Consider the following 144,179-nt stretch of genomic DNA (forward strand, 5'->3'; position numbering starts at 1 on the left):
TTTAGAAAGGCTAGTGTTGTTATGTATGCTGATGATGCTACTTTGTTCACTGCAGCATCAACATTACCTGAACTCAATGAGAATCTCCAGCATGAGTTAAACACAGTAGTAGACTGGGTGAAAAAGAATAAATTGGTACTGAATATTTCCAAAACTAAATGTATGATATTTTGCAATAGATACATGTTATCAAGTATCACCCCACTTAATTTGCATATAGAGAGCAATGTGGTCGAGCAGGTTATTAGATTTAAACTGCTGGGTGTTAGACTAGATAATTTATTATCTTGGTCAGACCAGATTGAATACATTGTCAGTAAGATGGGCAGGGGTATCGCTATGTCCAGAAAATGCTCTGTATATTATCCAACTGCTACATTGAAAAATGTTGTCCAAAGTCTTGTTCTGCCTCAGTTATATTGCTGTCCAGTAGTTTGGAGTAGTGCGGCCCAAAAACATCTCAGAAAACTTCTAATTGCACAGAATAGAGCGGCCAGAGTAGTTCTGCACTGTTCTTTTCGCACTAGTGTGCGTGAGATGCATATTACATTATCTTGGTTAACAGTAGAGGCAAAAGTAAAATATAATCTTTTGTTGCTCATGCACAAGGTCATGGCTAATGAAGCATATAACTTTATAAAAGAAAAAATATTGTTTAGTGGATATGGTCATGAGCATGTGACACGCTCAGTCAGCAACAAGATAATGATTACTCCTAGTCCAAGATGTAATTTTATGAAGAAAACTATTGTATACAGAGGGGCTGTAGAGTGGAACTCACTGCCATCCAGCGTTAGGGAACTCAAAAGTACATTTTCTTTTAAGAAAATAATAAAACAGAGATTACAGGTGTGAAAGTATTACTTATATTTATTTTTGCATGTTTTGTTTTAAATTGTTTGAATTGCATGTTGATTAGATGTTGCTTTTTGGATAACTGCATAATTTGTACTTCTTTCAAATGTGTGTCATGGTAGATAATATATTGTATAGTTTTTATAGATTTTATTGATGTATTGATTTATTGAATTTTGTATTTTTGTATTGTGATTTCAGTGGACTCCAGGAATACTAGCGACCACCATGGTCGGAGCTATTTTCCAATTGCATTAAATGTCATGGTTCTGGGATGTAATCTCTATTAACTGGTATTTCACAATCTTCACACATACAAAAAAATCTGAAAAAGATTATGCATATTTGGTCTATCTGCCCGAGGGGAGGGCTATAAAGACAGAATTGTGCCCAAGCCGAGTATGCTCCCCCTTTCCACAGGCATAAGACAGGTACAGTTGAGAGTGAGGAGTTGGGGTGGTGGAGGTATGATGGAAAACTGGAAAATGACAAGCACTTCCCTAAAGGAGAAAACAAACATGGTACAGAAGCCAGGAATCAGTTTTGATATTAGTTCCCTCAAAAATGATGGAGTACTAGGTTAGCTGTGTGGCCTTTGCAGGGAGATGCTTGGACGCTTGACCAGAAGAACCAATAGAGACAAGCACTTGATGTCACTATTTTTTATTTTTATTTTAATTGAACCTTTCAACATTTTACAACAGTAGCCAGTTGATAAAGACAAGAATAAAAAGATAAAAATCAAAATGTCACTTGCAATCTGCCCCTGCACTCTCGGCTTCGAAGTCATGGCCTAATGGTTAGAGAGACGGACTTGTAACCAAAGGTCGCAAGTTTGAGTCTTGGTACGTAGGTGGGGAAGGTGAATGACAGCACTCTCTTCCACCCTCAATACCATGATTGGGGTGAAACCCTTGAGCATGGCACCAAACCCCCAACTGTTCCCTGGGTGCTGCAACAAAAAATGGCTGCCCACTGCTCTGGGTGTGTTTTCACGGTGTGTTTAATTATTTGCTGTTATTCAGCTGTTCCTCCAACCAGAAAAGAGAAATGACAGTTTTTTATATTCATATTTTCATAGATAATTTTGAGCACATAAACCCAACTCTACACTCACCAACTACTTCTCAATGACATCAAACATATAACAAGCAGATAAAAGTACGGTTGCAATAATAGATGTTGGTTCCCAAGGGTCAGTTAGTCGTTTTCTGTTAAAATAAAAGAAAACACCAGGCGGGAGAGGGGCCTATTTTAAGACATGAATTTAATGCTCAAAATCAGCCCACAACCCTCCCTTCTGTACTCATTTGTTTTAGCATGAATATCCAGATAAATAAATAACATACTAAACTTCTTAAACACCCTGCAATCAAGCGCTTTAATAGGCAGAGCTGAAATATTCTATAAATTCTAAGAATATCGGAAAGTAATATGATTATGCTTTTATATGAAATATTATACAACTTGATAATAAAAAACAAGAAACCTTTATCTTGTCTTTATGACTTTGCATTGTTATTTGAAAGGGGATTGATTGTCAGGTGGGAGCAGAGGTTGCATCAAACAAAACTAACTGAATGACTTTTTAAAAACATAAAATAAAGCCTTATTCACGTGGGATATCTGGGGAACTTACCCCCCACCCCCGCGAAGACTGTGATTTTACTCAAATTTACTGACTTATCTCCCGGATACCCGGATGTCAAGCCTTTGAGAGTCCCGTCCTATGGTCTATTTAGATGGATTTAAAAAAAGAGACTAATATATTCTTGTGCCCTGTGTCATTTACATTTCACTAGGTTAAAATAATATCTCAAGTTTATGCTTGATTTATTTGAAACACATTTTCCTCAAAACCTTTTAAACTTTCTCTTTCTGCAAATTGTGTAGTCGAAGCTATATGACAACACCCAAAATACTATCAAAACACTCTAATGCAGCTCCATTCTTTGCAAAGATGGATAAAAAGGCGCACAGGAAACAAAAACCTTTAAAAAATGTTATACGACCTGCCAAATGCTGGCCAAATCACAGAGATGCCGATTCGCACAGGATAACCTCCACAATTATTACAAATGACTGGAGACCACCAAGTAATACTAGTCCCGTGTGAATACAGCTTAAGATATTTAAACCTTGAAGTAAACTTTGAAAATGAGCTATATAATTCTGCTACTTTGTTTTACAGTCAGGGTTAATCATACAAAGTCAAGGTCTGTAATGTTCTATTCGTAAGTGGCAATACTTTTTAATTTTTTCCCCTTCTTAGACTTTGGTCATATTCATCTCAGTTTTCCAAAACTGATAAATAAGGAAAATGTCTTTTAAATAGAGAGAAATTTATTACTGGAATGAAGAGTGAAACTGAAGGAGAACTTGTGCTTATTTTCTTTTGAGCTATTCCTACAAAGTGTGGAATAAAGTTTCTGTATTACGTGTTGTTACATGTTTTTGAATTTGCATGTACAGTCAGTGTGCACTTGAGTTCCACAGAAATGCTATTTTCCAAGTGTATTAAATATCATGGTTCTGGAATGTAATCTTTCTTAACTGGTATTTCACAACTTCACACATACAAAAAATCTGAAAAAGAATATGCATACTTGGTCGATCTGCCCGAGGGGAGGGGTCTAATCACAGAATTTTGCACGAGACCAGCGTGCTCCCACATATCCTAGGCCTGTGATAGGTACAGTTGAGAGTGAAGAGTTTGGGATGGTGGAAGGATGATGGAAAACTGGAAAATGATGAGCACTACCCTACAGAAGCAAACAAACATGGGATAGCAGCGAGGTGCTTGGACGCTAGACCGGAAGAACCAACAGAGACTTGACATCACTATTTATTTATTTATTTGAATTTAATCTCTCAACATTTTACAACAGTAGCCAGTTGGTGAAGACAAGAATAAAAAGATTCAAAATGTCAATGTCACTTGCAATCTCTCCCTGCACCCTCGGATACAAAGCCGTGGCCTAATGGTAAGAGGGCAGTCGTGACCTAATGGTTAGAGAGACAGACTTGTAACCAAAGGTCGCGGGTTTGAGTCTTAGTACATAGGTGGGGGGAGTGAATGACCAGCGCTCTCTTCCACCCTCAATACAATGATTGAGATGAGACCCTTGAGCAAGGCACCAAACTCCCAACTGCTCCCCGGAGCTGGAGAAAAAGAATGGCTGCCCAATGGTGTGTTTTCACAGTGTGTATTTATGTGTTTGTTCAATTCTCACTGCTGTGTGTATTTGTGTGCACTTGGATGGGTGAAATGCAGAGCACAAATTCAAAGTTTGGGTCACCATAATTGGCCACAAGTCACATCCTTTCCTTTTTTCTTTCCCTTTCCTACCTGTGGCATCACTTGCAATCCACACAAATCATGTGCATTGCCAATGGAGACAAGACACTGCGGTGGTTAAATGATTAAAAGTAACCTAGTAGGCTACTATAATGTACAGAGTACAAGTCACCTGTTGGAGAAACCGACAAGACTCTCAAGTCCGTGGCCACAGAACAGCGGAAAGTTTGGGTGCTCTCTTCATATTCTGGCCCTCTGCTAACCCTATATATTGGCCTAAATAGAGGCCTTTTTCGGCAGCTGTGGTTTTTTTGCCTATGTTAAAATAGTGACAGGAAAAGTGGGCTGCTGCGATGCCAGATTGATTAATAACTGATTTGAGGAGGGAGGGCTGAGAATTGTTTATTTCAGGGTAGGGTGTGGGTTGGATCATTTAACGAAAAGATCGGATTCTGCCTAAGTAGCCTGGAAACAGCTTGGAGATAAGTGCAGTGATGGAAAGAAAGGAAAAGTCTGGAAAGGGCAGGTTGTATAAGAGATGGAACATTTCTTGAAAAGACCAATCTTGACGCCTATGATATAACTTCTTCTTTAATCAGATTGTCTATCATGTCATGCTCTGCGAGAGCGGATTGAAGATGATCCCAGATGATGCTTTGGAGGGCAGGATTTCTATCCCAGGTTTAAAACCATGTTTCAGACTAGACAATAGATAGTAAAATTAACATCAGGGTGTTGAGATCATTCCAATCAATAAACTAGAAATATCCACAGGGGTCTGCAAATCATTATTAGGATTTTTATGAACAGATTTCATAACTGGACATAGGGTGTAGACAGGAGTGCTGCCGCAGTAATTACAGATGAATGAAATATGACAATGCTGTCTTGTGCATTTACTTTCCTTGAAATTGTTGCAGACCTGTCAGCCAGATGGCAAAAGGACAAACCTTCCCGTAGAATCAGTTCCAGAGGAGTCTACGTTGGCATTTGGGGGCTGTGGGACAGAACTGCTCGACTTCAATGCAGTCGATTCTGTGCAGGAAGGAATTAAGGTGTTAGTTTGTGAACATGCCGTAGCGACGAAAGGAGTTGAACATAAAAGATGAACTAAAGAATAATGTAAAGATAATCAGAGCTTTGAATGTGTTTATTCACATTTTTTTGTCCTATGTTACAGACAAATTACTTCAGCTAAATGTCCTGACTATGAAAGTCTCTAAAACATACTGAAACAAATATCCTGAATCATGTTCAAAGGGATTCAAGTTAACACTCAACAATAGCTGATTGTTTGCCATTTGAATGTAGTTGTGAGTGTAGTCAAACCACGTCAGCCAAGCTTGCATCAGCTGGTAGTCAGCTGTTCCTGATGTGTACCAATCTAGCTTTGACTCACACCGGTCCATTTAAATTCTCATTCTTCAGCATCTCTTCTATTGCATCGCTGCTCGCAAATCAAACTCCCAACTCCACCTAACTGAACCTGTAATCTAAATGGACATTTTTCCTGTATAGAGTTCACTATATTGCAAGCATTTTCGTGTATTTTGTATTTTCTATGAGACTCATATCAATTATGAATTGTAATTACGTATGCTTATACTTGTAGTGAACAACAGACAAATTCTCATTCCAAGGACCAATTTATGGCAGGGCCCCTGTCTGTCTGTCAGTGTGGAGGGAGATGAGCCCCACTATGATTGGATCCTGGCGGAGGAAGATAAAAAAAATTTCAGAACCATCAGATTCAAAGACAACTGCCAGACATCTCTAACATTACAAGAAGGGAGATATTCTGCTAACACAACCACCTTAAAGGGGACTTCTCATTGGACTATGGGTTGGCCCTCACCATCACATCCAATCCTAAATTTTAGGGAATGACTGCACTAAAAAATTCCTCCAGATTTCTTGATGCAACAGCAGTGGCCGAAACAAAGAAAGGCCACAAAGATCTATCCGATTCCATTCATACCCAGGTTTGGAGACCTCAAATGAATGCAAACTGTAAGGAATTCACTTCATCCTTAGATGAAGTACAGTTTATGTTGATGGCCATTCACTGTTAACACTGGATCAGGCCTGTTAACATATTATGGTATGAATAGGTTATATTAAATTTGTTACATTTCATTAATCTCTTTACAATAGAGTCTTCTTTGTGTTGATGATCCAAGGCTCTAATAGCTCACTAAACCACCAATCTTTCAGATAAATCAGTTGACCAGCTCCCTCCAGTGTGTGAAAAATGAAATTGTTGAACAGCTTGTTGGAAACGCCCACATTGCCAAATTATCAGTCTTAGACTGGTGCACTAACCTAAGTGAGGCGGGAACTGGTCATCTGGGGCCATATGTATAAAGACGCTCAGAATACATTTTTTGTCTTAAGTGTGTCAAAATTCTAAGAATGACGTCATTTTACTCTTATTCTTATTCTTGAGACTAAGTGTGATTCATAAAGTTTTTTAAGTGTCAAGACTAGGTCTCAGCTCCTAAATTATTTAAGAGAGCTGGATAGGTCTCCTAACCAGTTAGGAGTAACAAGATGGCAGCAGAGAGGAGGAGGACGCACAGTTTCCAACAACGAAAGAATGTGTTGGAATTATATGATGACAAAGAGTTGATCAAACGATACAGGCTTGCTCATCAGGGTCTTTTTTTTGGTACGGACCTAGTCAGAAATTCAATAACTTCTTCCACTGTAAGAAACAATGCTCTAACTGCAGAAATTAAAGTTATAATGACTGCGTTTCTTGGCGACTGGAAAAATGCAGCAATGCACCAGTGATGACTTAGGACCATCACAGTCCACAGTTAGCAGGGTGTTAAATACCACTGTTGCTGCACTAACCACACCAGACATAGTAAGGCAGTTCATTGACTTCCCAACTGACCTTCAAACTACGGCAAAAGCAAGCAGATTTTATGAGGATTGCGGGTTTCCCTGAAGTTGTTTGAACCATCCATGGCACCCATGTACGCATCACTACTCAAACTGTAAATGTAAATGACATACATCAATCCAAAAGGATTCCACAGCATCAATGTTCAATTCATATTTTTTCTTACACAATTCTATGGCACAAAGCATATGTACAGTCATTGAGTATTTTTAATTCTTTTCAGTTTTAGTGCGTAATATTCATTTTTAATTTCCAACAACAAATTTGCAATTTGAGCTTTTTTCTTTTAAAGCAAGGCAAGTTTATATAGCACATTTTGTACACAATGGTAATTCAAAGTGCTTTACATAAAAGAAAGTAAAATAATCATGAAGAAAAATAAGTTTAAAACTTTAAAAATTATTTAAAAATGTACCTATTTAAAAATTATTTAAAAAACAGAAACAGAAAATGATTTTACCAGCAAACACCAGGTTTTTGTCAGACCACGTCTGCAGTTTCTTCATTACACATCCAGAAACACACACCCAGTGGTTTCTCAACTCACTCCCTTTAGTCACAGTCTGTTCTGAGAAAATTATGTTTAATGAAGTCTTTTTGTCCTGTAAACAGTGTATTTCTGTCTTACTTTACAAATATCTCACAAATATATACAATTATTAATAACAAATTTTATTCACATGAATGTTACATATAATATTATTATGATAATAAAATTAACTCTAGCCAAAATGATTCAGTTATGTGTTTGTATAGTGATTATAAGGGGGTTAACTAGAATAGGTTTGTATGATTTAATTTTAAAAAAATTTGTTTTTTCGGTAACACTTTATAATAACTGCATGCTATTAATCAATAGTTTAGCATTAGGTAACAGTTAATTCATCATTTATAAAGCATTAATATACATTTATAAGCAGTTTATAAGTACAGATATAAATGCTTTATACCTGGTTTAAAAGCATATCTATAATGTATTTAATAATTGTTTTTTCATACTTTATTAATGATCAATTTATCATTTCTAAATTAAGTATAGCATTATTTATACACCAGTTATTAAGGAGTTGTCCATGGTTCATAAGATCACTTAGAAATTGTAAGTAAATGATTAATAAACTATTTAAATGTGTATTCATACATCTTTTTATTCAGACATATAGTAATAGTTACTTATAGTGTTAATAAATGGTTTATTAATGTATTTCTTCTGTAATTCAGGGTTAATTCAGGTAGTTCTAAAACATATGTAGTTGTTAGTTAACTATTTTTGTGAGCTCATCTAAAGTGAGGACTATTTATGCTTTGTTAAGCTTTTACAAATGAGATTTAAAGGCTTTTAATATTTCTATGTTCTGTATCACTGTGTTGTGTTTGCAGAACCTGATTTTACCAAGTGAGACATGTTCCTGGGACAACATCGTTGTTGACCCTAGAACAACATTGTGATTAACCAGTCAGATTTGAAGAACCAGTTTATAGATTTTGTGAAGTTTACGCTTAAAATCAGTGTTTGGTGCTTGTACATCAGTGTCATTCATCTATCATTTCCTCTGATTTTAGGGATTACTCATGGTTAAGGTTAGGTTTAGGTGTAGGGATATGGTTAAGAATATATTTTTGGAGTAAAATGTTTCGTCCAGGGTCATCAAAATATGTTGACCTACGAACACATCGAACTTGGCAAAATCAGGACGTGCGTTGTGTTTGTTTCCGTTTTTTGTCTAGAAGATAACTGAGCCTTTAAATATCCTTTATAAATGCTTTACAAGGCATAACTAGTCCTCACTTTAGATGAGCTCACATAAATAGTTAACTGACCACTACTAAATGCTTTATAACTACCTGAATTTACTAAATTTCTTGTGATCTTATGAATCACTGGCAACTACTTAATAACTGGTTTGTAAATAATGCTATACTTCATTGAGAAATGATAAATTGATCATGAATAAAGTATGAAAATACAATTATTAAACACATTATAGATATGCTTTTAAATAAAGAATAAAGCATTTATATTTGTATTTATAAACTGCTTATTACTGTCTATTAATGCTTTATAAATTATGAATTATCTGTTTACTAATGCTTAATTAATTATTAATAGTGCGCAGTTATTATAAAGTGTTACCGTTTTTTTCTAATAGGAATTTCTTATAATAAATAAAAATTATGAGTAAATCTAACTATAACAAAACTATTAACAAAAATATTCCCTACATATGCAACAAGTTTACAAATGAAATAAGGCTGATTGTTTGTTAAAACCATAATACAAAATCTTAAACTATAAAAAGGTGCTCCCTTACTCTACGATCAAGGTGCACAGGTGGCATTTTGCACCTCTGGCTACAAAGTGAGCTTTAAATCATGATAATTTGACTCACAGCATTGCAAATGTAATATGTCTAGATTACATTCATACTATATAGAATTTACTTTTTTAGCAGTCATTATGTAATTACTTATAAAAAAAAATATGTGCCTAATCATGTAAGGATGGTTTTCCTGCTAGGGCAGTGATCAACATAATATATAATTAATAAAGACACCTGACAAAAACTGAAGAAACTGAGATAGCAACGTACGAAGAACGGGACAATTAGTGCGGGCCATTATCGGCGTTAACGTGAGACTCTTATTGGGCAATAAAAAAAAATATTGCCATTAATCTGTTCTCAAAGTTTGGTTGGGAGCTAGGTCTATACTACACTAGTTATTATGACTTTTACCTTGATAATTTAGTGCAGATGTATACCTAGCCGAATTGCAATGTAGAGGGCGAGAACGAGTCTCCGAACCTGTGTGTATGCCTGTGAAATTGCCTCATCAAACGTTACGTGCAAACATGGATGCAGCTATGAAGCCACCGGGTTTGCTTCAGGAATTTATTTTTCTTTTTTTAAAGAAGCTTCCCAATGGAAACCTTGACAAGACTCACGCATGTTTCACACATACTCCATCTGCAGTGCGTATGCAGTCCATGTGCTTTACGTATGTGGTGCAGAAGTGGCACAGACTCCGTGTGCTTTCACACAGGATGCATTTGCAGTCAGCTACTGATCCGTGTCTGTTTAGTCCACAGATACAACATTTGTTCACCGCTCCTGGAACGCACTGATGGACCGCAACCGTGTGCACTCCGGTGCAAAAAAGAATATGCAACACATACACACTGCAGACAGAGTATGTGTGAAACAGGCACTTGTTGTTTGCACCTTGTGCAATGTGGAATTAGTTTACTGTAAGAGTTCTTCCAGTCTCAAGTACCACCTAAATGCAAAGTATACCTTATTAGCTAATGCGGAAGATGCCGGGCCAAGCGCTGATGTAGCACAGGGGAAGAGTCGTCGTCAAACTACTATGTTTGAGTGCAACCGAGGCAAGCCCCTCAGCACAGCTCTATCAGTACTAACAATCTTATTGAACATAATTTATTTTCATCACCAATTATCATAATAGAATATGATATATACTTTCATACTTATACTTTCTCAAGCAGTTTGTGATGCATTTTGGAAACAGGAAATGAGTTTGTGGTCTTATGCGCCACCTGGCTTGAAAAACCCATTATCAAATACTTACTTTTAGGCCTGATCCCAATTATTTTTTATACCCCTACCCCTTCCCGTACCCCTTCACCTACCCCTTCCCCTTGAGTGCCAACAGTCTTGAAGGAGTTCCCTGAGAGATGCTTAGCACTTGTTGGCCCTTTTGCCTTCTGTCTGCGGTCCAGCTCACCCTTAAACCATCTGGATTGGGTTCAGGTCCGGTGACTGTGGGGGCCAGGTCATCTGGAGCAGCACCCCATCACTCTCCTTCTTGGTCAAATAGCCCTTGATGCCTTCAGTGTGACTCTACAATTTTCACAGTCATGAAAATAAAGAAAACTCTTTGAATGAGAAGATATACATATATTTGTATGTATGTGTGTATATAATATGTATGTATTGTTTATTTGGTTTATTATTATTATTTTTGTTATTTATACTTGATGAACAATATAACCAATAGCTGAAGAGTTTTTTGTGGTGTACCATTCATCAGTGTTTGTATCAGTATTGTAATCAATAAATATTGTTCAATTTAGTGTTATACATATGTTATAATATTATGTTTTGTTCTAATGCCACAAGTCTTAATCTCAAGTTTAATGGGTTTTACATGATTCGATTCTTTTGTGTGGGTTTATGTAGTGTACTTTCATATTTTCACATGTGTCCTCCTAAATAACCCACTAGCTTATCAGTGTATATGTGAAGAAATACATTTATTCATAAATTCTCACAAAATGATTTTTTGACAAACTACTTGGCAAACTACTTCCTCTGACTGCTGCTTTCTGATGGTTTGAAGAACAATTACCCCCACCACCCTGTTGTTTCACACAATTATATAAATGCAAGCAAGTGTAAAAAGTGTCAAGCAAGTGTCAAAAAAGCTGCCAGCATTTAGGGAGGAGCGCACCCAGTCAGCAGGTTTGTGGTCCTTATGTCCTCTATGAGAGAAAGCAGAAGCTGCATGGTGATTCCACCGCAGGCCAGTTGAAAGTGTAGGCCAACTAATTTCTTGGAGTGCGCGCACAGAAAGCTGCCTGTTACATGCGAGTGTGAACTCAAATTTCCTTTTGTGGCAAACTGCATTTATAATAAGTGAAACTGCACGAAGCACATCACACTCTATTACTCAACCATTCGTTATATTTGCTTACCCCGATTGGCCTTTTTCTATAAAAAAGTTCAATCAATTCACACTTGATTTAACTATTCACACTTCATATTATTGCCACGATATGTATTTCCATATCACCCAGCCCTAACATTCAGTTATGCTTAAAAACATTTGACAAGCTATCTGATTGGCTAACACTATTTTTTCCCCTTGTTGGTGCTCTTTTATTCTTTCATGTTAACTGAAGGCAAATGATGCTAGTGTTGCCAAGTCAGCTGTTTTCCCACAGAATTGGGCTACTTTAACACCGTTGCCAAGCGTTGCTTTATGTCTGCGGGTTGAAGTGACCTCAATAATGTGATATTTAGCCGCTGAAATGTGAATTTTACTGGAGGTAAAACATGTATTTTAACCCACGGAATGCAATTTTTACCAGGGAACCCACTCAAAACACAATTGGGCTAGTTTTGAGTAGCAATTGGGTGGTGTTTGTTTGCGAAAACCTGACAAACCTGAATGATGCTCTATTTTAACTTTAATCAACCAGTACAATTGACCTTGACAGCCTCACCTCATCTTGTAAAAGTCCCTCACCCCATGCTGAATGGAGCTGTACAGTACAGCTGCAGCTCACGTGATGAATGATGGAGGTGTGTCTGAACTAGTGGATGAACAAAATCAACACCCTGATAAAGAGGATGACTGGCAGAAAGTAATGTATGTATTCTGAAAATACAAAAATACTAATCATAAATGTATTAAAATCTAAATTACATTTGACTAGTTCCAAAGGCTTTAAAATCCAAAATAGTATTTTGTATTTCAAATAATTATTTTCAATACATGTATCTGAAATACTATCCACACTGCACATAGTGTGACTCTTTAAATATAACTTAAAAAAATAAAGTAATAATAGTGATTATAGTATTTCACTTTATTTATTTTGTATTTTAAATAAAACAATAAACAACATTGAATACCTTCATTATGCATATACCTGGGTTGTTAATGGTTGCAGGGAAATCAGAAATTAAAGTTGAGAGTCCATGGAACTACATACAAGCCTGTTTCTTTCATAATTATACAAAAGTTTTCAACAAAATATATGTGGCACAGACAGAATAATAATGTAGTCCACACCAGCATTTCTACTCGTTAGAATTGCAAGTGCTGAATCTATAGGCATCCAGCATCTGTCAGGTAATTATTTATCTAGGACACCTCATTCACACCAGCAAGCACATGAAACTACTGCGTATCTTTTACATTTTTTGTCAGAATTTATCAGCTCTGGCTTAATCCCTAATATGTATTGAAGTTACATTGATGTGTGACAATACATGTTTGTGTGTGTGTGTGTGTGTGTGTGTGTGTTCATGTCTGACTGTCATTCTTCTGATCCTTATGTCTTCCTGAAAGAAAACAGGAAGCAGGTTTCACTTGTTTTACAGAAGTAAAATAAATTTCAGAGCTGATTTTCAGCACAGCGTTTCAGAGGAGGAAATATTTTGAACTATTTTTTGAGGTGAGTGTTTAATCTTTCTTTAGTTATTTTCATGTTTGAGTGTCGTCTTATGATGTGTCATCGGTCACTTTGAGCTTCTGAGAATGATGTGGTGAAGTTGTTTTGATGTGGTGATCAAACAGATTATCAAACCGATGATCAAGTGTGTCTTTGTCAGTGAATCATGGAGAGCTGCTCATTCTGATATTGTTTTTACACCCTGTGAAATCACTGTTTCTCAGTTTAATGTGTTTATTAATAAGTCTGTGATCTCTGTATTTCTCATCAAGCACTCTTTACTCTGAGACAGAAACTATCACTCAACATCTTCATGTGTCTGCAGACAGTGATGAGTGTTATAACATACTCAACGATTTAATACAATTTAATACTATTTAATACAACGAGCAGCATTTCTAGTTCAATAAAAACGGTTTACTTCAGTTCACTGTAGGTGTCGAACAACAGAATTATATAAATATAAGACTCTCAATATTGAAAACTCCCATTGCAAAAATGTTTTTTTTTTTTTTTTGCTTTTAAATGTAGATCCATGAAGTGTGAAGTTAGGAAAATAGGACTGGATATCTGAAATTTACTATATTGTGCTGCTGTTGTCCACAATGAACGCAAGACAGTTAAAGTGCATTTAAGCAGCAGAAGATCTACATGTGAGGAAAGTACACTAGGGTTGAGCTGTAGGCTTTGTTCGTCTTCGGAACAGTTTAAGATATTTTGGATGAAAATCAGGAGCCTTAAGACTGTCCCATAGACTGCCAATTAAGTAACAATGTCAAGGTCCAGGGACGTATGAAAAGCATCATCAGAATAGTCCATCTACCATCAGTGATTCAACTGTAAAATTAAGAAGCAACATGAATACTTCTGGTACACAAAGAAAACAAAAATAACTACTTTATTCAACAATTCTTCTCCTCTGAGTCTCTCCAAGTCAGCATAGCTGATTAATCTGATTAATAGGAAAATGTTGATTTCATTACAAATACATCTTATAAACCTATTCAGAGAGCTCCCCATAGTGTCCATAATTGGGTTGAAGACTAATAGTGCCCATATTTTAAACTAATGACCAAAAATCATAGGGATTTGATGCCTGAGGTGAAAAAATCGGTACTCACACTTTTGCTATACTAAAGCCTGAAATGGGTACTATATGACGGCATCCTCATAATTTTTTATCAAAATGAACTAAAATCAGTATTCTTATGATTGCTCTGAACATTTCATACTGAGTTCTACAAACATTAAATTGCTTTTTAATAAACTTAAAAAAAAAAAAAGAATTAACAAAAATGTAGGTGTGATGAGGTTGAGACTATGGTAGCTAGTAACTAGACTGAATGAAGTGCATCTGGAAATTATCGAACATGATTTTATTTTTTGGTTTTGGGACAAATTTCAAAAGGTAATCCGAACCCTGTATAACAAGATTAATAGCACTGTAAAACTGGCATATGAAACTTCTCATAGATTTGAAATCAAAAGGGGGATTCAACAGGGCTGTCCTATTAGCCCATTACTTTTTTTATTGGTTGCACAAATTATGGCCATTCATTAAGAAAAATATTTTCCGTGGTATCAAAATAGAAGAGAAAGAAATCAAATGCACACAATTAGCAGATGACACTACCCTTTTCTTAAGAGACTACATTGAAGTTGAAAAAGCAATTAAATGCCTGCAATTATTTACATATATATCTGGTCTTTCTCTGAATATTAATAAATGTTAGCTTATGGCTCTAGGTTCCTGTAACTTTCCAGCATTATGCAATATTCCAGTTAAAGAAGTTGTCAAATATCTGAGTATTAAGATATCCAAAAATAAGGAAGTCAGGAATGAGTTAAACTTTACACCTATTATTCAATCATTTGAAAAGAAACTGAAAAACTTCAACTTCAAAAAGTAGGTGGTATTGAGTTCATATTGAAATGTGATTATGATATTAATAAAATCCCATTAAACTTGCAAATTTCCACAAACAAGCATTACTTTCATGAACTCTTATGTATAATCATAACTCATGACTCTTACCCCCCCCCCCAACATGGTTTGTAGTGTCAACAGGAAACAGGAACAGATGATACATTTGAATGCGGACGTTTTCTATTTTTTTATTGCTTAAGGTGTATATATTTATATAGCGAGAGATACAGAGAGTACAATATAAGACGCTTCCAACGCCGTCGCAAGAGACACAGTACAAGCACATATTAATCCATGTTGGGATAGTTGAGGAGAGACCGTTTTATCTTGCTCCCGCCCATATTCGCAGCGGTTGCCAAAATAATTTTGCCCGTTTAAAGTCTAGTGTGACTGTGCCTTAAGGCTGCTAGCAGTACACTTTACTTTGGGACAGTAGGCTACTCTGCAGGTGAGGAGCAAGACTGGTTTCCTTCAAACATGATGCTTGGAATTGAGGTTAATCAGACCAGAGAATGTTGTTTCTCATTATCTAAGGGTTATTAAGGTGCATTTTCACAAATTCCAAGTGTGTTTTCATGTGTCTTCACTGAAGAGAGGATTGAGTTTGGCCGTTCCGCCATAAATCCCAGATCAGTGGAGTGTTGCTGTGATGTTTGTCCTACTGTAGGTTTCTCCTATTGTCACAAGGTGACGATCTTTAGGGGCGGAACCAAAATTCGGGAAGTTTGGTTCCGCCCGGACCGGAAAAACAGAACACCGGAACGTCCGGTAGCACCGTAAGAGGGAAAATCAGGGAATTCGATGCACCTGTGCCTAGTTAGGGACAGCGGTTGGTGATTGGAGGATACGCTGGACAAGACAGTACTTAAGGCCAAGTTATTTCACAGTCTAGGAGCTCTTTCTGGTGTGTGTGAAGCACTGTGTCGTGCCCGTCTTGGTGTGCTGCTGGTGGCTCTCTCTCTCTCTCTCTCTCCCACCCCCCACCCACCCCCCTCCCCCCCTCAGGCTGAAATTGTATGATTGTGAAGACATCGCGAACCTTAAAGGTTGAGAAGTGAACGGATTATACGGCGAATTGAGACGACGTGAAAAAGGGGATTGGAAGCGGCATTGATGTGAGTACTAAGAGCAAGCCGAAAGTGCCCTGTATATTGACCTGGCGTTGTGTAGATCTCCCCAGGAGGAGGAGGGCGGCCCTACCCCTAATGTAGCGTGGTGGGAGAGCCGAAGGAATACTTATTGAAGTAGTCACAACGACAACATCACTAGCTAGGCCGCATATTCCATCGCCAGATCCGAACCAAGCGAAGTGAAGGAAGACGGGTGTCCTTTTCGTACACTGAGTGTGGTGGGTGAGTCTTCGTGCTGTGAAAACCTAAAATTTTGACGTGGTGCTGTATATTGCTGTGGGTTGCTGTGTATTGCCGTGTGTCCTGTCAGATAAACCCCCGCCTTCACGCACTCCGTCGCGGGAGGACAAGGAGACTGCTGGTCCTAGCCTAGTTCAGTACAGTATATGTTGTGAGCGTGCTTCAGATCTCCGGAGATAGCACGGTACGCTGTGTTCAGCCCAGAGGTGGGAGCTATTCAAAGCAAACTAACTGTGCTTTGTGTCCAATCTGATACCTGTGGAGAGAAAAGGAAAAAGAGAGTAACACAAGGAGAAACAGAGGAAACCTGTACTTCCAGTACGCTGTGTTCAGCCCAGAGGTGAGAGTCATTCAAAGCAAACTAACTGTGCTATTGTGCCCAAGTTGATACCTGTGGAGAGAAAAGGAGAGAGAGTGAATAACACGAGGAGGAATAGAGCGAACCCTGTACTTACGGTACGTTGTGTCCAGCCCAGAGGTGAAAGCCATCCAAAGCAGAGTAACTGTGTTTTGTGTCCAAGTTGATACCTGTAGAGAGGAGGAGAGAGAGTGGATAACGCGAGGAGAAAGAGCGAAACCTGTACTTACAGTACGCTGGGTCCAGCCCAGAGGTGAGAGCCATTCAAAGCAAACTAACTGTGCTATTGTGCCCAAGTTGATACCTGTGGAGAGAAAAGGAGAGAGAGTGGGTAACACGAGGAGAGACCGAGGAAACCTGTACTTACGCCGCTGCCTGTGGAGAAAGAGAAAGCGAGTGAGCACCCAAGGAACGAACCGTGTGAACCAGTACTTACTGTGAGCTGCAATCAGCGAAGAGGTGAGAGCAAAACCAAGCCGAATTAACTGTGCCTTTGCGTCCCAGCCGTTGCCTGTGGAGGAAGAGAAAGAGAGTGAGCACCCCGAGAACGAACTGTGTGAACCAGTACTTACCGTGAGTTGTATTCAGCGAAGAGGAGGAAGAAGGAGGGCGCTACGGATACCTAAGACTCTGGCCGGGCCCCGAGTCCCACGCCCCGGATCCCCGTGGCCCCCTTGCTCCCTGACCTCTTCCCGGCCATAGCCCATCTGGAGGGCCGAGTCAGAGTTTAGTTTTAATTGCCCTTTCCCTATTCCCCAAGCTATTTTTAAATATTTAAATAAAGATTGTTTTATCACTTACTTGTTCTCGTGTTGTTTGGCCATTGGGTTGGCTTTGGGGACCTCCTCGAGGTGGAAGTTGAGAAGGGGTGTGGCTTAGTCAAAGCATAGCCGCCCCTGGGTGTGACACTATCTCCAAATATGATCATAGGGTTCAACTAGAGTGACCATCAGGTTCTTGGTCACCAATCTAACCAAAGCCCTTCTCCATTGTTTGCTCAGTTTGGCCAGGAGGCCATCAGCTCCAGGAAAAGTCCTGGGCTGCATTTCCCTAAAGCATCTTAACCCCTTTGCGTGCAAACATCGCTGACGGCCCCAGTTTATTATTGTTTCACTTTCACAGCACATTAAACATCACTGTCTTACTTCATCTGGACAAACTGTGCATCAATGGAAAGTTTAAAGACTCAAGCTTCGATATTTGACCAATATTTTGATAAAACATTGTTGCAGTGACAGATATTTAGTGATTTATGTCAGGAGTGCAAAATAATAAATCCGTATTATGCCACATTTTGAATAGAAATTCACAACTCACTCATATTCAGTCACGTCAAGAGCGGTTTATTTGTGTTCACATAGACTCACTGAACAGCGTCAATAAGGATTTACAGACCAAAGATGCATATCTGCGGAGATATATGGATATATTTCCTGATGTTTACTTCATATTTCTTCAGACAGAATCGTCATTTCTATTCATTTTCCACGGATTTACTCGATCAGATGATAAACAGCCTCTCCCAGCGATCTCTGTGTGTGCGTGCAGTAGTCACAGCTCGTGCGGTGTGTGACTCAGACTCTGATTGGGCCTTCCCAATGTCAATCTTATAGTGACATATCTGGACACCGCCACATCGTGTCACATGCTTCCTGCACACTTCCTGGTAGTTATCTGGCCAAAACAACACTGAAACACCTCTGTACACACAAAATATCCGAATAATAAACCCGCGATTACGATAGTAAAGCTTGGTATGAGAATTTCTTGAGATCTGGGGCGTTTTTATAAAAAAAAATCGAAAATGTACATCGGAAATGCTAACTTGTGCAGCGATGAAAAAGGCTACAAATAACATATTTTTACAACAGTAAACGACCAAATTCCACCCCTGATCGCTAAAGGAAGTTATTATAAACACTCGATCGGGGTTTAAAGTGAGTTTTGAGTAAAAGTGTACTAATAATTTCATAAATTGTCAGATGTAGCTTGATGCTAACGTTAGCACCAATGCTACTAATAGCAGGTGCTTTTCTTCTTCATAATGCATTTTTGTCTCAATAATTCACGTAAGGTCGTAAGAAAATGTTTTGTTGTATTTTTATAGTAAGACTTTTGATAAATAAGGGCTAAATGCAAAGAGAGACTGAAGTGAGATCGCTGCTTTGTTGCTTTGTAAAGCCTGAAAAACCACAATCAAGGCTAATAAAGGTGGAATAAAAACAAAAGAATAATGATAAAAGAATAATGCGGATAATGTGTCATACTTGGCGGAGGTGTGAAAGAACCGTTTGGTGAGAACAATACAATCATGATTCGGGCAGTTTTCAACAGTGAAACATACACAAAGAGCACAGGAAAGTTTACATGTGAGATCTTACAGAGATGACAAGGGCCATAAATCAATCTGATTAGCCTTCTCTAAAAACACACATGACATGGCCTTAGAAAATATTTCATAAAATTCACAGTTTTACAGATTCGATTATGAAATTTTTTATGAAGTCTTGGAAGACTTGTGGCCTTAGCTACACTGTGTTTTCAAACTCATTTCCTACATCAACATTTTTTTAAATACATTTTAAACATATGTTTTTAATATTTTTATTTTTGTTTTTATGTTTGAGCTTATATATCTCTATTATCATAACAGTCTGAGTGATTCTGATTCCTGAACAGTAAACTTTAAAGTGTCAGCTTTGTGAACAAAGGTTGATTATCTATCTAGTCAGAAAGAATCATGAGCAGAAACCTTTTTATTTTGGGTATGTAATTTCGGTCTCCATGCCAAAAAAGGGGGGTTACTAGTAAGGGGTTAAACTTAAGTACATCGTAAACCCATTGAAACCAATGGAACTACAATCAAATTAGGCTTACAATGATTTTGGGAAACAGCCCTGGTTGTTTCAAACCTTTTCCAATAAAATTAACAGAGACTGCATGCTTCTGCAAAGCTTTAATGCAGCAGAAATCAAGTTGAAGAAACATTTCATGGATGATTATTGGAAACAGGATGCACCTGAGCTCAATTTTGAGTGTCCTAGCAAAGGTTGAGTATCTACCCCAACCTCGCAAAGATTTCAAACAAACTTCTTTCACTTTATCATTATGGGGTATTTGTTTGTAGAATTTTAAGAAAAATAATGAATTTACTCTATTTTGGCAAAGGGCTGTAACATTACAAAATGTGGAAAAAGTGTAGCGCTGTGAATACTTTCTGGATGCACAGTAGATGATCCTTGAAAAAAGGAATCTAGCTGATGGCTGCAAAAATGGGTAGCAGCCATCAATTGGATTAATTTTCAGTCAATAAACTATCACATACAACCTAAACAACTAGTAGAACTTAAAATAACATCCTACCATTTTCTAACTCTCAGCCTAGTAATTTTATTACATTCTTAAGTGCTCATTGCTCTACCTTGAAGATCCTGGACATGGATACTGGTCTGGGGCATGATCTGGATTTTGTGGAGGAGTGGTTAAGTTTCTAAGTACTTCTCTCCACTCCTTGCTTCTTCTGTAAGCTGCTCTCCACTTTCTATTCTTCAGCCACTGTTGTCTTTCATTTAACTCATTGATTCCTTTCTTTTTCCCTGTCTCTAGCTTTTTTTTCTCCATCTCTGGCATTCATTCTGCAGGTATTTTTCCTTTTTTTTTAGGATCCGCATTTAGCCGTGCATGATACTCATTGATGTCTGTAGATGTTAAAATTGATATCATTAAATCAAACGTTCTTTCAGAGAAATTTACTTAACACTGAGATGTGAAAATCTCAGCAGAACACGAATATGCATGCACACACAGCTTTAAAATGGATATTACTACATTTAACATATGCATGTGGTATAATTCTCTTAAATATAATAATACATTTACATTACTGAATAACTTCATAACCAAAGTGTTAAAAACACAAACCCCACACAATCTCACAACCCCATTATGATCAAATAAGTAACAGAGTGTGACAGGGTTGTGTTTTTATTTATGTTATTTTTTTTTTGCTCAAAATGGCCACTGCTCTAAATGTAATGTGCTCTCCTGTTATTCATAGCATGCATGGTAGTAAGAAATTGTGCATATTGTTGAAATTACAAAGATCATTTTCACAAAGATCATTTAAATAGCTTTATATCTTTATTTGATGTAACAGGGTTGAGTCGTTAAGCTTGAAAAACACAGTATCACAATATTAAGTTATAGTTATAAAAGGAGGTGGAAACTTTATTATGTCTGCTCACAATGTTGTTTAAAAGCCTTACATGATGCCACTTCCTGTTAGTGATGTCACATAGGAATCAGTTCATTATTTTTATGGGGAGAGAATTATTTATGTAATGGGGTTGAGGGGTTACTGAGGTACAGAACTAAGTCATGATTTTAATGAATAATCATTAATTTATTTAGAAGAAAAAAAACATGACCAGCAAAAAAGCACAGATAGATATTTATGAGAATGGAAAAATTCGAATAGTATTATTCATATCCCAAGTACACTTTCATAGAAGGCCATGAGGGACATGAAAAAATATGTAGTGTCAACTGAAAAATCAAGATAATTTCTAATATGAAGATAAAATGTATGTCATGTGTTTAAACCTTATTAAAGGAAATATTTTAGTTAATACAAAAAGCTTTTAAAAAAGATTTTAGTGACCCAATAGATAAAATACACTTAAAAAGGTCAGAGGGACTCAAATCGTACTGGTTTTGTGGAATGACTCTACTAGAGAAGAATAAAACATAATTTGCATACGCTAATTGTAAACAAAAACAGCATGATGAATCATTTTGGCAGTTCTAGTTTTTATGCGTGCTAAAAAAAAGTGGAATCAGCAAAAGAGGAAGGGAGAAGTGCTTGAGGTAAGCAGTTTTGGTTTAGTGCTGTGTTGCGTTGATTTCATGTAGCATTTTTATTGGTTGGTCAATAAACATGGGTCTGCAATGATCATGCTGAATTTCTGACACTGCCAGAAAATGATCGTAGGCTCTTTGGTCGCAAGGACCACTGTTTAGGAGCTCCAATCAAAGAAATAGCCATGATTGTTTCACAAGGCCAATCTTTAGTCTGCTAAAATCATGCCGTGTGTCTCAGGCCACTACCTTTGTTGCATGTTCCTGGAGGCAGGGTTTATGTAAATTTCAGGGTTTCTGATGTCACCAATCCAGGAGAAAACTTGTAGTCCCTACCAGCTGGTAGTGAAGCAGGTTGAGGCTGTTACATATTTTGGCACTGAGATTGGCAAGCATCTACACCAGTGGTTCCAAACATTTTTCAACACACATATGTTTGGGCAGCCCACTGCAAAAAAATTTAACTGACCCATTATTGTTGGGTTAATAACTTAGTGCTCAGAAGCTAGACTGTTAACTGTATTTACTGAATGAACTGGCAAGGAACAGAAAATAACTCGGACTGGCACTGCTTGGGACAACTGCTGTTGTTCTGTAGCATAAAAATATCTAAGATAAATTGGTGGTTTATTCTTAAACCAATCAGCAAGCTTGAATATTGGAAGCATAGTTAGTTTTAATTTTTTTTGTTAATTTTTTTTTTACATGTATGAAAAATATTATTTCTTTTAATAGTAATTGGTGGCCCACCTGCAATATCATCGTGACCCACAGGTTGAAAACCACTGATCTACACTATCTTTTACACAGCAGGTGAATAGTGCCTATAAGAAGGCTCAGCAGGTATTGTCTTACATTGAAAACCTTAAGCTTTTAAAAAAAGATAAGATAATTATTTTATTCCTACTGCAATTTCTATTTTAAATAAGATCAAATAGTTCTATTAGGATCTTGTATCTTAGGCTTGTTTATTTTAAAGGTGCTTTCTTTAGATCAGTTATGTGTTTTGTATTGTGTATATGTGAGCTTATTCTTATAACAAAAGAGAATTGCAGTGTATGTTGAAATTGCTTTAGTATTATATACTTTAAAGGGTTAGTTCGCCCAAAAATGAAAATTATGTCATTAATAACTCACCCTTATGCTGTTCCAAACATGTAAGGCCTCCTTTTATCTTCAGAACACAGTTTAAGATATTTTAGATTTAGTCCGAGAGCTCTCAGTTCCTCCATTGAAGCTGTGTGTACAGTATACTGTCCATGTCCAGAAAGGTAAGAAAAACATCATCAAAGTAGTCCATGTGACATCAGAGGGTCAGTTAGAATTTTTTGAAGCATCGAAAATACATTTTGGTCCAAAAATAGCAAAAACTATGACTTTATTCATCATTGTCTTCTCTTCTGTGTCAGTTGTGAGAGAGAGTTCAAAACAAAGCAGTTTGTGATTTCCGGTTCGCGAACGAATCATTCGATGTAACCGGATGTTTTTTAACCAGTTCACCAAATGAACTGAACTATGAAGAGAGAACTGAAGATGAACACCGAGCCGAGCCAGATAATGACTCGTTCACGAGTCAAGAACCTTTTCTGTCAGACGTGTTCGATTCGAACTGATGATAACAACAAGCAGCGTTCCACTGTGGCATATTGTTATTTATGATATTTTTTCCATTGATACTGAAACACGTGTGAACTACAAAGCCTATTTTACCTCATGAATAATAGTTAAGCTTCAAATGGGCAACATCATGAATATGGAAAAGTTTGGATTTCTCCCGAGTGAGAGAGCCCAACCTTACCTTATTTTTCGCTTTAGATTATTATTCATTTTGTTTGTTTATAGTTAAGCCTATATTATATACTGCAGTTATATTTATCCATTAGAATTATAGATTTTTAATTCTTGTTTTGTTCTGATAAACTTGTTAAATTGAAAGGATTTGTTGTAAAGTGAAGGGAACTAAAAATATCCTGTTAGTACATTATAACATTATTAGTCCTGCCATTATTATTTCTGAATGTAATAAAATGCACCTTATACATGAATTATATATTTTTTTTACAAAATTAATGTATTTTTTTGCTTGTTTTAAAAGAAAATGCAGCAGAAGAAAATAGGCGATTAATCGGTTAAAATTTGTTACTGTGGGTCAAAAGTAATTATGATTATTATATACATAGAAACATACTCTGGGCTATCCAGGTTTTTTTTTTTCATTGCATCTGAAAATGACATGAACATTCACTTTGCGCGCTCTGTGCAGATTTGCAGATCTGCCTCCCACATTGCTAAGCTGTTGATTAATTTAAAATGTTTGATATAAAGGTTGCTGTCCCATTTTATACAGGAATTGTTAATAAAAAGAAAATCGAATTTTTACGTTCTAATTATATTGTTAACACAAGTTCATTTAGGCTATATGACATGCACTGTGACATTTTTGCCCTTTTTAACTTATAAACTACTTGAGATTTTAAAGTCAGTTTAATAGTATTGAAATTAAAGTAAAAAAAGGTTTTAATTGCTTAACCTGTTAGCCTGCACCTGGAAGCCCTCGTCCTCAACTCTCCGTGTTTGCACGTGTCAATGTTTACGAATAGATTAAATTAAATGGGACAAATTTAATCTTGAAGATGAAGACGTAAGCCTCAAGCATCGACGATAGATCACTGTTTTTCAATGGAAAGCTAATAAAGACTGTATTTTCTAGATTTGGGTAAGCACTACACATAAAAACATGAACAATGAAAATGCTGTACATACCAGATCCGTCATAATAACGAGTCATAAACACATCCACAGCTGTAAATCCCGGTTAAGTTAGAAAGGTAAGGGTCCACTGAACAACTTCTCATGGAGCACGTTTAGTCCAATGAAGCAATAACGTTGTAATATGGATCATAATTCCTTTGTTTACGTTTCAGTTCTTCAGCGACAGAACTGTTTGTGTCCGTTATGGAATAACTCATAGTTCAGAAACTGCGTCTTGGTAGTAAACAAAATTGCATTGTTTTGTACCATACAGTGTGACAAATAGAATGAGATGATCCACAAAAAAAAAGTGAATGAAAGATAGGCGAAAGATAGTATATTTGAATTTTGGCGCTCTCTCCTGACGGCTCATGACACGCTCTGACGCAACGGTCAGCTGATGGAGGTGGAACTTATAGCGATCGCCTTTTTCTTTATTTTTCAACAGTTTTCATATATGTGTCAGTGTGTTTTATGTTGAATGTGCCTGTATCTGCATGATTACCATCTGTTTGAGTGCAAATCAGCACGCTGTTACTGTTAGCATTTATATCATTACCATCTCTATAACTGGCCAACAGCATGTTTATTGTAATTCACTGTAAATGCTGCATTTCTAGCAATCGCAGGATGTTCTGTAATTTGCAAACAAAGTTAAATCTTTTTTATTTTTCTTATTATTCTTATTTTTCTTACTCAAATTATTCTTATTGTATTTTTCTAGTGCTAAAATAAATCACGTATATGAAGTTTCTGTCTAGTGTTTTATAATTGAAAAAAAAAAAACTATGCAGTGGTATGTTTACTGACTAAATAGTTTGTAGAAGCCTTCAATACTATTGGGAAATATATTTTCTTATATTTGGGTGGGTGGGGGGGGGGTTGTAGACAGTTAAATCTTTTTTTATATATATATTTTTTATGTCTAAGTTTCTGTCTAGTGTTTTATAATTGAAAAAATATGCAGTGATATGTTGAATATTCACAGATGTAAGTTTGGTATTTATGAAGTTATGTGCATTTCTTAGAACGAATTCAAGCAGGATAAATGTCAGCCTGTGCCTGAGCCTGTGCTTATATTTTCTCTAAGCTACACAGTATTACACCATATTTTAGTTTTTACTCATTTAACAGATAACTTCTTGGGAAAAATATATTTGTCTGTACACTGATTGTTGAAATTGTTGCATGTTTTATGAGTTATATCCTTTATTTTAGTAAAACGTGAGGCACTGTATAATTTCTTTCCCATTACTTAGGCCTAATTAGCCTAAAAAATGAAAGGGATAAATTAAACCTGCACGATTTAGCTAAATCATTAAAACTCTAAAGAATGGACAGATTAATAAATAGTGTCCATGGTTAAACTCAAGTTCTCTCATTATAATCAACAATATGCACACAATGTAAATAAGAGCTTAATTAATTGACAACTTCAGTGATTTTAAACGGAGCCTTCTTTAGTTTTGGACTGTGGGGAGGTCTTGGCCTAGTGGTTAGAGAGTTTGACTCCTAACCCTAGGGTTGTGGGTTCAAGTCTCAGGCTTGCAATAACAGGTTATATGGTTGAAATAATATTTTAGTTCAAAACTTTAAGTTCCATTGTTTAAAAAAAATGCTTTATTGGCTAACGTTTCAAAGACCTTCAGTTGTTATGCTCTAAAATCCAATGCCATTTGTAATTTTACAGTATTTTCACCTCCTAAATCACTAACCTTTAAAGTCATAATTCGGTCAAATTTACTCAGACCAATGACATTTTTTAAATGACATTATTATTTATTATTTTTTTTTTGAATAATTGTAGCCTACGTAAATAGATGAAGCAAAACAAATATGACAAATATTTGGATTGTCCCTTAATGTTTCCCTTATTTTCTTAAAGTATAAATACTTAATTTCTACAAGAATAAACATGATAACATTATTAATGCATAGAAACAATTTAAATATTTTAACTACAGTGTTTTTCTTTCATTTTCCCCGACTGTAGCCATCAAATGTAACACATTAGTGATGCAAAGCTGACGGCTATTTACAAAAATGTGCTTTGATGCGCATGTTTGCTAAATTTTGGTTAAAGCACCACTCAGTCAAAAGATGCAAATGAACTTTGCAGATGCAGCGGCGGCTGTACATGGGGAGGTAGAACCATCTGTAGTTCTTGAGAAGGGATTTTTAAAAAACTAAATATGTCCCTTTGGAGTGATGTGTAAGTTGGCATATCTTTTTTTTATGCCCAAACATACACCTTACACACTGACAAAAATTAAAAAAGTGAAAAAGCATGATAGAGGTGAAATTTACTTAAAATGAAATAAATATAATTTAAATATTTATACTAGTAAAATAATCTTACTAGTGCATGAACTAAATTTGAATCTAAACCAAATTAAAAAGGTAATTTATATTAGTTGTGCTAATGGTGTTTATAGTTTTTATTACTGTACAATAACTGATAGTATACTGTATTGTGTGTTCATATTAAATTCTCAGGTCTTTGAACTTTTCTTTGTGTGATTTTCTCTATTGCAAGAACTTTTTACAGTGGTGTAATAAAAAAAATGTTTAATTAAACTTATTGCCTAATTTCAGTGTATATATACGCTTTATGTTGTATACTGTAACAGACACTGACATTCAAAAGGATACCTGCTTTCCAAAGGGAGGTTTTTTTGAAACTGTATTGAATGGATTTCACTTGTGTTCTCTAGACCAGTGGTTCTCAAACTTTTTCAGCAGGAGGCCCTTTGTGTAGGATGAATCCTTCCGTGGGCCCCCAAAAGGAAACTTATGACGCTAAACATACTCAAACTTACAATTTTACTTAAAAATGTTAGATTATACCAAAAGACTAAACAAATACATTTGTACATTGCCGGAGCATCAATTCTGTTTGTAGCCTAATATCTCTGATGTTAACTAGATTTAATTTATTACATTCTTAAATTTAATAAAATATAACATTGTTATAAAACCGTTTTGACCGTTATGAAAAGGTCATGAAAAGCTATACATGAAATTTTCAATAAAAATACCACTTCTTATGCTCAGTTTTATGTTCATGGACTTTCTGTTTCCTTAATTTGACTTTTTCCTGTTTTGTTAATTGATTGATCCCCACCTGTCTCCAGTTCCCTGATTACCTCCTGTGTGCTTAAAGGTCCCCTTCTTCGTGATCCTATGTTTTAAACTTTAGTTAGTGTGTAATGTTGTTTTTATAGAGTATAAATAATATCTGTAAAATTCTAAAGCTCAAAGTTCAATGCCAAACAAGATATTCTATTTAACAGAATTCGCAGACAAAAAACGACCCGTTTGGACTACAGCCCTCTAGTTCCTGCAGTAATGACGTTACTCTTGTTCCGAGGTCACCGTGGCCACCAGATCCAGTCTGTATCCAGATCAGAGGGTCACTGCAGTCGCCCGGATCCAGTACGTATCTAGAGCAGATGATGGATCGGCACCTAGAAAGGACCTCTACTGCCCTGAAAGACAGCGGAGACCAGGATAACTAGAGCCCCAGATAGAGATCCCCTGTAAAGACCTTGTCTCAGAGGACCACCAGGACAAGACCACAGGAAACAGATGATTCTTCTGCACAATCTGACTTTGCTGCAGCCTGGAATTGAACTACTGGTTTCGTCTGGTCAGAGGAGAACTGGCCCCCCAACTGAGCCTGGTTTCTCCCAAGGTTTTTTTCTCCATTCTGTCACCGATGGAGTTTCGGTTCCTTGCCGCTGTCGCCTCTGGCTTGCTTAGTTGGGGTCACTTCATCTACAGCGATATCATTGACTTGATTGCAAATAAATGCACAGTCACTATTTAAACTGAACAGAGATGACATCACTGAATTCAATGATGAACTGCCTTTAACTATCATTTAGCATTATTGAGACACTGTTTTCCAAATGAATGTTGTTCAGTGCTTTGACGCAATGTATTTTGTTTAAAGCACTATATAAATAAAAATAAAGGTGATTGATAATGACGTCACTAAAACAGTTTTTTGACTAACCTCCACCCACATGAATTCACAAAAAGGGGGCGTGGTCTTGTTGCGCTCCGAGGGAGAAGGAAGAGCTGTGTTTGTGTTTTTTGTCGCCATGTCGTCGAAACGCTGTTTTTCATCTCGGAGTCCAATCATCTTTGTTTGGGCTTCCCAGGGACGCTGTACTTGGAGATTAATGGTTACAATTTATGTTTAACTCGGTTCCCGAAAATTATAATCCACATGTAAAACTATGTGCAGCACATTTTGCTGAGGACAGCTTGCTGAGGACATCTTCCTCAATCTCAATCAGTTTAATGCCGGATTCACACAAAGATTATTCTTGAAAGATGGAGCAGTTCCCCCTTTGTCTGGAGAAGGCGTTGTTTATGGGCCACAACCTGTAAGTGTATTTATTATTTAAGTTGGTGCGTTTAACAGTTTCTGTAACCTATTACACAAAGGGCAACGCTGTTTAACTTTGTTAACTAGATGTTAGGGCTGTGCTAAAAAACGAATGCGATTTTCATGTGCATCTCGTCAGTAAAAACACTCCCGTGATAAGTACATCTCCAGCACATGCTCCTGCCCACTTGCTTCTCAAAACTACTCCAAAACTAGCCCAATCGCGTTACCAGGAGGGCAGCGTGCGCTAAGTTGCTGTCGAATCACAACACAGGATCCGCTGGCACAATCAGAACTCATTACGTATTTCTGAAGGAGGGGCTTTATAGAACAAAGAAGTCATCAGCCCATTTTTATGACAGTGAAAACAGCGATATACAGATAGACGAATTGTGTGAAAAATACTGTGTTTTTTTACACGCGAAACATGAACACATGTTATATTGCACACTGTAAACACAATCAAAGCTTCAAAAAAGCGTGTAAAACGGGACCTTTAAATACCCTGTCTGTTTAATTCTTCTTCGTCCGTGATAAATGTGAGTTCAGTTGATGTTGTATCCTGATGTTAGTTAATGTGTTAATGTAGTAGTGTTGTATATTGTCTATGTTATCTCCATCGATGTTCAGTTAACTCCTCTTTTGATTAATACTCTCCTCGAGCGCTTTGTTTCTATGCTAGCACACACCCAACTGTAACACTCAGAGGTTTTTGGTCTTAATATCACTGATTTATGGATTAACTGAAAACAGTAGAAAATAATAGTCTTTCAAATTTCATATAATCTGGAGGAAATAATACTCAACCACCAACCTCGGGAGATCATTTTTAGTTTATCATTTTATGAAAAAGTAAAAAAAAAAAAAAAAGTTTGAGTTTCAGGCCCTGTTTTGTAAGTGCCCAGTTAGAGTGGACCTATTGTAAAGCATTTACTTCATGTCTAACAGCAGTCGGTGAAGAAAGATGGCGTCAGTTAAACAGCTGCTTTATGACACACTGGATGACCTGGAAGAAGAACATTTGAAGAGATTTAAGAGCTTCTTAAGAGAAGATGGACCTATTCCGGCTTCTGTACTGGAAAAGGCTGATGCAACAGATACAGTGGATCAGATGCTGGATCGTTTTGGGCCAGAAAGGGCTGTGAATACCACTCTTGATATCCTGAAAAAGATTACCCAGAACAATCTTGCTGAACAGTTAGAGAACAAACACATGGAAGGTAAAAGAGAAAAATATTGTAATGTCAAACCTGTAATGTAAAAAAAAGTGACCTCTCTTTCTCCTTTCCAGTCAAGATCATCAACTGTGCTCAGACTGGATTTGATCTCAACAATGAAACAGGTGCAGAAATAAATGTTGCATAATTAAAAATCATATATTGGATAATTCTAGATCCTGCACACTTTACACAGTACACTGTGCAGTACACAGTACACTTTACACTGCATACTGTGTACTTTATAAATCACATTAGATTATAAAAGATTATAAAATTATGTTAGATTATAAAAGTTTTATTTAAGTCTATATACAGCTGAGATTTGTTAATAATGTTGGACAGGTCAGGGTTTGGGATATATTAATGGTATAAGTGTGAGTGGTCCTGTACTGCACCAGCAGACCACGTCAAAGAGCTGACTGACTTTTCAACATTTAACCCCTGAAGATGGAAATGACTGCCATTACACCTCATATAGAGTGGTATACAATGGAGATAAAAATTAGAGAACAACCTACAATTTAACTTTTTCATCATGTTTGTATTCATTTTTAACAGCCTTTTTAACAGAGGATTTAATGCTGCAGAAATTCTTGCAAATTCACAAAACTAACATGAAGAAAAAAGCAAAGTATATTTTTGAAGGCAACAAAGACAATGATACAGATCTCGAGACTGTCTACACAGACCTGTTCATCACGGAGGGAGATATGGAAGATGTCAATCATGAACATGAGATTCATAAGATTGATGAAGCTTTCAAAAATAAAAAAACAAAGGTCAAACCTATAAAATGTAATGATATATTTACTGAACTGAGGAAAAAAAATGAGGTGAAGATTGTGCTGACCAAGGGAGTCGCTGGCATTGGAAAAACTGTCTCTGTGCAAAAATTCATCCTGGACTGGGCAGAAGGAAACACCAATCAGGATATAGACTGTGTGTTTTTGCTTCCATTCAGAGAAATCAACATGATTAAAAGCACAGAGGTCAATCTCCATGAGCTTCTGCTGAAATTTTATACTGAATTGAAGGACTTGGATGAATCAAAGCTATATAAGAAATGTAAGCTAGCAGTTATATTTGATGGACTTGATGAGAGTCGTCTGCCATTAAACTTTAAAAGTGACACACTGTACACTGTTGAGGAAAGAGCATCTGTAGATGTGCTGTTTACAAGTCTGGTCAAAGGAAAGCTGCTTCCATCAGCTCTTGTCTGGGTGACATCACGACCAGCAGCAGCCAATCAGATCCCTCCTCGGTATGTGGGATTGTTTACAGAGGTGCGAGGATTCAATGACCAACAGAAGGAGCAGTACTTCAGAAAGAGAATCACAGATGAAACTCAAGCCTCCAGAATCATCTCACACATTAAGACGTCTCGTAGTCTCTACATAATGTGCCACATTCCTGTGTTCTGCTGGATAACAGCCACAGTACTTCAGGATATTCTCATCAAGAACAATACAGAGAACATAAGCACAACACTCACTGAAATGTACATTCACTTCCTGCGTATACAGATGAACATAAAGACCCAGAAGTATGATGAACAAAAAGAGAGGGAACAATCAGAGCACTTAAAATTAAATAGAAAAATGATTTTGAAGTTAGCCAAACTAGCATTTAAACAGCTGAAGAAGGAAAACATTGTGTTCTATGAGAAAGATCTGAAAGAATGTGGTATTAATGTGAGTAAAGAAACTGAGTTCACAGGAATGATCGCTGAGATCTTTAAGAAGGAAGATGGACTTTATAAGACAAAGGTCTTCAGCTTTGTGCATCTGAGTGTTCAAGAGTTCCTTGCTGCATTGCATGTGTTCATCTGCTACCTGAACAAGAACATGCTAGAGCTTCAGTTTTTCTTTAAAGATTCACAAACTACAGCCAGACAAAAGCTTCAGTTCCTTTTTAGAAATGTCAAATTTCACGACTTAACAAGGGGGCCACTGATAAAGCCATGCAGAGTAAGAGAGGACATCTGGACCTTTTCCTGCGGTTTCTGATGGGAATTTCACTGGAATCCAGTCAGAACCTGCTCAAAGGCCTGATCACACACACTAAAGACAACAGTGTGAGCATCAGACAAACAACTGAACACATTAAAGCATTACAAAAACAGGTAATTTCAGATGAAACTACAGTCAACCTATTCTACTGCTTACTTGAGCTGAAAGATAATTCATTATATGAGGAAATCCAGAGTTACCTCAGTTCAGATGAATATACAGGAAGAGACCTCTCATCTTCAATGTGCACAGTGCTGACCTCAGTACTGCTGATGTCAGAGAAGGTGCTGGATGAGTTCAACCCAAAGAGATTCACGTCAAAACAAGTAGACTACAAGAGACTTGTTCCAGCTTTGAGATGCTGCAGAAAAGCCCTGTGAGTAATTTCACTGAATGGTGTTTAATTATTATTATTTTCTGTTCTATATCACTAATTATTTAAATGTTAAAATACTACATAAAATAATATCCTGTCCCTATTGTGAAAGCCACAATAAGTTATTGCATAATCACTGAACATCAGAAATTAATCTTGTTAAACATTCTGTTTTGGCAGTTTTGACAGCTGTCGACTTGATGAAACAAGCTGTGAAACTGTGTCTTCTGCTCTACAATCATCAAACTCTCATTTGACAGACCTGGACCTGAGTAACAATCACCTGCAGGATTCAGGAGTGAAGCTTCTTTCTGATGGACTGAAAAGTTCACACTGTCAACTAAACATACTTAGGTTTGACATTAACCCTTTTGAGTTGAACACGTTATGAATAATTTTTTCCTGATAACCCCAAAAAGAACTTACAGATGTAGCGGGTAGGGCGTAGGCAGCGGGAATTGCACCTTGATTGAATCAGGTGGTGGGCGTTTGGCGTTGCACCTTTAAATGTAGCAAGCTGGCGGTTTCTCTGATTAGTGTTTTACTATAGATTCTTGGTTCCTTGGACTCTTGGTTGGTTGTACGAGTTGATCTCGACTTGGTGTTTGTGGGTTATTCAGTGCCGTGGTTACATCTAGCTCCATCTTCATGAGCCCTCACCGGCTACGGATTGTGTCTGCGTTTCAATGACAATTCACTGATTTAGAGTATGACCACTACAAGTTTGCCGAGTGCTGTTTGTTGTGCTGAGAATATTGGCCAGGGAATGTATGAGTAAAAACCAGACGGAATAAGGCGATTGCTACAGTATTACAACTAAACAAGCTCTTGGTTCGACGCTGCGGTCTGTGTCCATACAGGAGGACCGTCATATGCCATCTTGGCCACTGTTTTTCCTGTGCCCTGTTTTTAGTATTCAGTTGTGTGTGTGTGTGGGCGGAAGGCCCATTGTGTTGCTCATTAGTCTTCATCTGTGTGCGTTGCTGTATGTTTTATGTTTGTATCTTGGGCCATTGGGTTGGTGCAATATCCTGGGACGGGGAATAACAATTTTGTTGTGTGGTCACTGGTTTGCTGAGTGTAAATTTATTTTGTTTTCTGTGCATATGATTTGTGATGTGCCTTATTCATTCTGTATTTGCTGATTGAGTTTTGCTGATCTTTGTTATACACATTTTGATTTTGCACTTTGTTGTCCCTGTCCCTGAATTTGTTGACCAGAGGCCTAATGTTTGTTATTTTAAGTGTGTCTAACTGGAGAAAAATAAAATAAACCGTTTCTATTTTTATAATACTCCAGTCCCTCTCTCTCCTTTTATTTCCCTTTAGTGGGATAGCCTGCTTGTGAATATATAAAATTTAGATTGTTGGTTGACTGGTTCGACAAGGCCCCCTAGGGGTTACACAGACATAATAACAAACCTTTTGTGCATTTATAAAATAAAGATAAGAAACAAGGTGTGCTGTCTGCAGCCTTTGTCTGTGGTGATCTTCATTTAGACGCATCATTAAAATGAACTGTAACTTAGTGAATACTCACTAAACTTTAAACAAGTGCTGCCGAAAAAAATATTCTTTGATAAAGTAATCCATATGAAAACATTTTTCATGTCTCCCTTCATTATATCTAATTCCCCCACGCTGAACATGATTTTGAGATGATAATGTTTCACTGAAGCGTGCAGCTTGACTACATTCATACAGCAGAAAACAACGCAGCGAGACTGTTCAAGTTTTTTTTATTTTACTCTTTGAAAGTGAAAGTGAAGTGACATTCAGCCAAGTATGGTGACCCATACTCAGAATTTGTGCTCTGCATTTAACCCATCCGAAATGCACACACACAGAGCAGTGAACACACACGCACACTGTGAGCACACACCCGGAGCAGTGGGCAGCCATTTATGCTGCGGCGCCCGGGGAGCAGTTGGGGGTTCGATGCCTTGCTCAAGGGCACCTAAGTCGTGGTATTGAAGGTGGAGAGAGAGCTGTTCATGCACTACCCCCCACCCACAATTCCGTCCGGCCCGAGACTAGAACTCACAACCCTTCAATTGGGAGTCCAACCCTCTAACCATTAGGCCACAACTTCCTCATTGCTTCGCGATGAGAGTAATAAGACATAATTCACCCCCAAAAGATGTGATGTGGTTATCTCAGATAAATAAATATAAATAGTGTTGCGTGTTCCACAGTTATTGTCAAGTGTTCATAGAATAGAATAGAAGGGAGGGTTGTACCAGAGATTCGCTCAGCAGTCCGGACTACCCTCTGTAGTCTTGGCAGCTGAGCTGAACCAGACAGATATTGAAGTGCAGAGGACAGATTCAATGATGATGGAGTCGAACTGTTTCAGCAGCTCCAATGGCAGGTTTAACTTCCTCAACTGGCTAAGGAAGTACAACCTCCTCTGGGCCTTTTTCACAATTGAGTAAATGTGAATGTCCCACTTCAGGTCCTGAGAGATAGTAGTGCCCAGGAACCTGAATGACTCCACTGCAGTCACAGTGTTGTCCATGATGGTGAGTGAGAGGAGATGGAGGTGAGTAGGGAGAACTGAGTTAGTTTGGGCAGGAGGCCTTTTGGAATTATATTGTTTCAGGCTGAGCTAAAATCCACAAACAGGATCCTCACATAAGTCCCTGGTCTATCTAGATGTTACAGAACATAATGTAGTCCAATGTTGACAACATCGTCAACAGACCTGTTTTTTTCTGTTGGCAAACTGAAGAGGATCCAGCAAGGGTCCTGTAATGTCCTTCAGGCGGGCCTACACTAGTTTTTCAAATGAATTCATGACCACAAATGGTAAAGTCACAGGCCTGTAGTCATTTAGTCCTGTAATTTTGGATTTCTTTGGGATGGGGATGATAGTGGAGCGTTTGAAGCATAAAGGGACTTTGCACAGCTCCAGTGATCGATTGAAGATCTTTGTGAAGAAGGGGGCCAGCTCGTCAGCATAAGATTTCAGACAGACTGGTATAACACAATCTGGGCCTGGTGCTTTTTTCCTTTTCTGCTTCTGGAAGACCTGGCACACCTCGGTTTTCCTGATCTGAATTGCAGGTGTGGGGGAGAGGTGTGAGAGCGGTTGTTTGGGGTGGGGTTGCAGAAGGTGTGAATGGGTGTGTCAAGAGGTGTTCAGGGCAGGTATTGGGAGTTTTTTTTAAACCTGCAAACTCATTCAGATCATCTGCCAGTTGTTGATTCTCCACAGTGCTGGGGGACAGTGTCTTGTAGTTGATGATCTCCTTCAGACTTTTCCACACTGATGCTGAGTCGTGAACTGAGTGTCACAGTCTTCTGTCTTTCTGTCACTGTCTTCTGTGAGTGTTGTGTTTGTTTGGTGCCATGGGCTCTCTCCTGTCTTTCTCTGACCCCGCCCGTCTTGTTACCTAATCATTGTTTTAGTTGCTCCACCTGTGTTTCTCCCCTGCTTCCGGACTCATTTACCTACACTCCGCACACCTGGTCACTCAATCACACACACAGCTGTTGCCCATTATCACAGACTATATATTCTCATCTCACGCACCACTCTGTCTGGCTGTGTTATATGTTAATTGTTACTTGACATTCATTTTTTTGCATTCAGGTTGCTTCTGCTTGTGTCCCTGTCATTTGGTTCTGTTTTGTTTTTGCCTTGTTGGCCTTTTTGTTCCTGTTTATCAAAAAGTAATGTGCATTTGGACCCAGACCCTGTTCTTTCTTTGGCGCTCTCTACCGCCCCGTGACACTGAGTCCTTATTTTCCAGAATAATTCCTCTTTGCCACTCTGATCTCCTTTTCGAGTGTGTAATTGGCCTGTTTATACAAGACACTGCCCCCCTTCCTGTAAGCATCTTCTTTGACCTGATGGAGCTGTCTGAGTTTTGCAGTGATCCATGGTTTGTCATTGTTTTAAGTTAGATGAGTCTTGTTAGGAATACAGATATCCTCACAGAAACCTACATATGATGTAACAGTCTCTGTGAGCTTGTCCAGATCGGTGGCAGCATCTTTAAATTCACTCCAATCAGTAAGTTCAAAACAAGCTTGTAAATCCTGCTCTGCATCATAAGTCCATCTTTTTTTACAGTCCTTAATACAGGTTAAGCTGAATTATTTTTGCCTGTAGATTGGTATAAGATGAACCAAATATTGATCAGAGCATCCCAAAGCTGCTAGTGGAACAAAGTGATATGCATCCTTTATTGTGTTGTTATAGTGATCCAGTATATTACTGTCTCTGGTGGGACATGTGATGTGCTGTCTAAATTTTGGCAGTTCACGAGAGAGATTGGCTTTATTAAAGTCCCCAAGAATGATTAAAACAGAGTCAGGGTGTTGTTGTTCTGTCTCTGTGATCTGATCAGCGAGTTTCTATAAAGCCAGGCCCATGTGCACTTGTGGTTGAATGTAAACACTAACAAGAATTAACAAGCAAAACTCCTGTGGCGAATAGAATGGCTTGCAGTTAATGACGAGTGTTTCTAGATCTAAACAGCACATCTTTAACACTGTTACATCTGTACACCACCTTTTCTCGATGTAAAAGCATGTCCCCCTGCTGCACGATTTCCTCATTGATTCTGCAATGTGGTCCACTCTGAACAGCTGAAAGCCGGGCACATGGAGTGCACTGTATGGAATGGTGTCGTTTAACCAAGTTTCCATGAAACTCAGAGCAACAGAGTAGAGCAGAATAAGTTTGTCCGTTTTGTTGGGTAGAGAGTGGAGGTTTGCCAGATAGATGCTAGGCAATGGCATTCGAAATCAACACTTTGAGCTTCATGAGGGCACAGGCTCTCTTCCCCCGTCTGCGCGTCCTGAAGCACTTGATCAGCACAGCTGCTCTGCCAACTACTTTGTCGAGCAAAACATCAGAATAGTTGAAAACCGGTAATATATAGGGAGTGTTTGGTGCCTAATGTCCAGAAATTTGTCTCTGGTGAAACTGATTGCAGGAATATAACTAAAGAGAGGAGAAACTAACAAAAACACAACATCAACTGCAGAGCACATCATGGAGGTTGCCATCAGTATTGGGTCCATCTTGCTTTTTGTTAAATAAGGTGCTAGCTGTTAAGAACACGTCTTTACACATCAGTGTATTGTCTATCGTCACAAGCCGCAGGGTTTAATTTGGTTTTGTTTGTATGTTTGTAATACTCTCAAAGCCATGATTCCCATCCACTTACATTATATTGCTTATTTTTTAGTGAAATATTTCTTTAAGTTTAGGTATTTGGTAGGATTAGGTATGTAGAATAAGGCATTGATATATGTTTAATTAGTTATAATAAATGTCTAATATTCTAGTAATATGCATGCTAATAAGCAACTAGTTAAGAGACCCTAAAATAAAGTGTTACCAAAGTAAGGTAACTTCACTTTAAAACAGACAAAGACCACATATAAATAATGTTTTTTTCTCTAACAGACATAAAATCAGATATTAGATCAGACAAATGTGTACACATTGTTACGATTATAACCAAACTGCAACAAAATAAAGGAGACACCACACACAACTGGAGCTTGACAATATTTATTTAACTAAAGAAAAAGTGTAAAATACGTTATCAGTATAAATGTACATCCATTTGTCATCAAATGAAGGTAAGTACCAGTGACAATCCAAACAACAAAAAATACTGAGGATAGATGGTCAGGATGTGAAACCCGTGGCCACTTTTATCCTCCTTCACCCACACATATATAAAAACGGTTAAAAAATAAAATGAATAAAGAAAAAGGCAATCGCTAAGTTCCACCTCCATCAGATGACAGGTGCGTCAGAGCGCATCACTAGCTGTCATGAGAGAGCGCCAGAATTGAAATAAACTTTAAAACATACAGAACATTTGCTCACAAGACTCACAAGACAGTCAAACCTGGAGCTTGTAGCCTACATTTTTTTCAAAATGTGAAAATCATCTTGTTTGCTATTTGCAATTGTCATTTATTAATGCATTCTGCTATAAACAGTGGTTAGATCCATTTTTATTAAGAGTGTAAAGCATGAAATCAGAACACCATAACAGTAAGATGCTGATAATTTGCAAGGGACAGACACAATATTGATTCCACTTGTGGTGTTGAAAGTGCTTTAGAAACTAAGTAGAGTTGAATTAAGTATTATGTATGTGGCACAGAGGTTCCGTACAAAAAGCAATGCAACTATTGGTTGATCATATTTATTATTTTATTTAATAATAGCTGTAAATTAATAATAATGAAGCTCTAAGATTGGCAAGAGCAGAATCCAAATTTTCAGTACTTATCCTGCTTGATCTGTCCACTGCTTTTGACACGGTTAACCCCTTACTTGTAACCCCCCTTTTTTGGCATGGAGACCGAAATTACATACCCAAAATAAAAAGGTTTCTGCTCATGATTCTTTCTGACTAGATACATAATCAACCTTTGTTCACAAAGCTGACACTTTAAAGTTTGCTGTTCAGGAATCAGAATGACTCAGACTGTTATGATAATAGAGATATATAAGCTCAAACATAAAAATAAAAATATAAAAAACATATGTTTTAAATGTATTTAAAAAAATGTTGATGTAGGAAATGAGTTTGAAAACACAGTGTAGCTAAGGCCACAAGTCTTCCAAACCTTCATAAAAAATTTCATAATCGAATCTGTAAAACGGTGAATTTTATGAAATATTTTCTAAGGCCATGTCATGTGTGTTTTTAGAGAAGGCTAATCAGATTGATTTATGGCACTTGTCTTCTCTATAAGATCTCACATGTAAACATTCCTGTGCTCTTTGTGTATGTTTCACTGTTGAAAGCTGCCCGATTCATTATTGTATTGTTCTCACCAAACGAGTCTTTCACACCTCCGCCAGGGATGACACATTATCCGCATTATTCTTTTATCATTATTCTTTTGTTTTTATTCCACCTTTATTAGCCTTGATTGTGGTTTTTCAGGCTTTACAAAGCAACAAAGCAGCGATCTCACTTCAGTCTCTCTTTGCATTTAGCCCTTATTTATCAAAAGTCTTACTATAAAAATACAACAAAACATTTTCTTACGACCTTACGTGAATTATTGAGACAAAAATGCATTATGAAGAAGAAGCACCTGCTATTAGTAGCATTGGTGCTAACGTTAGCATCAAGCTACATCTGACAATTTATGAAATTATTAGTACACTTTTACTAAAAACTCACTTTAAACCCCGATCGAGTGTTTATAATAACTTCCTTTAGCGATCAGGGGTGGAATTTGGTCGTTTACTGTTGTAAAAATATGTTATTTGTAGCCTTTTTCATCGCTGCACAAGTTAGCATTGCCGATGTACATTTTCGATTTTTTTTTATAAAAACGCCCCAGATCTCAAGAAATTCTCATACCAAGCTTTACTATCGTAATCGCGGGTTTATTGTTCGGATATTTTGTGTGTACAGAGGTGTTTCAGTGTTGTTTTGGCCAGATAACTACCAGGAAGTGTGCAGGAAGCATGTGACACGATGGGGCGGTGTCCAGATATTACACTCTCAGATTGACATTTGGGAAGGCCCAATCGGAGTCTGAGACACACAGCACGAGCTGCCGGCACAGCAAATACATACACAGATCGCTGGGAGAGGCTGTTTATCATCTGATCGCGTAAATCCGAGGAAAATGAATAGAAATGACGATTCTGTCTGAAGAAATATGAAGTAAACATCAGTAAATATATCCATATATCTCCGCAGATATGCATCTGTGCTCTATAAATCCTTATTGACGCTGTTCAGTGAGTCTATGTGAACACAAATAAACCGCTGCTGACGTGACTGAATATGACTGAGAGGTGAATTTCTTTTCAATAATGAAATACATACAAATACTAACTAGATCTTGTTGTCAAAATACATAAGTTAGTATGAACAGTAGAGTTAGTGTACAGAATAAACAGTTCGTACAGTATAAAAACTGTAAACGAATACAATTAATGTCCAATTAAAGTTGGTTTAAAGCAATTCATATTTTATTTTCTGATGATGAAATGACGATTCTGTCTGAAGAAATATGAAGTAAACATCAGTAAATATATCCATATATCTCCGCAGATATGCATCTGTGCTCTATAAATCCTTATTGACGCTGTTCAGTGAGTCTATGTGAACACAAATAAACCGCTGCTGACGTGACTGAATATGACTGAGAGGTGAATTTCTATTCAAAATGTGGCATAATACGGATTTATTATTTTGCACTCCTGACATAAATCACTAAATATCTGTCACTGCAACAATGTTTTATCAAAATATTGGTCAAATATCGAAGCTAGAGTCTTTAAACTTTCAGTTGATGCATAGTTTGTCCAGATGAAGTAAGACAGTGATGTTTAATGTGCTGTGAAAGTGAAACAATAATAAACTGGGGCCGTCAGCGATGTTTGCACGTAAAGGGGTTAATCACCAGATCCTCCTATTAACCCTACTGGCAAATGGCATCTCAGGAACCACACTTCAATGGTTTGAGTCTTACCTATCAGATAGGTCCTTCAAAGTATCTTGGGGAGGTGAGGTGTCCAAGTCTCAACATCTAACTACTGGGGTGCCTCAGGGCTCAGTTCTTGGACCACTTCTCTTCTCTGTCTACATGGCATCATTAGGTTCTGTCATTCAGAAACATGGCTTTTCATACCACTGCTATGCTGATGACACTCAACTCTACCTCTCATTCCATCCTGATGATCCGACGGAGGCTATTCGCATCTCAGCCTGTCTAACAGACATTTCTTCCTGGATGATGGACCATCACCTTCAACTCAACCTTACCAAGACTGAACTGTTTGTGATTCCAGCAAACCCATCGTTCCATCACAATTTCGCCATCAAGTTAGGCACATCAACCATTACTCCTTCAAAAACAGCTAGAAGCCTTGGAGTTATGATTGATGATCAGCTGACTTTCTCATACCAAATTGCTAAAACTGTCCGATCCTGCAGATTTGCTTTATTCAACAACAAGAAGATCAAGCCCTTTCTTTCGGAACATGCTGCACAACTCCTTGTTCAAGCTCTTGTTCTGTCCAGGCTGGACTATTGCAATGCTCTCTTGGCAGGTCTTCCTGCAAATTCTATCAAAACTTTACAATTAATTCAGAACGTGGCAGCAAGATTAATTTTTAATGACCCAAAAAGAATACACGTCACACCTCTGAACTCCCCAACTCAATCCGAGCAGCTGAATCCTTAGCCATCTTCAAGAATCGGCTTAAAACCCATCTCTTCCATCTTTATTTGACCTTCTAACTTTAACACTCACTATTCTAATTCTATTCTTTAAAAAAATCTAACTACCTTTCTAATCTTTTTGTATTCTATTTTCTTTTCATTTATTATGCAATTGTATATGTATGTGTGTGTGTATGTGTAAAGACCTCTAACTAGCTTGCTCTATTCTTTTATTTTTATTTTTTATTCTATCTGTTTTCTTTTTATTTATTATATTATTTAAAATCCCATGCTACGTGTACTGTGTTAACCTAACTGAGACTTGTTATAGCACTTATATATCATTGCTCTTTTTGTTGTTTTTGACCGCTTCCACTGTCTTCATCTGTAAGTCGCTTTGGATAAAAGCGCCTGCTAAATGAATAAATGTAAATGTAAATGTAAATGTAAATCATCGTAAAATGTTTAAATGTGCATAATTTCAATTTATACACAAGCATTTATTTACTGTCAATTAATAACTTATTTTTTCATTGACCATTAACAACTAATGTAACACTGCTGTTAAATATATCACTTGGGTTTAGTCAACAAGTTGTTAATAAAGGATGAAAAAAACATTATGCAAGTCTTTAACACTTAATTCAATTACAATTAATGGTAATTACATTAATATTAATTGAAAAACTCGCTATTTGTTTTACCTTGTTAATTTGTTAACAACATAGAAACTACAATTTATAAATTATTAATTAACTGTAAATTAACAGTTTGTAAATTATTTGTAAGTACTGTATAAGTCTGTATTTCTTATATTACATTTACATTAATTCATTTAGCAGATGCTTTTATCCAAAGCGACTTACAAATGAGGTCAGTGGAAACAATCAAAAACAACAAAAAGAGCAATGATATATAAGTGCTATAACAAGTTTCAATTAGGTTAACACAGTACACATAGCATGGGCTTTTAACCTGATAACTGTCACTCACGTTTTTGAAGATATACTTGAATGTGCATGATACAAACCTAAATTTTTATATTTCATGACTGAAAACATTTTGTAACATGATTTTGATGTGCCATTTACATGGTAATGCAATGTCTGATTTTAAAATGGGTTTTGAAGGATGAATTTTGAGATTTTATGTTTTCAAGTGATATATAACTTCTGATGATTTCTAAAATGTGATAGAGAAAAAGGCAACGAGGAAGTCTTTTTTTTAAACAAAGGTCAAAGCTCCTTTTGTAATGTAGATTTCTGAGGGTGCACTTTTGTCATAAATTGATCTATTACTTTTCCTACATAATTTTTAACAAAAAATATTAGTATAATATATATTTGGGAGTCTTAGACCTTTCCAACGATATATAGTTTGTCAAGATTAGATTAAATTTGATTGTAATATAGTCAACGTAGGTGTCCCGTATACGGGACATTTAACAGGTTAAATAATATAATAAATAAAAAGAAAATGGAATAAAAAAAGAGTAGAGCAGGCTAGTGGTAGGGGTCTTTACACACACACACACACACACAAATGCATAATAACTGAAAAAAAAGAATACAAAAAGATTAGAAAGGTAGTTAGATTGTTAACCCTCTAAGCGCCAAAGTCACAAAATTTCGACAAGACATCATACTTAATAAAATAGACTGTAGTTCCTTATATGGTGTAATATCTCATTTGTATTCCCTTCCACTAGATGGCAGATATGTAGTACTTTGATTCTAGTACTATTTGATTCCAACATTATGCAATGTTTCTGTTCAAAGTGTTCGAGGAAATAGCAAAGCAAGTGAGCAAAGTTGCGAGGATGTGTTGCAAATGTTGTTCGTCGATTCTGACTCTGAAGGGGAATATTTGCCTTTTGGAAATTACGATTGGCCGTCTAATGATTGCGCTTCTCGCGGTACATCTTTGCAGTGGAATGTTGCCGGCAGACAGTACAGGTGCAGTCAGTGTGGAGAAGGTGCGCTCTGCTCTGTGCCATGCAATGAATGAGAGGAACCATACACTCAAGAACTACGAACTGTGTCACATAGATACCTGATTGGGCAGATGGCTGATAAACTGATCAAAAAATAGACACATGTAACAAAAACAACAACAACAACAAATACAAAAAAAAAAACATTTTTGATTAAAAAAAGAGATTAATCAACACAATACTTATATTCCCTGCCGGTGTCCCTGCCCAGTGGAGTCTTCGGTCTTCACATGGGGAGGCTTAACTGGAGGGCTGCCGCAACCACTGCCACGGTATACTAATCTTTTTTCATACCCAACAAAACGGAAATTTAATTCAGCTGAACGCACTTTCAGCTGAATTCAAAGGTCTAAGCAAGCGCACAACACTGACAACGTATGCAACAGAGTACGAGACCAAACACAGCACTTCTCAACACAGTAAACAAACAAGTGTTTCCTAACAGCAACAACTGCGCTAAACACTAATGAGACAAGAAATAAATACACTTACGATCTGCTTTTAACTCCCGCTGATTTAACTGCTTCTCACAAAGGGTATTTCTTTACACTGTCTTGGTTAGAGCTTGAACGCACTTTACTGTTTATCACAACAAATGTTATTTTTATTGTTATCAAAGTTGCTTGAAATGTTTACAAATACATGGAGTCTATCCCCAAACCTAAACATAACCACTTAAAATATGAAATTACATAATGCTGACAATAATGAAATACATACAAATACTAACTAGATCTTGGTGTCAAAATACATAAGTTAGTATGAAGAGTAGTTGGTGTACAGAATAAACAGTTCGTACAGTATAAAAACTGTAAACGAATACAATTAATGTCCAATAAAAGTTGGTTTAAAGCAATTAATATTTTATTTTCTGATTTTCCATGATCTAGTCTAAAGTGTGAAATATTTATGGTCATTAATAAGCCATTGTGTAATTCTTTACATTTGAGCTAATTAAACAGCAACACTTTGTTTTATTATTTAGTTTATAAACTACTAATGAACCACAGAAGTTTTAAAATGAGTTGTGTTATAGTTATTGTATAATTATTATAAAGTGTTTGTGGCAATATGGAAAAAGTCCGTGCCAGGTCTTTTACCCTACCCTTCATTAGGAGGAGGTATGGAAAACGGATATATAAGGAGGACAAAACGGAAGCAGGGGGTGTGTGAAAAAACAAAAAAGAAATCTGAGTATTACCTGACGGCTCCATGACTGCGGCTGCTGCAGCTTATTGTGCGGGATTTGTGGGTGAGCATAGACCGGGTGCGATCCGAAGAAGATTGGTTTCGCATGACGGCCGGTCGCAACCTATCTGCATATCGGCGCGACAGATGAACCCAGTTCACTTGCTGCAGGTACTTTAAGATTTTAGCACCTTACGTAAAGTCACATCGGACATTCAAACGTCCTAATTTTTGTTTCCCCATAACATTGTTTATTCAGCAGCTGGCTGGACTCCCCTAACGCAGACTGATTCGTGCCGCTGATTTTACGCGCACGCTCGCAGACGCACGCACGCACGCACACACGCACACACACACCCACCCGCTCAATCAACGGGATTAATATGGGTTTTGTGTAAACTTGGACTAAGACATTTTTTTTTGTCTTTTCTTTGTTATTTGTTTGGTTTAAGAATTGAAGGACTGTTATTTCCTTATTTTCCTTTATTGTACTTTTTTCTTTTTTCGTTATTTTCCTTCTAAACAAAAAGTGTCAAAATGAACGGAAGTGAAACATTGTAAATTTGTTTGTGTTTTTTATTTTGAATAACATCTTTTGACTTGAGAAAAAACTGAATCTGGTTGTGAGTGTTATTTAAAAGTATGTGTTTTTGTGTAGCTGGTACATTGTGTATCTGGTGGGTTTTAGTTTGAGCTCTATCTTGAGTTATCTGGGAACCTAAAAACGAAAATAGTTATAGATTGACTTGACAAATTTTGGTCTTGTCTGGCGCCCGAAAAATTTTGATATTTAATTTTAACTAACTGAAGGAAAAAAACCTAGTTAGGTCTAACTGGAGGCCCGCCACCGCTTACACAGTATTTAACACAAACATACTGCAGAATATAAACTATATTAACTCATAAATTCACATTAATTTTACTGTTTGTATTGTTATTTACACAGGTTATGTGGATGTAATCTCACTGCTCAGTCCTGTGAGAGTTTTTCTTCAGCTCTACAATCCTCAAATTCCCATCTAAATGTGCTGGACCTGAGTAACAATGACCTGCAGGATTCAGGAGTGAGCCTGCTTTCTGAAGGAGTGAAGAGTCCAAACTCTAAGCTGGAGATGTTGAGGTTTGCGTTTCAAATATTTGATAAATTCTTTTACAATCAAATTATTTAAATGTTATAAACTCAAATAAATGCTATAAACTCATAAATTCAAATGAATATCACTTTTTGTTTTGTTATTTACACAGGTTATGTGGATGTAATCTCACTGCTCAGTCTTGTGAGAGTTTTTCATCAATTTTACAATTATCAAGCACCTGTCTGAGAGAGCTGGACGTGAGTAACAATGACCTGCAAGATTCAGGAGTGAAACTACTTTCTGATGGACTGAATAGTCCAAACTCTAAGCTGGAGATACTGAGGTTTGAGTTTGAAATGTTTGATTAATTATTTTACATTGTTTTACTAATTAATTATTAAAAAACACGCACTGTTAAGATTTATTCTGTTCACAGCTACTGTGTTATTCTGCAGAGTTTCCATCTGTAATCTCACTGCTCAGTCTTGTGAGAGTTTGTCATCAGTTTTACAATCATCAAAATCTGTTCTGAAAGAGCTCAACCTGAGTAACAATGACCTGCAAGATTCAGGAGTGAAGCTGCTTTCTGATGGACTGAAGAGTCCAAACTGTCAGCTTGAGATACTGAGGTAATTGGTTTTCCATAAAACAGTTAACAAATTGTTACCACAATAAATGGCTGTTGAATCTAGTGCTGCAACTAACGATTATTTTGATAATCGATTAATCTGTCAATTATTTTTACGATTAATCGATTAATCTTCATGTACTTCTATTTTAGTTTTGCTAATTAAATTACTAACAAATGGTCTTAATCATCCAACATAGACTTTTTAGAGATGTTAACCATTTTGCATTGTCATATCCTCATCAAAAATATACCTGGAGTTGTTTTATTATGTGTTAGTAATCCTTGTCAAACTCTTCTGTAATCAAAACACTGACCCATACTCTAGCAAATTTCACAAGGAGATTTCAAATAATGTTTTCACCAGGTCAGCCTAAAAAGACGCTCAGGACAGATGACAGGCCACTGTTGCTTGTGGTCACATAAGCTTACCATTTTAACGTGTTTTTAAGCCTTGCCACTTGTCTATTTAAACATTCAAAAGAGTTTAAAGCATTCAAACAAGATGCAGAAAAGCTCAACTGAGAAGCTGTTACTCGTGCGCTGTGTTCAGTGAGCATGCGGAGAGAGAGAGAGAGAGAGCCGCGTCTCACAGACAGCAACACTGAACCTAGCTCTACTTTGTGAAGTTCTCCTTGAACTTCCCCCTGCACCTGAACGAACAAATATAAATCGCAGTTTAAACAAACAGAAAAGGATGTGAAAGAGCCCAATTCAGCACTGCGGTGTTCTGGTGTTCAGAGCTCATGCAGAGAGAGGCGTCTCAAAACGCCTGAACACTGAATTTGCCTTATTTTGCTCTTGTACCGTCAAATACAAATACAGTCAAGTTCATACCGTCTTAGAAAGTATGTTAAAAAAAACTGTCGGTTATTTCTTAACTAAAAGTAAAAAGTTGAGAAAAAAATTTAAGTGTATTATATTGGATGGGTTCATCATCTCTTAAAGTGACCGCACCTAATTTAGCTATAGCTGCTGTAATGTTAATCCAAGAAAATGAAAGAAAAATCACTCACTGCTCTTTACTGAATTACTTTGTAGTTTTACCAAGAATGCACAGTCAAACCAGCAATTATTCAGACACCAGATATATATTTTTTACTAGTAGTTGCAGGACACTATAATACATTTATGCAGGCAAGTATAGCAAAATAAAGTGAACTGCAACATATTATACCCAAAAATTCTTCATACAGTGGACCAGTAGTGAAATTGATTAATAATAATAATATTGATAATGATAATAATAATAAAATTGGAACCAAAAATTATTCAAAAAAATATATATACACAGTTATGAGGTGTTTTATGCGCGTGTGTGTGTGTGTGTGTTGACAAATCTTTCGCGATGTCCTAAAAGCCAGGATTCCCACACAACACGTCCGCTAAAGTCTGATTTGTGACCTAATGACTCCTTTTAGCCGATTCATTATAATGAATGGTTAAAGCAATTGGTCTGCCCGTCAGTGTCTAACAAATCATTACTTCTTTGAAGAACATACACATCTGAAAAGAGAAAGTAAGTGTGCGTACCCCATTTAGCAAGAGTGTTAAGTAAAATTTAGCCTTAATAATCTACAGTATGTATAGGCCTATGACAATGTGTAGTAAATTACATATAAAATAATTTAAAGTTAGACTGGAGTGAGATGAAACTAGATCTGTTGCTATAGCTAGCTGCTAATTTTATATGGGAAAAAATAAACTATTACACCTTTTAACGTCACGTTTTTAATTGATATGATTACACTAAAATAATTATCAGGTCTATCAAAAAAGGATTTTATCTTTCTTAACTATGAAAGCCAGTCATGGAAAAAAAATCACAGCTTTTTTTGCAAAGAGGGCAAGAAAAGATGACAGTGATCGTTTTTTCATGAATAGGATAAAAAAAAAATTGAAAAAAAATTTGAAAGTAAAATCCATCAAAAGGTTGTCCAGAAAAAAATAAAAAATGACACACAAAAAAAAACTGCTGTGTGAAAGAGAGCAGTGAATACTTAGAAAAAAAGTGCATTTCAAATACTTTTAAACACTTACCTCTCTCATTCAGTCATAATTAGGCTGCACGACTGAATTATGAACTGGTAAACATCAAACTGATCACAGAACATGTTAGTAAGTAAAGCTTTTTACTTTTAACTGTTAAAACGCAATGTTATTAGCTTTTACGACTAAACATTTGCAAACAACGTTGTACTGGAGAATCTGCACAAAATAAAAGTCTTAAACAGTTCAGTAGTGCAGAGTTTACAGGTTACTCTTCTGTTTTTAAGGCTCAGGGTAAAGTGCTCCCACACTTTGGATGACTTCGTTCGATTAGTTTAATCTTCTGCTTTTTTCTTTTTCTTTCTCAAGCTTACTCCACTGCCGTCTGTCTCCACCATCTCGCTGAATGCTACAGACGCAGTTCGGGAAACACGTGACATAAAACGAGGCCAGCTATTGGCTATTCGCTACTTCTCCTGCTGTACTGGCTGAGCACAACCTGCGGTGGCTCATTACTGCCACACTTTGGTCAGCGCAGATTTAAAATATGCACAAAATGAGCCGCTTACGGCAAATAAAAGTTGTTTAGCAACTAATCGATGACTAAATTAGTTGACAACTATTTTAATAATCGATTTTAATCGATTAAATCGATTAGTTGTTTCAGCTCTAGTTGAATCGTTGTATCTGTTGTCAATGGAATTTCAGAACTACAGACAAAAACAAAATTTGCAGGCATTTTTTCATATTTATAAAGATGTCTGTAGTAGGTCTGGTCCGGTTTGAAATTATGAAGACATGATAACCTTAGATAAAAAATATCTTGATATCAACGTCTGGTAAAAAAAAATCCCCCAATGAAAACAATACCTTTGATTTTTAAGAAAGACAGAACATTTTGAAACAGTAGATATATAAGGCCAAATAATTAAAATAAATAATGTAAATATTTGTAATTAAATGATGTGCAATTACATAAGTGAGCGTAAACCTGCAGGTCAGCAATAATCAGAAAAAAATAAAATTAATTCTAAATGGAAAATAATAGACACTTAATCTAAGCCTGCAACTTAACCTAACCCTGCAGCTCAATAATTGAGAGCATAAATTTAAACATAATCTCTATAAAAATGTATGATAAATAAATCAATCATAAAAAATGCAGTCATTTAGCTAAATGTCATTCATAAAGTCTTTACTGCTGTGATGTTGGGAAGTTTTACATTTTTCTTTAAGATAGCCACTGTATTGAATACATACCTGGGGTTATGTTTGTTTTCTTCTAAAAGATAAGAAAAGTAATCGGATCTAGTTTTAATGCTTTTCTGTAGGATAGGTTATGTTCCCGTCAAGCAATACAAAATACTTCTAGTTTTATTTTCCTCCAGCTACCCTCCATTTTCCGGGCTGACTGCTTTCCTTAATTCGGATACATCAGGAAGATGACTTACAAATCAGTCTTTTGTGGTAGAAGTGATGGTTCTACCATGCTTTTAACAAGAAGTAGAATTTACAGTTTTAGCTATATGAAGTTTGCAACAAACTAAATAATGATCTGAGATATCATCACTTGGCTGCATAATTTCAACACCATCAACATCAATTGCATTGGGACATTATTAAATCTAGAGTATGATTTCGACAGTGAGTAGGTCCTGAGACGTGTTGTCTAACCCCAATAGAGTTCATAATGTATATAAATGCTGATCCCAATGCATCTTTTTCATTATCAACATGGATATTAAAATCACCAACCATTAAAACTTTATCTGCAGCCAGCACTAACTCGGATGTAAAATCAGCAAACTCTTTAATAAAGTCTGCATGGTGCCCTGGTGGTCTGAATACAGTAGCAAGTACAAACATCTCAGGGGATATATCATTAACATTTGTTTCTCTGGATAATGTTATATGAAGCACCATTACTTCAAACAAGTTATACTTGAAGCCTGCCCTCTGAGAAATCCTAAAAACATTGTTATAAATTGAAGCAACACCTCCCCCTTTACCTTTTGGACATGGCTCATGTTTATAAAAGTAATCTTGTGGGGTAGACTCATTTAAAATAATGAAATCATCAGGTTTTAGCCATGTTTCTGTCAAACAGAGCACATCTAGATTATAATCAGTGATCATATTATTTACCAAAAGTTATTTCTTAGAAAGGGACCTGATATTTAATAAGCCAAGCTTTATCATTTATTTATCCGTATTGCATCTGTTTTTTATTTGTTGAACCTCAATTCAATTGTTACTCCTAAATTGGTTTGAACGTCAACATGAGACAAGAGCAAGTTCTCCAGTGTGCAGAGAATCTCTTATCTTGGTATGTAGTTAGACTCAGTGAGTATGACGGCATGTCTCACCAGCGAGCATGGTCTGCACAGACAACACTGCGGCTGTTTCATACATCTACCGACAGGGCAGTCTAGGATCACGCCGCTTATCTCAACTCGCCCGCCATCTCCTACTCCCCTGGAGTCCGATGTGGCTCAAGTCACTGCGTCTTCTGAGGAAGCTCAAACATGGAGCCAACACACTCTCATGACAGCTCACATTCCCCTCGGAATGATCCATCTGATCTGAAGACATACGGGGAATTACAATTCCTTGACCCAGCCTCCCCTGGGCACGGATGCACTGGCACACAGCTGGCCTCGGACTCTACGCAAGTATGCGTTTCCCCCAGTGAGTCTGCTCACACAGACACTGTGCAATATCAGGGAGGATGAGGAACAGGTCCTGTTGGTTGCGCCTTACTGGCACACCCTGACCTGGTTTTCGGAACTCATGCTCCTCTCTCAGGGGCTGGGCACCATATGGCACCCTTGTCCAGATTTTTGGAACCTCAATGAACCTTGGAACCTAAGTGATCTGCCACCAGCAGTGGTGGCCACTATTACTCATGTTCATGCTCCTTTTACGAGGCAGACCTTTGCTTTGAAGTGTCTGTTCATAAATTGGTGTTCTTCTCACCTAGAAGACCCCTGGAGATATTTGGTCAGTGTTGGGCTTTCTTTTCCTGCAAGGAAACTTGGCGCGTGGGCTGTAACCCTCCACACAGAAAGTATATGTTGCTGCCATTGCAGCCCATCACAATGCAGTGGACGTCCGGGCCCTGGGGAAGCATGACTTGATCATTAGTGTGCTTCGCATATACGTGGACCACACCCAGAGCTTCAGAAGCTCTAAATAGTAGCTCCTGGTCTGTTTTGGGGGACAGCAGAATTAGAAGGGGGTGAGGGATCACTCCACATGGAGTGTTGCCTCCTCCTATGGGCTGTCACATGCTACCTTTCTAGCAGACATCTTTCAAGCTGCGGGCTGGGTGAAACACCTTCACAAGGTTTTACAACCTTTGTGTAACCTGTGCACTGGTTAACAGGTAATTGCTGGGAAAAAACTGGCTCAGGGAACCAGGGTTACGTACGTAACCGAGATGTTCCATTTGTTGTTGTCGAAAAGGGGGTTTCCCATAGGTTGCTGATTGGCTGAAAGTTCAGTAGTCATTGAAGTGTTGCCTTGGGAAGCCAGTAGTTGGGCATTGGTTGATGATGCAGAGTTGTCGGCTGGTTGAAGCTTCAGACGGGCACTCAAGGTTGGACTCGGTGACACAGTGTTTGGAAAATCTTAACCCTCTGAGGTCTAAGGGTATTTTTGGGGCCTGGAGAAGTTTTGTCATGCCCTGACATTTGTGCTTTTTTTCAGTTTCTTATAAACATATAAATGGCTAAAGTCTAATCTCAAATTGAAACAACAGCATTATTTGTTCATTTTTTATATTATTTACATCTAGCTTTTAAATGGCATAGTATTGTATATTGTTTTTGAAACTTCATAATGTTTCACTTGATTATACATTTAGTCAGGAATTATAGTTTAGAAAAAGTATAACTATTAAAATGTTTACACGTTATGTGAAAACTAGTACAAGTGTGTGTGTGTGTGTGTATATATATATACACACACACACACACATATATATATATATATATATATATATATATATATATATATATATATATATATATATATATATGAGAAGAGACTTGTTTATGATATCTGTTGAATAAAACGCTTCATTCTTTTTTTTCTGAGGAAATCCAAATCTCAAATCCTGAGGTAATCCATATCACATATTTTTGGGGTGAATTATGTCTTATTCCTCTCATCACGAAGTAAACAGTAAAATAAAATAACTTGAAGAACAGTCTCGCTGCGTTGTCTTCTGTTGTGTGGGCGTGTTCAAGCCATGTGCTTCAGTGAAACATTATAATCTGAATAGGGCGTTCAGCGTGGGGGCGTGGTCATATTAGAAGATATTGAAGGGAGATGTAAAAAATGGACATCGAGATGTTTGTTTTCGGCAATACTTTTTTAGTTTAAAAGTTTCTATAGATAAATATCTCATGTCTCTTCGTTGAGTATTCACCGAGTTACAGTTCATTTTAATGATGCGTTTTTAAATGAAGATCAGCGCAGACCAATGCTGCAGGCAGCACACCTTGTTTGTTATCTTTATTTTATAAATGCACAAAGTTTTGTTGTTATTATGTCTGTATACAAAAAAGTAGACTCTTTACAGATTTGATTTATGTACAGTATTTCTCTTATCTGTACGATCAAAACTAAAATTGTAATTTAAGTTCTTTTCAGGGTTATCAGGAGAAAATGCCTCATAACGTGTATAGCTGTTAATCGACTCCAGAGGGTTAAATACTCAGGACACCAACAAATTGTGCTTTTAGTTTGAGCTCTTAGCCATGTTTTTTGTCATTATATTTTGTGTTCTTTGAGTGCTGTTCCAGCATGCTTCATCCTGCACGCCTGTTGCTACTTAGCAACGATCATAAGAAACACCACCTGGTATCATAAGAAACACAACCTAGCCTCATCAAACTTTACTTTTATTTTTTTTACTTTAGTTTCTTTTCTTTTCCATTGAGAGTTTTGTGTTCCGAGTTAAACTGGCATTCCGGCCACACTTCAAATGTTGTCTTGACCAATTAGATATTGTCTTTGCTTGTGGTGTTGTGATCTTTCTACTGCCCATTCATAAATCATGTTATCTTATCAATCACAGGGTCTAAATTTTCCTGCTCTTGCAGGGTATAATTTTGGACATGATAATTCATATAACCAGAATATAATACTTTTGATAAATAATTGATTGTCCGAAACAATTCAAGCAAAAAAAGATTCAAACAAACACATACTAAACATAAATATGAATCCTTAAGTTATTCAATACTTTTAAAACGACACAATAAGTGATTAGAAAAATGAGTGTGGGTAACAAATATGTTATGGAGTTAAGCAACGGACTGATATACGTTTGTAAGTCTTTTTGAGTTAATTTTGGTGCATCTACATCTGTAAGTAACTGTTTCTGTGTCATTCTTAAACATAAATACATTATGTGGAGACCAGAGGTTAAAAGAATGCCTAAAAAGGAATTACAGTCTGGTGTTCTTCTTCTAGGTGGGGGGGGAGTCAATTCAAAGAGCTTTTGATTGTGATTATCATGGATTCACATGTGATGGTCATGCTGTGCATCTCTACAACCATCAATCTTGATTACTTGCCCCAAATTTGACAATCTCCTCTCTGAATTGGAATTGTCAATAATTGTTCTTTTGTTCTAATGTTGAAAGTGGTCAAGCTGCTAGTTAGTGGGCTTGCTTCTGACTTGTGGCTCTTGTGGATTTGATTTACAATATCCCATTGTAACCCAGGTAACCCAGTAAGTTAGTAAATAAAAAAGATAAGAAAAAAAATTAAGAAAAGAAAGTATAAGTAATTTGATCATTAACTGTGTCAGAGTGATGAGGTCTTTGTATGATGAGCTCGTAATAGCAGTGAACTGAGTAAGCTCTGCCTACCTGCCGATGTCTAAACGCGTGAGAGAAAGTTCTAGATTTTCTGAGAGAGGAGAAAGAGAGTGAGACAAGGCAGCTGCACGGAGTGATCTTCAACCCCCTCCACATTAAATAATCCATTAAGAGATGAGAGTGATTGGATCCAACAGAAAACCAGAATTTCTTAGCTGATGCTATAACTTAAAGAAGCTGTCGTCAGATTAAGAAGCGGATGAGATTTGTGAAATAGAGGGCAATGGAGACGCACAGAGCATCAGAGTGCCACAATTGAACTTATTTAAAAATATATAAATTCCTTTCCTCTGTGAATTAAAATTCAAACACGTGTAAAAATGCTAATGAGCTAACAAAGTATCATAAAGTATGGTATCCAAGTGTCAATGTGTTCAATAAGTATTAAAGTGTTGAGTTAATGTGTTATCTGAAGTGCACACTTGTGATTTGATGATTAAATTGTTTGAATTAAAGATTAATTATTGTTCCGCCCTGTGTTTCTACAAGGCTGGGTTTTTTGTGAGATTTGAGTTCTTCTGTGACAAGTTTTTGATTCATGCTGGAAGAATGAGGTGCACTTTGTATAGGTCCTTCTTTAAAAAAATAGCATATTGTGAAAAAGTTCATTATTTTCCATAATGTAATGATAAAAATTAAACTTTCATATATTTAAGATTCATTGCACACCAACTGAAATATTTCAGGTCTTTTATTGTTTTAATACTGATGATTTTGGCATACAGCTCATGAAAACCCCAAATTCCTATCTCAAAAAAATAGCATATCATGAAAAGGTTCTCTAAACAAGCTAATAACCTAATCATCTGAATCAACTAATTAACTCTAAACACCTGCAAAAGATTCCTGAGGCTTTTAAAAACTCCCAGCCTGGTTCATTACTCAAAACCGCAATCATGGGTAAGACTGCCGACCTGACTGCTGTCCAGAAGGCCATCATTGACACCCTCAAGCGAGAGGGTAAGACACAGAAAGAAAGTTCTGAACGATTAGGCTGTTCCCAGAATGCTGTATCAAGGCACCTCAGTGGGAAGTCTGTGGGAAGGAAAAAGCATGGCAAAAAACGCTGCACAACGAGAAGAGGTGACCGGACCCTGAGGAAGATTGAGGAGAAGGACCGATTCCAGACCTTGGGGGAGCTGCGGAAGCAGTGGACTGAGTCTGGAGTAGAAACATCCAGAGCCACCGTGCACAGGCGTGTGCAGGAACTGGGCTACAGAGAAGCAGCACTGGACTGTTGCTCAGTGGTCCAAAGTACTTTTTTCGGATGAAAGCAAATTTTGCATGTCATTCAGAAATCAAGGTGCCAGAGTCTGGAGGAAGACTGGGGAGAAGGAAATGCCAAAATGCCTGAAGTCTAGTGTCAAGTTCCCACAGTCAGTGATGGTCTGGGGTGCCATGTAAGCTGCTGGTGTTGGTCCACTGTGTTTTATCAAGGGCAGGGTCAATGCAGCTAGCTATCAGGAGATTTTGGATCACTTCATCTGCTGAAAAGCTTTATGGAGATGATTTTGTTTTTCAAAATTTTTTTCAATTTAGTTCATAGACTCTGGTTACTGACTCTGGTTACTGAGTATTCATTGAGTATTTACACAGCTGAAAAGCTATTGATTTTCAAAGGGAAAAAGTTATATATCGGATTTGCTGAATCGCATTCTGTACATTGAGTCATATTGAGTGTTTATCTGAGTATTTGAATTATTGATTGGAACATTTTGTTTGATTGTATTTTTAAGTTACATTTTATTTTATTTCTTTTGAAGATTTTTTTTATTTATTATTTAATTGTTGTATTCAATTGTTTCAACTGAGTTGGACTGTTCAACATGCTGATTCCAACTACCTAGAAAGTTCCAAAGAGTATGTAGCGGCCCTTCAGCTTCATAGAAAAGAAACAGATAGTTTTGGACGGGTGCCTTTAATTTATTTTAAGATGCAATAAACTTCATTGTTGAAGTGATCGTTGTCTCAATTCTTTGTTGCAAATGTTCTCCATGCATCACAAAACTATGTTTACGCATTAACTTCATAGCACCATAACAATTGTTTTACAGCATTGTGGCCCCGCAAAACTACAAAGAAAACAAAAATCAAAACATAAATATCAAAGCAAAATAAACTCAATCAACATTCACAATAAAAACAAACAAGCAAACAAACATTCACTACACATTTAATATTGTTCAAATTAATCAACAATTGGTACCAAATAAATACATAGAAAACAAACTAACGGACATCGCTCAGCTTGCCAAAGGGATATTAAAGCTTAAACCATTTTCTCAAGCTTGTTAGCTCAAGAACAAACGTGAAAATACTTTTGCTTTGTTTTCTCTCCCTTATATGTAATAAGTGTATTTCGCCATCTAGTGGTTACGCCGAGAAAAACAAATTAAAGGGGAAGGCCATTACAGAGTAATAAGAGGAAACGTTGTAATTAATTTTACACTTTCTCAAATTGTGATCATACGTGATTCATCTAATCAAATAAAAAAAAGAGTAAAACATTTTCTAATATAAAATCAATCTTTACACTGTTAAAAAAAAAGATCAGTGTTGGTTAATCACTCACCTGCTATGTTACCTTCCTCTCTCCAGTAGTCACACCTTTCTTCTGATCAGTTGGCCCATATTGAACATTATACTAGTGTGACACGCTAAACGCTTTACACGCTACACTGTTGTCTTGAGCCTTTCTGTGGAATTCAGCTCATGTTTCAACCATGCTCCTAATCGAATCTTTAATTGTCTGATTTAGGTCTGATACCCTACACTGCTTATAATTTTACTGGAGTATTATTTTATAAAAATGTATTATATAACAGTTCAGTAGTAGTCATTTCATTGTTATTTGTCTTAAACCTTAACTAGTAGATAATTAATAGTAGTTCTTCAGGAAATATGAAATAATATATTATTTATTGATGGTATTACATTCTGATTAGTTCATACATTTTCTTCAGTAGTTAAGCTGTTAACCTGGCCTCCATCGCAGTTACCTGTTCCTTTACACTCCTCTCCACTCTTCCTCGCAGTTCTCGTCTCCTGATTGTGTGCACCCGAGTCTTTTCCAGCCCTGTGTGTCTCCATCCGATCTCCATCAGCAAGTATCATTCTGAGCTTCAAAGACTACTCTACCTGGATCGCTATTCACCATACCCTTCACAACTGATCACTCATCTGGTTGTTCAAAATAAACACTTATAATCCAAAATTATAACCTTCTGTATTGAACAGAATACTGGACCATCTACAATGAAAAACACCAGTATGAGCACCCCTGGGCACTTCAGTGACCTCGCGGACGATGACAGTCAGGAACTTCCTATTCCGCCAGCACCAACTTCCACAAACATTACGGCAGTTTCTTCACCACCATTCATTGCCAGTCCCATGGCCCGACCGGCACCCTTCTCTGGATCGGTGGAGGATTGCAACGGATTCATCCTACAGTGTTCACTGGTCTTTGAGATGCAACCACACTTGTATCTGAGAAATCTTTCTAAAGTGGCATTCGTGATATCACAACTGAATGGCAAGGTGCTCTGTTGGGCCGAAAATGACATACTCCAGTCTATTTCCAGTTCCAACTCACTTCAAGGAAGTTTTCGTCACTTCAAGGAAGTTTTCGGAATGCCTACCTGGGACTGATCAGCTGGAGAATGGTTGTGTTAGTTACGGCAGAATTCCATGACTGTGAGAGAATATGCTCTGCAATTCTGTAGTCTAACTTCTGAAAACACATGGAATGAACAAGCTTTGATTACCACTTCTTGTGAAACCCTGAAGTGGGGAAAAAGCTTTTTCCGTGCACTTCCTATGGCGACTACTCCTCAGTCCAAGGAGTTAGTTCTCTGCTAGTTCTCTGCACTACCTCCATCGAAAGTCCTGTGGAGAGATGCTCAGTAGATATACCTCCTTGTTATGCCCACTTCAGTGACGTATTCTGCCCCCCAGCGAGCCTCCAAGCTGCCTCCACACCGGCCATGGGACTCTGCCATTGATCTGCTTCGGGTGCCAGTGCCCCATGGAAGGATCTATCCACTGTCACTTCCAGAGGAGAAGGCCATGGAGGACTACATTAAGGATGCTCTGGATCAAGGTTACATCCATCCGTCTACTTCCCCTGCTGCTTTAAGCTTCTTTTTTATGGTGAAGAAGGATGGAGGCTTGCGGCCATGTATCGTTTACGGTGCACTCAACCACAGTCAGTCAGACCTCATAATCTGCCTTCCAGAAAACTGCTCCCTCTGCCCATTCCCAACAGACCCTGGTCACACCTAGGAGTGTATTTCATAACCGACTTAGCTTCTTCTGATAACTGTACCTGCATTCTAGTAATCATCAACAAAATCTCCAAGTCATGCCATTTAATTACCCTGAAAGAACTTCCCACAACCATTCAGACTACCGAGTTGATATTCTAACATATCCTCGGAGTTTACAGTATTCCCAAGGAAATTGTGTCAGATAGAGGGCCTCAATTCATCTCCAGAGTGTAGAAGGCATTCTCGCTCCTATATGTGACCGTCAGTATCTCCTCTGGTTACCATCCACAGTCTAATGAGCAAACGGAAAGGATGATACAGGAGTTCGGACGTTTCCTCCATTCCTTCTGTCACACCCACCAGAACTCTTGTAACAAGAACTCCCTGCGGCAACCTACCACTGGACTCACTCCCTTCCTATGCATGCTCGATTACCAACCCCCATTGTTTCCCTGTTCTGGGGAACCATTGGATGTTCCTTCTGTCGATTACTGGTTCTGAGAGAGCGAGAGGGTCTGGGACTCAGCTCACCATCATTTGCAATGGGCACTACGCAGACGGAGAATGACAGCAGACTTTTGCCACTCTGACGCTCACACGTACCAAACAGGTCAGAAGGTATGGCTGTCCACCAGGGATATCAGGTAATGCCTACCTTGCTGAAAGCTGAGTCCCAGGTTCATTGGTCCCTTCACCATCATGAAGCAGATCAACCCAGTCACTTTACTAACTTCAGTTGCCACCACATTACAGGATTCATCCCACCTTCCACGTCTTTTTACTGAAACCCTATCATCTCTCTGTTTCTGTTTCCACAGAGCCTGACACAGCCACTGAACTAACCCCCCCACCCCTTCCACTCATCCTAGAGGACGTTGCCACCTACCAGGTTCACAAGATCTTAAGACTCCCGGCGCCATGGTGGTCTTCTAAAGTACCTGGTGGACTGGGAAGGGTACGTTCCTGAGAAATGTTCATGGGTACACAGAAATGACATACTGGATCCTAACCTGTCTGATCAGTTCCACACTACCCATCCAGAGAGACCTGTACCCTGGGGTAGAGGCCGACCACCACGATGTCCGACGGGCCGTGGAGGGGAGGGTAATGTCACAGTCACGCCAGACTCAACCCCAGATCAATCACAGCGCACTGCCTCTCCTGAATACTGATCACACTCACTTGAATGTAATCTGCCAGCAATTACATCCAGCACTTAAGCACCACTCTCACTCACAGTAACTGTCCGGTATCATTTGCACCAAGATGTTAAAGCTGTGCTTACCTCTAGGACTCCATTGCAGTTACCTGTTCCCTTACACTCTTCTCCAGTCTTCCTCACAGTTCCTCGTCTCCTGTGTGTGTGCACCTTAGTCTTCTCCACCCCATTCTGAGCTTCAAAGACTATTCTACCTGGATCGCTATTCACCATTCCCTTCACGACTGATCACTCATCTGGTTGTTCAAAATAAACACATAACCTGCATCCGTGTGTCTGTCCCTTCTGCCTTGTAACAGATACAAACGTAATATTGGTGTCTTTGGAAAGAAGACTTTACTTTTTATCAACCAGATTTAATAATGCACAAAAATATTAAAAGTTATAGACATTGAAGTGCGTTGAATTTTTTTACCATATAATTTGAAATATAAAATTATATCACTCCTGTAGCAATCTAGAAAAGTAATGGGTTGAAAGTCACATGTCTTCACAAATTTCTATTTAAAATCTGAATAAGTTATCATGAAAAATGAGGCTCCTGCTAATTTTTTGATGAGACTATGTATAGAACCCTTGTAGAAATATTTACCAACTGTATTGATGGCTTCTACAAACCTTTTAGTCATTAAACATGCCACTGCAACTGTTTTTTTCAGTTATAAAACACTAGACAGAAATGTAAACATCATATAAGGGATTTATTTGAGCACTAGAATACAATAAGAATAATTTGAGTAAGAAATATAAGAATAATAAGAAAACTAAAAAAATCTAACATTGTATGCCATTTACAGAAAATCCTGAGATTGCTAGAAATGCAGCATTTACAATGAATTACAATGGAGATAAGTGCTGATGGCCACTAACAGATGTTACTAACACAAATGCATCATAAAGTACATAATCCACATCTCTATTCATATAGACTTTGATAGCCGTGATCATACAGTAATAACAACATGATTTGCACTGAATTCCACTATAAATGGATGGTAATCAAGCAGATACATTCACATTCAACATAAAACACACTCTCACATATATAAAAACTGTTGAAAAATAAAAGAAAAAGGCAATCGCTATAAGTTCCGCCTCCATCAGCTGACAGGTGTGTCAGAGCAGAGCACGTCACGAGCCGTCATGAGAGAGCACCAGAATTCAAATAGGCAAGGCAAGTTTATTTATATAGCACATTTCGTACACAGTGGTAATTCAAAGTGCTTAATATAAAAGAAAGTAAAATAATAATGAAGAAAAACAATAACAAGAATAGAACAATCAATTTTAAAACTTGTACAAATATAAAAAATGTTACTTATTTAAAATGATTTTAAAACAGTTAGAAAATGATTTTACATTTTTTTTAAAAACAGTGAAAATATAGTGCAATCAGTGCTCATTCAATAAATGCACAGCTAAACAGATGAGTTTTAAGTCTAGATTTAAATGGATTATAAGAATATACACTAAAAAGAAAAAAGAAATATACCATCTTTCGCCTATATTTAATTCACTTTTTTTTGGTGGATCATCTCATTCTGTTTGTGACACTATATGCTGCGAAACCATGCCGTTTTTTTACTACCAAGATGCAGTTTCTTAGCATGAGTTATTCCATAACAGACACAAACAGTTCTGTAGCTGAAAAACTGAAACGTAAACAAAGGAATTATGATCCATATTACAACATTATTGCTTCGTTGGACCAAACATGCTCCATGAGATGTTGTTCAGTGGACCCTTACCTTTCTAACTAAACCGGGATTTACAGCTGTGGATGTGTTTATGACTCTTTATTATGACGAATCTGGTATGTACAGCGTTTCCATTGCTCATGTTTTCCATTACTCATGCTAAGAAACTGCATCAAATACAGCTTTATAAGCTTTCCATTGAAAAACAGCAATATTTTGTTGATGCTAGAGGCATAGATCTTTATAAAGATATATAGTTTGTCAAGATTAAATTTGTCCCGTTTCATTTAATCTATTCATAAACACTGACACGTGCGTGTTGAGGGGCGTTGAGGATGTCCGCGTTCTGGTGCAGGCTAACAGGTCAACAGTAGTGAGTTGTGTTAATGAATAATTACTTGTTAGTTATTCAATAATTCCTTATTAGTAATGCAGTAATTAAGAAACTAATATATACCTAAAGTCATAACGAATGTTTTAACAAAGATATTCATTTGATAAACTCACCTTTTCTTCGCACAAATGAAATGAAGACTGTGTTCCAATCAGCATGATTAATGCTTTCAGAGGGACTTTTGCAGGGATAATAATTGCAAGGGTGACTGCTATATAGTTCTGAATTTGTAATAAAAATATTGGCGAATTAGGTAAGATCTAAGTGGCACCACTTAACTCAAAATGGATGATGAAATCTTTGAAAGGAACAGGGCATAGGGTCGATATCCCTGAAGTTTGCAGTGCAGTTTGTGAATGTCTTCTTTAAACTATGGTTTTGGGAAACACCAAATCATTGGACTATGTTGGTAACGACAGAACTTGCGTCCATAGTTGGCTAACAATGTTTTGGGAAACTCACCTTTGACCAGTCAAATGACTGAGAAGTAATTATGAACTCTGAGGATGTCCTCATATTAGCACATTAGTATGAATGAGGCTTCTGTGAATAGCATATGTTTCTATGCTTCTATCTCTTCAGTGCATTACTCAGTCAACTTTAACATAAAATGTTTCAGTTAAATTCAAGTTTATTTGTATAGTGCCTTTTACAATACAAATCATTGCAAAGCAACTTTACAGAAAATTAGGTTTCTACAATAGTTAGTAGTAGCTCATAAGTGATGACTGTCAGATTATGTGCATATGGCAGGAATCAGAAATGTTAATAAAAGACGTTGTCAACCAGACGAAGAACACAATTAAATCAATTATTAAATAATGCAATCACACTTGTAGCAAAATTTTTGTAGTTCTGTATGTTGTTTCGGGTTAGCATCATCTGTTTTTCTATGATCAGGTTTTCACTACAAAAACAAGCTTATTGCACATATTCAGAAAGTTTGTTCTGTCTTCTTGAATATTAGACATTTGACCCGACTGATGCTGTATGTTTTTGTAGGTTGTCTGGCTGTATGGTGACAGAGGAGGGATGTTGTTACGTGTCTTCAGCTCTGACGTTAAACCCCTCATGCTTGAGAGAGCTGGATCTAAGCTATAATCACCCCGGAGATTCAGGAGTCAAGCTGCTCTCTGAAAAACTGGAAGATCCAAACTGCTCACTGGATAAATTCAAGTACGTCTAGTAGGAAGAGGTTTTAGTTTTCATTGTTTAAACTTTTCAGTGTCTCTGGGTATATCTATATGGGTCTAGAGATTTAGAGGATGTAACAATATTTAGAATTTAAAGAACACTAGTCTGAGGCCTAAAATCTTAACTAAGCTGATCAGACAAATTAACATCAAAACAGTACTTTAACTCAACCCCTAACTGTCAACAAAACTGGAGCAAACAGTAAAAGAAACATTAAAAATAGCAGCCTCCTCCCTATAGTTTCCATAAAAGGTAGAAACAAACATATTCATTCATTTAGCTGACGCTTTTATCCAAAGCGACTTACAATTGCTATATATGTCAGAGGTCGCATGCCTCTGGTGCAACTAGGGGTTAAGTGTCTTGCTCAGGGGACACATTGGTGTCTCACAGTGGATTCGAACCCGGGTCTCCCACACCACAGACGTGTGTCTTATCCACTGCGCTAACACCACATAAGTTAACAACTATGTAAACTTATGTTGCAAATATTGACAAATTGTAAATAAAGGAACAAAAAAGCCCTACATTTAAAGGGGACATCAGATACCCATTTTACACAAGTTGGTGCTACATACATAAAAACATACTTTGGTTAAAATTCCTCAATGGTTATATAAAACAACACCCTTTTTACCTTGTCACAAACATTTCTGTTCACAGCGAGCTGTTTCTTTAAATGATAATGAGCACCCCACTCATCAGTTTTTTGTTTTGTGTGTATTCTGTGGTGTTACCATCAAAAACTAAACTAATCCACTGCCTCCTCAGTGACTCTGATGTCAGAAGATAATTAAGACTCTTATTTTCACATTTCCATCCAACTACAAAACACCTGCATCACTTCTGAAGCTTCTGAGTTCTGAGTGAATGTGTGCATTAACCCCTTACTAGTAACCCCCCTTTTTTGGCATGGAGACCGAAATTACATACCCAAAATAAAAAGGTTTCTGCTCATGATTCTTTCTGACTAGATACATAATCAACCTTTGTTCACAAAGCTGACACTTTAAAGTTTACTGTTCAGGAATCAGAATCACTCAGACTGTTATGATAATAGAGATATATAAGCTCAAACATAAAAACAAAAATAAAAATATTAAAAACATATGTTTTAAATGTATTTAAAAAAATGTTGATGTAGGAAATGAGTTTGAAAACACAGTGTAGCTAAGGCCACAAGTCTTCCAAGACTTCATAAAAAATTTCATAATCGAATCTGTAAAACTGTGAATTTTATGAAATATTTTCTAAGGCCATGTCATGTGTGTTTTTAGAGAAGGCTAATCAGAATGATTTATGGCCCTTGTCATCTCTGTAAGATCTCACATGTAAACTTTCCTGTGCTCTTTGTGTATGTTTCACTGTTGAAAACTGCCCGAATCATGATTGTATTGTTCTCACCAAACGGTTCTTTCACACCTCCGCCAAGTATGACACATTATCCGCATTATTCTTTTATCATTATTCTTTTGTTTTTATTCCACCTTTATTAGCCTTGATTGTGGTTTTTCAGGCTTTACAAAGCAACAAAGCAGCGATCTCACTTCAGTCTCTCTTTGCATTTAGCCCTTATTTATCAAAAGTCTTACTATAAAAATACAACAAAACATTTTCTTACGACCTTACGTGAATTATTGAGACAAAAATGCATTATGAAGAAGAAAAGCACCTGCTATTAGTAGCATTGGTGCTAACGTTAGCATCAAGCTACATCTGACAATTTATGAAATTATTTGTACACTTTTACTCAAAACTCACTTTAAACCCCGATCGAGTGTTTATAATAACTTCCTTTAGCGATCAGGGGTGGAATTTGGTCATTTACTGTTGTAAAAATATGTTATTTGTAGCCTTTTTCATCGCTGCACAAGTTAGCATTTCCGATGTACATTTTCGATTTTTTTTATAAAAACGCCCCAGATCTCAAGAAATTCTCATACCAAGCTTTACTATCGTAATCGCGGGTTTATTATTCGGATATTTTGTGTGTACAGAGGTGTTTCAGTGTTGTTTTGGCCAGATAACTACCAGGAAGTGTGCAGGAAGCATGTGACACGATGGGGCGGTGTCCAGATATTACACTCTCAGATTGACTTTTGAAAGACCCAATCAGAGTCTGAGTCACACACCGCACGAGCTGTGACTACTGCACGCACACAGAGATCGCTGGGAGAGGCTGTTTATCATCTGATCGCGTAAATCCGTGGAAAATGAATAGAAATGACGATTCTGTCTGAAGAAATATGAAGTAAACATCAGTAAATATATCCATATACCTCCGCAGATATGCATCTTTGGTCTGCAAATCCTTATTGACGCTGTTCAGTGAGTCTATGTGAACACAAATAAACCGCTCTTGACGTGACTGAATATGAGTGAGTTGTGAATTTCTATTCAAAATGTGGCATAATACGGATTTATTATTTTGCACTCCTGACACAAATCACTAAATATCTGTCACTGCAACAATGTTTTATCAAAATATTGGTCAAATATCGAAGCTTGAGTCTTTAAACTTTCCATTGATGCACAGTTTGTCCAGATGAAGTAAGACAGTGATGTTTAATGTGCTGTGAAAGTGAAACAATAATAAACTGGGGCCGTCAGCGATGTTTGCACGCAAAGGGGTTAACTGCAGTGAAGATAGAGCATTCGTTTTGAAAATCTGTGCCAGCAATGTAAAGATGATTTTATTCATTTATTAGAATGAGAACATTACAATATGTGGCCAATCATGGAAAGTAGGGACACAAGTCGGTTCTGGGGCAATTTGAGTTCTGGGGCATTACAGATTCTGAAAGTGTAGTCTCCAAGCTTTCCAACGATGTGTAACACATGGAAATCTGATAATATTTGGAGAAGTTGTGGCCATTTGAAGGTACTTACTCAAAAAAAATCAAAAAGCAGAAAATAGCCTCTAAAGATTGTGGAGTTCTCACCTGTTCTCACTGCTGGGAGTGACAATAGGGCTCATTTACATCTAATAACATCTCATTTATATAAGCCCTGTAAAGCTGCATGTTTGCATAGCAAAGACAAACACAATGGGAAAAATTTGACCGCATACTATTAATAATAAAGGATAACGTGCATTGTAAATGTCAGTAATTTATACTTTGACTTTTATAAAAAATGATTTAGAGGCTGAAATATGTGAGTTTTATCTTTTTATAAAACCTTTTTTTGTCAAACCTCTATTTAAACTTGTGCATTGTTAATAACGTTGCAAGACACTCCTTTAAAATCTGGCCATCATTTTAAATGTTATTATTTTAATGTTTACGTAAACAAAAAGTACATATTGATGCTAATTTTATTTGTTATTTGCTGGTTTTCTACATAAAACTTGGTGAATTGATTTCATTGTGTGGCATTAGGATTTTTTTTAACAGGATTCTGTGATAACCGTGATCATTTTGGTCACTATAATCATGAAATGAAATTATCATGCCATTTCATCTCTAGTTATGATCAACTATGATAAACTAAAATTCAAGGACTTAATATGGTGACACATTTCGAGTGAGAGCAAGGTTACATCGTGTTACCTTGTAAAATGCATTGTTACAGTTTTCATGTGTCAGAGACAACTATGCAAAAAGCTTTTTTTTTTGCATTTATTTTTGGCCATATGACAGAGGTCTGATATTCTATTCGTCATATTTCTGTTTTGCATAAAACTGAAGAATATTCGGTACATCCTATACTGTATTCTAAAATGATCTGATATTAACTTTTGCATGGATTTTATTGAAAAGAGCTTATGCTCATGTAACCAGTAATTTCACAGTGCGCCTGTGAAATGCTGAGGTACCGTAGTAGTTTTGTGCACACGTGAACACCATGGCAACGTACAACAAAAAATTACCTCACGCGGGAAACACTTAACGTAATGCATAAATGCAAGTAACTAACGTAAGGTCTAAACATGGACTAAACATGAGATAATGTGTATGTGTTCTTAGAATGAACACAAAACGACAAACTTTGATGTTTGATGTTTTCATTGCCTTCAATGAAATAAGTAACCTTCTCCAAAGTTTGCACTGTGCATCTGTTTGCCTCTAAATGTTGAATAATTTGCATGTCCTGCCACTCTTTTTCCGCAGCTAAAGAATCCAGCCGTATGTTGTACATAATGTCTGGAGAAAGCTTCTGGCTACCTTTCTCCTTGTGTAGCATTTACAGTCAAAATCACGTATTTTATCCCCATCAAATTTTGCTATCGATATAGCCTCTGATTATTTTACGGTCCAACTCATCTGACACCAGTCCGATACATTCTTCCTCGTCTTCATCTTCGCTCAGTTGTAGATTAGGGATATTATACAGTCTTATTATGCAGTTTTCATCGTCATTCAGATCGTCTTCAGAATCAGTGAGCTCTTTTTCGCTAGAGCCGGCAGGAGCGCTGCATAGTAAGTAGCCACGCCCCCCTCGGAGGGCAGGGGGAATAACAAAAGAAACAAAAGCAGGCTTATCCAGTATGGAAATACACACACGCCCCTACTGCATGCTAGAATCTCCTAAAAACTAACCGATTTCAACCTCAAAATGTACGCTTTTAAATATACAAATACTGCTATCTCAAACACAGAGAGGCTTCTTCGTGATCTCAACTAACAAATTCTGCAAAAAAATGAAAATCACCAATTTTGAAAAAAAAAAACGCTTCTTTCTCATTTTGCTCGAAAGTTGTGCTTGTACAGTATAAAAATCATTACATCTATGGAATGTCCCCACAAAACATGGCAACACTACATGTGTTTAATCAAAAGCTGTTTTACTGAATTCTGCTGAGGTGTAATTCGGTGCAGTCCTATATCGGGATGCGTATTGTATTGTGACTTTACTGGTGATACACAGCCTAACTAGCAACCACCCCATGTACTCTAGCAACCACAACCCCTGTGAGTACCTTGTAGAGTAAGTGCATAGTAACAGCAATTTATTCACTGACTAAATATTCTACCCATAATGCTTTGAGCTGTATGATAAATCAATAACAGTGAGATGTTACATGTTCCTTCATGACATTAATACTGCAGCTGAACTTCTGTCACTGAAAAAAAAAACAGTCAGAATAATTGTCATAAATCCTCATATAGACAGTAAGATCTGTGTGTGTGTGGTTGGGGGAGGGTGTTTGTGGCCTGGTAATTATCACATTGTGGCAACCAAATGTCCACACAAGATAGGAATACCAGTAAATTTTGATCTCGTGGGGACATTTATGAGGTCCCCGTGAGGAAACAAGCTTGTAAATCCAACAAAATTATGTTTCTTGAAAATCTAAGGTAGCAGAACGTTTTCTGTGATGGTTAGGTTTAGGGTTAGGGGAAGGGAATAGAATATACAGTTTGTACAGTATAAAAACCATTACATCTATGGAATGTCCCCACAAAACATGGAAACACTACATGTGTTTAATCAAAAGCTGTTTTACTGAATTCGGCTGAGGTGAAATTCGGTGCAGTCCTATATCGGGATGCGTATTGTATTGTGACTTTACTGGTGATACACAGCCCAACTAGCAACCACCCCATGTACTCTAGCAACCACAACCCCTGTGAGTACCTTGTAGAGTAAGTGCATAGTAACAGCAATTTATTCACTGACTAAATGTAACTGTGTGTGTTTTCTAGTGTGGATCATGGAGGAGAATCCAGGATTACGGCAGGACTACAGAAATGTATGTCTAAGCACATACACACACACAAAGACACACACAGCTGTAGTGATTGTTGTCATTCTAAATGTCTCTGTTCTTGTGTTCAGGGATCTGTTTTCTCACACTGGATCCAAACACAGCTAACACTGATCTCATTCTGTCTGAGGAGAACAGAAAGGTGACATGTGTGAGAAAGAAACAGCCATATCCTGATCATCCAGACAGATTTGATTATTATCCTCAGGTGTTGTGTAGAGAGAGTGTGTGTGGACGCTGTTATTGGGAGATTGAGTGGAGTGGACATGTGTTTATATCAGTGTCATATAAGACAATCAGTAGGAAGGGATGGGGTAATGAGTGTTGGTTTGGATATAATGATCAGTCCTGGAGTTTGTTCTGCTCTCCTGATAGTTACTCATTCAGACACCATAACATAGATACTGATCTTCCTGTGAAGTCTATTAGCAGGAGAATAGGAGTGCTTGTGGATCACAATGCAGGAACTTTGTCCTTCTACAGCATCTCTGACACAATGAGCCTCATCCACAAAGTCCAGACCACATTCACTCAGCCTCTTTATCATGGGTTTTATGTTTATTATGGATCATCAGTGAAACTGTTCATGAATCCGAAAAGAGACGAGAGATTCTACCCATAATGCTTTGAGCTGTATGATAAATCAGTAACAGTGAGATATTACATGTTTCTTCATTACATTAATACTGCAGCTGAACTTCTGTCACTGAAAAAAAAACAGTCAGAATAATTGTCATAAATCCTCATATAGACAGTAAGATCTGTGTGTGTGTGGTTGGGGGAGGGTGTTTGTGGCCTGGTAATTATCACATTGTGGCGACCAAATGTCCACACAAAGCTAGGAATACTAGTAAATTTTGACCTCGTGGGGACACTTGTGAGGTCCCCGTGAGGAAACAAGCTTGTAAATCCAACAAAATTATGTTTCTTGAAAATCTAAGGTAGCAGAACGTTTTCTGTGATGGTTAGGTTTAGGGTTAGGGGAAGGGAATAGAATATAGTTTGTACAGTATAAAAACCACTACATCTATGGAATGTCCCCACAAAACATGGAAACACTACATGTGTATGTGTGTACCAACCATATTTTGGGGGCAAATTTGTACCAAAATGTGAGCTAAACCTGATATAATATCCAAAAACCTCCCTGTGGGGATGTCCTTTCTTGCAAAACTGGTATAAGTGGCGTTTGACACTGTCAGTCATAACATACTTCTAAAGAGACTGGAAAACTGTGTTGGGCTTTCTGGGATGCTACTCAAATGGTTTAAGTCATACTTTAAAAGGAAGAGGTTATTATGTGAGTATAGGAGAGGATAAATCTAAGTGGACGCCCATGACATGCGGAGTCCCACAAGGCTCAATTCTTGCAATGCTCTCGTTTAGCCTGTATATGCTCCCACTAAGTCAAATAATGAGAAAGAACCAAATTGCCTTTCACAGCTATGCTGATGATACCCAGATTTTTACAGCCTTATAACTAAAAGACTACAGCCCCATTTATTCCCTCTGCCAAAGCAGTGATGTGCACTGTGCAATGTCCAAACGGATTGCACTGTATTTTATGTATTCACTGTATTTTATGTAAAATCTTATTCTATTTTTAACTGTCTTAAATTCATTTTAAATATTTTTTTAATGATTTTAAAAGTTTTAAAATTCCTTGTTTTATATTTATTTATCATGATTACTTTATTTTGTGTCAAGCACTTTAAAATACCATTGTGTATGAAATATGCTATATAAATAAACTTGCCTTGCCTTGAATTGCATATAAAAAAATGGTAAAAAAAAATGGTAAAAATCTAGATAGTTTTGTGTAAGGGGTAGGTTTAGGTGTAGGGCGATAGAATATGCAGTTTGAACAGTATAAAAACCATTACACCTTTGAAATGTCCCAATTTAGATAATTAAGTATATGTGTGTGTGTGTGAGAGAGAGAGAGTGTGTGTATCTACATTTGTGTTTTTTTTGCAGTGTCATGTCAATCATTTGTATTACTATCAAAATTTACTTTTAATTGAAAAGTTCTTCATGAATCATGTTTGTGAAAAGTACATTTTTATGCATAAATAATAAAACGCAACAAGAAATGAACTTGAGATCAGATCTGAATTGATGTTTGTATCATGAATATAATCAATTCCTCACAAGACTGTCAAAAGTTTCAGGAGAGTTTCTGACATTATAAAATAAAAATAATAATAAATATAGAATTTTATTTTATATTACAGGGCTGCAATTCAGTTTTTAAATTAACTGCTTATGCTGATGATGTGGTTAGTTTTGTCAAGAATCAAGATGACATTAATGTTCTTGTGGAATGTATTAATGATTTCAGTGTTTTGTCATCTGCATAAATCAACTGGGGCAAGAGCAAAGCCATAGCATTTGGTATTGAGTTAGTTAAAAATAATGTCTTGCCTAATGTGTTATCTTGGGTTGGGGTGGTTTTAAGTGTATTGGTGTGCTTTTAGGAGACAATTCATTTGTGTGTAGAAATTGGGACAATGTTTTTTTTTTTTTAAATTAAAGGACGTCTCAAGAAATGGAAATGGATGTTACCACACGTCTTTTAAGAGTTGTGTATTAGTGTCAACCTAGTGTCTTCTATGTTGTGGCATCACCTGATTTGTGTATGTCACAGCAATTGGCAAAAATACAAGCAGTTTTAGTAATTTTTTTTGAGGATCATTTACATTGGGTCCCACAATGTCTTTTGTTTCTACCAAAGGAAGAAGGAGGTCAAGGTCAAGGTCATTCATCTCGCTAATAGAGATGCTACTCTCATACTCCAGTTCAAACAACGACTTTTGTTTGGACCAGAAAATCTTGTCTGGGGACCCAGACCCAGTTTAAATAAATACTCTATTTAAACAAGTTGGCAATTTGGTCCTAGTTGTTGTTTTTATTGGAACTGAAGACTCACAAACTATGGGTTGTTTACTATGTGGAGGATGTTACAGAAATCGAGGATAAGCAGTGAATCACTTTTTTGGTTGTTGAAAGAGCCAGTGCAGTATGGGAGACAATTCAACATAGAGCTCTTAGCTGGGTCTTTTATGGCACAACATTTCATTTTAGTGGAGATTGTTACTTTGAAGCATGTTTTTGATTTGACTTGGCCAAACTTGTCTAACGCTGCAAAACTGGCCTCTGATGTAGGAGTATGATCTATTAGGATTGTAAATCATTTGCTCAACAATTGGAAATGTGAACACACACAGACTGAACTCTCCTTATGTAATGAATATTGTAAGGGATATTGTCAACCTATTGTCAAAACCAATTTTGTTTTAGGTCAAGCAAAACTGGCTTATTTTATATTATCAGGAGAAATAAGGTAGATGAGTCTCTTGATTGTGATGCAAGCATTTTCTTTGTCAGAATGATGAAAGCCAGATTGAAAGTCAATTTAGATTTTTAGATTTCTATAAATAATGTAGAGGAATTCATTTTCATCTTGCGTTATAAAGATGTGTTGTGCTCTATTGTAGACAATATGTTGTGCGGTGGAATTGGTTTGAGCTAAATGTTTTTATGAAATCACTCAAAACTTTTTGTTATGTTATTTACATTTTTTATTATATCTTGTAGAGAAATCTTATTTGTATGAATAAAGTAATAAAAAAAATCTCTCACACACACAAACACTCTCTCTCATACTCACACACACACACACACATTTACATTTATTCATTTAGCAGACGCTTTTATCCAAAGCAACTTACAGATGAAGACAGTGGAAGCAATCAAAAACAACAAAAAGAGCAACGATATATAAGTGCTATAACAAGTCTCAGTTAGGTTTACACAGTACCCATAGCATGGGATTTTAAATAATATAATAAATAAAAAGAAAACTGATGGAATAAAAAAAAGAAGAGAGCAAGCTAGTGTTAGAGGTCTTTACACACACACACACACACACACACACACACACACACACACACACAATTGCATAATACAGTGGTTCTCAACCTTTTTCCTTGGGGGCCCCCCTATGTACATATTTAACAATCCGTGACTTGTTAAATATGTACATATATTAATGCTATGCACATAAGCACACACACACACACACACACTGTATATAGTAACTAAATGTAGTTTTTTTTAATGACATTTAATGATTTTTAATGACATTTTATTACATGAATACACAGGAAATCTTCCTTTCAACTTTAAATGTTCCCTTTTAGCCTAATATTTTCATTTTTACACAACTAGTAAAACGCAGTTGTTTCTCTTTTTTCAAGATTTTGTGTATAAACATAGAATACTGAATGTTATGAACGTAATGTTAAATATGAACGGTAGAATGCATTATGTACTAACATGCATGCATGCACACAAGGCTAATCATAATGTCAGCATAAACACATAACGCTAATCTCCACCTTGGGCTTGCATGCCTTTCACTAGTGATGGAATGTCAGGTGTAATGCCAGTGACAGCCAGTCTAAAATCGCTGTGGACTTCCAGTCTGTTGCGTGACTTTGTTTTTATAGACACAAGGGCACTGAAGGCTGTCTCAGAGAGGTAGGTGGTACTGAAAGGAAGAATGATCTTTGTAATGGCATAGTTTGCAAGTTTAGGTGCGACAACAGGTCCCCTGGCTATACAAAGCCTTTTGAATCCATTCTCCTGGAAGTACTTTTTTGACAGTGAGTCAGTTTGTAGTTCAGCGAGCTCATCTTCACAGCCAAGGTATTCCACATCTTCAAGCCTGGATGTGAAGGGATCCATAACCCACGACTCCTTGGATAATGCGTCAACATCCACAAAGCGGGACTTTAATTCTTCCTGTAGCACAGTCATGTGACGGCAAATCTCGGCGCACAAAGATGCACTCATGGTACCCACAGAACGTTGAAGCAGCAGTGGAAAGTGTTGTAAATGCCCCTGTGACATTTTTCCAGCCCTGTACTCCAGCTTGCGCATAAAAGTATCGATTGATTCTTTGCACTCCAAGATGTTTGACTCAGAGCCCTGCAGTCTCTTGTTGGTCTTATTATAAAGAGTAAATATGTCAGCAAGGTATGCGGTTTTGATCCAGAACCCATCAGTCAGCTGCTCCAACAGTGTGTTTTGATTTCGCAGAAATTTCAGGATTTTATCCTGCAGTTTAGAAAGCGCACAAGCACTTTGCCACGCGAAAGCCAGCACACTTTTGTGTGTAGCAGTAGAGTTTGGTGCGCTTCATCCTCACACAGTTGTGCAAATAATCTCTGGTTGGTAGGGCGAGCTTTAATGAAGTTTACGACTTTTACAACTGTTGCCAACGTGTCACCAAGGTCTCTGGACAGTTTTTTACTGGCAAGTGACTGGTAATGTATCATACAGTGGAAAATTACACAGTCTGGAGCCTTTTCCATCAAACGGCGGTTAAATCCCTTATTTCTACCCATCATCATGACAGCTCCATCCATGCAGCAAGCAACGATATTTGTGTAGGGCAAATTGTACGATGTGAGGTATGAATCAACAGCCATAAAAATATCCTGACCTGTAGTTGTTGTGGGTAAATTGGCAGACATAAGTATGTCCTGTTTCAACTCATCTCCGTCCACATACTGTACATATACGATAAGCACAGACTCTACGGCTACTGTGGTCGTTTCATCCAGCTGTATGGCAAACTGGACTTCTCTAAGTTTTTCATGCAACTGTTTTTTGCAGTTTTCTGCCATTTTATCAATTCTGTCTTGAACAGTGTTGTTAGAAAGTGGGACAGATTTAACCTTTTCAGCTGCTTGCGGGCCACATAGTCCCTCCACTATTTTAATGCATTTTTTTGGGTTTGATTAACTCCTCTCCAATATTATGCAGCTTTTTTGCCTTGGCAATCAACAGCGAACACTCAAAGGAGACTTTAGTAGCCTTCTGTAAATCACAACCTGCTCTTTCAAAATACTTTTCTGATATCTTTTTTACAGAGCCATCTCTTTTTTTCTCTCTAAGAATTCCTTATCTTTGCCAATTGTCTCTGGATGCTTCGTTTCCTGGCGTCTTTTCATCTTGCTTGGTTTCATGCTGTCGTTTGCAAGTTTTTCACCACAAAAGACACATTCTGGCCGAGACTTGTCTTGGCCTTCAATAAAACCAAAATTTATGTAGGTTTTGCCATAGTGTGTTAACATTTTCTTCACCTCTGATGAAGAATCACCGCATTTACGTTTCTCTGCCAAATATCCTTTTGTTTTTGCCATTACTATGACAACAAACATTGATCAAGTGACGGTATGCACACAAAATTTTAATAATGATTTTATATAAGAGATGCCTTATCTTGGAATTGTAAGCAAATATTTTTTTTAACTTTGAAAAAATATTTTAATATAAAATTATTAGTAAAACATTTTATGCATCTTTATTCACCTCAAAGCATATCTGCTCCCGCGCCCCACCTGTGAACTCTGGCGCCCCCCTAAGGGCATAATATGGCATAATAAATGAAAAGCAAATAGACAACAAAAAGATTAGAAAGGTATTTTTAAGAATAGAATTAGAATAGTGAGTGCTAAAGTTAGAGGGTAAAATAAAGATGGCAGAGATGGGTTTTAAGACGATTCTTGAAGATGGGTAAGGACTCGGATTGAGTTGGGGAGGACATTCCACCAGGAGGGAACATTTAATTTAAAAGTCCGTAAAAGTGACTTTGTGCTTCTTTGGGATGGCACAATTAAGCAATGTTCACTTGCAGAACTCAAGCTTCTAGAAGGCACATAAGTCTGAAGTAACAAATTTAGGTTAATGGGTGCAGAGCCAGTGGTAGTTTTGTAGGCAAACATCAATGTCTTGAATTTTCTGCGAGCAGCTATTGGAAGCCAGTGCAAATTGATAAACAGAGGTGTTAAGTGTATTCTTTTTGGCTCATTAAAAATGAATCTTGCTGCCGCGTCCGTGATTAAATGTAAAGGTTTGATAGAACTGGCTGGAAGACCTGCCAAGAGGGCATTGCAATAGTCCAGACTGGACAGAACAAGAGCTTGAACAAGGAGTTGTGCAGCATGTTCAGAAAGAAAGGGCCTGATCTTCTTGATGTTGAATAAAGCAAATCTGAAGGACCGGACAGTTTTAGCAATGTGATCTGAGAAATTCAGCTGATCATCAATCATAACTCCAAGGCTTCTGACTGTTTTTGAAGGAGTTATGGTTGATGTGCCTAACTTGATGGTGAAATTGTGATGGAACGATGGGTTTGCTGGAATCACAAGCAGTTCTGTCTTGGCAAGGTTGAGTTGAAGGTGATGGTCCATCATCCAGGAAGGAATGTCTGTTAGACAAGCTGAGATGCGAATAGCTACCGTCAGATCATCAGGATGGAATGAGAGGTAGAGTTGAGTGTCATCAGCATAGCAGTGGTATGAAAAGCCATGTTTCTGAATGACAGAACCTAATGATGCCATGTAGACAGAGAAGAGAAGTGGTCCAAGAACTGAGCCCTGAGGCACCCCAGTAGTTAGATGTTGTGACTTGGACACAGCATCGCCGACGGCCCCAGTTTATTATTGTTTCATTTTCACAGCACGTTAAACATCACTCTCTTACTTGATCTGGACAGACTGTGCATCAATTGAAAGTTTAAAGACTCTAGCTTCGATATTTGACCAATGATTTGATAAAACATTGTTGCAGTGACAGTTATTTAGTAATTTATGTCAGGAGTGCAAAATAATAAATCTGTATTATGCGACATTTTTAATAGAAATTCACCACTCAGTCATATTCAGTCACGTCAGCAGCGGTTTATTTGTGTTCACATAGACTCACTGAACAGCGTCAATAAGGATTTATAGACCAAAGATGCATATCTGCAGAGATATATGGATATATTTACTGATGTTTACTTCATATTTCTTCAGACAGAATAATCATTCCTATTCATTTTCCACTGATTTACGTGATCTGATGATAAATAGCCTCTCCCAGTGCTGTCTCTGTGTGTTTGCTTCCATGTATTCGAGCTGTGACCCAGTCAGACTCTGATTGGACGTTCGGCTTGTCAATCTGACAGTCCCAAAACCGGACAGCGTCAGATCGTGTCACGTGGTTCGTGAGCACATCCTGGTTCATATCTGCTCACAACAACACTGATGACCTCTGTACATACGAAATATCCGAATAATAAACCCGCGATTACAATAGAAAAGCTTGGTATGAGATTTTCTTGAGATCTGGGACATTTTTATAAAAAATATAAAAAATGTACATCAGAAATGCTAACTTGTGCAGTGATGAAAAAGGCTATAAATAGCATATTTTTACAATAGTAAACGACCAAATTCCACCCGTGATCGCAAAAGGAAGTTATTATAAACACTCGATCGGGGTTAAAAGTGAGTTTTTAGTAAGTGTACTAATAATTTAATAAATTGTCTGATGTAGCTTGATGCTAACGTTAGCTCTAATGCTACTAATAGCAGGTGCATTTCTTCTTCATAATGCATTTCTGTCACAATTATTCATGTAAGGTCGTAAGAAAATATTTTGTTGTATTTTTATAGTAAGACTTTTGATAAATAAGGGCTAAATGCAAACAGACTGAAGTGAGATCACTGCTCTGTTGCTTTGTAAACATTGAAATACCACAAAAAAAGGCTGATAAAGGAGGAATAAAAAAAGAATAATGATAAAAATAATGCAGATAATGTGTCATACCTGGCGGAGGTGTGAAAGACTTGTTTCGTGAGAACAATAGAATCATGAATGGGGAGTTTTCAAAGGCAAAAACAAAGACAAAGTACACAGGAGAGTTTACATGTGAGATCTTATAGAGATGACAAGTGCCATAAATCAATCTGATTAGCCTTCTCTAAAAACACACATGACATGGCCTTAGAAAATATTTCATAAAATTCACAGTTTTACAGATTAAACAGTAAACTTTGAAGTGTCAGCTTTGTGAACAAAGGTTGATCATGTATCTAGTCAGAAAGAATCATGAGCAGAAACCTTTTTATTTTGGGTATGTCATTTCTGTCTCCATGCCAAAAAATGGGGGGTGACTGGTAAGGGTTTAATGACCTATCAGATAGGTAAGACTTAAACCATTGAAGTGTGGTTCCTGAGATGCCATTTGCCAGTAGGGTTGATAGGAGGATATGGTGGTTAACCGTGTCAAAAGCAGCGGTCAAGCAGAATAAGTACTGAAGATTTGGATTTCGCTCTTGCCAGTCTTAGAGCTTCAACAACTGAGAGCAAGGCCGTCTCAGTTGAATGTCCACTTCTGAAGCCAGATTGGTTGCTGGCAAGGAGAAATGTAGAGACTTGTTTGAACACAGCTCATTCAAATGTTTTTGTAATGAAAGGAAGAAGGGAAACTGGTCTGTAGTTCTCTAAAAGAGATGGGTTGAGGTTGGGTTTCTTAAGTAGTGGAGTTATACGAGCCTGTCTAAATGATGAGGGAAAAACACCAGTGTGGAGGGAAGTGTTGATGATGTGAGTGAGTGCAGGTACAACTTCAGGAGAAATAGCTTGAAGGAGATGAGATGGAATAGGATCAAACGGGCAAGTTGTAGGGTGATTAGAAAGGATGAGTTTTGACACTTCTGCCTCAGAGAGTGAAGAGAAGGATGTAAATGAGTGTAAGTTTGTTGCTGATATGAGCTTGACTGATTGAGGTGTGGAAAAATTTGCACTAATGAGTTTAACTTTATAAAGAAAAATGTGGCAAAGTTGTCAGCTATTAGAGATGGAGCAGGAGGGGGAGGAGGAGGACAAATAAGTGAGGAAAATGTTTTAAAAAGCATGCGAGAGTTAGATGAATTGTTAATTTTGTTATGGTAGTATGTCCTTTTAGCAGAGGAGACATTAGCATAGATGGAAGATTGTAGTGCCTGATACACAATAAGGTCAGTAGTATTTTTGGACTTGCGCCACACCCTTTCAGAAGCTCTAAGCTTAGAACGGTGTTTGCATAGAACATCAGATAACCAAGGGGCGGAAGGGGTGTTACGGGCTGGCCTGGAAGATAAGGTGCAAACAGTATCTAAACAAGATGTAAGAGTGGAGCAGAAAGTATCAGTAGCACTGTTAGCATCCAAAGATGCAAACAGTTTAGGGGAAGGAAGTGAAGATGAAACCATTACAGATAGCCGGTAGGGTGAAAGTGTGCGTAGGTTACGTCGAAAGATGACATGTGGAGGGGTACGTGAAGTGTCAGGGACCATGTTGAGGTTAAGAGTGAGGAGGAAGTGATCTGACGTGTGCAGTGGAGTAACCAGAACATGATCAGTAGAGCAGTTTCATGTATAAATAAGGTCCAGTTGGTTGCCTGATTTGTGAGTAGCACTAGTTGACACTTGGTTGAGATCAAAAGAGGCAAGCAGAGTGTGGAAATCAGCAAACAGTGGTTTATCTAGATGAATGTTGAAATCTCCAAGCATAACTAGGGGAGTACCATCCTCAGGAAAGGTTGAGAGCAACGCATCTAATTCATCCCAAAAGTTACCCAGTGGTCCTGGGGGTCGATAGACAACTAAAAAAATTAATTTTAAGAGGGTAGGTAACAGTAACTGAATGAGATTCAAAGGAGCTGTTGATACCCAAAGATGGTAAAGGATTAAATTTCCAATCATTAGAGATGAGCAGACCAGTACCTCCACCTCTTCCAGTCAAACGGGGAGAGTGGGAAAATTAGAAATTATTGGAGAGTGCTGCAGGTGTAGCAGTGTCCTCTGGTTTGATCCAGGTCTCTGTTAGGGCCATGAGATTAAGCTTTGAATGACTAATAATAGAAGTAATGAAATCGGCTTTACTTACAGCTAGAGTTGGGGTACTCGAACTTGGACTCGGACTCGAGTCCGGACTCGAGTCCAATTTTGAATGAACTCGGACTTGTCACGCACTCGGGTGAATTTGTACTCGGACTTGACACGGACTTGAACATTTTGGACTCGGAAAATATTCAGAGTACAGTCGAGTCCGCGTCATGTGTAACAATAAAACCAGCATAAAATTGAAATGATAAATTAATGAATGTCTCCCCTTCTGTCATTTTACTGCACCACACCGGCAGGCAGAAGTCTCATGCTTGCAGGCGAAACACACGCACCACTCACTGGATATCAGTGTGGATTAGTGATGGGAAGTTCGATTCTTTTCCGCGAACCGGTTCTTTCGGACGGTTTGATTCAATAAACCGGTTGAAAAAAAAAAACGGTTCACCGGATACATAATCCATTGCGATGTATTTGTTATTAAATGAACTTACGTTTCGTCAGATTGCCCTTCATTCAAGCCCTCGGTTTACCCGCACTCATTACATTAGCACAGGATCAGTTCAGAATCAATCACCAAAAGAATCAGTTCGGTTCAGACGCGCTGTGAGTCAGTTGGCTTCATGCTGAATCACGAATGCGGAGTATCATCAGCTCCTCGGTTCTCGAATCGGACGCGTCCGAAAGAAACGGTTTTCGGTTCAGTTTACTGATGATCTGAAAACTGATACAACCGGTTCTTGACTCGAGAACGAGAATCGCTCAAAACCCGGGTAGGAAAATCTGACAGGGTAGGATAAAATGTCAGGACACCGGCACATGCTGCAGTTCAGTATCATCAGCTGCTCTACTCGTGTTCATGTTCTGTTTACTACAAACTCAGTTTGTGAATCTGTCATCATTAACTATAAATACAGTACAGATATTTCATAAATCATCCCTTATTCATATTAAACATGTCTTTAGAGTCTTAATTATTGTCCAACTTCCCTGAAAACCCCTTTGGCCCATACATAATCTACAATATACAGATTAGAAACAAGTAGCCCCTATCTTAAAAAAAAAGTGTATATATATATATATATATATATATATATATATATATATATTTATATATATATATTATAGTTTTATCACACTTTCCGATGTTTAACAAAATACTTGAAAAATTACACGCATGTGCAGTATCATCAGTTCATCGGTTCTCAAATCGGACGCCTACGAAAGACACGGTTTTCGGTTCAGTGTACTGGTGATCCGAAAACCGATGCAACCGAGTACCAAAGACAGCAGCAGCAACCAACAGATGCTGCACAGCTCAGCATTGCAGGATTTGCAAGACCAGAACTGACCAAACAAGCAATGCAACTTTATGATGCAAGTTCTCCAAGACAACAAGAAATTCATAATGTCATCATTAAGAATCTCCTCATTGGCTGCACTTTACCTCTGTCAAATGTGGGGGAGAGGCATTAAATAACTGAAATGTCATTTTTAACTGGAGGACAATATAGTGTGATACAATAATAAAATAGGTTCATTTGTATTTTCATGCACTTGTAATACAATAAAACCTTTGAAAACTTTTTTGATAGGAAACTAGTTCTGTTGACATAAAATAAAAATGTTCAATGGCAATGACTAGATGTAACAGTGGTATTTTTTTAATTACATTTTTATATTGCCATTGGTTTAATGGGTTACAAGGTTAAAATATAAATAGAATGTAAAAATGTACAATACCAATTTATAATCTTTTTAAATTTAATTACTTTCTGGACTCGGGCGGACTCGACTCGGACTCGGCCTTTAAGGACTCGGACTTGAGTCCAACTCGGCCCCTTTTGGACTCGGACTCTGACTTGGACTCGATGTTTGTGGACTTGGTCTTGACTCGTACTCGACAAAGGTGGACTCGGACCCAACTCTACTTACAGCAGACTGGCAATTCCAGAGACCAATAGAAAAATAAAGTAGTGTATTAATAGATATAGGCAAAGTGCGCAGGTTGTTAAGATTGCGCTGCCTACTACATTGTGTGATGTGTGGTTTGCACTGTTGGGAATGTTACTTTAAAAAGTAATTAGTTATAGTTACTCACTACTTGTTCCATAAAGTAACTGAGTTAGTAACTGAATTACTCTATAATAAAAGTAACTCGTTACCAGGGAAAGTAACTATTTGTGTTACTGTAAAAAATAAATAAAAAAAAGTTCTTGTCAAAGATTTTTTTTTAGCAGTTTTCACAAGTCAGCTAAAATGAGAAGAACACACAGGTGTTCGTACATAACTTTCGATATGTATTGCACGTCAACAGACAGCAAGAGTTTTATCCTGCACTTCAAGTATTATCTTTGTAAGATAACGGCGTTGTAACGACGGGAAAAGTAATTAGTTAGATTACCCTGCTACTTAAAAATAATGTCGTTACCTAACACTGGTGGTTTGCAAGTATTAGTGATATCAAAACAATACTTATATAGAGTAGAGTTGATCATCTTTACACTCTTCGGTCTTCACCGCTGCCGCGGTATGCTGACTTTTTTTAATACCGGCAATTTAATTCAGCTGAACGAACTTTACGGTTTATCACAACAAAGCAAGCAAGTGCACAACACTGACAACGTATGCGATAGAGTACGAGACCAAATGCAGCACGTCTCACACACACACACACACACACAGACTGTCTCTCTCTCTCTCTCTCTCTCTCTCTCACACACACACACACACACACACACTCTCTTTCTCATACTCACACACACACACACACACACACCATCTGTCTCTCTCTCTCTCTCACACACAAACACACACACACACACACACACACACACACACACACATACGTGTTTAGCTATCCTTGTGAGGACCATGACCACATAGCATGTTGTGGTGTATGCAGCCACACTATCAGCTCAAATGAACTGGTGAAGTTGGCGGCGCTGTGAGGACCAAGCCAGTTGCTGGGCAGATTACATGACACTTAGCGCCTCTAATGGACGTTCACCTGAAAATGCAGGAAAACATGACCGGAAGTCAACATTATCTTTATACTTTTACTGTAGTATTTTCGCCTTAAGGGATATTGTGAGAGTGATTTCTGCATAATTAAAATGGATGATGATTGTTCGTTGGAGACATTGAACTGTAGAAAAAACAACATGGTCACAAAGGTAAGTACTTTTATCTTAGAAGTTATAGCCTACTTTAGAACATGATAATGATAATAATAACAATTATAATAACGGAAGCTAGTTTCCGCCACAGAATAAAACATTTAAAGTTAATTATGAGTTTTTAACTCACAATTCTGACGTTATAGCTCGCAAATTCTGAGAAAACAAATTATCTTTTAAAATGTTTTAATCTGTGGCAGAAACAAGCTTTAAAGAAATCTTTATGAAAGTAACATGTTCTAATTATTATTTATTTCTGTTATAGTGGAATCAGGTGGAAAGGACTCTTGGATTTGACAAGATTTAATCTGTTTTAAATTAAGTTTAGAAACGGAGTGACATTTTAATTTGGATTCTTAAAGACTGATGTGATCATTCACAAATGTTCTTTTATTTTATTAATTATTATTGTAAGCAAAATCCTAATGGACTGTTTTGTCGGCTTCATTATATGCATAAAATAAAGGTTTATTCTGTCTTTTCAAGTGTTTAAATCTATCTAATATTATACACTTAAGCCTGTCAACATGTTTATGGGTTATTTCAGCTCAAACTTATAATATAAATAACTTATAATTATTATTATTCAAGTCAGACAAAAGTGACAAGAAAAAAGCATCTGGTCCAATTAATGCTGATGACTGATGCCACTCAGTTGACCACAGACACGGTCAGCTTCAGTTTTATCATTAGAGCAGTTGAGTGAACTACCCATTTTGTTGTGAACTATTGTAAGCCATACTAGACAAACACAATACAAACTCTAGAAATTTATTTTTTCACATAGCATATTTATGCTTCTTAACATCAGTCCACAAACTGTCCAATAACTCTCGAGCTGACTGATAATCTCATTAATACAATACAGCGCTTAATAACCTGAAGCTGTTCTGACTTTTATTCATTCTCAGGATATGTTAAATTTTCTCTAATAAAAATGATAATTTTTGATATCAACAATTACATTTCCACAAGTAAAGACTTCAATTCTTGATTTCAGTAATTGTATTTTCACTAGTGAAATCCCACTGTAAGCCACTCATAATTGAGTTGATAGATTGATGAATATTTGTCAATATTTTCAATTATTATTATTTTTTATGTATGTATTTTATTTTTCTTGTTTAATGCATAACATGTTCAGGCATGTAAAGTATAATTATTTTTGTATAATTGTATTTAATTTTGTTGCGAAATAGAATTAATTATTTAACATAGTGTGTCGATGTTTTGGCTGACGTCACTTGCGTGCCAGCTCGTGGTGAGAGATGCGAGACGCATTTCGGCTGCTGCTTAATCTTTTACATCCTCGCCATTTCTTCTTTAAATGAATGCCTGAACTGTTTTGTTGCATTAGTGATCATTGAATGCCGTGTGTGCTTGATGAGATCAGACTTATTCATCGCGTCGTGGTCGTTTTGGATTCACGCCAGAAGGGGAGACACGAGTTGGATTTCACTATGGATGGATTGTGCAATCAGAGGATTCGTTCGAAGGGAGAAAAGTTTTTCTTCATCGTTCATTCCGGCAAGGATTTTGTAGGCACTCATACACACACATTGACTGAACTGAGCTAAAACATTTCCTACTTCATTCAGGACTTTGGTATTCATCTACATTTTTTTTCATAGTATTATTATTATCTGTATTTTTTTTTATCTTCAACTTATTTGTTGACTGACAGCTTTACTGTTCAGTGACTCAATTGTGATCAACTAAAGATTTTGTTTTGTTTTGTTTTAGAAAAGGTTTTCAAGCATACTGCAGTGCTGTATAATAAGGAAAAGAGAAAGTTATTGAATACAAGAAAAGGTGCAAACTGACTTCTGTGTATGTGCCTTATTCAAGCAGTTAGTGACTAAATTGAGATCTGAATTGAATGCAAGTGCAGACACATTTTATAAACACATAATTTTTTTTATTCTGTGTTAATTGTGAGATCCCGAACCCGAGACTCCAAATTACTGTAATAGAAATGTATACATATTTGGTGAGCTCAGACCCAGTAGATATTTTTCCTCCTTTTCATTGATATAAATCTGACGTGGGGGTTACAGCACCATAGGCTGACATTCAATTTCAGTTCTTGATATCAGAAATACTAATTGTTGATTTCAGGAATTACTTTGTTACTAGTGAAAAATGTATTAATTTAATTGCTACTAGAGACAATGTTAATTTCTGATATCTGAAAATGTATTTCTTATATCAATAATTAGAAGTGAAATTTATAGATATATAAAATGTATTTTTTACTAGTAAACAATGACATTCATGAAATCAGAAATGTGCATTGTTGCTAGTAGCGATTAAATTGCAGATATCAAGAAAATACATTTTCACTAGTAACAAAGTAATTCCTGAAATCAACAATCAGTATTTCTGATACTGATACTGAATTTGAATGTCAGCCTATGGTGAGATTTCACTAGTGAAAGTATAATTACAGAAATCAAGAATTATAGTGTTTACTGGTGGAAATGTAATTGTTGATATATCAAGAATTCATATCCTGAGAATGAATAAAAGTCAAAACAACTTGCCTTCACACATGCAAGTTAATTCAGCGATGTCCTCTTCTTTCTGGTTTGGATGGTATTGTGAACATGATTTTTAATGTCTCTCCAATGTCTGCTCTGGAGTGCTGGCTCTGCATCTCTGCATTTGTCTTTCCCCGGGACTCTCAATAAGTTTATGCAACTTCCAAGTTGCCGCCAAACTGCTTTTTTTCGGCATCACTCCAAGGCCTTCTTTTAACCATCTTCTGTGCAGCAGAACCTAAATAAACAGAAAGACACATCGTTCCATCAAAGTCAACAAATCATTGAATCATAGGCACACACATAAAACAATCAATTTTCATATTTCACATCATGTAACAAGTTGCATACAATAGGTTACACCGGGAACACTTCCCATAACACCCCATGTAGTCGTGACTAGGGATAGGCATTTCAAGCAAAAATAATATTCAATGATTGCTGGGAATTATTTGATTATTATTATTAAGATACACATAAACAGAGAGTGAGAGCAACCATTCATGCTGTCCATCTGCATGATAACAAACGGTTTCATTAAATAACTAAATCCATTTAATGATTGTAACGTGCTGAAACATATTAATATAATAAACAACCGAATGATAGCACTAAATTAACATAACTGCTCATAAGGCTATAGCTTTTAAATTCATAAACTGTATGTATTTCTATTTAAAAAATGCATGAACATAATAAAATATTAATTGATTAATTGAATATCACCTCAAGTATAATGATTTTAGGCTAGGCATAATGGGTTAACACAAAATGTGAATAGCTTGAATGTTAGCTAAACACTAACTGCACTAATGTGAACATTAACATTATGTTGGTCATAACAATCTCACATTTTTATCTAAAAAAATAACATGTTCGTGATGAAGAAGGGAGCGTCGTTTGTTCATGATTAGGCCGACCGTAGAGAACAGCGTTTCTGATGGCACAGACATCGCGACACGCACAAGGAAAGCCTTTGCTAGTTTGGCCAGTCGGGGGTATTTGTGGTTTGGTTTTCCTCCAGTTCAATCAATCAATCAATCACCTTTATTTATATAGTGCTTTAAACAAAATACATTGCGCCAAAGCACTGAACAACATTCATTTGGAAAACAGTGTCTCAATAATGCAAAATGATAGTTAAAGGCAGTTCATCATTGAATTCATTGATGTCATCTCTGTTCAGTTGAAATAGTGTCTGTTTTAATTTGCAATCAAGTCAACGATATCGCTGTAGATGAAGTGACCCCAACTAAGCAAGCCAGAGGCGACAGCGGCAAGGAACCGAAACTCCATCGGTGACAGAATGGAGAAAAAAACCTTGGGAGAAACCAGGCTCAGTTGGGGGGCCAGTTCTCCTCTGACCAGACGGAACCAGTAGTTCAATTCCAGGCTGCAGCAAAGTCAGATTGTGCAGAAGAATCATCTGTTTCCTGTGGTCTTGTCCTGGTGCTCCTCTGAGACAAGGTCTTTACGGGGGATCTGTATCTGGGGCTCTAGTTGTCCTGGTCTCCGCTGTCTTTCAGGGCAGTAGAGGTCCTTTCTAGGTGCTGATCCACCATCTGGTCTGGATACGTACTGGATCCGGGTGACTGCAGTGACCCTCTGATCTGGACACAGACTGGATCTGGTGGCCATGGTGACCTCGGAACAAGAGAGAAACAGACAAATATTAGCGTAGATGCCATTCTTCTAATGATGTAGAAAGTACGGTGTTATGTGAAGTGTTCCGGTTCCAGTTTACCTAATTAATGCAGCCTAAAAATCCTTTAACGGATTTGGATATTAAAAGCATATTAGTATGTTATGTGTATGCCAGGTTAAAGAGATGGGTCTTTAATCTAGATTTAAACTGCAAGAGTGTGTCTGCCTCCCGAACAATGTTAGGTAGGTTATTCCAGAGTTTAGGCGCCAAATAGGAAAAGGATCTGCCGCCCGCAGTTGATTTTGATATTCTAGGTATTATCAAATTGCCTGAGTTTTGAGAACGTAGCGGACGTAGAGGAGTATAATGTAAAAGGAGCTCATTCAAATACTGAGGTGCTAAACCATTCAGGGCTTTATAAGTAATAAGCAATATTTTAAAATCTATACGATGTTTGATAGGGAGCCAGTGCAGTGTGGACAGGACCGGGCTAATATGGTCATACTTCCTGGTTCTAGTAAGAACTCTTGCTGCTGCATTTTGGACTAGCTGTAGTTTGTTTACCAAGCGTGCAGAACAACCACCCAATAAAGCATTACAGTAGTCTAACCTTGAAGTCATAAATGCATGGATTAACATTTCTGCATTTGACATTGAGAGCATAGGCCGTAATTTAGATATATTTTTGAGATGGAAAAATGCAGTTTTACAAATGCTAGAAACGTGGCTTTCTAAGGAAAGATTGCGATCAAGTAGCACACCTAGGTTCCTAACTGATGACGAAGAATTGACAGAGCAACCATCAAGTCTTAGACAGTGTTCTAGGTTATTACAAGTAGAGTTTTTAGGCCCAATGATTAACACCTCTGTTTTTTCTGAATTTAGCAGTAAGAAATTACTCGTCATCCAATTTTTTATATCGACTATGCATTCCATTAGTTTTTCAAATTGGTGTGTTTCACCGGGCTGCGAGGAAATATAGAGCTGCGTATCATCAGCATAACAGTGAAAGCTAACACCATGTTTCCTGATGATATCTCCCAAGGGTAACATATAAAGCGTGAAGAGTAGCGGCCCTAGAACTGAGCCTTGAGGTACTCCATACTGCACTTGTGATCGATATGATACATCTTCATTCACTGCTACGAACTGATGGCGGTCATATAAGTACGATTTAAACCATGCTAATGCACTTCCACTGATGCCAACAAAGTGTTCAAGTCTATGCAAAAGAATGTTGTGGTCAATTGTGTCAAACGCAGCACTAAGATCCAATAAAACTAATAGAGAGATACACCCACGATCAGATGATAAGAGCAGATCATTTGTAACTCTAAGGAGAGCAGTTTCAGTACTATGATACGGTCTAAATCCTGACTGGAAATCCTCACATATACCATTTTTCTCTAAGAAGGAATATAATTGTGAGGATACCACCTTTTCTAGTATCTTGGACAGAAAAGGGAGATTCGAGATTGGTCTATAATTAACTAGCTCTCTGGGGTCAAGTTGTGGCTTTTTTATGAGAGGCTTAATAACAGCCAGTTTGAAGGTTTTGGGGACATGTCCTAATAACAATGAGGAATTAATAATAGTCAGAAGAGGACCTATGACTTCTGGAAGCACCTCTTTTAAGAGCTTAGATGGTATAGGGTCTAACATACATGTTGTAAGTTTAGATGATTTAACAAGTTTATACAATTCTTCCTCTCCTATAGTAGAGAATGAGTGGAACTGGTCCTCAGGGGGTCTATAGTGCACTGTCTGATGCGAAACTGTAGCTGACGGCTGAATGGTTGCAATTTTATCTCTAATAGTATCGATTTTAGAAGTAAAGTAGTTCATAAAGTCATTACTGCTGTGGTGTTGGGAAATGTCAACACTTGTTGAGGCTTTATTTTTCGTTAATTTAGCCACTGTATTGAATAAATACCTGGGGTTATGTTTGTTTTCTTCTAAAAGAGAAGAAAAGTAATCAGATCTAGCAGTTTTTAATGCTTTTCGGTAGGATATGCTACTTTCCCGCCAAGCAATACGAAATACCTCTAGTTTTGTTTTCCTCCAGCTGCGCTCCATTTTTCGGGCTGCTCTCTTTAGGGTGCGAGTATGCTCATTATACCATGGTGTCAAACAGTTTTCCTTAACCTTTCTTAAGCGTAAAGGAGCAACTGTATTTAAAGTGCTAGAAAAGAGAGAGTCCATAGTTTCTGTTACATCATCAAGTTGTTCTGAGGTTTTGGATATGCTAAGGAATTCGGATACATCAGGAAGATAACTTAAAAAGCAGTCTTTTGTGGTAGAAGTGATGGTTCTTCGATACTTGTAACAAGAAGTAGAATTTACAATTTTGGCTATATGAAGTTTACACAGAACTAAATAATGATCTGAGATATCATCACTTGGCTGAATAATTTCAACACTATCAACATCAATTCCATGTGACAGTATTAAATCTAGAGTATGATTTCGACAATGAGTAGGTCCTGAAACGTGTTGTCTAACACCAATAGAGTTCAGAATGTCTATAAATGCTGATCCCAATACATCTTTTTCATTATCGACATGGATATTAAAATCACCAACTATTAAGACTTTATCTGCAGCCAGAACTAACTCGGATGTAAAATCACCAAACTCTTTAATAAAGTCTGTATGGTGCCCTGGTGGCCTGTATACAGTAGCCAGTACAAACATAACAGGGGATTTATCATTAACATTGGTTTCTCTGGATAATGTTATATGAAGCACCATTACTTCAAACGAGTTATACTTGAAGCCTGCCCTTTGAGAAATCCTGAAAACGTTATTATAAATTGAAGCAACACCTCCCCCTTTGCCTTTTAGACGCGGCTCGTGTTTATAACAATAATCTTTGGGGGTGGACTCATTTAAAATAATGTAATCATCAGGTTTTAGCCAGGTTTCTGTCAAGCAGAGCACATCTATATTATGATCAGTTATCATATTATTTACAAAAAGTGTTTTCATAGAAATGGATCTGATATTCAATAAGCCAATCTTTATCATTTGTTTATCCATATTGCATTTGTTTTTTATTTGTTGAACCTCAATTAAATTGTTAACCTTAACTTGGTTTGGACGTTTTTTGTATTTTCTAGTTCGTGGAACAGACACAGTCTCTATAGTGTGATATCTAGGTGAAAGAGTCTCTATGTGCTGAGAATTAACTGACCTCTGTGACGGGAGGCAGCTAGCAGACAGTCGGTTTAGCCAGTCTGTCTGCTTCCTGACCTGGGCCCCAGTTAGTCAAGTATAAACACTAAGACTATTTGCCATATTTCTAGACAGAAGAGAAGAGTTCATCGGGAAACGTGGATGTGCGTGCATGGTTGTGTCTTAGATTTATATGTAGTAGTCCTCGCCAAACAGGACTGCGATACAGATGTAGAAAGCTAATAACTTTGGGCTTTTTGGCTTTCATCGGATATCTAATCCTCGCTCTTTGAGCTGTTCGAGATGAGATCGCTGGCCTGACAGCTCGCTTCGCCCGATATCGTAACAGTAAGTAGAAACTGTGACACAATGTGTGTGTGAGGGATAATGTGGTGTTCTGTTCTCTGAGAGTGGATTGACAGCTTTTACGTGTGTTATTGGCAGAGTTACACATCACCACCGGATCAGCACCAAAAACTGGGATTTTTAAAGACATTAATCACTCAGCATATTTGATATTCTATAAATAATCAACTAATCAAATATAAAAAAATTGTGAGCCATGCCTACTCGTGACATAAAAAGAATAGCATCCACGCTAATATCTGTTTATCCAGAGGTTTACTGAAATCAGCCGGATTGGAGCTGTATCTCCGACAGCTCCAGATATTTAACATGTCAAATATCTCACGTGCGTTGGCAACTCATCTGCGATTCTCTCTGATCGTGTCTTTTATCATTCTCACTGCGTGATTGTCACTCGCGTGAACGAACACCGATTTGCCTAGATTTCAGGCGTTTGTCGGGGATTAAGAGAAACCGGTCGGCGAGCGAAAATCAGGCCTAAAATCATGCATTCTGAACTCGACATAAGTGTCAGAAGAGACCATGTCAACTAGACTCTCCCCTGAAGGATCAACCTACCCTTTCCCTCACTACAGATCAAAACATTATCAAAATGATTCCACAGAAATGACTTAATTTGGTGAGGTCACTTTGTAAAGAAAAACTATGCATCTGCACACATACACATTAAAATGGACATATCTATAATCTAAACGCATAATACACATGTAAATCCTGTCACGTCTCCACAGATACACATTTCTGAAGTTTGCAGACAGATTATAATGGTCATCTTAAAGTTTGCGTTCTCAGGCCACCAAAACCCTGTTGTCGTGTACATCATGAATGGCTACAGAAGCACTAAAAGTTTGAAATTAATCACAAACTTCCCATAATGAACATTTCCTGATACTTTAGTGATCCCAATCCCATCCAAGATGTTCATGTCTTTCTTTAAGTTTTACATTTTTGAGGAAAACATTTCAGGATTTTAATGCTAACAATGGACTTCAATTGAGACCAACAAATTTTAAAGTCGAAATCTAAGACTAGAGACGTGGGAGGAAGTAATTCCTCATGTTTACAAGCTTGGAGAAGGATCGTTGAAATTGTACTGTTTGTTAAATGACATATTTATGTCTTTGTGTCAGGTTATAGTTTATATGGTCCTTACTTGTGTGTGCCCTGCATGGAGCCGCAGTGAGTGAGCATATATTTTTAATCACAATTGTTCCTTATGTTCCTAGAGTGCACATTTTGCTGGTTTTTTTTTTTTTCTGAAAACGAAGACAAATAGTCTATGTAGAGAAAGATGTCAGTCGTTCACATGGCAACTTATCTGCTAACGTGAACAGAGAGCGCTCTAAAACACAAATGATCTGAGGTGCCTACATCAATTCAACAACACGCATGGAGTTTAATCAGATTTACTACATGTACTTTATGTTGTCTCGCGACGCTGGGAAGAATAATAATAGCAATATAGTAATAATAATAATTCCGAAAAAAATTATGACCGCTCAGATGCAAAGCTACTGGAGTCACTACAGTCACTCTTCATCAGTCTGACAGTAGCTGTCAATCAATCTGTCACTGCGGTCTCAGGTGCACAACCCCACTCAGCCCCGCCCCCGGCCGTGGGGGCTGTACTTCTGCCTACGTCTCTGTGACCTTTCCAAAGTGGTGACGTAATAACTGGCATAAAAGAATATAAATGTCTAATTTTTTTTAGAAAATGACAGATAGTTTGGCTAGATGAGACTCTAATCTTCAGCTGAGAGCGTGCAAAAGCCGTTTGGAGCTCTTCAAAGACCTTAAAATTGGGTTGTTTTAGACTTCAACATGTTAATATCAATTGAAATCCATTGTAAGGATAAAAATCCTGAAATGTTTTCCCTCACAAAAAGTTAATTTCTTTTCACTTAAAGGGGGGTGAAATGCTATTTCATGCATACTGAGTTTTTTACACTGTTAAAGAGTTGGATTCCCATGCTAAACATGGACAAAGTTTCAAAAATTAAGTTGTACGTTTGAAGGAGTATTTTTGGAACTTCCGGTTTGTCACAAGCTTCGGAAAGTTTTTTTCGAGTATGGCTCTGTGTGACGTTAGATGGAGCGGAATTTCCTTATATGGGTCCTGAGGCACTTCTGCCGGAAGAACGCGCTCCCGTATAGCAGAGCACTGAGAGCACAACAGACTTCACTGATCAGAGCGAGAGCGTCGCGAAATGTCACAAAAGAAGTGTGTTTTTGGTTGCCAGGGCAAGACAACCCTGCACAGATTACCAAAGAAAAAACAGCATTAAGGGACCAGTGGATGGAGTTTATTTTTACATCAACGGAGTTGTGCAAGTGTTTGTGTTTGTTCCCTGCATTTCGAAGATGCTTGTTTTACAAACAAGGCCCAGTTTGACGCTGGATTTGCACATCGTTTATTTCTTAAGGATAATGCAGTCCCAACGAAAAAGGGTCAGGATCGTGTGTTGGAACCGCAGGCGTTGAGTAAAACTGCTTCAAATATCTCTGCCTCCTTGTTAGTGCGTCCGCCTCCCATCGGAGACCCGGGTTCGAGCCCCGCTCGGAGCGAGTCGTTGCTGCTGCTGCTCTCGTTCAGTTTCAGCCTCAGGATCTGATTCTGGATCATAAATATACGCTGAATCTGACTGTTAGCCATGGTTTGTTTTGGATGATGGTTTTGTCCTCACGATAATTACACAGCTTCCAAACACTCTCAACGCAAAAGCTTACTCGCGCTCGTGATTCTTTAGCTCCGCCCACACGTCATGCCTCTAGGCGCTCGTGTTTTTCCAGGAAAAATCGGTACAGACTATCTTTCTCTTATGAATATAATAAAACTAAAGACTTTTTGGAGTTATGAAGGATGCAGTACTACTCTATAGGTACTCAAGATTAACAGGAGATTGAGTGAAAACTAGCATTTCACCCCCCCTTTAAGGAAGAAAGACATAAACATCTTGGATGGCATTGGGGTGAGTAAATGATCAGGACATTTGCTTTTTGGGGTGAGCTAATCCTTTAAGGTGAACAATAACTTTCTTTTAGAGCAAAAACAATCTCTGTTCCCTAAATGTCTGCGTTATAAAACAATCTGTGTTATAAAAAAGCTATATAAATTAAGATGACTTGACTTGTAATGGCCCAAGGGCAGTATGGCCAAGAGGTTAAGGCACTCCTAATAGTACATGCACACGGCTGGGCAGCTAGGGTATTTTGTAGGTGGTTGCTAGGGTATTTTCAAGCAGTTGCTAGGGTGTATAAGGTGGTTATTCATTGTCAACAAAGAAGCTTACCATTTCTGTCAGTCTTAGAGGATCTCTTCATTTTGGTCTTTATGTAAGTGTCAGGGCCTTGTGGGTGAAGAGAAGAGACAGCCAATGATATACAGGTGCTTCTTAATAAATTAGCATGTGTTCATTTATTTCAGTAATTCAACTCAAACTGTGGAGCTTGTGTATTAAACAAATCCAATGCACACAGACTGAAGTACTTTAAGTCTTTGGTTCTTTTAATTGTGATGATTTTGGCTCACATTTTAACACAAGGTTATATATTCATTTAGAATTTTTTTTACTTCCAATATGCTCTTTAGAGTAATTCAGTCTGTGTGCATTGAATTTATTTAATACACGTTCCACAATTTGAGTTGAATTACTAAAATAAATGACCTTTTCCACCACATTCTAATTTACTGAGATGTACTTGTATATATACATAATGTTGTATATATCATTGTATATACACAGGTCTGTGCAGTAGATGATCACACTACTTACCGTCTGAATCACAAGACTCCTCAGGATCAGGCCTCTTCTTCTGACTTCTGGATAACTCTGTAACAGAGAGAAATTAACATTGAGACATTTATTTTGAGTTACATCTGTATTGACTCTTTACAGTGCTCAGCGTAAATGACTACATCCCCTTTGAAAAGTAACATTTTAAACAATCTCAGTGAACACAAAAACTATTTCCAAAGTATTGACAAGACAAGTTTTATATAACACCTGTTTAACTTATAACATAAAAGTCTGTAGATAACTGCAGTGAACTTGCATGCTGATTTTCTTCCACCCTTCTCATTAGAAAATGCTTCTGTCGACGACCTTTGGACTTCTTTTCTTTGAACTTCTTTGGATGACCTGGACGTCTCTGTGAGATGGTTCCATCCATCTTCCATCTTTTTTTTTTTTTTTTTTTTACATTTTTGTAACACTTTTGCTACAGTATTCTGACTGATAAGTAAAGCCTTGCTGATCTTCATGTAGCCTTCACTTTTCTGTTGTAAAGACATTATTTGCCTTGTGACATTTCTCTTCCATGTGGTGCTATTGCTAACAGCATGAAATGGGAAGGGATTTTCTTTAAATAACATTCTTTAATAGTCAACTGTCTGCTGGACAGGGATAATTACACTGACCTGTGGTTCAATTCTTCTCAAATTAGACATTTGTTGTCTAAAATGTAGCTTTGCTCCAGGGACTTTCAGTGGGGTGTACTCATTTTTGCATCACCCTAATTTGTGTAAAACTGAAAATGTTGTTCTCCAAGTTATATTATTAACCTTACTTTCATGTTATGAGTAAAACGTAAAAAACAGGCTGGAGATTGTTATTGTGTTGATTGCGATATTGTCTAAAATGTTGCTTTTTAAAGGGGGTGTACTCATTTACGCTGAGCACTGTACTTCCTGAACAACCTTGTAACACTATAGCCAACTATATTTAATGTATACAGCAGTGTTGTTTTAGGCATTACACTTCTTGGCTATTAGGCCAACTTGTCTGAATACTACTGTTAGTAGCTTCATCCTGAAAAACTTAAAGCACTGTTTATTTCATTAGTATTTTTGTTCTGTTGTATTTTTTGTTGGTTTTGTTTGTAATTTGTTTCTTTTTTCTTATTGTGGAAACGCTGTCATGCAAGTAATTTTATACTGACATGTTTTGGTCTTCAGTTACACAATGGAAATTTCGCTGGATCTAATTGAGCTTTTAAACAGTTGTTTTCGTCGGTTATTATAGTACCGTTACTCACTGTACTGTAAAGTTTTCTCACCGGCAAATGACACATGCTGTAATCCAATAACATTGTCTCTGGTCATCTCACTTCTGAGATGTTTTGGGACATACTAATTCTATTTTTGAATACTATTTAGTGCGGATAGTATGCACACTGTGATGCACCACTATTGACCTTAGAACTTTATAAATGACTGCTCCTTTCAAAGCATTAACCTGATAAAAGGGTACATTTTAACTTGAACCTAACCGCTCCTATAATGACTTTCTTACCATCTTCTTCTTGCTCAGACGTCTCCATCATAACATGGTCTGAAGTGCAGCCTTGTTTACATTTCTCAGACAAAGCGACTGTAATGAAATCACAGAAGAGAAAGGTTTTATATAGTACAAGTCACATGTTCTTTCCAAATTACCAGTTAGTGTATATTGTTACAACTTTCCAGTGTTAGATGCTCACCCTCTAATCCCAAGTCAATCTCGTCTAGAAATTTTCCTTATAAACTGTTGTTCCACATTCAATGGCCATGAGCAATTTGCTCATTTTAGCAAGTTGAAGCGTGTTCTCAGTTAGGCGATAGTATTCTCTATGAATACGGATGTCATGTCCCTTAAATTTTGCAACCTGATCCATTTCATGGTCCTTCAAGTTCATTATTTGACAGAGGGTTGTGATGTGTTTTCTCAGTTGGGTAGAGGTCAGGATCTCAGAATGTTTTGCATTACATTCATTTGCAAATTTTCTTAAGCAGTCTGAGCCTCTTATGTGGCAGTCTGAATTTTGTCTTGCAAAGACATATTTGTTTGTCTCAGAAATGTTATTTTCTTGAGTCCTGTGCTCAAATAGGAAGTCAAGTGATCTTGTCATCTCACTGGTGAGAAGCACTGGTACTTTTCTGCCTCTTATAAAAACTCTAGTGAAGTCCTTACTCAGGTCCTTTTCTAATTTTGAAAGGCACTGCATAACATCCTGATTAAGTGTATCTGTATTTTTGCTCTCATAAGTCTGAAGTAGCATTTTAGCTGCCTCGCCTTGGCGCCTTCGGTTAAAAAGTATGATTTGGGAAAGAAGAGTTTCACTTAGCATGCTGTATGCTTTAGGATCAGGACCCTGTATCAGTTTCTCTCTGGCATTTTCTTCAGTGGACTTCAAATATTTTTGAAGTGTAATTATGTCTTCAGTTAGAGGAATCATTTCTTTCTTGTTCCATTTGTTTTCCTCTAGGTTTGTCCTAGCACGGTGTGAGACATAGTGGCTCCACTCTGAACTCACTAAACCCAGAAAACTCCTGACTCTGTTCGCAGCAACCTCATTTTCTGCTTTTACATAATTACATATAAGTTTATCACCAACTGTCTTAAGAGAGTGTCCGAGTTTTACACCGAGAGATGGTCTATCAGTGGTACTTTGAGATAGTGTTACCAGATGCCTTTTTTGCTGCATCAACAGCCAACTTAAATATTGGTGGAATTAAGATATCAGTAAGATTTTTCACATTTGGTTTCAGAGACTTTAAATTCTAAAAATGCGCATAAAAAACGTATGCGCTCGTTTGAGTTGGATACATTTTCAATATGATACGAAAACATGCGCATAAGCTACGATGGCAATGCATTTACCGAATAAATTCCTTGATGCGCATAAAAAAAATCATGTGACTTTGCGCGACGCAACAGCATAACTGTACTAACTAGCGGAAACATCTTGTTGCAAAGCATCTGAAATGCTGTTTTGGTCATTCAGAAGTCTTTGGTCAAAGATTCTCGGTATATTTCCCTCCTAGAACTGTCTTACATGACTACGTTCCCAAACAGCAGCATCTGCCTCCCAAAGCAAGACAAAACGTTTATTGCGTTTCATCTGCAAGCACTGAGACACAAATAATATATTATATATGTAAATGATTATATATGGTGGCTTCTCCTATGTTTCTTAATGATTTTTTAGCGGCAGTTTATCAGGAAGTGACGATTATGTTCTCTTCGACTCACTGGATGGACACGGTGCTTTATTCGCAAATGTTTTATGCGATATTTATTGCGCATAAGTTAAATTTGCAATTTTGGATGGAAACATAGCTACTGACATTCATATTGTGGCTCTATTAGACACCATTACAGCTCAATGAAATCCCAGTTGAAACGCTTACCTGGTCATCTCCATCTCCTCTCTCTGTTCGGCCTGCAAGATGTTGCTCTCTCTTTCTCAGTTTAACTGGATCGCTCTCTGATGCCTGTAAGTACAACCACTATGTAATAAACTGTCACTGACATCCATATTTTTCTATTTTTTCTTGCACATGGGATACAGTTGATTTTACACATATGCAATTAATAACAAAAAGTGGTAAGGACAATTTTAGGTGATAGGAAAAGTAAATTATGCACATGCCTTTGCTCTGTCCCTGGGGACCCTTTATTACTTGTACTTATAAATCTCAAATTTAAACTATAAATTAGAGCACAGCAGGAATAACATTTTCTTTGTCTATAACTTAGACTTTATTATTTGCATGTCAATTTGACATCGATTTCATTACATACATGTGTGCAACGTCATGCAATCCTACTTTGTGTTTATTATTGAGTTGTTGGTGCAATGGAGTGCATTGTATAAAGGGTAAGTTCACCCAAAAATTAAAATTCTGTAAATAATTACCCTCATGTCGTTGGACTCATTATTGTTCTTTGCTTCTATTATCGGTGAAACAAACAATTATCATTAAGCAAGATCACCACTAATAAAGTAATCAATTAATTAAAATTGCAATGGTATACTTGAATTTATGAATTGTACATAGTTGATGAAACTGAAATGCATGACAAATTACTAGTATCCATGAAGATATTGTAACTTGAGTGAATGTGTTTAATCCAGGATATTTTGGCTAATTGCTCTAACAAATTAGCCTAAAAGGTCAGTTAAAATGCTAAGAAAAATCAGTTTGGCCTGAAGTAGACCTACACCTATCAGATAAAGTAAATTAGACTGACACATATTGTGTTTCTCCATTACAAACCAGCTTCACTCAGAGTTAACCTGACATTACACTGATCTGATCAATACACACAAGGAAAGTCAAATTCAGTAACTTGACAAGAGCTGTTCAAGCACAATTTTTTCCTTTTCAATGATTAAATGTTTTGTTCTTCTGAGAAAACAAACCGGTCGAGTTTTCTAGCAATTTACTGACTTAAGTTATTAAGTTATTACTTTCAGATGACTCGTGTCGTGGCAAAATTTAAATCGACTCTCATCAGCATAAGAGACAAGACTCATTCTCAGGTATAATTAAAAAAAAAAAGCTTTTATTCTTTGCAAAGAAGGTCAGACAGTCATACAGCAACACTGAGTTCCTGCAGAGTGAAACCGACCCAGGAAGAGGGCAGTCCTCCACCTTATATACCTCTGCTGCTTCCAAGGTTATACAGTCTGAACAGCTGTAACTTTCCACACATATCAAGGAACACTCTCTATGGGCGGTTTCTCACACATTTAGGACTTAGGTGACCCTCTCAGGTCATTCTCAGACATCTGTTTTCCCCCCAGGTGTCACCCTTCTGAACCCACACAGCAAATAAAAGAAAATACATGCTTATATAGGTATACAGAAGCAATGTGAAATGATTTTTCCACCACACTCGATGAGGATAATATTTTCTGGCAGCTCTAATCAGATTAGAACTAAAATCTTAATGAAATTATCAATTGTTTAGTCTGTATGGTAACAGGAATTATCTAAAAATATCCAGTTTACTTTTCTAAGATCAATTTTCAAATGTCTGTGTGCCAAACAGTGCAAACACCTGAATAAATGATTCAAAGAAGAATCTGTTTATGATATCAAAACTGCATAAAGCATCAACCCCTAAAAACAAGAGTAGTTTCTATAGGCATTTATGCTTAAGAAATGACTTGAATATTAATGGATCCTCAAAATGGTTGGCAAATAAAAATAAGATTAAACACTATCCCATGTAGTACAAGTCTCTACTTCTAGTGCTTCCTGTACATAAAATTCACTAAGCTTAAATGATAAGTGTAATTATGTTGTACCAAACCCATAAGCCCTTTGTTCATCTTTGGAACACAAATTAAGATATTTTTGATGAATTCTGAGACCTCTATGACCCTCCCATAGACAGCAATGTAATTATCACAATCAAGGTCCAGAAACGTGGGAAGGAGATCGGTATAATAATTCATGTGACATCAAAAAAAATAAAGACTTGTTATTTGTCTCATTGATTTCACCCTGGTGCCATTTTGGAGAGAATCCATGCACTGAACTTAAGGGGGGGTGAAATGCTATTTCATGCATACTGAGTTTTTTACACTGTTAAAGAGTTGGATTCCCATGCTAAACATGGACAAAAATACCTCTTCCGGTTTGTCACAAGTTTCGGAAAGTTTTTTCCGAGTATGGGTCTGTGTGACGTTAGATGGAGCAGAATTTCCTTATATGGGTCCTAAGGGCACTTCTGCCGGAAGAGCGTGCGCTCCCGTATAGCAGAGCACAGACATTCACTGATCAGAGCGAGAGACCGAAATGTCACAAAAGAAGTGTGTTTTTGGTTGCCAGGGCAAGACAACCCTGCACAGATTACCAAAAAAAAAAACAGCATTAAGGGACCAGTGGATGGAGTTTATTTTTACAGAGCATCAACGGAATTGTTCAAGTGTTTTTGTTTGTTCCCTGCATTTCGAAGATGCTTGTTTTACAAGCAAGGCCCAGTTTGACGCCGGATTTGCACATCGTTTATTTCTTAAGGATAATGCAGTCCCAACGAAATTGTGATCTTGGGATAATATCCATGTAAATATCATTGACAACTGAAATCTCTGCTCTCTGCCAAATATTAAATGCTTTGTTTGAACCAAATTCTTAATGATTGCCGGACAATAGAATTACCATAATGACAGCGCGAGATGGCAGTAAGAGGACCACACAATAGTGCGGCAGGCAAGGCAGGAAAACAGGAACCCTCTTCAATACTGACCCAAGACAGGACCCAATCACTGAGCCCAAAATGACTTTGGAACCAGAATAATGTAGAATGTATATTTGCTGCCCAGTAGTAAAACAGGAAATTAGGAAGGGCAAGCCCGCCTTCAAGCTTTGGTTTCTGAAGTATTTCTCTATGAATTCTGGCTGGTCCTTTGTTCCAAATAAAAGATGAGATACTTTGATTTAGAATCTTAAAGAAAGATTTGGGTATAAAAATTGTGACACACTGAAGTAAATACAGAAATCTATGTAAAATGTTAATTTTCACTGAACTCACACGTCCAGCCAGTGAAAGGGGAAGAGCCAACCAACGAGTAAAATCTTTCTGAACTCGTTGGAGGAGTGTAAGTGAAAGTAGCCTTGAATAAATCTAAACACGTATAATTGTTACTCTTAAATATTTAAAACTATGTGAAGCAACTTTGAATGTTGAAATATTCATTGGTACATCAGAAACTTGAAAATTTATTGGAAATAACTCACTTTTGTTTATTTTCATAGCCAGAAAAGAGGCTAAAGGAGTTTATAATTCTCAAAACTTCGGGTAAAGAAACAACCGGATCAGAGATATAGAGCAAGACGTACTGTATTTACACATTTTCACGTGTCCTCCAAAATGACCCACAACCATATCAGTTTATATGTGAATATATACATTTATTCATAAACTTCTCAATGTTTATCTTTTAGCAATGTTCCTGTAGCTTATAAAGAGTTGGGGGTTCGAATTCCCGGGAACACATGACAGGTAAAAATTGATAGCCTGAATGTACTGTAAGTCGCTTTTGATAAAAGCGTCTGCTAAATGCATAAATTTAATTTGATTTTAATTTTAAATGATTGTTTGACAAATTACTATACAAATGCAAGCAAGTGTAAAAAGTGTCAAGCAAGTTAAAAAAAAGCTGCGACTGTTTAGGGAGGAGCATGCAGTCAGCAGATTTGTGGGTGTAGAGGCAGAGGCAGATGAAAGTATAAACTGTCACGTCCGGGATACAAGAAGACATGGAGAGAGATCGAAGTGCGGTATGTTATTTATTAAGGGGAATCCAAAAGGGCAAACAGTCCAGGCAGGGGTCAAAACCAGAGTATCAATCCAACAAGAACACAGACAAAAACACAAGGCTAGAGCAAGACTACGGACACGTAATTAAACAAGGACTCAGTGACACAGACCGGGTATAAATACACAGGGAGAGACAAACGCTAATGGGGAATTGACTGAGTGCAATGATTAATGACCAGTGACAGCTGAGTGCAATGATAGACAGAGAATGTGAGGAATGTGGTTCATTAAGTGACAGACACCATGGGGAAGGAGGACATCTAGTGGATACCCAGGGAACACAAACCAGACACTGTGACAATACCCCCCTCTATGGAGCGGCTCCCAGACGCTCCAAGACAAGACTAAAAAACCAGAGACCAGGAGGGTGGCGGACAGGTGGAGGCTCGGGGAGGGACGGAGGGCCAGAAAAAAAAATGGGGAAACCAGAGGAACATGTAAATGGGGAACAGACACCAGAAGTGCAAACACAAAACAAGGAAGCCAAGAGGGAGGTGGACCGGAGGAGGTCCAGGGGGAGGGACGGAGGGCCAGGCTAACAGAGAGGAACAGGGACAGGAAGTGAACACACACAAAAAAGGAGATCAGGGTGGATAGGGGCGTTCAGGAACCCAGGATGACCCCGACCGGGCAGGACCCCAGGGCGGAGCAGAAGACCACCACAACCATGTGTTCAGGAAGGAAGCCCCCCAAGGTGGAGCAGAAGACCACTACAACAATGTGGTTGGGATGGACTCCCCCAGGGCAGAGCAGAAGACCACCACGTCCGTGTGGTCGAAACCGAAGCCCACCAGGGCGGCGCCGAAGACCACCACAGTGGGATCGGACTGGCAGGAGAGCCAGTCTGGCTGGGCAAGTCTGAAACAAAGAACGTGAACAATTTAAGGGTAGCCTCCGTGGCCACGACAGGATCAGTCAGGCGCTCAGAGAGTTCGACTGAGACGTGGCGAGGCTCTGGAAGTTCCGCAGAGGCGAGGAAAGACTCTGGTAGATCAGCCGAGACGTGACGAGGCTCTGGAAGTTCCACAGAGGTGTGAAGAGACTCTGGTAATCCAGCTGAGATGAGGAGAGGCTCCAGTAGTTCAGCAGAGACATGGAAAGGCTCTGGTAATCCCATGGTGTTTAGACTGGATTCCAGAGGATCAATGCTGACTTGACTCTGCTCCTGAAGATCATTGGTGGCCTGACTCTGCTCATTAAGATCATTAGTGACCTGCATTTGTTCATGGAGATCATTGGTGACTTGCATTTGTTCATGAAGATCATTGGTGACTTGCATTTGTTCATGAAAATCAATGGTGACTTGACTCTGTCCTTGAAGATCACCGGTGACTTGACTCTGTCCTTGAAGATCACCGGTGACTTGACTCTGTCCTTGAAGATCACCAGTGACTTGACTCTGTCCTTGAAGATCACCAGTGACTTGACTCTGTCCTTGAAGATCACCAGTGACTTGACTCTGTCCTTGAAGATCACCAGTGACTTGACTCAAGAAGGTCAATGGTGACTAGTCCTGGCTTTGGAGGGTCATCGGTGACTAGCCCTGACTCTGGAAGGTCAGCGGTGACTAGCCCTGACTCTGGAAGATCAATGGTGACTAGCCCTGACTCTGGAGGGTCATCTGTGACTTGACTTGACTCTGGAAGGTCCACGGTGACTAGCCCTGACTCTGGAAGGTCAACGATGACTAGCCCTGACTCTGGAAGGTCAACGGTGACTAGCCCTGACTCTGGAGGGTCCTTGAACACCTGACTCGACTCTGGAGGGTCAACCGGAACCTGAATCGACTCTGGAAAGTAAACGGGCACCTGCCTCGACTCTGGAGGGTCAACCGGAACCTGACTCGACTCTGGAGGGTAAACCGGAACCTGACTCGACTCTGGAGGGACAACCGGACACTGACTCAACTCTGGAGGGTCAACGGGAACCTGACTCGACTCGTGGGTCTGGCGACCACCTTGTGCTGTGGCGCTGGGCTGGCGTCCATCTTGCCTCATGTCGCTGGGCTGGCGGCCATCTTGTGCAGTGGCGCTGGACCTACGGCCATCATGGGAATTGGCGCTGCCTTTCTCCGTCCGCCATGTTGAGACGGCGGCTCTGGTCCGACACGAGCCCCGAGTCGAAGGGGGCCATGGTGGAGAGCGATGCTGAGCCTCCTCTCGCCCACTCCCTCCTCGGCGACCTCCCCTGGTCCTGTGACACACGACCAGGCGGATTCCCTCAAACCGATTGCTTCTCTCCCGCTCTGTGGCTGGGGAAGAAACATGAACAAGATATACCGCTGGGTCTCAGAGATGACGGAGTTCTTCTGTCACGTCCGGGATACAAGGAGACGCGGAGAGAGATCCAAGTGCAGGTATGTAATTTATTAAGGGGAATCCAAAGGGTAAACAGTCTAGGCATTGGTCAAAACCAGAGTATCAATCCAACAAGAACACAGACAAAAACACAAGGCTAGAGCAAGACTATGGACACGTAATTAAACAAGGACTCCGTGACACAGACCAGGTATAAATACACAAGGAGACAAACGCTAATGGGGAATTGACTGAGTGCAATGATTAATGACCAGTGACAGCTGAGTGCAATGATAGACAGAGAACGTGAGGAATGTGGTTCATTAAGTGACAGACACCGTGGGGAAGGAGGACATCTAGTGGATACCCAGGGAACATAAACCAGACACTGTGTCATAAACAAGGCTTCAAACGCACAAACTGCTTCCTCTGTGAGAGAACGCAATCTCCACAATTCCACCACATACCCAGTCCCGTGTCAAAGGGCCTTTATCTCAAAAGTGTAGGCCTACTTGTTGGCTTTTCACTCCATCTCGGTGTGAAACAAAAAAACTGTCTGCCAAGGTGCAATTGTGAACTTGAATTTCCTTTTCATGGCATACTGTACTTATAATAACTGCACCAATCACTCTGTAACTCAACCATTTGTCCATGCTTCTTTTTCAACTCCAACGATATATATGTTTAACCTGATTGGCCTTTTTCTAAGTAAACTATTTAGAAAAAAAGTTCAATCAATTCACACTCTATTTAACTATTCACACTTCATACCATCGTACAATATGTATTGTCATACCATCCCTGCTTTAAACACGTTTGATAAGCTAGCAGATAAAAAACAAATACCTATCAAATCTGGCTAACACTATTTTTTCCCCTTGTTGGTGCTATTTTATTCTTTCATGTTAACTGAAGGCAGATGATGCAAGTGTTGCCGAGTCCACTGTTTTCCCACAGAATTGGGCTACTTTAACACCATTTCCACAGATTGCTTTTCATGTCCACGGGGTGAAGCAACCCCAATAACGTGATATTTAGCCGCTGAAATGTGATTTTTACTGGGGAACCCCCTCGAAAGCGATTAGGCTAGTTTTTAGTTTTGCTGGGTGTTGTAGCAAAAAACCTGGCAACCCTGAATGATGCTCTATTTGAACTTTAATCAAAAATTGACCATGACAGCCTCACTTCTTCTTATTCCAGAAAAGTCATGATTTCTGCTACTAAATTCTGAGGAGAAAATAAAAAGAAAAGAAAGAAATAAAACTGCTTTCATCGGGTCATCTTGTGAGTCTTTCTTAATCAGCTCTGATCAAACATTTTAATCTTCTGTATAATATTGTTTTTTCTTCTTCAATGCTTCAATGTAGATGGTTTCTGGTATAACACATTTTAAACTTAAGGCACAAATTACCTGAACTGGTACAACTCTTTATAAGTAACTGGTGATCACTCGAAATAGACACAATGGGTCTCATTCATGAAACATTCGTAAATATACGAGTAAATATCTGAGTGATTTGCGCGTAAAGAGAACTTCCCGAAAACTCTTCTCCTGATTCACAAAAACTTCGTAAACGTCAGATGTGATAGTGAAATGTGTGTGTGTGTTAATGAATTCCAATCAGTCGTAAATGGGACGCGCGTGCACGCTCACTCTCAATTACCATAAATCCCGCCTATTAAATCCGACTGACAACTATATATGAGCATCATATTATGACACCAAACGAAGGATTTCAACATGTCTTCTCAAAAGCGACTGAAAAAGAAACATTTCTCAGCTGCAGAAATTGAAGTTTTATTATCAGAAGTTCATTCAAAACGCCACATTTTATTTTCAAGCGTACTAGTGGCGTATCAGGTCCTAAAAAAGGAAGTTTGGCAGCATATTACAGATCCTCCCTTAAGAAAAATTACCACGGTTTTATTATAGTAAAACTGTAGTAACCCATGGTTTTTTGGCGTATTGACTCCCATTTTTCTAACCACAGATTTACTACATATACCGTGGTTAAACTGGTTAATATAGCAAAACCATGGTTAATTTGTGGTTACCATGGTTTAACTATAGTAACCATGGTTTTTTGGTTTCATTTGTAGTAAAACCATGGTTAATTTCCGTAAGGGCTATTACTGGCTCTCCTAATAAAAGTTAAAAGAAAAACCGTATGTAATCAATATATATAATATTTTTTTCAAAATGCTGTGTAAATATGCACCAGATTATGAATTAAAATGCAGCCGTATTAATGAGCAAAACGTTCAGACGTTAAACGCACCATTTACGCGTGGCTGGGAGCAGGTGTAGATTTCTTTCGTACCAACTAACATTTGGAAAATACGAACGTTTTAATGAATCCGAAAATTTACGCCAAAACCACTTTACACGCGATTTACACAATTAGGAAGGGCAAGCCCGCCTTCAAGCTTTGGTTTCTGAAGTATTTCTCTATGAATTCTGGCTGGTCCTTTGTTCCAAATAAAAGATGAGATACTTTGATTTAGAATCTTAAAGAAAGATTTGGGTATAAAAATTGTGACACACTGAAGTAAATACAGAAATCTATGTAAAATGTTAATTTTCACTGAACTCACACGTCCAGCCAGTGAAAGGGGAAGAGCCAACCAACGAGTAAAATCTTTCTGAACTCGTTGGAGGAGTGTAAGTGAAAGTAGCCTTGAATAAATCTAAACACGTATAATTGTTACTCTTAAATATTTAAAACTATGTGAAGCAACTTTGAATGTTGAAATATTCATTGGTACATCAGAAACTTGAAAATTTATTGGAAATAACTCACTTTTGTTTATTTTCATAGCCAGAAAAGAGGCTAAAGGAGTTTATAATTCTCAAAACTTCGGGTAAAGAAACAACCGGATCAGAGATATAGAGCAAGACGTACTGTATTTACACATTTTCACGTGTCCTCCAAAATGACCCACAACCATATCAGTTTATATGTGAATATATACATTTATTCATAAACTTCTCAATGTTTATCTTTTAGCAATGTTCCTGTAGCTTATAAAGAGTTGGGGGTTCGAATTCCCGGGAACACATGACAGGTAAAAATTGATAGCCTGAATGTACTGTAAGTCGCTTTTGATAAAAGCGTCTGCTAAATGCATAAATTTAATTTGATTTTAATTTTAAATGATTGTTTGACAAATTACTATACAAATGCAAGCAAGTGTAAAAAGTGTCAAGCAAGTTAAAAAAAAGCTGCGACTGTTTAGGGAGGAGCATGCAGTCAGCAGATTTGTGGGTGTAGAGGCAGAGGCAGATGAAAGTATAAACTGTCACGTCCGGGATACAAGAAGACATGGAGAGAGATCGAAGTGCGGTATGTTATTTATTAAGGGGAATCCAAAAGGGCAAACAGTCCAGGCAGGGGTCAAAACCAGAGTATCAATCCAACAAGAACACAGACAAAAACACAAGGCTAGAGCAAGACTACGGACACGTAATTAAACAAGGACTCAGTGACACAGACCGGGTATAAATACACAGGGAGAGACAAACGCTAATGGGGAATTGACTGAGTGCAATGATTAATGACCAGTGACAGCTGAGTGCAATGATAGACAGAGAATGTGAGGAATGTGGTTCATTAAGTGACAGACACCATGGGGAAGGAGGACATCTAGTGGATACCCAGGGAACACAAACCAGACACTGTGACAATACCCCCCTCTATGGAGCGGCTCCCAGACGCTCCAAGACAAGACTAAAAAACCAGAGACCAGGAGGGTGGCGGACAGGTGGAGGCTCGGGGAGGGACGGAGGGCCAGAAAAAAAAATGGGGAAACCAGAGGAACATGTAAATGGGGAACAGACACCAGAAGTGCAAACACAAAACAAGGAAGCCAAGAGGGAGGTGGACCGGAGGAGGTCCAGGGGGAGGGACGGAGGGCCAGGCTAACAGAGAGGAACAGGGACAGGAAGTGAACACACACAAAAAAGGAGATCAGGGTGGATAGGGGCGTTCAGGAACCCAGGATGACCCCGACCGGGCAGGACCCCAGGGCGGAGCAGAAGACCACCACAACCATGTGTTCAGGAAGGAAGCCCCCCAAGGTGGAGCAGAAGACCACTACAACAATGTGGTTGGGATGGACTCCCCCAGGGCAGAGCAGAAGACCACCACGTCCGTGTGGTCGAAACCGAAGCCCACCAGGGCGGCGCCGAAGACCACCACAGTGGGATCGGACTGGCAGGAGAGCCAGTCTGGCTGGGCAAGTCTGAAACAAAGAACGTGAACAATTTAAGGGTAGCCTCCGTGGCCACGACAGGATCAGTCAGGCGCTCAGAGAGTTCGACTGAGACGTGGCGAGGCTCTGGAAGTTCCGCAGAGGCGAGGAAAGACTCTGGTAGATCAGCCGAGACGTGACGAGGCTCTGGAAGTTCCACAGAGGTGTGAAGAGACTCTGGTAATCCAGCTGAGATGAGGAGAGGCTCCAGTAGTTCAGCAGAGACATGGAAAGGCTCTGGTAATCCCATGGTGTTTAGACTGGATTCCAGAGGATCAATGCTGACTTGACTCTGCTCCTGAAGATCATTGGTGGCCTGACTCTGCTCATTAAGATCATTAGTGACCTGCATTTGTTCATGGAGATCATTGGTGACTTGCATTTGTTCATGAAGATCATTGGTGACTTGCATTTGTTCATGAAAATCAATGGTGACTTGACTCTGTCCTTGAAGATCACCGGTGACTTGACTCTGTCCTTGAAGATCACCGGTGACTTGACTCTGTCCTTGAAGATCACCAGTGACTTGACTCTGTCCTTGAAGATCACCAGTGACTTGACTCTGTCCTTGAAGATCACCAGTGACTTGACTCTGTCCTTGAAGATCACCAGTGACTTGACTCAAGAAGGTCAATGGTGACTAGTCCTGGCTTTGGAGGGTCATCGGTGACTAGCCCTGACTCTGGAAGGTCAGCGGTGACTAGCCCTGACTCTGGAAGATCAATGGTGACTAGCCCTGACTCTGGAGGGTCATCTGTGACTTGACTTGACTCTGGAAGGTCCACGGTGACTAGCCCTGACTCTGGAAGGTCAACGATGACTAGCCCTGACTCTGGAAGGTCAACGGTGACTAGCCCTGACTCTGGAGGGTCCTTGAACACCTGACTCGACTCTGGAGGGTCAACCGGAACCTGAATCGACTCTGGAAAGTAAACGGGCACCTGCCTCGACTCTGGAGGGTCAACCGGAACCTGACTCGACTCTGGAGGGTAAACCGGAACCTGACTCGACTCTGGAGGGACAACCGGACACTGACTCAACTCTGGAGGGTCAACGGGAACCTGACTCGACTCGTGGGTCTGGCGACCACCTTGTGCTGTGGCGCTGGGCTGGCGTCCATCTTGCCTCATGTCGCTGGGCTGGCGGCCATCTTGTGCAGTGGCGCTGGACCTACGGCCATCATGGGAATTGGCGCTGCCTTTCTCCGTCCGCCATGTTGAGACGGCGGCTCTGGTCCGACACGAGCCCCGAGTCGAAGGGGGCCATGGTGGAGAGCGATGCTGAGCCTCCTCTCGCCCACTCCCTCCTCGGCGACCTCCCCTGGTCCTGTGACACACGACCAGGCGGATTCCCTCAAACCGATTGCTTCTCTCCCGCTCTGTGGCTGGGGAAGAAACATGAACAAGATATACCGCTGGGTCTCAGAGATGACGGAGTTCTTCTGTCACGTCCGGGATACAAGGAGACGCGGAGAGAGATCCAAGTGCAGGTATGTAATTTATTAAGGGGAATCCAAAGGGTAAACAGTCTAGGCATTGGTCAAAACCAGAGTATCAATCCAACAAGAACACAGACAAAAACACAAGGCTAGAGCAAGACTATGGACACGTAATTAAACAAGGACTCCGTGACACAGACCAGGTATAAATACACAAGGAGACAAACGCTAATGGGGAATTGACTGAGTGCAATGATTAATGACCAGTGACAGCTGAGTGCAATGATAGACAGAGAACGTGAGGAATGTGGTTCATTAAGTGACAGACACCGTGGGGAAGGAGGACATCTAGTGGATACCCAGGGAACATAAACCAGACACTGTGTCATAAACAAGGCTTCAAACGCACAAACTGCTTCCTCTGTGAGAGAACGCAATCTCCACAATTCCACCACATACCCAGTCCCGTGTCAAAGGGCCTTTATCTCAAAAGTGTAGGCCTACTTGTTGGCTTTTCACTCCATCTCGGTGTGAAACAAAAAAACTGTCTGCCAAGGTGCAATTGTGAACTTGAATTTCCTTTTCATGGCATACTGTACTTATAATAACTGCACCAATCACTCTGTAACTCAACCATTTGTCCATGCTTCTTTTTCAACTCCAACGATATATATGTTTAACCTGATTGGCCTTTTTCTAAGTAAACTATTTAGAAAAAAAGTTCAATCAATTCACACTCTATTTAACTATTCACACTTCATACCATCGTACAATATGTATTGTCATACCATCCCTGCTTTAAACACGTTTGATAAGCTAGCAGATAAAAAACAAATACCTATCAAATCTGGCTAACACTATTTTTTCCCCTTGTTGGTGCTATTTTATTCTTTCATGTTAACTGAAGGCAGATGATGCAAGTGTTGCCGAGTCCACTGTTTTCCCACAGAATTGGGCTACTTTAACACCATTTCCACAGATTGCTTTTCATGTCCACGGGGTGAAGCAACCCCAATAACGTGATATTTAGCCGCTGAAATGTGATTTTTACTGGGGAACCCCCTCGAAAGCGATTAGGCTAGTTTTTAGTTTTGCTGGGTGTTGTAGCAAAAAACCTGGCAACCCTGAATGATGCTCTATTTGAACTTTAATCAAAAATTGACCATGACAGCCTCACTTCTTCTTATTCCAGAAAAGTCATGATTTCTGCTACTAAATTCTGAGGAGAAAATAAAAAGAAAAGAAAGAAATAAAACTGCTTTCATCGGGTCATCTTGTGAGTCTTTCTTAATCAGCTCTGATCAAACATTTTAATCTTCTGTATAATATTGTTTTTTCTTCTTCAATGCTTCAATGTAGATGGTTTCTGGTATAACACATTTTAAACTTAAGGCACAAATTACCTGAACTGGTACAACTCTTTATAAGTAACTGGTGATCACTCGAAATAGACACAATGGGTCTCATTCATGAAACATTCGTAAATATACGAGTAAATATCTGAGTGATTTGCGCGTAAAGAGAACTTCCCGAAAACTCTTCTCCTGATTCACAAAAACTTCGTAAACGTCAGATGTGATAGTGAAATGTGTGTGTGTGTTAATGAATTCCAATCAGTCGTAAATGGGACGCGCGTGCACGCTCACTCTCAATTACCATAAATCCCGCCTATTAAATCCGACTGACAACTATATATGAGCATCATATTATGACACCAAACGAAGGATTTCAACATGTCTTCTCAAAAGCGACTGAAAAAGAAACATTTCTCAGCTGCAGAAATTGAAGTTTTATTATCAGAAGTTCATTCAAAACGCCACATTTTATTTTCAAGCGTACTAGTGGCGTATCAGGTCCTAAAAAAGGAAGTTTGGCAGCATATTACAGATCCTCCCTTAAGAAAAATTACCACGGTTTTATTATAGTAAAACTGTAGTAACCCATGGTTTTTTGGCGTATTGACTCCCATTTTTCTAACCACAGATTTACTACATATACCGTGGTTAAACTGGTTAATATAGCAAAACCATGGTTAATTTGTGGTTACCATGGTTTAACTATAGTAACCATGGTTTTTTGGTTTCATTTGTAGTAAAACCATGGTTAATTTCCGTAAGGGCTATTACTGGCTCTCCTAATAAAAGTTAAAAGAAAAACCGTATGTAATCAATATATATAATATTTTTTTCAAAATGCTGTGTAAATATGCACCAGATTATGAATTAAAATGCAGCCGTATTAATGAGCAAAACGTTCAGACGTTAAACGCACCATTTACGCGTGGCTGGGAGCAGGTGTAGATTTCTTTCGTACCAACTAACATTTGGAAAATACGAACGTTTTAATGAATCCGAAAATTTACGCCAAAACCACTTTACACGCGATTTACACAATTAGGAAGGGCAAGCCCGCCTTCAAGCTTTGGTTTCTGAAGTATTTCTCTATGAATTCTGGCTGGTCCTTTGTTCCAAATAAAAGATGAGATACTTTGATTTAGAATCTTAAAGAAAGATTTGGGTATAAAAATTGTGACACACTGAAGTAAATACAGAAATCTATGTAAAATGTTAATTTTCACTGAACTCACACGTCCAGCCAGTGAAAGGGGAAGAGCCAACCAACGAGTAAAATCTTTCTGAACTCGTTGGAGGAGTGTAAGTGAAAGTAGCCTTGAATAAATCTAAACACGTATAATTGTTACTCTTAAATATTTAAAACTATGTGAAGCAACTTTGAATGTTGAAATATTCATTGGTACATCAGAAACTTGAAAATTTATTGGAAATAACTCACTTTTGTTTATTTTCATAGCCAGAAAAGAGGCTAAAGGAGTTTATAATTCTCAAAACTTCGGGTAAAGAAACAACCGGATCAGAGATATAGAGCAAGACGTACTGTATTTACACATTTTCACGTGTCCTCCAAAATGACCCACAACCATATCAGTTTATATGTGAATATATACATTTATTCATAAACTTCTCAATGTTTATCTTTTAGCAATGTTCCTGTAGCTTATAAAGAGTTGGGGGTTCGAATTCCCGGGAACACATGACAGGTAAAAATTGATAGCCTGAATGTACTGTAAGTCGCTTTTGATAAAAGCGTCTGCTAAATGCATAAATTTAATTTGATTTTAATTTTAAATGATTGTTTGACAAATTACTATACAAATGCAAGCAAGTGTAAAAAGTGTCAAGCAAGTTAAAAAAAAGCTGCGACTGTTTAGGGAGGAGCATGCAGTCAGCAGATTTGTGGGTGTAGAGGCAGAGGCAGATGAAAGTATAAACTGTCACGTCCGGGATACAAGAAGACATGGAGAGAGATCGAAGTGCGGTATGTTATTTATTAAGGGGAATCCAAAAGGGCAAACAGTCCAGGCAGGGGTCAAAACCAGAGTATCAATCCAACAAGAACACAGACAAAAACACAAGGCTAGAGCAAGACTACGGACACGTAATTAAACAAGGACTCAGTGACACAGACCGGGTATAAATACACAGGGAGAGACAAACGCTAATGGGGAATTGACTGAGTGCAATGATTAATGACCAGTGACAGCTGAGTGCAATGATAGACAGAGAATGTGAGGAATGTGGTTCATTAAGTGACAGACACCATGGGGAAGGAGGACATCTAGTGGATACCCAGGGAACACAAACCAGACACTGTGACAATACCCCCCTCTATGGAGCGGCTCCCAGACGCTCCAAGACAAGACTAAAAAACCAGAGACCAGGAGGGTGGCGGACAGGTGGAGGCTCGGGGAGGGACGGAGGGCCAGAAAAAAAAATGGGGAAACCAGAGGAACATGTAAATGGGGAACAGACACCAGAAGTGCAAACACAAAACAAGGAAGCCAAGAGGGAGGTGGACCGGAGGAGGTCCAGGGGGAGGGACGGAGGGCCAGGCTAACAGAGAGGAACAGGGACAGGAAGTGAACACACACAAAAAAGGAGATCAGGGTGGATAGGGGCGTTCAGGAACCCAGGATGACCCCGACCGGGCAGGACCCCAGGGCGGAGCAGAAGACCACCACAACCATGTGTTCAGGAAGGAAGCCCCCCAAGGTGGAGCAGAAGACCACTACAACAATGTGGTTGGGATGGACTCCCCCAGGGCAGAGCAGAAGACCACCACGTCCGTGTGGTCGAAACCGAAGCCCACCAGGGCGGCGCCGAAGACCACCACAGTGGGATCGGACTGGCAGGAGAGCCAGTCTGGCTGGGCAAGTCTGAAACAAAGAACGTGAACAATTTAAGGGTAGCCTCCGTGGCCACGACAGGATCAGTCAGGCGCTCAGAGAGTTCGACTGAGACGTGGCGAGGCTCTGGAAGTTCCGCAGAGGCGAGGAAAGACTCTGGTAGATCAGCCGAGACGTGACGAGGCTCTGGAAGTTCCACAGAGGTGTGAAGAGACTCTGGTAATCCAGCTGAGATGAGGAGAGGCTCCAGTAGTTCAGCAGAGACATGGAAAGGCTCTGGTAATCCCATGGTGTTTAGACTGGATTCCAGAGGATCAATGCTGACTTGACTCTGCTCCTGAAGATCATTGGTGGCCTGACTCTGCTCATTAAGATCATTAGTGACCTGCATTTGTTCATGGAGATCATTGGTGACTTGCATTTGTTCATGAAGATCATTGGTGACTTGCATTTGTTCATGAAAATCAATGGTGACTTGACTCTGTCCTTGAAGATCACCGGTGACTTGACTCTGTCCTTGAAGATCACCGGTGACTTGACTCTGTCCTTGAAGATCACCAGTGACTTGACTCTGTCCTTGAAGATCACCAGTGACTTGACTCTGTCCTTGAAGATCACCAGTGACTTGACTCTGTCCTTGAAGATCACCAGTGACTTGACTCAAGAAGGTCAATGGTGACTAGTCCTGGCTTTGGAGGGTCATCGGTGACTAGCCCTGACTCTGGAAGGTCAGCGGTGACTAGCCCTGACTCTGGAAGATCAATGGTGACTAGCCCTGACTCTGGAGGGTCATCTGTGACTTGACTTGACTCTGGAAGGTCCACGGTGACTAGCCCTGACTCTGGAAGGTCAACGATGACTAGCCCTGACTCTGGAAGGTCAACGGTGACTAGCCCTGACTCTGGAGGGTCCTTGAACACCTGACTCGACTCTGGAGGGTCAACCGGAACCTGAATCGACTCTGGAAAGTAAACGGGCACCTGCCTCGACTCTGGAGGGTCAACCGGAACCTGACTCGACTCTGGAGGGTAAACCGGAACCTGACTCGACTCTGGAGGGACAACCGGACACTGACTCAACTCTGGAGGGTCAACGGGAACCTGACTCGACTCGTGGGTCTGGCGACCACCTTGTGCTGTGGCGCTGGGCTGGCGTCCATCTTGCCTCATGTCGCTGGGCTGGCGGCCATCTTGTGCAGTGGCGCTGGACCTACGGCCATCATGGGAATTGGCGCTGCCTTTCTCCGTCCGCCATGTTGAGACGGCGGCTCTGGTCCGACACGAGCCCCGAGTCGAAGGGGGCCATGGTGGAGAGCGATGCTGAGCCTCCTCTCGCCCACTCCCTCCTCGGCGACCTCCCCTGGTCCTGTGACACACGACCAGGCGGATTCCCTCAAACCGATTGCTTCTCTCCCGCTCTGTGGCTGGGGAAGAAACATGAACAAGATATACCGCTGGGTCTCAGAGATGACGGAGTTCTTCTGTCACGTCCGGGATACAAGGAGACGCGGAGAGAGATCCAAGTGCAGGTATGTAATTTATTAAGGGGAATCCAAAGGGTAAACAGTCTAGGCATTGGTCAAAACCAGAGTATCAATCCAACAAGAACACAGACAAAAACACAAGGCTAGAGCAAGACTATGGACACGTAATTAAACAAGGACTCCGTGACACAGACCAGGTATAAATACACAAGGAGACAAACGCTAATGGGGAATTGACTGAGTGCAATGATTAATGACCAGTGACAGCTGAGTGCAATGATAGACAGAGAACGTGAGGAATGTGGTTCATTAAGTGACAGACACCGTGGGGAAGGAGGACATCTAGTGGATACCCAGGGAACATAAACCAGACACTGTGTCATAAACAAGGCTTCAAACGCACAAACTGCTTCCTCTGTGAGAGAACGCAATCTCCACAATTCCACCACATACCCAGTCCCGTGTCAAAGGGCCTTTATCTCAAAAGTGTAGGCCTACTTGTTGGCTTTTCACTCCATCTCGGTGTGAAACAAAAAAACTGTCTGCCAAGGTGCAATTGTGAACTTGAATTTCCTTTTCATGGCATACTGTACTTATAATAACTGCACCAATCACTCTGTAACTCAACCATTTGTCCATGCTTCTTTTTCAACTCCAACGATATATATGTTTAACCTGATTGGCCTTTTTCTAAGTAAACTATTTAGAAAAAAAGTTCAATCAATTCACACTCTATTTAACTATTCACACTTCATACCATCGTACAATATGTATTGTCATACCATCCCTGCTTTAAACACGTTTGATAAGCTAGCAGATAAAAAACAAATACCTATCAAATCTGGCTAACACTATTTTTTCCCCTTGTTGGTGCTATTTTATTCTTTCATGTTAACTGAAGGCAGATGATGCAAGTGTTGCCGAGTCCACTGTTTTCCCACAGAATTGGGCTACTTTAACACCATTTCCACAGATTGCTTTTCATGTCCACGGGGTGAAGCAACCCCAATAACGTGATATTTAGCCGCTGAAATGTGATTTTTACTGGGGAACCCCCTCGAAAGCGATTAGGCTAGTTTTTAGTTTTGCTGGGTGTTGTAGCAAAAAACCTGGCAACCCTGAATGATGCTCTATTTGAACTTTAATCAAAAATTGACCATGACAGCCTCACTTCTTCTTATTCCAGAAAAGTCATGATTTCTGCTACTAAATTCTGAGGAGAAAATAAAAAGAAAAGAAAGAAATAAAACTGCTTTCATCGGGTCATCTTGTGAGTCTTTCTTAATCAGCTCTGATCAAACATTTTAATCTTCTGTATAATATTGTTTTTTCTTCTTCAATGCTTCAATGTAGATGGTTTCTGGTATAACACATTTTAAACTTAAGGCACAAATTACCTGAACTGGTACAACTCTTTATAAGTAACTGGTGATCACTCGAAATAGACACAATGGGTCTCATTCATGAAACATTCGTAAATATACGAGTAAATATCTGAGTGATTTGCGCGTAAAGAGAACTTCCCGAAAACTCTTCTCCTGATTCACAAAAACTTCGTAAACGTCAGATGTGATAGTGAAATGTGTGTGTGTGTTAATGAATTCCAATCAGTCGTAAATGGGACGCGCGTGCACGCTCACTCTCAATTACCATAAATCCCGCCTATTAAATCCGACTGACAACTATATATGAGCATCATATTATGACACCAAACGAAGGATTTCAACATGTCTTCTCAAAAGCGACTGAAAAAGAAACATTTCTCAGCTGCAGAAATTGAAGTTTTATTATCAGAAGTTCATTCAAAACGCCACATTTTATTTTCAAGCGTACTAGTGGCGTATCAGGTCCTAAAAAAGGAAGTTTGGCAGCATATTACAGATCCTCCCTTAAGAAAAATTACCACGGTTTTATTATAGTAAAACTGTAGTAACCCATGGTTTTTTGGCGTATTGACTCCCATTTTTCTAACCACAGATTTACTACATATACCGTGGTTAAACTGGTTAATATAGCAAAACCATGGTTAATTTGTGGTTACCATGGTTTAACTATAGTAACCATGGTTTTTTGGTTTCATTTGTAGTAAAACCATGGTTAATTTCCGTAAGGGCTATTACTGGCTCTCCTAATAAAAGTTAAAAGAAAAACCGTATGTAATCAATATATATAATATTTTTTTCAAAATGCTGTGTAAATATGCACCAGATTATGAATTAAAATGCAGCCGTATTAATGAGCAAAACGTTCAGACGTTAAACGCACCATTTACGCGTGGCTGGGAGCAGGTGTAGATTTCTTTCGTACCAACTAACATTTGGAAAATACGAACGTTTTAATGAATCCGAAAATTTACGCCAAAACCACTTTACACGCGATTTACACAAAAATTCGTTCTGCTCGTGTTTCATGAATGAGACCCATTGTAATTAAACACAATCAATACTGTAGACAGATGAAGAAACACACAATCTTATAGAAAAGGCTTAATATCAAATTCTTCATTCAACCCAAAAGGTGACAATGTATTTAGAGCATGGATCCAAATCAATCCCTTTGTAAAAGTGTCCTCTCAAATTCAGGTGTCCCAGCATCACATGAACGATGTACTTGTGTTACTTAAAATGCCTTAAAGTTGTCAAAAACATGAGACACTTTAGAATTAATAGAAATAATGTCATCTATCATTTCTGCACCTAACACTGAATATCTAACCGAACAAATAGGGCCTTTGCCTGATTGTGTTTTATTGCTTGTAGCACGTAGACACTGTGTTTGAGATGTGTCTTCAAAATTACTCTTAGCTTCTCTTATCCATTCCCTTCGATAACCACGATGTAGAAAGCTTTCTTTAAAGTTTAATGTGCATTTTCTGTGGCTGTGTACAAGGTCATATAAAAGAGCTTTACTTCTGAAATCAATCAAATCCAGTTCATTTCCAACCAATCCTTGTGACTTTTTACTGTCTGTTATTTCAGAGAGAGTTGAGTAAAATTATGTTTTTCTAAGTACATTTACAATAATTTAAATCTGAGAGCTTAATAGACAACTTGTTCATATTTTAGCACAAATTATATTCTGGCAATTTTAATCTAGGGAAATATAAAACAGATTTCATTAACATACAATAATTTATTTTTTAATTTAAGCATTCCTTTCATTCAAAATGAATAGTTTTACAATCTATTTTGTTGTAATGCTGGATCTTTAATGAAATCCACTTTAACCAAATAAAGTTTAAATTTGATTTATTGTCTTTAATATACGGGGAGAAAGTCAGACGAATACATTGTCAGAGGGATTTAGTATCAATTAATAAATTAATGAATAAATAGTTCAATCTCCGGCTGCTACCACAAATGTAATTTTGATCTACAATTCTTAATGAGGTTGTACTACTCACAAGATCTTTCCAGTCGTGTAATCTGAAGACCAGATATTGGAGTTTGTTTTTGAAGAATATCACAACTGAATTGAAAACACTTCACAGCTGTTTAGATATAAGACTAGATTTAAAGCTATAACGTATTGATAGCGCTTATGGGCTTCTGACAACTCTGAAATAAATATATTCAATGCATCTTATATCTTATTATTTATATTAGTTTTCTAATGTAAAATTATATTATTTTAGCGAACAAGACTTTTATTCTGGTCTGGCGGTGTGACGTCACAAGGCTGCGCGCGCTCCTGCGCCTGAGATTTCGGCTGAAGAAAGAAAGGTGTGTGCTTTTAACAATTTAAAGTATTTAAATCAAGTCATTAGAGAACTGTATTTAAAACTGTGAAATTAAATCATTACTGACTGCAACTCTAATGTTTGTCGTGAATCAGTTTATCATAAACACGAATTCAGTCAATGGCAAAGCAGTGATATAAACGGAGCTTTTCGAAAGTTTTTCGAGTCAATTGAATCAATTGCTTCTCAAAATGATTCAGTGGGAGACACTGAGATCCACGGGACACACTTTTATAAAGATGGTGTTTATTAAAGAGGAGAATGAAGACTTGAGGATTGAAGACATATTCAGAGTCAAACATGAAGAGACTGAGGAACAAACAGGTTAGTTTTCATGTAACGCATGAAGTGGATTTGCGCATCTTCTCAGTTAACAATGGCTCCGTGTAGTAACAGCTGCTCTATGTGAAATCATGCACCTGAGGGAATTAACCGCTGATCAGAGAACCGGCTTTACTGACGAGATGCGCATTAATAATCGGCCGATCGTGATCGGAGCACCCCTATTGTTTTCCCCCCATTTATATTTATGTTATCCATGGCTGGATAATTTCATGTTCATAAGTACCCTGGAGTGCTCATAATTGTGAATATGAATGGAAATATACTCCAGAGATATTTTACTAGAATTTCTAGGGGTGCCAATAATTGTGTCCAACTTGTATTTGAGAAAAACATTTATTTCATAATGATACCCCCCCCCCATTTTAAATTCTTATTATCCAATGAAAGGTTGTTTTTTTTTGTATTTTTTTTTTTTAAACAAAAGATCAGAAGGATTAACAATGCAGATACATTGTTACACAGACTACTTTTGATCATATTTACCAAGGGTGCCAGTATTTTTGGCCATAGCTCTGCATGAAAAGGTTCGTTTCCGGACTGATAATGTCAACGTATAAACTCGTACACGTTTCCGTCAATGTGCTCTGGCATTTTTGATTTCTGGACATTGTCAGAAAGTGACTATTTTTTGTGCGGCAGTTTTCCAGATTGCTCACTAATGTGATAAACTCACGGACAGAAATGTTTACTCACTCACCGGTAAATCCACGTACATCTCTGTGCATTACAATAGTCTCCGCAAAATCCAGGAAGTTAAATCTCCAGAAACGGACACAAGTGTCTCAGTAAACATCTATAAATTACTGTACACTTAATGTTTTAAATGCTACAGGCCTTCTATACAAAAATACATCATATGCGCTGATAAAAACTGTCAACAAAGCCACAAATACAGCAAGGCATCAACAAAACTAAATTTTTATTTTTCACCAAATGCAGGACTGCAAACATTTAACAGGACTGCAAATATTATTGAACAAACTCAGCAGGACTGCGTCATCATTTAGATATAATTTAGAACACAGACACTTCAAGTAAATCATTAAACTCATAAAAAAATAAAATAATTTAATAAGATACAAAAAATATATATATACTAACCCAAAGAAACACAATAATGGATACGCTTGCAGTGGACACTGTCAGGATGGTGATTAATGCTCTCTCAATCAGACACACACACACACACACACACACACACACACACATGGCACCATCAGGACCATGCCATGTTTTTTATTTAATTCTGTTTTTCATTAGCTACAGAAGATGCCGTTATGCTCATAAGTTTACACACCCCCAGCACAGAGCTGGGCAAACTCTGTCCTGGAGGGCCACTGTCCTGCAGAGTTCAGCTCCAGCCCTGATCAAAGTCACCTATAGTCTTCTAGTAATCCTGAAGACCTTGATTAGCTTCAGTTCTGTTAAATTAGGGCTGGAGCGAAACTCTGCAGGGCAGTAACCCTCCAGGACTGAGTTTGCCCCTCTGTGCCCGAGCAGAATAGTCAAGTCAAGTCACCTTTATTTATGTAGGTAATACATTGCGTCAAAGCAACTGAACAACATTCATTAGGAAAACAGTGTGTCAATAATGCAAAATGATAGTTAAAGGCAGTTCATCATTCAATTCAGTGATGTCATCTCTGTTCAGTTAAATAGTGTCTGTGCATTTATTTGCAATCAAGTCAATGATATCACTGTAGATGAAGTGACCCCAACTAAGCAAGCCAGAGGCGGCAAGGAGCCGAAACTCCATCGGTGACAGAATGGAGAAAAAAACCTTGGGAGAAACCAGGCTCAGTTGGGGGGCCAGTTCTCCTCTGACCAGAATATACAATCATTTTAACAAAATAAGAGGGATCATAATGTATGACATTTATATTTAGTACTGTCATGAATAAGCAATTTTACATAATAGATATTTACATAAGCTTATTTTATAAAAATGAAAATGTATAATTTATAAAAATGTTCAAAAGTTTAAATACACTGGATGAGGTTTTTGTTTTGGGATAGTTTTTCTTGAGTCCAGAACAGTTCAACCGTCTGCTGTTCTTCAGAAAAATCCTCCAAGTCTCGCAAATTCATTGGTTTTCCTAGCCTGGGTGCCAGCCCGAACCCTGCCCACAAAATGTTTTGGACGGGAAGTTCGGTCTGGACTCGATCCATTGAGGTGTAATTATGCTCGGCTCCCAGAAGGCCGAGCCAATCAAATTGCCAGGGCGGGCTTTAATCGATGATGGACAGGCTATCTCTGGTTACGTAACCACCCACGTCATCAAAGAGCACTTGAGCGCTCTTTCGTCGTCTTTCCATTTTTTAAAGTTAGTCAAGTCGCGTTGCAACCGTGTAATAAAGTTGAGACAGGGCCGACAAATGCGATAATATTTAATGTCATTATTGTTGAGATCTAATCCTAGACAGAGATCTTGTTCGTATATACATGCACCTTTTGTGTTTCTCTCAAAAATTTTATTCATGCTTGTAAGTACTCCGCGAATTCTTAAATTCCTTTTACAACAGCGGCAAAGATCGTTTACACTCATTACTTTCCTACTTCTTCCAGTTCCAGCGTGCATGCGTGCAGTTGAACTCTGCTGACAACTATGCGTCGCTCAACATACGTCTCTTACTGCTTTGCTCTGATTGGTTGTAGGTCTATCCAATTGAGTGCAGAGGTTTTTTTTACTGGTTCGGTTAAGACACGCCCCATAATTCAAGTGCAATGGAGCAGTATCAGACTCACATTCTGCCTAGAATATGAGTACGACAAAGTCAGGCTATGGTTTTCCAGCATCTTCTGCATATTTGACCTCTGTCCAACAATGACTAATAGTTTTGAGATCTATCTTTTCACTCTGAGGAAAAATGAAGGACTCGTACACAAATATGATAAAAGGTGAAAACATTATTAACTGATGCTCCAGAAGGAAACCCAAAGCATTAAGAGCATTGAACAGGATGATTACATTTTACTTGTTTTGTTTAAAGATCATATCTGTTCATTTAATACTGCCCTTCAGAAGCTTCATACTTTAAAAAAGATTTTCAAATAAAAAAAAAGAGTAGTTTTCCCTGATCATCCAATTCAAGAAGTTCACACCCTGTCTCTTAATAAACTGTGTTGCTTTCTTGAAAATCAATAAATGTGTTTACCTTTTGAAATAGTTGTGTACGAGTCCCTCAATTGTCCTCAGTGTAATAAAATAAATCTGAAATCATACATTCATTGCTGGAAAGGGTTCAAATATGTAAAAGATGCTGGAAAACCTGAGAAAGTGAAGGATCTGGAGGATCATTTAAACTATTCAGGACAAAGGACTCATGACCCACTATATCCCAAAACAAACATGAAACACTATGGTTTGTGTAACGCTTTGCAGTGCTTTGTTCAATTTGCACCCTCAAAATTAAACAAATGAAAAATTGGCTTCAATCTTTCATTTTCCATTTCTTTGGAATAATTCACAAACGGATAATTGTTTCTCAGTTTAATTTTCAATTCTACAAGTTTGGGTTGTTGCGTCCGAGTCTGATTTTTGAACAAACATAAAAAATTACTCATTGCTCTGATTTTCCATTTCTCTGTTTTGCTCGCGGTTGGACCGTACCAGTTCCACCAGTGGGGTGGAGCGGGGGGTGGGGATGTGGATGCATTAACCATAGGCATTAGAGCGCTGTATGACGTTATGTGTATGGCATGTCTGAGTCTGACCATGATTTATCGCTTACATGTCAGAACCCTATTAAACGTGTGACTGCGGTTAACGTTGTGGAGTGTGCTTGATGCTTATGAAAGTGAAATTCGTAGGTTAGTAGAGAAGCAGGTATACACATGCACACAAGTTCAAGAGGTCTTACAGCAGCAATATGGACTTGGGATAGGTTCCAGTATTTCCTCTATTTCTAAATTCTGCGCAACGAGGATTATTCATCGTTTCGATTACGCAAGGCTAGGGAGAGATGGTGTGGATCCAGTCGTTCGACCAGCAGTTAATGTTTGCGGCCCTGTGTACGGTAGAAAGATGATGACTGGGATGATGAGAGCCTCTGGATGCCGGCTGGGTTAAAGAGCTGTAAGTCGTGCACTGGCACAAATGAACCCGCAATACACACAGGTGCAAAGAGAGGGAACTGCTCGCCAAACTAATCCACATGTCTATTACGCGGAGTATGCCGGTCACAAAATACACATGGGGGTCAAAGATGAAAAAGTGTTTAAGCATAAAAAAAAGAAGTGTAATACTGCTTTAAACTGTCGTAGTCATTTTTAACATTTGCCACTATCCTAGGTTTTGCCCATTTGTCAGTAAGAATTTTGTACTAATTTAAAACACAATAAAATTTAGTATGCTCCATTATTCTTTTATATATATTAATATGTACACGTCAGAATAAGCATGTTGTTTGAATTTTTGCATAAATATTGTGTCACACTGAATGACAATGTAACATTATTTCAACCAAATTTTGACATTTTATTCTCCAAAAACGTATTTGAAACCTTAAAAGTAGACATTTTACTTACATTTAAGTCGCTTTGGTACATTTCTCGAATCAAACTCACAAATTGCAAAACAGTAAGTGCATTTCTCAAAACAACTCGTACAAATAGCAAAACACCATGGATAACCTGCAAAAGCCAGTCTCTTACTCAAAATCCTTAGTTCATCTCTCAAAAGTAAATATCTGTGTCAATGAACATGTCAGTGCCATCAGAATGACAAGTCCTTGTGTATGGATAAGACAGTCAAATTGTTTAGTCATGTTGTCAATATAACAGTGTACTCTGGAGGGATGTTCTGATGGAAACTATGGCTAAAGTTTTGATGGTAAATGGTAAATGGACTGCATTTATATAGCGCTTTCAACAGACCACATGGCCATCCAAAGCGCTTTACAATTTGCCTCACATTCACCCATTCACACACACATTCACACACCGACGGCGGTGTCTGCCATACAAGGCGCCATCCAGCTCGTCGGGAGCAGCTGGGGTTAGGAGTCTTGCTCAAGGACACCTCGACACTTGGTCAGGTGGAGCCGGGGATTGAACCACCAACCTTCCGGTTTGTAGACAACCTACATGAACCACTGAGCCACTGCCGCCCCAATTGTAAGTTACATCTTAGTGTATGTGTGAGTGTTATTGCAAGAGAATGGAAAAGATTCAAATTTACACTCTTACTGTTTGTACAGTATTTTATTGACAGAACATGAAAAGACAGCACTGAATAGCACACACACAAAAAAAAAAACCTAAAGAAGAAATGTGAACATAGGAAAAACTGTACATGCGGTGCTGTAGAAATTACATTAAGGAATTACAATCTTCCTACACCTCTTGACGATCCTGTCTGTTGGGCCACAAATTCTCATCCACATCACAACAAACATCTTCTCTTGCGATGCAGCATGGAAAGAATCTTTTTGAGTGTCTTATCCAGCCTCTGCAGGCTTCTGCTGTGATGTCATCCCACGCTGCATCCATGGCAGCCAGAAGGGTCATTTGTGTATGTGGCTGACGATCGTATAGTTTCCATCTCCATACTGAGAAAAATTCCTCAATGGGGTTAAGGAATGGGGAGTAGGGTGGGAGGAACTCCATCAGCATCCTGTTGTGGGCAGCAAACCATTGCCTGATGATGATGGAGCGATGGAAACTGACATTGTCCCAAACGATCACATACTTTAGCAGGTCATATCCAATCTGACCCCTCTCTTGTTCAGGGATGAGATCCCTGTAGCGAGTGTCTAAAAAGGTGACAAGACGCTCTGTATTGTATGGCACAATAAAGGGAATATGCATTAGCACACCATTCTCAGAGATTGCACAACCCATGGTTATGTTTCCGCCTCGTTGGCCTGGCACATCAACTGTAACTCTGTGGCCGATGAGATTTCGACCACGGCTTCTACGTTTCGTTAGGTTAAAGCCAGCTGCATCCATGTAAAGGAAGCTGTGCGGTGGTTCACTTGCTTCCAGTTCCATTATACGCTATATCCAGAAGACACAAAATGAGTTTTATGAATTACATGCCAAGATACAGTTACATCAAATGTATACAGCACATATTTGCTATGGGTGTAGAAAAGATGCAATGTGTCAAGTTCACACTTACTGTACTGTATATCACTATACAATGTTGTACTGTTTACTCTGAGGTACAGTTGCTACATGCTCATACATGTTTTACCTGTACATACTGGTAACGCAGCTCCTTCACTTTCACCATTTCTTTCAAACGGAACAGTGTAGAGCTGCTTCATATTCATTTGGTGTCTTTTCACCACCCTATCAATGGTTGAGATGCTGGCTGTTTGGATGTTTTGAAAGATGTTGTTGTCCTCTATAATGGCACTTATAATGTATCTCCCTTAGTCGTATTGCATTGTTTTCTATTACCATGGTGCAAATAGCCTCCTGTTCACGTGTGAAAAGGGGGCCTCTGCCACCCCTGTGAATTTAGACATGGCCTATTTGATCAGCTGAGAGTTGATCATGGATGTGAATTTTATTTGTGTCTGTTTCAACAAGACAATCTTCGGGAGTTTCACACTAATGTCAAAATACCCCCTTTCATACAAAGTCAGTCAAGACAGAACCACGCTGTTACACAGATAAACTCAGCTGGCTTTTTTGAATTTATGCCCCTACAAGCATACAAAAAAAACCTCAGCCAGATGCCATACTAACCCCTGAACAACCATGCCCAAGATTCTTAACAAAAAGCAATGGAAAAAAAAAACAAAGCAAGGTGCTAAAATACATATAAAAAATGTTTTCAACAGTATTTCTGAACTTTTGAGCCAAACTATCAGCCAGACCACATTTACGTCGCTGCATTTGTCAGTTTCAACAGTACCTCACTCAGGCCTCTTAAAAACACCAGTTTGCCTGCAAACATACTTGCCTTGCATAAAAGGCAGCTGTCATTATCATTTAGATAGGTCTGGATACTGGGGCCACACCCTGCAACCTGCCCACAGCAGTCGTTATAACAAGTACAGAATTTGGGATGTTTGTGCACATCCTACATGCCAAGGCATCTCACAGAGGAAGCAATGGATAATGTCTTTGACACTTGAGTAACTTTCTCCTTCACCTCTGCTAACATGTCAACCTGTTGCACTACCTGTAGGACATTAGCCTTCATGTGGTTGACTGAAATGGCTAGCTCGTTAAATTTCTCATCGATGTTTTCAGCTAGCTTTGATGCAGTTTTTTTTATCTCAAGCTCAATGTCAACCAGACCATCTAGAACTTCATTTTCTTCGGGGTCCATCCTGAAACAAAAAAGTGAAAAAGACATGTCCATTACTTCACAGACAATACTGCAGTCTATCTGTGACATTAACATTATCAAGATGTAGAGTAGAAATCATCATCCTCATTTCTATTATTACACATTTTAAAATGTTACTTTATAATGATACCACCATGAACAGATGCTTTATGTAATTGCATGTGGACAATGCAAGCTATTAGGATTATGGTCTTTGTTTTCCTTCAGTTGTTTTTGGTGTTTTTTTTTTTTTTTGCTTTTAATTTTCATTGTTGACTGATTGCATGAACCAATTATACACTTATTAGCCATAGATTTTTATATAATAGTAATTTGTTAGTGTTGTCATTTGCAATATATTATTAGGCTTAACATTTTATGTTAATGTGTTATGCAAAGAAAATGCTGACCAATGAAGATGCCGTTTTCACAAATGTTCAAGCTATTAAAATGCTGTGATGCTGAAGTAAAACTATGCCAGGCCTCTAAATTTTAATACTAGCTTAATAATAATAGTAAAAAATAAACAATAATGAGAAAACAACCCCAATATCATCTTGACTATCGACAAATACATCAGCTATTGGCAATATCTCCAACTATTGTAAATACACTATACTATTGTCTGCCAGCACAATGCTATTTTGGTGTTGGAATTCTAACTATTAAACATTGCTTTGAAGGAAAGGGGCAAAGAAGGAAAGGTGGTAACAGTTGATCAGGGAGATCATAGCAGTCCATTACTGTTACAGACTCGCAGATAACCATTAGATATGGGTTTTTCTATACAGTGTATTGTTGCATGACTACATACATTTAAGCATGTCACTTAACTTCGCCTGCATTAAAGGCTTTGAGAAGCTTTCCTTTTATCACTGATAGTGTTAAATTAGTAAGTAATTGTAATTCCCATTCACTCATTGATCACGGTGTTAGTGAGTTAAAACCAATAACATCATCCTTTGTCTGGTAAGTCAAAAGGCTCTGGCTCTCTGCTTTACACAATGTTATCCAAACACTCAGGTTAAATCTTAGGTTCTTTTATCAGTTCTAACAAAGACTTTTAAACAACTAAGAGGCTATATCCATCGGCACATATATCGGAACCAATTCTTAATGCACATGTGAACGCCATCAGCGTTTATCACAGGTTCGCGTTTAAATTCTATGAAGAGAGAATGGTGTCATCTTAGCGGTCCCTTTTTTTATTAACAAACAATTGTTGCGATGGAAGCGAGTCAATCAAAACTAACTTTAGCTGGAAAATAACTTTGTTAAAGAGCCGCTATAAAGCCAAAATGTTTTTTTCAATATAAAAGTAATTGTGGTTGGATTTTTTTTTTTTTACTTTTTATAACAGTCTTGGGCATGTCAAAGATTAGTAGCAACATTGACTTTGATGCATTTTTAGTCTTTGTGCAGCATTAGATTTTTTCTCCCTAATTTGTTGTTGGTGGCTCTTTTTGCCCCATTGACTTCCATTATAACGAAATTTTTTGATTGCAAAGCCATGACACCATGTAATCATGTATTCTTGATTGTTTGTGGTTTTCCCTTTTGGGAAGAGGTAAAATTAGTTAATTTTACAGTTGATCATTAGGTGGGACCATCAGTGTTTGGAAAAACGGCGTTTAAAAGAACGGCGTTAGGTAACGGCGTTATTTTTTTAGTAATGGGGTAATCTAACTAATTACTTTTCCCGTCGTTACAACACCTTTACCATTACTGAAAGTTAAATGCAGTGCGTTATTATGCATTGATTTAATAAACTATGCAATCCGAACGCACCCCTGGCTCACACAGCGAAGTGTGGAGGTGGGTTAAAAAAGAGTCATGTGTTTTTTTATGGTAGCCAATCAGAGCCAGTGTTTTTACACACATGCCAGGACACGCGCCAGTGGCGCCAAACACACGCTTTCAAACTTACGATATACACTACAGTCTCCGTGCTCACAGCATCCCAAACACAAATAATTTGTATATATTTTTATATTTATATTTTAATTGTCTGGCTATCTGGTACTTCGGTATGGAGTTAAGGTTAATATTATAACTTTTTCGCTAGTATTCTATCACATTGTGAGTTTATATAAGCACATTTTGTTGTTTTCTCGTGGTAACTGATAGACCGTTTGGACACGGAAGCACTGCTACGTAACGTCAGACTTAACAAGCGAATAGACTAAACAAAAGCAAAGTACGTGGATTTAAACACTTGCATTCCATCGTGCTGGATATTTAATGGTGAGAAGAGCAGCAAGCAACACGAGAAAGGGCTTGACTTGTACCAAAGTTTTAGAAATGATTATGTAGCATGACCCCTCCAGCGAGCTGCAGCTTATTTGAAGTTGGTATTGCATTTTGGTTCATGATACATTATGTTCATAAATTTGATGCAAAGTAGATTTTTTTTACAGGATTTTAAGGTTTTAAACTGGCTTTACCATCAAGAAAAAAGGGAGCATTTCACATATAGGCCATCTGTACTTTTCACCATTAAAAGGCAGCAGGTGCATAAACACACTTCTTTTTTATTGTTTACTCCATGTAGTTCTGAGAGCATGAGGTGCATATTTTTATTTTTTCAGATACTGTACATCAAGGTAAGTGCACAAAGGTCTCTCTCACACCCTCTCTTTCTCTCTATCACACACACACACACACACACTATAATTTGACTGTAAAAAATACCTCTTCCCAACAGGGAAAAACAATCAAAAACAATCAAGAATCTCACACACACACAAACACTATAATTTGCTGTTATACTCCATATAACTCCATATACAAGCCAGAAACCAAGCCTTTTTTTGCACAGGCCGATTTAAAGGGTTAATGGTCCCACCTAGTGATCAACTGTAAAAAAATAAAAAAATTTAACTTTTCCCAAAAGGGAAAACCACAATGAAGAATGCATGATTATATGGTGTCATGGCTTTGCAATCAAAATTTTTTTGTTATAATAGAAGTCAATGGGGAAAAAACAGCCACCAACAACAAATTAGGGAGAAAAAAATTAAATCTAATGCTGCACAAAAACTAACAATGCATCAAAGCAAATCTTGTTACTAATCTTTGACATTCCCAAGACTGTGATAAAAGGTAAAAAAATATCCAGTCCATAATCACTTTTTATATTGAAAATATGTAATTTTGTGTGGTTTTTTTTTTTTCAAATCAGTGAAATCATTTATGAACTTGGTAATTAAAAAGTTAAAATCTTGGAATTTAAAAAAAAAAATTTGGTAGTTTTGATCAGGACTGAGGTTGATTAATAGATTTATGCAAAAAAAACATCCACGAACATCCCGAAAGGGTAGTGAATTAGCCCACAGTGTACCGTTGAGTTTTTGAAAGATTTCAAAGCATTTTCCCCAAATATTGGTCAAAATAAGATTTGTCACCAAAAATCATTCCATTAGCTCAAACACAGAGAAAGTTGTGGCCAAAATAAGACTCAACTTTACCCCCTAGTGGACAAAAACGTCCCCAACAACGCACAAGGGTTAAGCGTATTTGGCGTGCTGTCCAGGAGAGAGCTCCGAGCCCGGCAAGACCCCCGAGCCCGGGGAACATGGAATCTAGCGTTCGAGCAGTGTGGATGGAATGGTAACCTTTGCGAAGCGTAGAAATAAATTTAATCAGGATTTAAAAGGTTATGGGCTGCCTGGAGTCTGGGCGCTTGGGGTGTGCTCTTTGAATGCCTTTGATGAGAAGGGAGGTCTGTGAATTGGCTATTTGGGGTGAGGGTGAACCAAATATGAGTTTATGGAAAAATTGGATTCCACTTACATAGCTTTTTATGGAGCTGACTTGGAGGGTTTTGTTAATGTTGAGGTGTGACATAAATGAGGTGATGGAGAGCAGGGAAAAATCAGGGAACGGTAGATTATAGGCGGAGTGGAATGCTTTAAAGCATTTCCATGCTGTGAAGTATGACTGCAGGGTACTGGGGGAAATGGCTTGGAGAATAGAATTTTTTAAAGTTTCAAGAAGGGTGATTCAGAGGAATATTAGCTCTGAATAAGGAGGCACTGGGGTTGGGAATAGTTCCGCCTGCGGTGCCAACAGCCTGAATTTCTGAAAGGCAAAACGAGAGAGAGAGAGTCAGCTATTTGGTTCTTTACCCCGGGAATGTGTTTTGCGGTTATGATAAACTGATTGGAAGCTGAGATCCAGATTAGACGTTTTAGTAAGGGCATTAAGGTGGGGGAATGAGAACGGCCGTTATTAATGCACTGAACGGTAGCCTCATTATCGCAGTAAATAACAATGCTGGTGGTGGACCACTCTTTTACCCACAGAGAGGCTGCCACGACGATAGGATATAGCTCGAAAAGGGCTGATGATATTAATGGCTGGGGTAAATCTAACAGCTGGGAGGGCCATGTAGAAGCGAACAGGCGGTTTTGGTAAAATCCTCCGAAACCGATGGAGGGGGCGGCATCGGTAAATAATTGGATGTCGGTTGGGGATGAAACCAAATCACTGTAAAAGAAGGATAATCCGTTCCATTGATTAAGGAAGGATATCCACAAACTGAGCTCGTAGCGGCATGGATTGGTTATGAATAAACTGGTCCTCTAGCTCGTGAACGGAGGACGCGAGAGAGAAGAGGTGAGAGACGAAGGGGCAGCCTTGAGGGATTATGCGCATCGCAAAATTTAGATGACCGAGAACGGATAGCAGCTCAAGTTTGGAGCAATTTGGATTTCCTAAGAGAGTGGAAGCCACCAGAATGTTTCTGTCGATTTTTTCCTGGGGTAGAGAAGCTTGAAATTTTTGTGAATCTAGGTTGATACCCAAAAATTCAATGGAAGTGCTTGGACCTGAAGTTTTTTTCCTGAGCGAGGGGAATCCTGATGGAGTCAGGCGGTGATTTGATTAAGAAATTGTCAAAGAGGTGAATTAGATAGGGTACGGCGTAATTGTTGGAAAGGATCCGGCAAATTGCTTCTGACAACATGTCGAAAATTTTGTTGAATAAGTGCCAAAAATCTGGGTGGATGGGCTTCACTTTAAATGCAGAGTTGATGTCGACTTTGGCCATCCAAGTACCGGGTCCTGCGTCTTTGATCATACTGATGGCTTGGTCGATGTCGTGGTAGTGAAGAGAAAATTCATAGAGTGGAATGAGGCTGTTAATGCTTGGGAGCGGGGAATTATGCGGGGAAGAATGATCAATGATGAGGCGTTTTTTACCAGAAAATTTTCTGGTTGCTACGCCTATGGGGTTAACGTGGAAGATGTTGAAGGGGGGAACGGAAAAAGGGCCGATCATGAAATCAGCGTCTATTTCTATCTTAATTAACAGGTCAACTGTTTCGGGTTCAGTGAGAGCGGACTGGAGGTTGGGGCATATGAGGCTTTGGGAGGGGAGACTTTCGACCCCGGGATGAAAACCGTATGAGAGACCCAACAGGAGATAGTTAGAAAAATCTGGGTTGGGGTGATGGAGCAATTCGGAAGATAGGTGAAAAATATTTACAGGAGTCGATAAAGTATTGTTTTTCATTTTTATTGACATTTTTTTTGTACAGGACAAATCAAGCGGGCGTGAGCGCCGCCGCAAAAGTCGCAAATATGCATTAACCGGCAGCGTTGTCTTGAGCACCTCCCGGCATTGAAGCTGATGCAGAGTTGCCTGCCAGAGAAAGAAGGGGGCGGTGATTAGAGGAATTGGGGAGGGAATGATTGTTTGGGAAATTCAGTACATAGCTGGTGGACTTGGGCTGGGATGGTTCGGCACAGGGAGGAATGGATGGGTTGACAAAGGGGCATGTTGTAGAGGAGTGTGCGATGGATCGGCATACTGCGCATGTGATGTTATTGCAGCCTAAAAATACCCGATTGTGAAGTTCAGTGCCCAAAGACCCCCAATAAGGACACTGATTCCACTGAGACAGTCGGATGGCGCATTTTGCAGAGAATAAATTATGGTACGTGTAGAAATGGGAACCACAATATGATAACGCGAGCTCGGCGATTATTGTGAGATTGTAGTCACTGAGCTCACGTCTCCTTTGTGGAAAAGAGGAACAGATTACTTCGGTGTAGCAATTGAAAGCGGTGGCGAATTCAGGAAATGATAGAATATGGGACTGAATATGAGTGGTGTTTTTTAGAGTGAGTGAGAACTCGCCGCAGTCAATTTGGGGGTCAGAGGACGCAGGTGAAATAGGAGACAGGAGAGAAAAAAGATCTATGTCCGCACCTGAGAGAATTTGGCACCGAATGTTACTGGAGATGGGTGTAGGATCCAAGGCGGGGGCGTTTAGTGGCATGGGTAGGAGCTTAGCTGAGGACAGGGAGAAGGATGAACGGGCAAAAGATATGGAGGAAGGAGTAACAGCTGACGGAACCGCCTGCGGAAGCCAGCTCGCTCTTGGAACAGTTGTGGGAGCTGCACGGGAAGAGAGCACTGGAAAGAGAGTGGGGATAATGGGTGCCAGAGTCTGTGCCATGAATGGAGGTGGCCTTATGCTGTGGTCAGCTCCAGTGGCGAGAAACATGTTATCCAAAAGGGAGGGAATGGTGGATGTAGGGGCTTTTGCCGTTTGCTGAGGCGGCCTCGCCCTAGAGCAGGAGGGCGTGGCTGGGGGCGATGGATTAAGGGTGGGAAAACACTGGGACTGGGAGTGAAACTGCGCTGATAGCGGAGGCGTGCTCGCGCTATCTTGGCGACATGTGCAGGCGTGTTCCAATCACTTAGAAAGGCAAGATTCTTCACAAATGTGAGCCAGTAGAGTTATGGATGAACCGATGAGACAAAGATTAACCTTTATCTATTTTTGGTGCTGATCAGAGGTTTGCATCTTGCTGTGTAGCTTCTGTAAGTCCGTGTCAAATTCTCCTGCGGACTGTAGATTGACAGAGCATCACCTGAACTTTCTAGATGTTGTTGGTGATTTAACAGACATGTGTTTTAGGGTCCATTTTCACAGCTTTTATGATTTGTCTGTCATCAACTACTGTTGTTTATATCAGCCGATCAGGTCGTCGTTGGTTGCTGATGTCGACAGTAGTTTCCAACCTCTTGATTTCTCCATGCCCTTTGTTTTCCCCATAGTTCAAATTGACTTTTCTTTTACCATCCACATTGCTTGTCGGCTTCCTCATTTTCATCCTGGTTTGTGTGTATGTCATCATTGAATGCAAGACATAGAATCCAGAAGCAATGGCTATAACTGATAAGACACATTCCCTGTTTTTAATATAAGAAGAATGAATGCATCAGGACACCGCTGAACACGTAGAAAGACCTGTGAGGCAACGGTTTCAATACTTATGCTCACATCAGATAGGGAGATGAAACTCTAAAAGTGCCGATCTTCTTAGCTGGTAAAACATCTTTGTGTGGAATCACCCAATAATAAAATGTGACATTTTATTAGTTTTGTATCCTATTCATCTTTTAATCATATTTACAGATTTCTTGACTCCACAGCAAACAGAACAATTTTGTCTTTACTGTTCCAATACTTATGGAGGGCACGGTAAGTGCACCATTCAGTCATTCATTCATAAAGGGTTAACAATCTTGAGAAGAGGATTAAGGCCCTGATATACTTTAAGCAAAATCGAAGAACAAACTGGTATGATGTCATTTTTAACAAAATCAGGCCAAAACCCAAGTTCGTTTTGTGTTAGTTATTGGAGATTTGAAATGGTTTGCGAAAGCAAGAAACTCTGGACCTCTACTCTGGGTTAATTTCGTCTGTCAACCCCATGGAGGAGAGATGTCTGTGGGTAAAAACATGAGTGCAGTGAAGAGCCACTTTATAGTAGTAAATTAAGTTTTGATTTTGATGAAATAAGACTCTGAGACTGTTTTTCATGTTTAATTCTGTTGCTTGCTTTTAACCCTTTCGAGTCGATTAACGCATATATGCGTTTTGAGTCATTTTCTCCTGATAACCCCGAAAAGAACTTAAATTACACTTCCAGTTCTAATCGTACAGATAAGAGCAATAAATCAATCGAATCAGTAAAGGGTCTACGTTTTTTTGTATACAGACATAATAACAACAAAACTTTGTGCACGTATAAAATAAAGATAACAAACCAGGTGCGCTGTCTGCAGCCTGTCTGCGCTGATCGTCATGTACAAACGCGTCATTAAAATGAACTGTAACTCCATGAATACTCAACGAAAAGACATGAGAGAGATATCTATAGAAAGATTGACATGTCTATTTTTAAACTAAACAAGTGCTGCTGAAAACAGATATTCTGTGATAAAGTAATCCATATGAAAACAACGCGATGTCTGTTTTTCATGTCTCCCTTCATTATATCTAATGTGACCACACCCCCGCGCTGAAGGCACTATTCAGATTCAAACTGAAGCGCGAGGCTTGAATACACCCACACAGAAGAAAAAGCAGCCAGACTGTTCTTCGAGTTTTTATTTTATTTTACTGTTTGCTTCGTGATTAGAGGAATAAGACATAAATCACCCCAAAAAGATGTGATGTGGTTGAGGACATGAGAAATGGATTTCCTCAGAAAAAAAAAGGATGAAGCGCTTTATTCAGCAGAGATCATAAACAGAGTAAGTCTCTTTTTATTTATTTATATACTTGTACTAGTTTTCACATAACGTGTAAACATTTTACTAGTTAGATTTTTTCCAAAGACTTTTTCCAAACTATAATTCCTGACTAAATGTATAATCAAGTGAAACATTATGAAGTTTCAATAACAAAATACAATACTATACCATTCAAAAGCTTGATGTAAATAATATAAATGTAACAAAGAGATAACTGTAACAAATGTGAAAACACTGCTTTTCTTTCAATTTATTCCCCCTAAAAACCCAGAAAAATATTCTCAGCTCTTTTCAACATTAATAATAATGATAATAATAATAACAATAAATGTTTATTTTTTGGTAGAAAATCAGATTGTTAAAAGGATTTCTGAAGGATTGTGTGACTGGAGTAAGGATGCCAAATAATTTGTTTGAAAGTAAGCTTTGATTGTTTCTAATAAACTGTTTAACTGCTCCCCCAAGTGGATATTAAATTATGTTGTGGTATAATTAAATATATTCTTAATAAACTACAAACATAAAATTATATAGATTTATTTTATTCTCACATTCTTTCTTGTAACTCCTCACTCACAGTGGCACAGCTGAATGAGAGGCTCATTATGCAGCTCATTATGCAGGGCTTTGTCTTCTCAGGTGTAAATCACAATGATATTCATGATAGTTGACGCCTACTCACATATGACTTTTACCAAAAAAAAGTGTCTTAGAAAATGTAAATCAATATATTGTTTTATGTGAGTGAGTAAACAAGATGATTTTCACATAATTTAGAAAGAAAAATTCTAGGCCACAAGCTCCAGTTCTCAACAATCCCGGGAACCAATATTCTGTATGTGTTTTATGGCCTTATTCAAGTGATTTAACATTTTTAGTTTTTCACTAACCATGCATAACATTTTTTTTCTCAAAAATACAATCATGTACATGCATGCATTTCACATATTATTATAGCCCAGTTTGTGCTGATTACAGTGAGATTATACTTTACCCATTTAGATATTTATAAGAAACTGAAAAAAGCACAAATGTCAGGGCATGACAAAACTTCTCCAGGCCCCAAAAATACCCTTAGACTCCAGAGGGTTAAGCAATATATTGAATAAAGTGCCAAATCAACACGTGACGTGACTTCACAGGAGTGCTAATTTACAGAGCTCGTGCAAGCATACCCATGTTACTATGAACAGATGCTTTTCATAAAAACATTCTTGTTTTCTCCATTTTTGTTGTGTTTTTGTTGCTGAGGGGCAAGCCACTGCACATATTTACATGTTCTTTAAAACGTTGCTTTCATCTGATTGGGCGGCATCGGAATGTTAGATCGCAGTATACCGCTGCTCACGTATTTCAAACTTTGTTTTACCCCTAAATGAAGAGCGAAAATCTTTGTTTTGAGTATATCGGGGCCTTTACAGGCAAGTCTTCTTTCAGTAGATTAGTGGGTAATATTAAACATACATGTTGCTATTGTAAAGTATTGATGTATGTTGTTTTGTGCCATTAAAATTGTTCTTTCTTTTTTAGACCTGATGTTGCTGAAAGAGAAAAGTGAAGAACTAAATGAAATAAAGGACAAAGATCAGTATAAGAAACATGATTTCACGGGAGACAATTTCTTTAGTTACTCACAAACTAAACAGACTTCAAAAAAGAGAGCTCAAAAGACAGGAGCTAGGAGTCATTTCATCTGCCAACAGTTTGGAAAGAGTTTCACTAAAAAAGGAAGCCTTGAAATCCATTTAAGAATTCACACTGGAGAGAAGCCTTACACCTGCCAACAATGTGGAAAACGTTTCAATAAAAAAGGAACCTTTAATAGACACTATAGAATTCACACTGGAGAGAAACCTTACACCTGTCAACAATGTGGAAAAAGCTTCACTCAAAAAGGAGCACTTAACAGGCACATTCAAATTCACAAAAGAGAAAAGGCATACACCTGCAAACTGTGTGAAAATAGTTTCATTCGAAAAGAAAGCTTAGAAATCAACATGAGAATTCACACTGGAGAGAAACCTTACACCTGCCAACAGTGTGGAAAGAGTTTCGGTCAACAAGGAAACCTCAAAATCCACATGAATGTTCACACTGGAGAGAGACTTTTCAACTGCCAACAATGTGAAAAAAGTTTCATTAAAAAGGGAAACCTTGAAGTCCACATGAGAATTCACAGTGGAGAAAAGCTGTTTGTGTGTCCTAAGTGTGGAAAGAGTTTCTCTCAGCAAGGAAACCTCAAAGTCCACATGAGAATTCACACTGGAAAGAAGCCTTTCATCTGCCAACTGTGTGGAAAGAGTTTCTGTCAACAAGGAAACCTCAAAACCCACATGAATGTTCACACTGGAGAGAGACTTTTCAACTTTCAACAATGTGGAAAAAGTTTCTTTAAAAAGGGAAACTTTGAAGTCCACATGAGAATTCACAGTGGAGAAAAGCTGTTTGTATGTCCTAAGTGTGGAAAGAGTTTCTCTCAGTAAGGAAACCTCAAAGTCCACATGAGAATTCACACTGGAAATAAGCCTTTCATTTGCCAAATGTGTGGAAATAGTTTCAGATGCAAAACATCCCTTAACAACCACACACGGATTCACTCGAGAGAGAACAGTTTTATGTTAGCAGTGTGAAAGGAGTTTCACAGACATGAAACACTGTAAGAATCATGTGAACTGACAATGTGTCTGCCTCCCAAACAACGTTAGGTGGATTGTTCCAGGGTTTGATCACTAAATAGGAAAAGAATCTGCCACAGTAATTGGAGCTAAACCATTCAGGGCTTTATAAGTAATAAGCAATATTTTAAAATCTATACGATGTTTGCTAGGGAGCCTGTGCAGTGTTGACAGGACCGGGCTAATATGGTCATACTTCCTGGTTCTAGTAAGAACTCTTGCTGCTGCATTTTGGACTAGCTGTAGTTTGTTTACTAAGTATACAGAACAACCACCCAATAAAGCATTAAAATAATCTAACCTTGAAGTCATAAATGCATGGATTAACATTTCTGCATTTGACATTGTGAGCATAGCCGTAATTTAGATATATTTTTGAGATGGAAAAATGCAGTTTTACAAATGCTAAGAAACGTGGCTTTCTAAGGAAAGGTTGCGATCAAATAGCACACCTAGGTTCCTAACAGATGACGAAGAGTTGACAGAGCAACCATCAAGTCTTAGACAGTGTTCTAAGTTATTACAAGCAGAGTTTTTAGGCCCTATAATTAACACCTCTGTTTTTTCTGAATTTAGCATTAAGAAATTACTCGTCATCCAGTTTTTTATATCGACTATGCATTCCATTAGTTTTTCAAATTGGTGTGTTCAACTGAAATATAGAGCTGAGTATCATCAGCATTACAGTGAAAGCTAACACCGTGTTTTAGGGGTGTGCAATTAATCGCATTCGATTGTCATGCGCATCTCGTCAGTAAAGCCGGTCCCGTGATTAGTAGTAAATCACCACCCCCTGCTTTCAGATAGTCTCAGCCTCAGACGTCGCACCTACAGACTGTTTGTTAAATGTCTGGTGCATGTGGGACAAAAAAGTGGAAACATTCCAGGGGCAGGTCTTGGCCAATGAAAGCTGCAATTAATTTCAGACCTACACTTTGAAGGTCTGGCTACGCGAGACTAGCTTTCAGATTGAGCAACATTCACTACACAGTGCCTTAGTTCACTGAGAAGCTAGGCGAAATTCAAAATCAAAATGTTCAAAATCGAATGTGATATTGCCTAATTGTCAATTGAATGTGATTAATTGCACAGCCCTACTGTGTTTCCTGATGATATCTCCCAAGAGTAACATATAAAGCGTGAAGAGTAGCGACCCTAGTACTGAGCTTTGAGGTACTCCATACTGCACTTGTGATTGATATGATACCTTTTCATTCACTGCTACGAATTGATGGCGGTCCTATAAGCCATGCTAATGCACTTCCATTAATGCCAACAAAGTGTTAAAGTCTATGCAAAATAATGTTGTGGCAATTTTGTCAAACGCAGTACTAAGATCCAATAAAACTAATAGAGAGATACACCCACGATCAGCAGGTCATATGTAACTCTAAGCAGAGCAGTCTCAGTCAGTAATATGATACGGTCTAAATCCTAACTGAAAATCCTCACAGTTACCATTTTTCTCTTAAGAAGGAATATAATTTTGAGGATAATACCTTTTCTGGTATCTTGGGAAGAAAAGGGACATTCGAGATCGGTGTGTAACTAACTAATTATTTGGGCTCAAGTTGTGGTTTTTTTATGAAACAATATTAAGCAATTATGGATATCAATTGTATGGAGTTGTTGTTGATGTATTTGATTCAGGATAATACTTTGAAATTAATAAATTTCATAAATCTACACTGCATTCAGAAAGTTTTCAGATCCCTTTGTTTTTTACATTGTTTGTGTTATGCTAACATGCTTTTAAATTTAAATTTATTTTATATATACCATTCTACACTCTATACTAGTGCTGTAAAAATACCAAAATTTAGACTTTGATACAATACCTGACTAAAAATCAATTTAAGAAATAAATAAAAGAAAATAAAGAAACCTCTCACTTGACCAATGTTCCTCTCCTTTACTTTCATATAAAGCACTTTGAATTACCATTTTATATGAAATGTGCTATATAAATAAATGTGAGCTGCTTGGCCTTCGCGGGATTTCCTAAATTCACCAAGGTGTTCCCGATTAGCATTGTCGCATAGCAGCGTTGAGAGGAGAGCTGACATCCAGGCACATTTATAAAAGTTATCCAGATAATATTTGTTTTTATGTTTTATGTTTTCATGGAGGAGATGGGGGGAATGTTTCACCCCCGGCGGCGCCGGGTGATGTACCTCAGGCTTAGCCGAGACCAAGGACAGGTACGTTCCACTGTTTTGCAACTTTAAAGGCATGTATTATTTTGAACTGACTTGAATAATGTAATGATACATATGAAAACACCCACACACACATAATAGCGGTTCAAATGCTGAGTGATATCTTACTAAGGTGCGCTTCTAAAATAGTTTATTGTCTTGACCATGGTGAACTTATTTAATGAACTCTCCTCCCAGGTCCGGACAGTTGTGTACTGCACATTAAAACATAAATTGATGGCTATCGCCAGACTAAAGAAATTAGTGTAAATATTTGTTTTTATTGAACAAAATATAATGTTATCATGTATATTGAATAATGTCTTTTCATCTGTATAAGCATAAATTATCCTTCACAAATCGATCTCATTTTAATGCTGTTCTGTTACTGTATGTCCTTTCAATTGCTTTGGTACAAAATATCTAAATTTATCCAATAACAATGTCTGACAAAAATATGAAGGGAACAGTGCAAAATGCATCTCTAAATCTGCAAAACATATATTCATTTCAACATTAACAACTTAAAAGGAAAACCTAAGTCTTTTCTTCTAAACTGAGATTAAAAATCACAATCAACGAACACAAACCTCTCTGGTTCAATTAAATCAGATCTCATATCACATATTATCTTCATTCGCCTGTATTTTCTGTACTTTACTAAATGTAATGTTGAGCACTCTCTTCTGTGCTTCAAGTTGCATTGGTAAAAGATCATCAGCAATATCAGTCAGAAAGACAACAGACAGAAGTAAAGTGCCAGTGTTGGAAAAATAAAAAATGTGCAAGAAAACATTTTTTCTTAATTTGTACTGTTCCTTAAATCTGCAGTAGGGAACTTTTGTAAATATATATTTTTTACATATTTGTTAAACCTGTCATTATGTCCTGACAGTAGAATATGAGACAGCCTCCTGTGAAAATGTGGTTACATTTTTTTTTTTTAACCAGAAATTTATACTGAATGAATAGGAGAAGCTGGTCTCCAAGGCTGAAGTTCACAAAACGATCTCCGAAGTTTCCAATCAGTTTCTGTATGAACTCCACATGAGAGGAATCAACTCTCTCACTCATTTGTTTCAGTGAAGGAAAATGTATGCAGTCCTCTTTGAGATCCTCTTTGAAAATGTTAAGCTTTCTCTGGAAAGACTGGATAGCTGCTACCAAATCACACACAGAGTTGCTCTTGCCTTGTAGTTTTAAGTTGAGATCATTTAGATGTGAAGTTATGTCAAGAAGGAAGGTTGAAGGTACAAAGATCTCCTTAGAGAGGTTTGCGGGCTCATTGGTGAGATAGCTCCACATCTGGTTCACAAGTTGGAGGATGTCATTGACTCTGTGCATCGTGTTGGGAAAAAAGAACATGGAAAACAGAGACAAACGATTGTACAGATCACAATGAGGAAATATAGAGAGGAGATCTGGAAAGTGACAAAGAACTCTTCAGTGTGCAAAGATCGAGGAGTAAGATTGGTGGAAGACTTGACAAGGTAGGACCGAAATGTTCGGGCTGCGCTGTGGCCTCAAATAGAAAAAGAAGGGGAAAAAAACTGTCTTCAGAGGTGCACATAGTTATATAGAAGGGAGACAAATTAATGTTACCTAGTCGATTTCTTGCTGTATTATCACTTGAGTGTATCTGTCATTACATATGTTACGTTTGAGAGAGACCGGGCTGTGAGGTATATGTTAGTGCTTCTAAAAATATTCAAACAAGAAAACTTGTAACTACTTGTTTATTTTCCAATTTGTTTTTGTTTTTTATTTAGCTTGTAGTTTTTTTGTGTTGATCTTGTATTTTTTCTGTTAAAATACTGTTTTCGATCACTTCACTTAATGTCAGGGGATTACATTATTAATTCAGTTAAAAGAAAAGCTATGTTCCTATTCTGTAAAAATCTGAAAATATCTTTTTTATTTTAATTAATATATATGGGTATAACAGTATGATACTTCATCAGCGCTTGTTCTCTGAGCTTTTAGATATTATTGTAGAGTTAAGAACATTATATCCAACTGTGATAATATTATTTTGGGTGATGATTTTAATATAGTACCAGAGGAGGTTATTGATCGATACCCATCCAAAATAAACTACTCAACAACCTACCCATATAGGACACGTACGTCTGCAAGATGTCTGTTAAAGATCTGTTGATCTGGAAAGCATCTATCAACAAATGTCTGACAGACATCTTTCAGATGTCAGTTTTATATACATTCTAAATCATGAATATCTTAACTATCTAAAACATCTAAATCATGAAATCTAATAGACATCTATTTGACATCTAAAAGTAGACGTCCAATAGACGTATTGCAGAGGAGCAAACAGCCTAAAAAATACATATTGCAGATGTAAATGCAGATGTAAATGCATGTCTCCTAGATGTTTGTGTGCTATCAGGGAATTCATTGATTTCTCAGTTATGTGCAAAATTAAGTCTGTTAGATGTTTGGTACCATCTGAATCCTTCTTGCAAACAGTATATATGGATGAACTCCAGTTATTCAAGAAAATCTAGAATCGACTTTTGGCTTGTGTCAAATCAATTGATCACTTATGTTGATTTTCTACAATCTATCGAAGAAGGCACATTAAGCTCTACACAGAGACAAGGGCTGATTATGTTACTACCTAAACCCAATAAAGACTCTAGATACATAGATAATCTGTGTCCGATAATTTTGATAAATACAGATTATAAAATGTTTGCACATATTTTTGTCAACAGACTTAAAAAGGGTATAAATAAGGTAATTCACGAGTTCACACTTACATACAATTGGGAGGGTAAGATTTAATGCGTATTTGGCGTGCTGTCCGGAGGGAGGGCTCCGAGCTCGGAGTTCGGCCCGAACCCAGAGTACTCCCCCCTACCCTATGTAAGTGGTTTAGGATTAGAAGTGTGGAGAAGGGGTGGTGGGGGGATGCTGCGAGACTGTCAAATGAATTGAGGTGAGACTGCTGTATATATACACCTCTTACCATTGATTGCTGAGTGCTCTCCACCTGTGTTAATTATCTGCTCGTGCTTCTCCCGAACTTTGTTAATAAAACATCATTTAGTGAATCTCAATCAGGTTTTTTGTCAGATCGTTCCATTCATAATAATATATGATTGATTATGGATATGTTGGATTAAAGTGAGTGGATAGAAGATTCCGGATTTATTTTATTTTGGGACTTCTGAAATGTTAGAGCACCCTTTTTTATTTCATGCTCTTCAGTCTTTTGGTTTCGGTGACAAGTTTGTAAATGTTATAAGGATGATCTACAGGGATATAAATGGTTCAATATCTCTTCCATTTGGTACATCTAAAAGGTTTATGATTGGCCGTGGTGTAAAACAAGGGTATCCCTTTTCCCCTATTTTGTTTATTATTGCAACAGATCTGTTGGCTCCTTTGATTATTCATGATTGAAGTGTTAACAAATTGAAGATATTTAATATCACTATTGGTATTAGTCAGTTAGCAGATGATACCACTCTTTTTTTTTACAAGATGCAAATCAATTTTCCCTTTCTATCTCTCTAGTTGATTTTTTTCTAAAGCGTCAGGACTCCATTTAAATATGTCCAAATGTGAGCTTATGGCCATTCATAATTGTGATCACACTTCTATCTTTAATATTCCTGTTATTATTAGAAATTGCACTAAGTATTTAGGTATAATAATTACGAGAAATTCAGAGGAATCCATGGAAAGTAATCTCTTAGAAAATGTTTAAAAAAGGCCAAAACCATTTTAAACATTTGGTTACAAATTTCAACCAAGGACTGAGTCCTTCATATGAAAAATATCCCATACACAGGAAAGGATGCATATGTGTAGTCTTCGTGCTCTCAAATCACCCACAATCCTATGCATGCACTTCAAAAAATACAAAAATGTCAGACGTTAGCGGAGTCGGAGCATTAACAGGGCAATATGTTTTCAAATGTAAGTATATTTATGTTACCAAACATTTGTTATGAAGTTTAACATTTAAATGCTAGTACAAATTACTACCATACTGATATTATAAATTATACAAATACAAAT

General features: G+C 38.2%; 2 pseudogenes; both read left to right on the forward strand.

The window, feature by feature from the left end:
• The first annotated feature begins 13,202 nt into the window (after window positions 1–13,202).
• On the forward strand, window positions 13,203–70,528 carry LOC113108958 (NACHT, LRR and PYD domains-containing protein 3-like; annotated as a pseudogene).
• A 66,631-nt stretch (window positions 70,529–137,159) lies between these two features.
• LOC113108076 (gastrula zinc finger protein XlCGF57.1-like) lies at window positions 137,160–137,889 on the forward strand (annotated as a pseudogene).
• Window positions 137,890–144,179: the final 6,290 nt, after the last annotated feature.

This window comes from Carassius auratus, chromosome 9 (assembly GCF_003368295.1).
Source record: "Carassius auratus strain Wakin chromosome 9, ASM336829v1, whole genome shotgun sequence".
In the NCBI taxonomy this organism is placed as follows: Eukaryota; Metazoa; Chordata; class Actinopteri; order Cypriniformes; family Cyprinidae; genus Carassius; species Carassius auratus.